Source organism: Xenia sp. Carnegie-2017, unplaced genomic scaffold (assembly GCF_021976095.1).
Source record: "Xenia sp. Carnegie-2017 unplaced genomic scaffold, XeniaSp_v1 HiC_scaffold_3, whole genome shotgun sequence".
NCBI lineage: Eukaryota > Metazoa > Cnidaria > Anthozoa > Malacalcyonacea > Xeniidae > Xenia > Xenia sp. Carnegie-2017.
In genome coordinates this window covers 185166-329344 of record NW_025813493.1, presented here as the reverse complement: position 1 = coordinate 329344, position 144179 = coordinate 185166, and the positions used below count along the sequence as shown (strand labels likewise).

Here is a 144179-nt window from a genome sequence, read left to right as displayed (position 1 = left end):
CACAATGAGACTATGTGAGCAAACGTTTTGTAAAATATCTAGCACAGTTACTGTAAACGCCTATGCCACTTTATGAGAATTTAACTTTCTTTAAAGTAATATATAAATAAAAAGACTGTGAAACTGGACTTTAAAACTGCTTGGTTACTTTTGGAACATTAATTTTATATGCATTCGTTCAATTTTCCGCCATTCATCTTAGGAAAGATTCAACAACATTGTTAACACAACAAAGAATATAGCTAACTGAAACTATAGGAACGCCACTTCTATCATCTCTAATAAAAGCCTTTCAATATTTCCTTCTTTTTCACAAACTTCTCTTAGATGGAAAAGTGAAAACTTTTGATATTTATTAAGTGGCGTTGACTACGCTTAGGTTAAGACTAGGTTTCTTCGAAATAATTGTATTATATACGAAATAAACAACAAGTTTTGAAATTGTAACACGTTTTTTCACCTGTGCATGAAAGATAGCATTATGTAAAGTCTATATAAAATTCTATAAAACTTTGACTTACGTTAGTGTATTAAGATACCAATGTCTTCAAATACTTCTGAAGAATAGTAAAGCGCCTGCTTAATCTTTAAATGACTTTATGCAATGAACTATTATATATTCGATACACTGATTTTAAAGATGATTTGGAATGTTAATGACCTCATAAATCAACCAATGAGCGACGTCATATTTAGTCAAATGTAGCGATGTCATTTAAATTTCCCAATTTTGCTCTTCTATGGAAACCCTAGAAGTTTTTTTAACCTTTTAGCACAACCAAAGACGTCATTTAAAACAGATTTATTCATACGCTAAAAAAGTTTTGCTTCAGTTATCTCGCACATGATTTCCCCTTGAAATCTGTATTTTATGAATTAAGTGAAAATTTCAGAAGATTTCCTTAAGTCATAATGAAAACAGGCCAGTTTTAATACAAGATAAAACAATTGCAATTAGTTACAGAAAGCAATCCATGATTATAGCTATAAGTATAAGACACACAATATATAGGTATAAGAGACACGCCAAGGACTAGAGTAGACGCATTTTTACTCCACGCACTATAGTTTACGCAATTTCACGTCAAAGACTATAACTTACTTATTTTTTTGACGAAGACTTAAATTCATGCATTTTAAGCCAAAGACTATAGTTCATGAATTTTCAGGTTTACGACATCTGTACACCAACGACTATACTTCACGCATTTTCACGCCAAAGAGTATTATTTACGAATTTTCACACCATTTTTACGTCAAAGACTATAGCTACATTACGCACTTTCATTCCATAGAATATAGTTCACACAACGTGAAAAAGCATGAACTCTAGTCTTTAGCATGAAAATGTGTGAAAATGCATAAACTATAGTCTTTGCCATGAACATAAGTGAAAATGCATGAGCTATAGTCTTTAGCTTGAAAATGCACAAACTATAGTCTTTGGCATAAAAATGCGTGAATTTGCATGAACTATAGTTTTTGATTTGAAAATGCATGAACAATCGTCTTTGGCATGGAAATGTGTTAAAACCCGTGAACTATAGTCTTTGGCATAAAAATGTGTAAAAATGTATAAACTACAGTCTTTGGCATTAAAATGTGTGAAAATGCATGAATTATAAATGTGTAAAAAGGCAAAGAGTATAGTCTTTAAATTTTTACACACTTTTACGCAAAAGAATATAGTCTTTGAATTTTTACACAGTTTTACACAAAAGACTATAGATTTTGATTTTTTACACACTTTTACGCAAAGGACAAGAGTCTTTGCATTTTTACACCCTTTTACGCCAAAGTCAAGAGTCTTTGAATTTTACACACTTTTATAAAGACAATAGTCTTTGAATTTTACACACTTTTATGCAAAGACAATTGAATTTCCATTTTTACACACTTTTATGCAAAAGACTATAGACTTTGAATTTTTACACAAATTTACGCAAAAGACTATAGTCTTTGAATTTTTACACACTTTTATGCAAAAGACTATAGTCTTTGCATTTTTACACACTTTTACGCAAAAGACTATAGTCTTTGAATTTTTACACACTTTTTACGCAAAAGACTATAGTGTTTGCAGTTTTACACACTTTTACGCAAAGAATATAGTCTTTGAATTTTTACACACTTTTACGCAAAAGACTATAGATTTTGAATTTTTACACAATTTTTATGCAAAAGCAAATAGTCTTTGCATTTTTACAAACTTTTACGCAAAAGTCTATAGTCTTTGAATTTTTACACACTTTTACGCAAAAGACTATAGTCTTTGATTTTACACGCAAAAGACTATAGTATTTACATTTTACACACTTTTACGCAAAGAATATAGTCTTTGAATTTTTACACAGTTTTACGCAAAAGACTATAGATTTGATTTTTTACACACTTTTACGCAAAGGACAAGAGTCTTTGCATTTTTACACCCTTTTACGCCAAAGTCAAGAGTCTTTGAATTCTTACACACTTTAGGCAAAAGACAATAGTCTTTGAATTTTTACACACTTTTATGCAAAGACAATTGAATTTCCATTTTTACACTTTTATAAAAGACTATAGACTTTGAATTTTTACAATTTACGCAAAAGACTATAGTCTTTAATTTTTACACACTTTTATGCAAAAGACTATAGTCTTTGCATTTTTACACTTTACGCAAAAGACTATAGTCTTTGAATTTTTACACTTTTACGCAAAAGACTATAGTCTTTGCAGTTTTACACACGCAAAGAATATAGTCTTTGAATTTTACACACTTTTACGCAAAAGACTATAGATTTTGAATTTTTACACATTTTATGCAAAAGCAAATAGTCTTTGCATTTTACACTTTTACGCAAAAGTCTATAGAATCTTTTACACACATTTACAAAAGACTATAGTCTTTGAATTTTACGCAAAAGACTATAGTATTTACATTTTTACACACTTTTACGCAAAAGAATATAGTCTTTGAATTTTTACACAGTTTTACGCAAAAGACTATAGATTTTGATTTTTTACACACTTTTACGCAAAGGACAAGAGTCTTTGCATTTTTACACCCTTTTACGCCAAAGTCAAGAGTCTTTGAATTCTTACACACTCTTAGGCAAAAGACAATAGTCTTTGAATTTGTACACACTTTTATGCAAAGACAATTGAATTTCCATTTTTACACACTTTTATGCAAAAGACTATAGACTTTGAATTTTTACACAATTTACGCAAAAGACTATAGTCTTTGAATTTTTACACACTTTTATGCAAAAGACTATAGTCTTTGCATTTTTACACACTTTTACGCAAAAGACTATAGTCTTTGAATTTTTACACACTTTTACGCAAAAGACTATAGTATTTGCATTTTACACACTTTTACGCAAAGAATATAGTCTTTGAATTTTACACACTTTTACGCAAAAGACTATAGATTTTGAATTTTTACACAATTTTTATGCAAAAGCAAATAGTCTTTGCATTTTTACAAACTTTTACGCAAAAGTCTATAGTCTTTGAATTTTTACACACTTTTACGCAAAAGACTATAGTCTTTGAATTTTTACACCTTTTTACGCAAAAGACTATAGTATTTACATTTTTACACACTTTTATGCAAAAGAATATAGTCTTTGAATTTTTACACAGTTTTACGCAAAAGACTATAGATTTTGATTTTTTACACACTTTTACGCAAAGGACAAGAGTCTTTGCATTTTACACCTTTTAAAAGTCAAGTCTTTGAATTTTTACACTCTTAGGCAAAGACAATAGTCTTTGAATTTTTACTTTTATGCAAAGACTACAGTTTTCCATTTTTACACTTTTATGCAAAAGACTATAGTCTTTGATTTTTACAGATTATTCGCAAAGACTATAGAATCTTTTTTTTACACATTTACGCAAAAGATAGTCTTTGCATTTTTACACACTTTACAGACTATAGTCTTTGAATTTTTACACACTTTTACGCAAAAGACTATAGTATTTACATTTTTACACACTTTTACGCAAAAGAATATAGTCTTTGAATTTTTACACAGTTTTACGCAAAAGACTATAGATTTTGATTTTTTACACACTTTTACGCAAAGGACAAGAGTCTTTGCATTTTTACACCCTTTTACGCCAAAGTCAAGAGTCTTTGAATTCTTACACACTTTTAGGCAAAAGACAATAGTCTTTGAATTTTTACACACTTTTATGCAAAGACTATTGAATTTCCATTTTTACACACTTTTATGCAAAAGACTATAGACTTTGAATTTTTACACAATTTACGCAAAAGACTATAGTCTTTGAATTTTTACACACTTTAAAAGACTATAGTCTTTGAATTTTTACACACTTTTACGCAAAAGACTATAGTCTTTACATTTTACACACTTTTATGCAAAAGATTATAGTCTTTGTATTTTTACACAGTTTTACGCAAAAGACTATAGATTTTGATTTTTTACACACTTTTACGCAAAAGACAATAGTCTTTGCATTTTACACTTTTACAAAGTCAATAGTCTTTGAATTTTACACACTTTACAAAAGACAATAGTCTTTGAATTTTTACTTTTATGCAAAGACTATTATTTCCATTTTACACTTTTTATGCAAAAGACTATAGTCTTTGAATTTTTACACAATTTACGCAAAGACTATAGTCTTTGAATTTTTACACACTTTATGCAAAAGACTATAGTCTTTGCATTTTTACACATTTACGCAAAAGACTATAGTCTTTGAATTTTTACACTTTTACGCAAAAGACTATAGTCTTTGCGTTTACACTTTTACGCAAAGAATATAGTCTTTGAATTTTTACACTTTTACGCAAAAGACTATAGATTTTGAATTTTACACATTTTTATGCAAAAGCATAGTCTTTGCATTTTTAAACTTTACGCAAAAGACTATAGTCTTTGCATTTTTACACACTTTACGATAAAGACTATAGTCTTTGAATTTTACACCTTTCGCAAAGACTATAGTATTTACATTTTACACACTTTTATGCAAAGAATATAGTCTTTGAATTTTTACAGTTTTACGCAAAAGACTATAGATTTTGATTTTTACACTTTTACGCAAAGGACAAGTCTTTGCATTTTTACACCTTTTACGCCAAAGACAAGAGTCTTTGAATTTTACACACTTTAGGCAAAAGACTATAGTCTTTGAATTTTACACACTTTTATGCAAAGACTATTGAATTTCCATTTTACACTTTATGCAAAGACTATAGACTTTGAATTTTACACAATTTACGCAAAAGACTATAGTCTTTGAATTTTACATGCAAAGACTATAGTCTTTGCATTTTACACACTTTTACAAAAAGACTATAGTCTTTGAATTTTACACACTTTTTACGCAAAAGACTATAGTCTTTGCATTTTTACACACTTTTTACGAATATAGTCTTTGAATTTTACACACTTTTACGCAAAAGACTATAGATTTTGAATTTTACAATTTTATGCAAAAGCAAATAGTCTTTGCATTTTTACAAACTTTCGCAAAAGTCTATAGTCTTTGAATTTTACACACTTTCATGCAAAAGACTATAGTCTTGCATTTTTACACACTTTTACGCAAAAGACTATAGTCTTTACATTTTTACACACTTTTAAAAAGAATATATGAATTTTACACAGTTTTAAAGACTAGATTTTGATTTTACACGGACAAGAGTCTTTGCATTTTTACACTTTTACCCAAAGAGTCAATAGTCTTTGAATTTTACACACTTTAGACGCAAAGACTATAGTCTTTGAATTTTTACTTTTATGCAAAAGACTATAGTTCTTTACATTTTTACACTTTTATAAAAGACTATAGTCTTTGAATTTTACACACGCAAAAGACTATACTTAAAAGACTATAGTCTTTATTTTTTACACTTTTACGCAAAAGACTATAGTCTTTGAATTTTTACATTTTACACAAGACTATAGTTTTGCATTTTATTACACTTTCGCAAAGACTATAGTCCATTTTACTTAAAAGACATAGTCTTTACCACTAAGACTATAGTATTTTACATTTTACATTTTAAAAAGACTATAGTCTTTGAATTTTACACAGTTTTACGCAAAAGACTATAGAATTGATTTTACCACTTACGCAAAAGACAAAGTCTTCTTTTTTTACACACCACAAAAGACAAGAGTCTTTGAATTTTACACACTTAGGCCAAAGACAATAGTCTTTGAATTTTACACACTTTTATGCAAAGGACAATTGAATTTCCATTTTTACACTTTTATGCAAAAGAGACTATAGACTTTGCATTTTCACACTTTACGCAAAAGACTATAGTCTTTGAATTTTACACACTTTTATGCAAAGACTATAGTCTTTGCATTTTTACACACGCAAAAGACTATAGTCTTTGAATTTTTACACACTTTTTACGCAAAAGACTATAGTGTTTGCAGTTTTACACACTTTTACGCAAAGAATATAGTCTTTGAATTTTTACACACTTTTACGCAAAAGACTATAGATTTTGAATTTTTACACACTTTTATGCAAAAGCAAATAGTCTTTGCATTTTTACAAACTTTTACGCAAAAGTCTATAGTCTTTGAATTTTTACACACTTTTACGATAAAGACTATAGTCTTTGAATTTTTACACCTTTTTACGCAAAAGACTATAGTATTTACATTTTTACACACTTTTATGCAAAAGAATATAGTCTTTGAATTTTTACACAGTTTTACGCAAAAGACTATAGATTTTGATTTTTTACACACTTTTACGCAAAGGACAAGAGTCTTTGCATTTTTACACCCTTTTACGCCAAAGTCAAGAGTCTTTGAATTCTTACACACTCTTAGGCAAAAGACAATAGTCTTTGAATTTTTACACACTTTTATGCAAAGACAATTGAATTTCCATTTTACACTTTTATGCAAAAGACTATAGTCTTTGAATTTTACACAATTTACGCAAAGACTATAGTCTTTGCATTTTTACACACTTTTATGCAAAAACTATAGTCTTTGCATTTTTACATACTTTTACGCAAAAGACTATAGTCTTTGAATTTTTACACACTTTTACGCAAAGACTATAGTGTTTGCATTTTCACACTTTACGCAAAGACTATAGTCTTTGAATTTTACACTTTTACGCAAAGACTATAGATTTGAATTTTTACACACTTTTATGCAAAAACTATAGTCTTTGCATTTTTACACACTTTTACGCAAAAGACTATAGTCTTTGAATTTTTACACACATTTACGCAATAGACTATGGTCTTTGAAGTTTTACACACTTTTACGCAAAAGACTATAGTATTTACATTTTTACACACTTTTACGCAAAAGAATATAGTCTTTAAATTTTTACACAGTTTTACGCAAAAGACTATAGATTTTGATTTTTTACACACTTTTACGCAAAAGAATAGTCTTTGCATTTTTACACCCTTTTACGCCAAAGTCAAGAGTCTTTGAATTCTTACACACTTTTAGGCAAAAGACAATAGTCTTTGAATTTTTACACACTTTTATGCAAAGACAATTGAATTTCCATTTTTACACACTTTTATGCAAAAGACTATAGTCTTTGAATTTTTACAATTTACGCAAAGACTATAGTCTTTGAATTTTTACTCTTTATGCAAAAGACTATAGTCTTTGCATTTTTACACTTTAACGCAAAAGACTATAGTCTTTGAATTTTACACACTTTTACGCAAAGACTATAGTCTTTGCATTTTACACACTTTACGCAAAAGAATATAGTCTTTGAATTTTACACACTTTTACGCAAAGACTATAGATTTTAATTTTTACACATTTTATGCAAAAAACAAATAGTCTTTGCATTTTTAAACTTTACGCAAAAGACTATAGTCTTTGAATTTTTACTTTTACGCAAAGACTATAGTCTTTGAATTTTACACCTTTTACGCAAAAGACTATAGTATTTACATTTTACACACTTTTATGCAAAAGAATATAGTCTTTGAATTTTACACAGTTTTACGCAAAAGACTATAGATATTGATTTTTTACACACTTTTACGCAAAGGACAATAGTCTTTGCATTTTTACACCCTTTTACGCCAAAGTCAAGAGTCTTTGAATTTTACACACTTTAGGCAAAAGACAATAGTCTTTGAATTTTACACACTTTTATGCAAAGACAATTGAATTTCCATTTTTACATCTTTTATGCAAAGACTATAGACTTTGAATTTTTACACAATTTACGCAAAAGACTATAGTCTTTGAATTTTTACACAATGCAAAAGACTATAGTCTTTGCATTTTTTACTTTTACGCAAAAGACTATAGTCTTTGAATTTTACACACTTTTACGCAAAAGACTATAGTCTTTGCAGTTTTACACACTTTTACGCAAAGACTATAGTCTTTGCATTTTTACACTTTTACGCAAAAGACTATAGATTTTGAATTTTACACATTTTATGCAAAAATAATAGTCTTTGCATTTTTACAAACTTTTACGCAAAAGTCTATAGTCTTTGCATTTTTACACACTTTTACGATAAAGACTATAGTCTTTGAATTTTTACACCTTTTTACGCAAAAGACTATAGTATTTACATTTTTACACACTTTTATGCAAAAGAATATAGTCTTTGAATTTTTACACAGTTTTACGCAAAAGACTATAGATTTTGATTTTTTACACACTTTTACGCAAAGGACAAGAGTCTTTGCATTTTTACACCCTTTTACGCCAAAGTCAAGAGTCTTTGAATTTTACACTTTAGGCAAAAGACAATAGTCTTGAATTTTACACACTTTTATGCAAAGACAATTGAATTTCCATTTTACACACTTTTATGCAAAGACTATAGACTTTGAATTTTACACAATTTACGCAAAAGACTATAGTCTTTGAATTTTACTTTTATGCAAAAGACTATAGTCTTTGCATTTTACACACTTTTACGCAAAAGACTATAGTCTTGAATTTTACACACTTACTTTAACAAAAGACTATAGTGTTTGCAGTTTTACACACTTTTACGCAAAGAATATAGTCTTTGAATTTTACACACTTTTACGCAAAAGACTATAGATTTTGAATTTTTACACAATTTTATGCAAAATAAATAGTCTTTGCATTTTACAAACTTTTACGCAAAAGACTATAGTCTTGAATTTTACACACTTTACGCAAAAGACTATAGTCTTTGATTTTACGCAAAAGACTATAGTATTTACATTTTACACACTTTTACGCAAAAGAATATCTTTGAATTTTTACACAGTTTTACGCAAAAGACTATAGATTTTGATTTTTACCACTTTACGCAAAAGGACAAGAGTCTTTGCATTTTACACCTTTTACGCCAAAGTCAAGTCTTTGAATTTTACACTCTTAGCAAAAGACTATAGTCTTTGAATTTTACACACTTTTATGCAAAGACAATTGAGATTTTTACACATTTTATGCAAAAGACTATAGTCTTTGAATTTTTACACAATTTACGCAAAAGACTATAGTCTTTGAATTTTTACTTTACAAAAGACTATAGTCTTTGCATTTTTACACTTTTATAAAAGACTATAGTCTTTGAATTTTACACACTTAAAAAGACTATAGTCTTTGCAGTTTTACACTTTTACGCAAAGAATATAGTCTTTGAATTTTTACTTTTACGCAAAAGACTATAGATTTTGAATTTTACACAATTTTATGCAAAACAAATAGTCTTTGCATTTTTACAAACTTTTACTAAAAGACTATAGTCTTTGAATTTTTACACACTTTACGAAAAGACTATAGTCTTTGAATTACACACTTTTACGCAAAAGACTATAGTTTTGCATTTTACACACTTTTACGCAAAGAATATAGTCTTTGAATTTTACACACTTTACGCAAAGACTATAGATTTTGAATTTTTACACAATTTTTATGCAAAAGCAAATAGTCTTTGCATTTTTACAAACTTTTACGCAAAAGTCTATAGTCTTTGAATTTTTACACACTTTTACGCAAAAGACTATAGTCTTTGAATTTTTACACCTTTTTACGCAAAAGACTATAGTATTTACATTTTTACACACTTTTACGCAAAAGAATATAGTCTTTGAATTTTTACACAATTTTACGCAAAAGACTATAGATTTTGATTTTTTACACACTTTTACGCAAAGGACAAGAGTCTTTGCATTTTTACACCCTTTTACGCCAAAGTCAAGAGTCTTTGAATTCTTACACACTTTTAGGCAAAGACAATAGTCTTGAATTTTACACACTTTTATGCAAAGACAATTGAATTTCCATTTTTACACTTTTATGCAAAAGACTATAGTCTTTGAATTTTTACACACATTTACGCAAAAGACTATAGTCTTTGAATTTTACACACTTTTATGCAAAAGACTATAGTCTTTGCATTTTTACACTTTTACGCAAAAGACTATAGTCTTTGAATTTTTACACTTTTACGCAAAAGACTATAGTGTTTGCAGTTTTACACACTTTTACGCAAAGAATATAGTCTTTGAATTTTTACACACTTTTACGCAAAAGACTATAGATTTTGAATTTTTACACAATTTTTATGCAAAAGCAAATAGTCTTTGCATTTTTACAAACTTTTACGCAAAAGTCTATAGTCTTTGAATTTTTACACACTTTTACGCAAAAGACTATAGTCTTTGAATTTTTACACCTTTTACGCAAAAGACTATAGTATTTACATTTTTACACACTTTTACGCAAAAGAATATAGTCTTTGAATTTTTACACAGTTTTACGCAAAAGACTATAGATTTGATTTTACACACTTTTACGCAAAGGACAAGAGTCTTTGCATTTTTACACCCTTTTACGCCAAAGTCAAGAGTCTTTGAATTCTTACACACTTTTAGGCAAAAGACAATAGTCTTTGAATTTTTACACACTTTTATGCAAAGACAATTGAATTTCCATTTTTACACACTTTTATGCAAAAGACTATAGACTTTGAATTTTTACACAAATTTACGCAAAAGACTATAGTCTTTGAATTTTTACACACTTTTATGCAAAAGACTATAGTCTTTGCATTTTTACACACTTTTACGCAAAAGACTATAGTCTTTGAATTTTTACACACTTTTTACGCAAAAGACTATAGTGTTTGCAGTTTACACACACGCAAAGAATATAGTCTTTGAATTTTACACACTTTACGCAAAAGACTATAGATTTTGAATTTTTACAATTTTATGCAAAAGCAAATAGTCTTTGCATTTTACAAACTTTACGCAAATCTATAGTCTTTGAATTTTACACTTTTACGCAAAAGACTATAGTCTTGAATTTTACACTTTTACGCAAAAGACTATAGTATTTACATTTTTACACACTTTACGCAAAAGAATATAGTCTTTGAATTTTACACAGTTTTACGCAAAAGACTATAGATTTTGATTTTTACACTTTTACGCAAGGACAAGAGTCTTTGCATTTTACACCCTTTACGCCAAAGTCAAGAGTCTTTGAATTTTACACACTTAGGCAAAAGACAATAGTCTTTGAATTTTACACACTTTTATGCAAAGACAATTGAATTTCCATTTTTACACACTTTTATGCAAAGACTATAGACTTTGAATTTTACAATTTACGCAAAAGACTATAGTCTTGAATTTTACACTTTTATGCAAAAGACTATAGTCTTTGCATTTTCACACTGCAAAAGACTATAGTCTTTGAATTTTACACTTTTTACGCAAAAGACTATAGTGTTTGCAGTTTACACTTTACGCAAAGAATATAGTCTTTGAATTTTTACACACTTTTACGCAAAAGACTATAGATTTTGAATTTTTACACAATTTTTATGCAAAAGCAAATAGTCTTTGCATTTTTACAAACTTTTACGCAAAAGTCTATAGTCTTTGAATTTTTACACACTTTTACGATAAAGACTATAGTCTTTGAATTTTACGCAAAAGACTATAGTATTTACATTTTTACACACTTTTATGCAAAAGAATATAGTCTTTGAATTTTTACACAGTTTTACGCAAAAGACTATAGATTTTGATTTTTTACACACTTTTACGCAAAGGACAAGAGTCTTTGCATTTTTACACCCTTTTACGCCAAAGTCAAGAGTCTTTGAATTCTTACACACTCTTAGGCAAAAGACAATAGTCTTTGAATTTTTACACACTTTTATGCAAAGACAATTGAATTTCCATTTTTACACACTTTTATGCAAAAGACTATAGACTTTGAATTTTTACACAAATTTACGCAAAAGACTATAGTCTTTGAATTTTACACAAAAGACTATAGTCTTTGCATTTTTACACACTTTTACGCAAAGACTATAGTCTAGCATTTTACACACTTTTTTCCAAAAGGCTATAGTCTTTCCATTTTTACACACTTTTACACTAAAGAATATAGTCTTTGAATTTTTACACTTTTTTATACAAAAGATTATAGTCTTTGAATTTTTACACACTTTTTTCCAAAAGAGTATAGTCTTTGCACTTTTACACACTTTTACACATATTGACATAAAAGACTATAGTCTTTGAATTTTTACACACTTTTACGCAAAAGACTATAGTCTTTGCATTTTACACACTTTTACACAAAAGACTATAGTATTTACATTTTACACACTTTTATGCAAAAGAATATAGTCTTTGAATTTTTACACAGTTTTACGCAAAAGACTATAGATTTTGATTTTACACACTTAGCAAAGGACAAAAGAGTCTTTGAATTTTACACTTTACGCAAAGACAAGTCTTTAATTTTTACACACTTTTATGCAAAGACAATTCTTTTACACACTCTTAGACCTTGAATTTCCATTTGCTTCACACTTCCTATTCCATTTTTAGAATATAGTCTTTGCATTTACACACTTTACGCAAAGACTATTTTTAACACTTTTACGCAAAAGACTATAGTCTTGAATTCACAAAACAAATAGTCTTCATTTACAAACACGCAAAAGTCTATAGTCTTTTGAATTTTTACACTTAAAAGACTATAGTCTTTGAATTTTACCTTTTTACGCAAAAGACTATAGTATTTACATTTTTACACACTTTTACGCAAAAGAATATAGTCTTTGAATTTTTACACAGTTTTACGCAAAAGACTATAGATTTTGATTTTTTACACACTTTTACGCAAAGGACAATAGTCTTTGCATTTTTACAACTTTTAAGGTCAAAGTCTTTGAATTCTTACACACTTTTAGGCAAAAGACAATAGTCTTTGAATTTTTACACACTTTTATGCAAAGACAATTGAATTTCCATTTTTACACACTTTTACTTAAAAGTCAAGAGTCTTTGAATTTTTACACACTTTTAGGCAAAAGACAATGGTCTTTGAATTTTTACACACCTTATCACAAAAGACTATAGTATTTGCATTTTTACACACTTTTACGAAAAAGACTATAGTCTTTGCCTTTTCATACTCTGTTACGCAAAAGACTATAGTTTTTGCATTTTTACACACTTTTACGCAAAAGACTATAGTCTTTGATTTTTTACACACTTTATGCAAAAGACTATAGACTTTGCATTTTTACACAGTTTTATGCAAAAGATTATAGTCTTTGCACTTTTACACATTTTTAGGCAAAGGACTGTAGTCTTTACTTTTTTACGCACTTTTACACAAAAATCTATAGTTTTCGCATTTTTACACACTTTTATGCAAAAGACTATAGTCTTTGCATTTTTACACACTTTTATGCAAAAGACTATAATCTTTGCATTTTTACATACTTTTACGCAAAAGACTATAGTCTTTGAATTTTTACACACTTTTACGCAAAAGACTATAGTATTTGCATTTTTACACACTATTACGCAAAAGAATATAGTTTTTGAATTTTTACAAACTTTTACGGAAAACACTATAGACTTTGCATTTTTACACACTTTTATGCAAAAGACTATAGTCTTTGAATTTTTACACACTTTTACATAAAGACAATTGAATTTCCATTTTTACACACTTTTATGCAAAAGACTGTAGTCTTTGAATATGTACACACTTTTATGCAAAAGACTATAGTCTATATTTTTACACATTTTTACGCAAAAGACTATAGTCTTTGCATTTTTACACACTTTTATGCAAATATTATTGTCTTTGCACTTTTACACATTTTTAGGCAAAAGACTATAGTCTTTTGCATGAAAACTCGTGTTCAAAAATCTTTTGCATGAAAATTCGTGTACTATAGTTTTTTGCATGAAAATTCGTGTACTATAGTATTTTGCATGAAAATTCGTGATCTATAGTCTTTTGCATGAAAACTCGTGTACTATAGTCTCGCATGAAAATTCGTGATCTATAGTCTTTTGCATGAAAATTCGTGATCTCTAGTCTTTCGCATGAAGATTCGTGTACTATAGTCTTTTGCATTAAAATTCGTGTACTATAGTCTTTCGCATGAAGATTCGTGTACTATAGTGTTTTGCCTGAAAATTCGTGTACTATAGTCTTTTGCATGAAAATTCGTGAAATATAGTCTTTTGAAAAAAATTTCGTGTACTATAGACTTTTCCATGAAAATTCGTGATCTATAGTCTTTTGGACGAAAATTTGTGATCTATAGTCTTTTGCATGAAAATTCGTGATCTATAGTCTTTTGCATGAAAATTCGTGATCTATAGTCTTTTGCATGAGAATTAGTGTACTATAGTGTTTTGCATGAAAATTCGTCTGCCATAGTCTTTTGCATGAAAATTCGTGAAATATAGTCTTTTGAAAAAAATTTCGTGTACTATAGTCTTTTGCATGAAAATTCGTGATCTATAGTCATTTACATGAAAATTTGTGATCTATAGTCTTTTTCATGAAAATTCGTGTACTATAGTCTTTTGCATGAAAATTCGTGTACTATAGTCTTTCGCATGAAGATTCGTGTACTATAGTGTTTTGCCTGAAAATTTGTGTACTATAGTCTTTTGCGTGAAAATTCGTGATCTATAGTGTTTTGCATGAAAATTCGCAATCTATAGTCTTTCGTATGAAGATTCGTGTACTATAGTCTTTTGCATTAAAATTCGTGTACTATAGTCTTTCGCATGAAGATTCGTGTACTATAGTGTTTTGCCTGAAAATTTGTGTACTATAGTCTTTTGCGTGAAAATTCGTGATCTATAGTCTTTTGCATGAAAATTCCCTGATCTATAGTCTTTTGCATGAAAATTCGTGAAATATAGTCTTTTGAAAAAAATTTCGTGTACTATAGACTTTTCCATGAAAATTCGTGATCTATAGTCTTTTGGACGAAAATTTGTGATCTATAGTCTTTTGCATGAAAATTCGTGATCTATAGTCTTTTGCATGAAAATTCGTGATCTATAGTCTTTTGCATGAAAATTAGTGTACTATAGTGTTTTGCATGAAAATTCGTGTGCTATAGTCTTTTGCATGAAAATTCATGTACTATAGTCTTTTGCATGAAAATTCGTGATCTATAGTCTTTTACATGAAAATTTGTGATCTATTGTCTTTTGCATGAAAATTCGTGTACTATAGTCTCGCATGAAAATTCGTGATTTATAGTCTTTTTCATGAAAATTCGTGTACTATAGTCTTTTGCATGAAAATTCGTGTACTATAGTCTTTCGCATGAAGATTCGTGTACTATAGTGTTTTGCCTGAAAATTCGTGTACTATAGTCTTTTGCATGAAAATTCGTGATCTATAGTCTTTTGCATGAAAATTCGTGATCTATAGTCTTTTGCATGAAAATTGTGTACTATAGTGTTTTGCATGAAAATTCGTGTACCATAGTCTTTTGCATGAAAATTCGTGTACTATAGTCTTTTGCATGAAAATTCGTGTACTATAGTGTTTTGCATGAAAATTCGTGATCTATAGTCTTTTGCATGAAAATTCGTGATCTATAGTCTTTCGCATGAAAATTCGTGTACTATAGTGTTTTGCATAAAATTTCGTGTACTATAGTCTTTTGCATGAAAATTCGTGATCTATAGTTTTTACATTAAAATTTGTGATCTATTGTCTTTTGCATGAAAATTCGTGTACTATAGTCTCGCATGAAAATTCGTGATTTATAGTCTTTTTCATGAAAATTCGTGATTTATAGTCTTTTGCATGAAAATTCGTGTACTATAGTCTTTCGCATGAAAATTCGTGTACTATAGTGTTTTGCATGAAAATTCGTGTACTATAGTCTTTTGCATGAAAATTCGTGATCTATAGTCTTTTGCATGAAAATTCGTGATCTATAGTCTTTTGCATGAAAATTCGTGAAATATAGTCTTTTGAAAAAATTTCGTGTACTATAGTCTTTTGCATGAAAATTCGTGATCTATAGTCATTTACATGAAAATTTGTGATCTATAGTCTTTTTCATGAAAATTCGTGTACTATAGTCTTTTTCATGAAAATTCGTGTACTATAGTCTTTTGCATGAAAATTCGTGTACTATAGTCTTTTGCATGAAAATTCGTGATCTATAGTCTTTTGCATGAAAATTCGTGTACTATAGTCTTTTGCATGAAAATTCGTGTACTTTAGTCTTTTGCATGAAAATTCGTGATCTATAGTCTTTGCATGAAAATTCGTGTACTATAGTCTTTGCATAAAATTCGTGATTTATAGTCTTTTCATGAAAATTCGTGTACTATAGTCTTTTGCATGAAAATTCGTGTATTATAGTCTTTTGCATGAAGATTCGTGTACTATAGTGTTTTGCATGAAAATTCGTGTAATATAGTCTCGCATGAAAATTCGTGATTTATAGTCTTTTTCATGAAAATTCGTGTACTATAGTCTTTTGCATGAAAATTCGTGTACTATAGTCTTTGCATGAAAATTCGTGATCTATAGTCTTTGCATGAAAATTCGTGTACTATAGTCTTTGCATGAAAATTCGTGATCTATAGTCTTTTGCATGAAAATTCGTGATCTATAGTCTTTTGCATGAAAATTCGTGAAATATAGTCTTTTGAAAAAAATTTCGTGTACTATAGTCTTTTGCATGAAAATTCGTGTACTATAGTCTTTGCATGAAAATTCGTGTACTATAGTGTTTTGCATGAAATTTCGTGTACTATAGTCTCGTATGAAAATTCGTGATTTATAGTCTTTTTCATGAAAATTCGTGTACTATAGTCTTTTTCATGAAAATTCGTGTACTATAGTCTTTTGAATGAAAATTCGTGTACTATAGTCTTTTGCATGAAAATTCGTGTACTATAGTCTTTTGCATGAAAATTCGTGTATCTATAGTCTTTTGCATGAAAATTCGTGTACTATAGTCTTTCGCATGAAAATTCGTGTACTATAGTGTTTTGCATGAAAATTCGTGTACTATAGTCTTTTGCATGAAAATTCGTGATCTATAGTCTTTTGCATGAAAATTCGTGATCTATAGTCTTTGCATGAAAATTCGTGATCTATAGTCTTTGCATGAAAATTCGTGATCTATAGTCTTTTGCATGAAAATTCGTGTACTATAGTCTTGCATGAAAATTCGTGTACTATAGTGTTTTGCATGAAAATTCGTGTACTATAGTCTTTTGCATGAAAATTCGTGTACTATAGTCTTTTGCATGAAAATTCGTGTACTATAGTCTTTTGCATGAAAATTCGTGTACTATAGTCTTTTGCATGAAAATTCGTGTACTATATAGTCTTTTGCATGAAAATTCGTGTACTATAGTCTTTTGCATGAAAATTCGTGATCTATAGTCTTTTGCATGAAAATTCGTGATCTATAGTCTTTTGCATGAAAATTCGTGAAATATAGTCTTTGGAAAAATTTCGTGTACTATAGTCTTTTGCATGAAAATTCGTGATCTATTGTCTTTTGCATGAAAATTCGTGTACTATAGTCTCGCATGAAAATTCGTGATTTATAGTCTTTTCATAAAAATTCGTCTACTATAGTCTTTTTCATGAAAATTCGTGTACTATAGTCTTTTGCATGAAAATTCGTGTACTATAGTCTTTTGCATGAAAATTCGTGATCTATAGTCTTTTGCATGAAAATTCGTGTACTATAGTCTTTTGCATGAAAATTCGTGTACTATAGTCTTTTGCATGAAAATTCGTGATCTATAGTCTTTTGCATGAAAATTCGTGTACTATAGTCTCGCATGAAAATTCGTGATTTATAGTCTTTTTCATGAAAATTCGTGTACTATAGTCTTTTGCATGAAAATTCGTGTACTATAGTCTTTGCATGAAAATTCGTGTACTATAGTCTTTTGCCTGAAAATTCGTGTACTATAGTCTCGCATGAAAATTCGTGATTTATAGTCTTTTTCATGAAAATTCGTGTACTATAGTCTTTTCATGAAAATTCGTGTACTATAGTCTTTTGCATGAAAATTCGTGTACTATAGTCTTTTGCATGAAAATTCGTGATCTATAGTCTTTTGCATGAAAATTCGTGTACTATAGTCTTTTGCATGAAAATTCGTGATCTATAGTCTTTTGCATGAAAATTCGTGATCTATAGTCTTTTGCATGAAAATTCGTGAAATATAGTCTTTTGAAAAAAATTTAGTGTACTATAGTCTTTTGCATGAAAATTCGTGTACTATAGTCTTTCGCATGAAGATTAGTGTACTATAGTGTTTTGCCTGAAATTTCGTGTACTATAGTCTCGTATGAAAATTCGTGATTTATAGTCTTTTTCATGAAAATTCGTGTACTATAGTCTTTTTCATGAAAATTCGTGTACTATAGTCTTTTTCATGAAAATTCGTGTACTATAGTGTTTTGCATGAAAATTCGTGATTTATAGTCTTTTATGAAAATTCGTGTACTATAGTCTTTTGCATGAAAATTCGTGATCTATAGTCTTTTGCATGAAAATTCGTGTACTATAGTCTTTTGCATGAAAATTCGTGATCTATAGTCTTTTGCATGAAAATTCGTGATCTATAGTCTTTTGCATGAAAGTTCGTGATCTATAGTCTTTTGCGTGAAAATTCTTGTACTATAGTCTTTTGCATGTCAATGGGTGATCTTTAGTCTTTTGCATGAAAATTCCTGTACTATAGTCTTTTGCATGAAAATTCGTGATCGATAGTCTTTTGCATGAAAATTCGTGATCGATAGTCATTTGCATGGAAATTCGTCTATTGTCTTTGGTGTGACTATTGTCTTTTGTGTGAAAGTACTTGGACTATAGTCTCTGGTGTGAGAATACATGAACTATAGTCTTTGGTGTGAAAATTCATGGACTATATTCTTTGATTTGAAAATTCATGGACTACAGTCTTTGGTTTAAAATTTCATAGACTATAGTCTCTGGTGTAAAAATTCATGAACTATAGTGTTTGGTTTAAAATTTCATGGACTATAGTCTTTGGTTTAATTTTTTATAACTTCGTTATAATTATGCATATGTAAATTGTAAACCCTTGCAATATGAATATGATGGTATAGGGATTGTTTCTTTTAGAATGTTTCTTAGTTGAGATTGAGTTAAACAAGAATATTCCAGGATTATCGGCATTTATTCGCCGAAACAACAATTGCTACTTTATTCCGGCTATAAAAATTTTAAATTATTAAAACTTATATTCCCTAGCAAACACTTAAATATGTAGTAGCAAAAGGAATTCGTCGGGCTCAATCCACATGTTTACCAGAGTCATTATGCTTAAAAAATGTGGAGATTTAAATGATCTTTCCATATTCTTTTTCCACAAATTCTATAAATTGTAGTCCTCTGAAAGAAAAGAGAGAACATCTTTTTTAATATTCAAAATAACCTGGCTCACAACGTGTTGAAAAAAGGAAATAAAAGATAAGTTTTAAGAGTAGCTATTTTTGTTCCAAAAAACATTCGTCCTAAATGCGACTTAAACGTTTAGCCTGCCGTTCAAGAAAATTTCTCGTCATGCACTTTGTGTTTTAATTTATAGTGGTTGCAAAGTTCCTTCTAAAATGAAACAATTGCTGAGACACCGGAAAATAGAGAACTTATGGAGTATCGTAGACATATTGATTTCAACGCTTGTTTTTTTAACTTAACTTAAAGCATCAAATAAAAGTTTAGTTTAATCATGCATGACTAGATACAGATACAATGTAACGAAATTTGTCCAATCAGATCATAATCGTGCGATTTTTCGTCACACAGACGGGGTTATAACCGTTACTGTTGGTAGTAAGAAATTGATGAAATTTTGTCTTTAAACTAAGTTATAAATTTGTCAAACAAATTTCCATGGATCGATATCTATTTCCTTTTGAAGACATTGGTAATGGCGACTTATTTCAGCTTCCTGAATGTAAAATAACTCCAGATTTTTGCCTCCAATCGCCTGATCTCTGTTTTCCGACAGAAATTTTCAAGAACAACTTCGAAAAAAAGACACAATCTGACGATTTCAACTGGATATCTTTTCTAAACGAAGAAGGAAAATGGCGAGAAGACATTTCATTGAAGGATCATGAACAGGTTGTACCGACACATGGAAAATATAATATAAACAATGCGGGAATATTGAGAAATCATAACGACATCTTTAATGACGATAAGTTTGTTGCAAAAACACAGACACAATCTGAAATTTCTACTTATTTCAACACTCAAGGAAATATTGAAGATCTCTCTTCAAAAAAATCAAATAAACCATTTTTCATTGTTGACAACAAAGCATTACAGGTAACGAATAAAGAAGAAAAAAGTATAAAAATACCACCAGCAAATATGACTACATTGTTTGACTTTAACTTTTCAAACGCTAACAAATGCTTCAATAAGAATGCTAGACTAAATGATTATAAAGAAAAGCTTGGGTCAGAAAATATTTCATCCCAAAATATAAATCAAGTCAAATGTATTCATGAAACATCAGTTAAAGAAAAAGCTTTTACGGCGAAGTAAACGAATCTGGTTTTCAAACAAAAGCCGGCAGAAGTAAAATGTTTAAGCTTCGGAAAAAGATTTTAAAACTTCTCGACAAAACTAGAATACCACGGTGTATAAAGGTAGATTACATTTTTGCAAGTAACGAAAAACTACCATCATTCGCCGAGACATTTTGTCCAAATTTCAACGAAGCCATAAAACAAGAGCAAATGGACTTACCGGAAGTTTTAACAAATATTGATAATAGTGAAAATGATGTTTATATAAGTGATTACGAGACAGACTGTAGTGAAGATGAAACAGGTCAGAAAGAAGGATATTTTGAAGAAGAGATGGCGTTTGATGAAATGGAAGATAAGATTGAGAACAGAAGTGATGTTGATGAAAAATGCGATATAAGGAAGAATACTGAGACTGATTTTTCTGTTAATATAAAGAATAAAATGGTGGACACAGATGACATTGAAACTTCTTCAAAACTGTTAACTATGGACGATGAATTACAAGAATATTTTTCTAACGTTATACTACAAGACCCTTCAGGGCATAACCAACTATCTGATTTGTACAGCAATAATCATTCAGCATCAGGATATGACATTTTCAGAGGACATTCAGCACAAGAATATCAAAATATGGAGTATGCTGGAAATGACATTGAAGATAATAAGTTTACGGTGAAATCAGAGCAGAATGAATTTTATTTAAGACAATGTACGGACAATATTTTTACAATACCAGAAAATTCTAACGAAGCAGATTCGGAACAAAATGATTTTTCTCACAATTTAATGCCAGTAGAAATAATTGATCATTTAAAATTGGTGAGTCCACTGTTACAAGTGGAAGTACCAGATTCTTTGCTGGACTGTAGATTCTAAATTGAACTACAAATATTAGATAGAATATTGATAATGTGAAAGTTATTTTAAAATGCTTTACAATGAGGTATTTAATTTTTAAATGAAGATCATTGCCCAGCAAATAATTTGTTAAACACTCATTTAACAATAAAACTATTTTAAATAAAATTAACTTTAGCGAACGTTCCGTTTTTCACTTAGGAAATCTTCAGAGTACATATATAAATAATAGACAAGACTTTGCATAGTATATGAATAAAATTATAATAAAGTAAATGGTTTGAACCCGGGAGTATCGTTACATGTTTGTAGATGTAGATCGTCCAGGTTAGTAGAGTCCTGAGAAGGACTGTTTCGACAATCTTCGCGATAGTCATTTGCAGAGTCATTTGACGATTCTTGACGATCATTGGCGATTCTTTCAGTGTTTAGATGGTGAAATTTGGATAAATATTAAGCAAAATACATCAAAATAAAAATTTTAAGGGAATTTGAAGGGACACGTTTTTGAAATATTCTGCGTTTACATTTACTCAAAGCTAAATAAATCGTAAGAAATGCTATCAAAGCAGCTGAAATTTCGCAGATAAGAAGAACATCGTCTAAGCTATATTTTGGTGGTAAATTTGTTTTTGTACGCAGCCTGCATCGAAATTTATGGGATAAAGAAAGTCATCAGTAATGGCTGCATTACTGGTATTCTACGGCGCCGTAGTCATAGAGTTAAAAGCAAAATTCTGTTAGAGTCATATTTTGAGTCTTACTGAAGTTAGTCCACCTCAATAAAAATAATTAAGTTTACCAGAATGAGGCTTTACCCCGTGTACGGCAGCAATTGAAAAGGTCTAGCTAAGTATGCTAAGTTGAACTAAACACCCGAGTTGATATATTCGGTAAAAAATTTCTTATTCCAAAAAAATACACAGTTCTATCATCGTTTATATGTATGTATATTTCTATATATTTATATATTATATATTTAGTCGGCACCGTAATTCGTAGAACGAACTTATATAAAAACGATAAAAGCACAGATAAAAGTCTGTGGTGATTTATATACATATTGTATTTATATGCCATTCATGTACAAGCATTATGCGGAATAATTTTTCAACTTCCCTAGAGTCACTGCTGTATGCGGCCATTTTATTAGAGCAGGGATATTGCGACTTGATACACTTGGACTCAGTCCTCCAGCGACGATCGGGGCGTATTGCCGTAAATACTAAATGTTACGCTACCGACGGACTATCAGTGACAGGTGATGGAGGTGGAGGTTCAGGCTCCTGTATAAACTCCATGTCACTCGAGGGAGAAGGTGGAGGTCCCTCGTTGTCTGAGAAATGTAAACCTTCGGAGAAATAATTCGTGCATACAGTGGGGGGTGGAGCACGAATGTCCCCCTCGTCAAGATCAACATCGGAGAAGGAAGAATAAGCACTCGATGTCTGCTTGTATTGAATATACTTGGACACAGATGATTCAATATCTGTTGTGACTGGCGTTGAATAATTTGGCATCGCGGGTCGATGATATACATGAAGTTCGTAAGTGGAGGGCGATGGAGTGTCGTAATATTTTCCTGATACAGATGTGAAATGTGAACGCTCCGTCACAGGAGAAGGAGGTGGGTTAGTTAATGAACTATGATATACTTGACCAACTGCTGATCTTGATTGACCGGTGAGATCATCGCGATTGTAAAAAGAATCTCCTGTATCATTAGAAACACTCTGCAATGATATCGATGCCCGCACTTCCAACATTCTTCTCGATAAACTCTGTGTCTCGGAAATGTACGAGGATTCGACGTTATAAGTGGCTGTGGTTTGCACAAACGGTGATGAATACAAACTTTTTTGCTTCATTTTAGCTCGTTTAACGACGGCAAAAAGAACAAGAATGAACACAGTGGCTGCTACACATGAAAACACAATTAGCATTTTCCATCTGTACGAATCTTCACTTTTCGACTTTTCTTTGGGGTTGTTGCAGTTTCTGAGGAATAACACACAAATGAAGTCATTTTCAATTTAGCAAAAGAAGAAAATAATGCAATTCCGTTAATCTTACTATTTCCACACAGCTCTAAGCTTTCGTCACTTCCATCGTCACAATCATTCATGCCATCACACCTCCAAAGCAATGGAAAACATTTCTCTGTGTTGCATCGAAAGTATCCTTCCTTACATCCTGAAAGAAAGTTCAAAAAATTCAAACAAACCTCGACATATTTCATCACGCATATAGTTGCACTGAAGCAAAAAGAAGCAAAAAATGTTCCTCACCACAAGAGCCGGGAGTACTTGTACAAGAGTGATCTTTACATAATTCTTTCCTTGCCACACATTGCTTATTAGCGCATTGATATTGATCAGATTCACAACCAGGACAGTTTTCTTCATCAGAACCGTCTTTACATTCAACTTCACCATCGCATTTCCATGCAGAATGAACACATTGATTAGTTTTACATTGAAATTGATTCGGACTACACGTCGGAGGCACTGTAATATACAAAACTCAATATAATAATAAAAATAATATGAATGCTCCAAAGATAAAACATCAGTGAAAGTTTTGTTCAATGGTAACTTTGAACTAAAAACTTTTTACGTACTGACAATAAGCGGCAAGAAAAAATATACTTCAGGTAATTCACAATATAAAAGTGGAAACACTTACATTGACAAGTACGCTTGTTTTCTCCAAGAATAAGATAAGTAGGGCATGAACACATCGGTTTGTCATGATTTATGAAACATATATGACTACATTTTGAAGTATTCCACAGACAAGGATGACGAACTGTAAAAATGGAAACACAGAAATGTTGAAAATAGCGAAAAGTCACGAATCAACTGCGAAAACGACGGATTGCAATGGATAACTTCAAAACAACAACATATAAGAGATCAATCGTCATAATAAGAGAATTATAGCCTCTATAAGTCTTAAGATAGACCAAAATATGGCGTTATGTCTCACTCACCGTCAAAGGAATATTTATCGACAATAATAACGTCAGAGGGTTCTTTGATATCCCCTTGGATCAATTCATGATCCCTGCCCGTGGAACGGTCCACACGATTTAATGTTCGAGATTTATAATCCAACCAGTAAATGTATTTTGAATATACTGCAAGACTTTTCACCATCATTAAATTCTTCACATCCAGTTCCTTGACAGTAAGATCTAGATGATAACAGAGCAAATATAAACAAATGAATAACATTCTTCAGTGCTTTCGTTAAAAGAAACCGAAAATGACAACTAACCGTTTAAAGACAGCCGCATTATCTTTTGTTTTTTCTTTTCAACAAAATAGAGGAATGAGCCTTCTGGATCAGCGACCAAAACTCCCAATTCGACATCTCTTGTTGATTGTACATACAACTGTCTATCTTTGCCACGTATTCCATTCATGCGTGCTTTTCAATACTTGTTTCGGTATCCGTGTAATTCGTCCAATACATATAACTAAAGTAAAATGATTATGAAAACATCGTGACTGATAGTAATTGTTTTAAACCATCAACAAAGACATTCAGATATACGTTTTAGATAACCAATTATTGCGTTGATAAAATCTTTTTTCTTGTATTTCCAATCATTCAGCTTCATCACGTTTTTTCAAAAGATTTTTTATCCATGCTGTCTGGGCATGGTTGTCGTAAATAAAATCTCACAGGAAAATAACTTTCACAAGCAAGTAAGACTATTATTCCCAACATTTGTTATGGCATTCGATGTTTATGGCATTTAATACGCAATATTGAAGCAACTTTCCATTTAAATTAGAAATTTTCCATTTCATTTCCGGCCATGTATTTATTTGTAAAAATATCAAATTCGGTCATCAAACGTTTACGAATGCGCACCTATTTTAAAGAAGTTCAAATTTTGCAATTGTATTTTTGAAGTGATTGATTCAAACTTCCCTGTACTTCCGCCGGTGGCAGATTTAGGATGGGTAAATAATTATAGAGGATTACTTTGAATTCAAAATACTTTCATAAAATTCATAAAAAGGATGCGATTTATCAGAAATACTAAAGGAATATTAGGGCTAAAATACGTACTCCAAATAGGATTAGCTCTATAGCACTTCAAATTGGAAATTTATTTTCCGTAATGTATTCAGACCAACTAATGCTTCCTCGTCATGCATAACACGTTTGCCTTTCATTTAAGAAATAAAAGATGTTTACTGTGTTTGCACAGGCTTATGCAAACACGAAAAACATCTTTTATTTCTTTTATAAAATAATAACAATGCGAAAAGACAAAACGTCTTAATATTCTTTAAACGTGTATCCATGATTGATTTGTAAATTCTCTTTGATTGATTGATTGATTCGATTGGTTGAGTTCAGTTCGTTTTCCACAGGCAAACATAGCTCTAGACCAATCAACGCACACATTTTGTTGTGTTTAATGGATAAAAATGAATGGTGCATACTATTCCACATATTTTTAAAAATGACAGCAACTCACCCTCTCTTTGGATCCAAAGCAATATGACTAGGATTTCCATTATCCTCACTGACTACGGTACCAATAACAAATGAAATCAGATTGGTCACTTTAATTCTTTTAGAATCATGATCAGTCCAATATAACTGTCGTCCATAAGGATCTATTGCGATATCAATTGGCGATGCGATAAGTTCTCTATCATCAGATGATGGAATTCTCTCTTTATGTGTACCGTTTGCATAACTTCTATAAATATGGCTTTGCTCGTTGTACTCCAACCAATAAACCATATCACTTATAACGTCATAGTCTATAGCCACAATTTTCTGTTGAATTTTTATTGGCAGATATATGTCAAAATTATCCACTTCATCGATCGTTTGTCTCCGTAACATATTACCACCAGCGTAGAGCAAAATAATCGGGGACCTGGAATTGAACAAACATTCTTAGTTTTATGAATTCTCTATTTCGAGAACGGATAATTAAGACATTACATGTTTGTAAATGTCGATCGTCCAGGTTGGTATAGTCCTGAGAAGGACTGTTTTTGTTGTTGTTGACTGATGTTTCGACAACCTTAGCTGTAGTCATCTTCAGACATTTACAAACATGTAACAATACTCCTGGGTTCAAAACATTTACTTCAATTACTTTAATTAAGACATTTGTTCGTGATGAAATGTTTTAAACGACAATTTCAATTTACTATTTTCGTCACTGAAAACATTGTTGTAGGGTTATTGAATTGATTATAATTTACAACATTTTCGCTGGCTAAATATATTTTTCAATGAAACTAGGGGAATTTAATAATACGAATTAAACACTCTTTTGATCATCTGCAAATAACAAAGGAGAGACGAAGCTGCCACACAAATGAAAAATGCTTTTTCTTGTGAACGTTAACTTACCGATACAAGTTGTGTTTTTTTCCTCGTCAATGCTAAAATGGTTCGGGCATGCGCACGTGTGCTTCTTGCCTGGTAATGGAATACAAATGTGACTGCATCCTCCATTACCAATACCACAATCATTCCATCCGACTTGACGAGTACCATGAAACACTTTTACATCCATTATGTACCCAATGTTAGCTTCTATCATCGTACGATTACCACCATTTAATTTGTTTGCTCGCGAGATTGTGTTATCGTCGTGATCCCCCCAGAAAATAAAATCTTTGTATTGTGTAACACAGTAAGGATGAGGCAGATGCTGCAAAACGACACTCTCTAACCCAGTCCCATCACTTCTCGCGCGATATATGCTGCCGTGACGCTCGTCAGTCAAGTAAATCATGTTTTCCAGGTAATCAATGACCAAAGCACGAGGTCTCATTACGACAGTGTGATTTTGAATGATAACCGTCATGTTCCTTCCATCCATAAGAGCCCGCAGTATGACAGCAGACTCGCGCCATTCGATCCAATACATGTATCTAGTGTAAATCAAAAGGTCTCGTTGAGTACAAAAAGAAAGATGTTCATTTATTCATTTGTTAAATCAAAACTTCAAACAAATACACCTTTGTTGAAAACGGCTGAAGGGAAAATAATATTAAAGAAAAAATGTCATGTTGCCGGCTGGAAAATTGCCATTGCTACATACGCAATTAAGTCATCTTTATCTGTTCTTTGAGAAATCATTACGCAGATTCAGCGAAGACGGCTTACGTGAGAGCTTAGTTAAGGGGAAAACTGCACATAAACATACATACAGTTTAGGAGAAAGTTTATTCTTTGGGCTTAATGTAAAATTAAGAGAAATTTTACCGTGATGCGAACGACATTTAGGAAATATAAGAATAAATAAAACAATAGATTATGACTTAGATGCGGACATTCGAAAGTTATCTTTGTCACGACTTCATGGAACAACATGATTTAGTTATAGTAGAAAAAAACACGGGTAAATTTTAGAATTGTTTTTTGAAGACCAAAAAAAAACAAGATTTGTCTTACATCCCGTGCATTCATTGCTTTCCATACTCGTCCTTAGTCCTTACCCTCGTCCAGGATCCAACGCAAGCGAATGCGGTTCCGTCAAATTTCTCCAAAGCAACGTTTTCCTATGTCTTCCGTCAAGACGGGAGCATTCAATACGTTCAGATGATGTATCCGTCCAGTAAATATTATTTGCAACCCAGTCAACAGCTAAACCATCAGGAAAGTTTACTCCAACGTCAATAACAGTTTCTGGTTTGCTTCCGTTAATAAATGCTCGACTTATCGTTTTCTCTTCAAGATCGCTCCAAAAAACTTGACTTAAATTGATGTGAAAATCGATTGCGTTCGCATCGACAATACCTCGTATCGGGATGGGTTTGTCGCCCTTTTTGGTGTCAATTGAAAGGCGACGAATACTTTTCGTGCGAGAGAAGAGGAGAAATGCTTCAGGAACTATAAATGAAACGAACATTAATTTTTGCTTTGTAAAGCACTTTACAAAGCAAAAATAAAACAGGGTTTAGTATATTTCTGTTCAATTAACCAGTCTTCAAATGATTTTCCACAGTTTCAATTTAAACACATTACTTTTCAAGCATTGTCAAGTCTTTCCAGCAAGACTGCATGAGACTATGTATGTTTACGCATCATCCATAAATAAAAATCTATTTATTCGCAATACTAACCAAAACAGGTTTTGTTATCTTTTGTCAGTTCCAGTCCCATTGGACACTCGCACTGCACGCCAACTGGAGTATAGAAACAAAGGTGAGAGCAACCACCATTGTTTTTCTGACACTGGTTTGAGCCTAGTGTAAATAAGACATGTATATATCGTCATTCGTTCTTCAAATAATTAACTTACAAAATATTTCTATTGTACATGGTAAAAAAGCTACATAAAATTTCAAGTCATATTATAATTTAAAGTAAACGCAAATTTTGAAACTGTGCAAGACAAAGATTTCAAATTGTCATATTTAATGATGCATAGCAATAATTTGAAATGAAAAATGACAATAGCAAAGAACAACAAAATTTTAAGTAAAGTTACGACCTTACCGTAGTTAAATTTCATATCAACGACCTTAAGACCCATTACAGCAGGCAATACTTCAACTACAATATCTTTTCTTTGTGGGTAATCGATGTGAATCTTTTGAAGGTTACGTCTTTGCCAATCAGTCCAGTAAATATGCTTTCCAATTAAACCAAAACCATAAATATGCGGAACATCTCTATCGATGAGAATTCTACGACCACTTCCGTTCAGATTACACACTTCGATCTTATCAAGTCTGGCATCAGCCCAGTAAACTTTTCTCTCGACATAATCAAGAGCCAGTCCATTAGGCCATTTTATGGAAGTATTGACAAGAGTCGACCGATGAGTCCCGTCCAACCAGGCGCGCTCTATTTTTGGTTTTAGTCCCCAGTCCGTCCAATACATGTAACTAAGAATTGTAGAAATTTTTCATGCGTATTTTGGATAATAGGTATTTAATGATAAATTCGTTTTCCTGCTGAGCAATGGTACCGTAAGTAAAACAAAACACAAACACATTTATACACACTCACCCTTCACCAGGATCAAGTACAATCGCTCGTGGTTCGTCCAGATTTTCAGAAACCAAAACCCTCCTTGATGAACCATTTAAATGACTCACTTCTATTCTGTCCGTACCGGTGTCACTCCAATAAAGATTACGAGCAATCCAATCCACAGCAATCCCGTCAGGATGCTCAACTTCAGCTTTAACAACGATTTGTTCCTCTAAAGTTGAACATGAAACATAGAAATGATGACTATAATTTATAACGTTTTCTCATCTTCTTGTTATCAAACATTGTACATTTACCCGATGCATCTAATTTCGCTCTTTTAATCCATTTGAGATCTTCATCGGTCCAGTAAACAAATTTTTCAACAGGATCAAACTCGATTACAACCACATGTTGCATATTTTGTATAGGAAGAACTATCCAAGTGTGATCCAATGTATCCAATGAAATCAACCGAAGCTTAGTGCGTGTAGCAACGATGATGAAGTTTTGTGGACCTAAAAAGAAAATAAAAAATGTTATGTATAGCATACTGAATTAAATGCTTAAAATACATTCTAGTAAATGTGCACAATAAAGATGCCCTGTGCAAGTACGTATCTCTTTTAAAATGTGTTATGTACCTTCAAGCTACAGTACCGCTCGCGTATTTGTTAACATAATTTTGCGTATGATACGCGTATCGTTCTCGTATCATACCCGTATCATTCTCGTATCATACGCGTATCATTCTCGTATCATACGCGTATCGTTCTCGTATCATACGCGTATCGTTCTCGTATGATATATGTATCATTCTCGTATCATACGCGTATCGTTCTCGTATCATACATGTATCATTCTCGTATCATACGCGTATCATTCTCGTATCATACGCGTATCGTTCTCGTATCATACGCGTATCGTTCTCGTATCATACGCGTATCATTCTCGTATCATATATGTATCATTCTCGTATCATACGCGTATCGTTCTCGTATCATATATGTATCATTCTCGTATCATATATGTATCATTCTCGTATCATACGCGTATCGTTCTCGTATCATACGCGTATCATTCTCGTATCATATATGTATCATTCTCGTATCATACGCGTATCGTTCTCGTATCATATATGTATCATTCTCGTATCATATATGTATCATTCTCGTATCATACGCGTATCGTTCTCGTATCATATATGTATCATTCTCGTATCATATATGTATCATTCTCGTATCATACGCGTATCATTCTCGTATCATATATGTATCATTCTCGTATCATACGCGTATCGTTCTCGTATCATAAGCCTGTTCTCCACTAGCCACGTATCGCAACGTATCGTAGCGAAACGTACCATGGCGCATGCGCGCTTGTGCATATTGACCATCAAATTCATAAGCACGCATGCGCCATGTTACGTTTTGCTAAGATACGTTACGATACGTGGCTAGTGGAAAACAGGCTATACGTGTATCATACGCGTATCCTTTTCGTATCATACATGTATCATTCTCGTATCTTACGCGTATCGTTCTCGTATCATTCGCGTTTGTTTTTCGTATCATACGCGTTTCATACGCGTACCAAATGTTTACAAATACGCGAGCGGTACTGTACTTGGAATGACCTACAATGTACCTACAATGTACCTACAACGTACTAACAAAGCGCATGTCACGAATGGGAAGGTCTTACAGTAAAACAAGCGTGCAAACTAAAGAAATAGAAGTTTCTTGTTCTTTTTCTTAATAACTCATGACAGAAAAATCGTTTGCTCACTCGTAGATAATTATCGTGCCACAATATTTTTCGCACATTCCTTCGTTAAAACAAAATCACTTCCGTGTTTAAACGGAAAAATAAACACGACAAAAAGGTCTCGAATAAACAGATCCCAAAATTCAATTAGAGCTTAGTTCTCCGTACTAAATCCTTGATTTTGTACAACGGTTAACATAATATACAATAATTCTGATTTACCATCTTCACAGGTCCGATTATCATTTAACAAAACAATTCCAGTTGGACAGGCACATGAATAGTTTCCTCCAGTGGATAATAAGCACAGGTGACTACAGCCACCATTGTTAATCTCACAAGGATTGTGAACTACAAATAACAATAACTGTACTTAGTTAAAGTAGTCATGACGTGTGATACATACAAACCTCTAAACAAAACAGCCACCAACAAAAGTGTTCATTAACACACAAATCTAAGATTACGTAGTTTCTTTGATATCATTGAAATCCTGTCACCAATCCATCACATTTCAATAAACAGGTTCATTATTACAACAAATTAATGGCATTTGATGCTCACCATGACCAACGTAAGTTATATACACTGTTTTTCTAGCAGTTCAAAACACCGTTTCTCAAAATACATTTTTTCATCTAGGTCCTAATTTGCTTCCCAATTTCACAAGAGATTGCGTTGATCCCATACTATAGTTACGTGTAATTTGAGTAGGTCTTAGCAAAGTAGCATATTATGTTTAGGAAACATACGTATATATCAACACTAAAGACACCAACACTAAAGACACCAACACTAAAGACACCAACACTAAAGATACCAACACTAAAGACACCAACACTAAAGACACCAACACTAAAGACACCAACACTAAAGACACCAACACTAAAGACACCAACACTAAAGATACCAACACTAAAGATACCAACACTAAAGACACCAACACTAAAGATACCAACACTAAAGACACCAACACTAAAGACACCAACACTAAAGACACCAACACTAAAGACACCAACACTAAAGATACCAACACTAAAGACACCAACACTAAAGACACCAACACTAAAGATACCAACACTAAAGGTACCAACACTAAAGACACCAACACGAAAGACACCAACACTAAAGACACCAACACTAAAGACACCAACACTAAAGACACCAACACTAAAGACACCAACACTAAAGACACCAGCACTAAAGACACCAACACTAAATGTACCAACAATAAGAGACCCAACACTAAAGATACCCAAACAAGCAACCCTCCCATCTCTCCCCCTAAAAAAGTTCAAAAAAACGCCAAACAGACATACCAACTGGCTGCCTATCAGGTTCAAATGCTTGAAGATCCATCAAATTCTTAATATTATCCTTCACTATCCATTTGTCGTGCCCAGTCTTTTTGTTACATGTCTCAATCGACATTCTCTCCCAGTCCGTCCAATAAACTCGATCGCCGTAAATTGTCACAGAATACGGATGAGGTAAAGACTTGTCAATTAATATTTTACGATTTTTACCGTCAAGATCACAACTTTCAAGTGAGCTTTTGTCTTTATGAGCATCAAGCCAAAATAATCTTGGTTCTTTATAATCAACAGCAAGCCCATTGGGCCATTTAATGTTTGCAGTGATTACGTTCATTCTATCAACACCATCCATAGCGGAGCGCACAATTGTGGGGTTCTCTCCCCAATCCGACCAAAATATATACCTTGAACGATGCAATGAAGAGTTAATGACATATTTTAAAACATAGAACAAGTATTTGCATTAAGATGACAGAAAGCATTTCAACGAAAACAATTGACTTGCAAGAAAGTTTTGCAATACAAGGTAATGCGTCATACTTATAAACAGGCAAAAAGTCAGTAGCCTCGAACCTGTTTGGATAAAATATGTTTGTTTTCGTAAGTAAGGTGTTAGTCTGTAGATTTTATCAAACCGCAGAATGCATTAATTTCAAAAGGTGAATTCGACAAAGGAAATTGATGCATAAAAACCTTCGTTTGACAAAGTAATGAGAATTTCGTCGTTAAACAATTACGTAGTTTAAATTTTCTGCCTGTCGTTGGAAAGATAACAAAAGCTACAGAACGGTTTCTTCAGACTTAAACTACGCAGTACATAGATAATTTCAAAACAATTGTTTGCATCTTTATTCCTGAAACACAGCCAAAGGCAACGATGAAACCAACTACTTAACTGTTTACAAAAACATATTTGATACCAAGAGAAACATGAGAGTCATAGGATCAGCATAAGATCCCTTTGTTCAAATATTGTTAATCAAGCAAAAGTTAAAATAATTCAAGTGTTATTCAGCACAAACTACGTTAAAAACGCAACAAAAAGCATTTAAGTAGTGAATAGCAGAATCGAATTGTCATTTTCTATTCTTTCGCAACGCAATATCTTTCCCTGTGTCGAGTGCCATTTTGATATTAAAATTCTCTCTATGGCCATACGAGGATTCATAATTATATTGAAAGAATTGCGGAGAACATCATCTTTTGACTCATATAAACAACGAAAAAAAAACGTTTAAAATGAGCGTTTCTAAATGAACTAAACTGTCATAAAATTAAAATAATTACGCATTACAAAGAAGCGACTCCGTACTGTGACAACGCATTTCGCGTTTCCACCATTTCAAGGGAGAAAAATATTTTGACAAGTGTTTGCGATTATCCCTGAGATACTGATAGCAACTACTAGTCACTAATGCAGAAATACGTATTTACGATGTACGTGAAGATGAATGAAGTTTTTTTACAAAAAATGCTCATAACAGACAAGATACAGACAATAATACCACCAACACATAATGCAACATACACAGGCAATCAAACTCATCTTTGAGCTTTGCTTATAGAAACCTGCAAAACTGGTCATGAAACATAAAATCAAAACAACAAAAAAATAATCTTCGTAACACATATAACAATACTATTCTCTTGATATTAACAGTCTAGTAAGGAAATTTCTCCAATACCAAAACCGCAATCAACACATAATGGTAATTGGAGGCGACAGTTGAAATTTTGGTTAAATCAGGTGAAACCATAAGGTCATATTGGAGGCAGCGGTTCATGGTCATACTGCATAATCTCGGTTTGTAATCATGTCAAAACTACTTAAACACAAATGACAATTTTCAATATTATCAAAGTTGCTTTTCCAAACACATATAATTGTTCGGATATTTGACATCAACACCAAGATTAAAAACGAAGAAATTTAAAATAAAATATAAACAGCATTGGATTGAAAATCCGGCTGTTAATCTGCTGTTCAAATAAGGTGAAAAAGTTAAAGCTAAATTAAAGTTCTAGTTAAAGATTTCAAACTGATAACATTGAATAAAAATAGTTTATTTTTAAAATTGGCAAAATAAAACTTCTCCATATGGGGAATAATCCAAATGAATACACAAGTAGAGACGAAAGTACAATTACGATAAACAAAAAAATATGCTAAATTTAAATAAAATAAAACGTATTTTATCAAAGTCAGCCGTTTTCCATGACGACGAACGTCAATTGACAAACATTTTTCATTAAATTCAACATGTATGATAAAATTACCGTTTTAAAGCATTTCATCTTATGGTAACTCAATGCTACACATTTTTATACATATCATTAAACAATACAATGGATTAAACGGCACACTGGCGAAATCAACACGTTATCGCACAGAAAAAATGTCTAAAGATATTAGAGCAAATAAGTAAATATAATATCTATGTCACTAGATGTGTTTGTTATTTGCTCTTTTAACGACATTTCAAAGCAAATTGTTTGCCTAAGGATAATCAACTGCCTTATATATGTATAGTACATTTCATAGTTGAAACAAAATCAAATATTTTATTGAAACAACAAACGAGCATTAAACATATTTTATCCAGCATAGCAATATTATAATGGATTTTTAATGACTGCTTGAATCCAATTAGAAGGAAACGCAGTGCATCAAATCATCGAATACATGACATTTGAATCATTTTAAATGAAGGTTAACACACCAGTAAACCATGTTTTGTTGCAAAATCAATATCCAATTTCGATGATTTATTTTCTGCAGATTACGACAGAACGGAATGAAAAATACCCACACAAATTAGTGAAATCCGGAAAAATAATAAAGATTTAAACATACCCATGTCTCGGATCAACAATAATACTTCGAGGCTTGCCTAAATTCTTCCAAAACAACACGGAACGCTGTGATCCATCTAAATTGGCAACTTCGATCAATTTTAATTGTGAATCTGTCCAGTAAATTTTCTTCGTAACCCAATCAATTGCTATTCCTTCAGGTCTGACCAAGCCTGCAGAAACGACAACCTCCACTTTGTTGTCATTTAAGGACTTTCGCAATATTTTTTCGTGAATTACATCGGTCCAAAATAACATTTCCTCTCTAAAGTCAAATGCAAGCGCAATTACATCGTCGAGATCTTTTGCAAGCAATGATGTTGTAAAATTTTCTTCACGGCGTCCATCTCCAGAAAAATTAAGCATGCGTATGGTACTTCGCTCTGAATATAAAAGCCTTAGAGGATCCACTAAAAAGGAAAACATGTGAAAAAGATTATTATTGTATTTAAATGTTAGAAATATTTAAAAAGCGAGAAATATAACACGCTCGATTACCAATGCTCAAACAACAATACTGTTCATTATGATCGAACGCGTATAGAAACGATTCTTCAAATCGATAAACCTTTCTGTTACAAATTGATGAACAAAGCTCGCTTTAGCGGAAAAAAACTAGTCGCACTTTTAAAAACTACATAGTAATCAACTCAAATGATATGTAAATAAACAATGAATTGGCTACAATGCCTAGCTTCATAAAAGTCTATTCATGACAGGCACTACAAACGTTTTTCCATTCTATATAGATCAATTTTCGCGGAGAATTCTTTCCTGATTCAAACATTCGCCCGCTTAACAATAAACAAAACTAAACGGTCCATGTTTTATGCTTTAAGAAATCACGCAAAGCAAAGCAGATGTATGCATGTACAACAATGACTATATCTTCGTTTGTTCTAGTTGTGCTTTGTGACAAGGCTGGAGTTCGAATCATTGAGAGGCAAATCCTAATGCCACAAAGTATATTAGTACGAGGTCATGTCAAAGTATCAACGTTTGCAACATTTAAAGAAAATAGAACTGCCATAATATGTGATTTATAGCAGACATTAGCTACATCGAAGCACAAAGCATGACATACTTATTCTTGCGCGTTGATTCACACTACAGCACAAACAAATATATCATTTACAATACACTTCGGGCTGTAAAGATCATCAGAAAATCTTGTAAAGCGGCATTAGAAACATACAACTACATACATGTAATGTTTACTGACAATATCACGACACAAGTATCGAAATATCGACTATTGATCAGTGAACGAAGAGGTAAAACGCATAAAAACTCAAATGAAATACACAACATGAGTCATTTAACGGAATAATATACGAATATTCTGATTTCATATCGACACTAATAGCTCACGAATTTAACAAAAAACACTTAAATACCGTTCTTTATTGTAGAACGTTTTAACCCACCGTAAAATAAAACGATATTCAATGAGACAATTTTTCTTTCAAACCATGGCAAGATAAGTCGATACAACGCTACGTTAATATAAACAATAATTTCTTACCGAAAATATTATTTAATCCAAATATAAAGAAAATAATCAACGGATAAAGCCTCATTCTACTCTTCGCCTTCGTCTTGTTTCATCTGAAAGTTGTAGGAGCGTGTTACATGAAAAATATTGCCATTATAATTCCCTCGTTCGTTCTCATAACATTCAACTATTGAATACCCCAGGTGCAAGTCTAGTGTCGAGATTAAGATCACGTGATAAGGAAAGAGGCGCTGATTGGTTGCATGTCAAGTTGGGCTATCAATATATTTTGAGTTAACAATAATTGTGCAATTATGGGAGGAGCATTTTTAGAGTCCTAACAGCACTAAAGGCAATCCAAATTCGACAAGTACAATTAGCAATCAGGAAAAAATACTTAAGAGTTATAAGTAAACTTTTTTTTTGAAAATGAATGTCTCATTTGAAGCAAGTAAATGCAATAGTAATATCGACCATTACATAAAGCGTAGCAACCGTAATTTTTTTATCACATCATTTTAACGTAAAAATTACCTGTTGGATTATTGTTGTTTCACAGGCTACACAATTGAAAAATTCCGAATGATGTGACATAGTACGGTATTTAATTTAATGTTACATTTGTCAATGTCTTGAATATCATTTTCATTCGATAAAAATCAATATTCACAACATACAGTATCTCATGAGATATTTGTTGTACACATTTCAGTTTTTGTCGATGTGAGATAAAGCAAATAAATTTTGATGACTGTGCGAGAAATTGTAAGGATTACTGGCAAGGATTTTGAGAGAAACATTTCAGTTAAATTGAGTTGAATCGTACGCATTTACTGGAAAATTCTCAATGATAGTTTATATAGTTATACAGCGTACAAGAATTCACAATTATTGAATGAGGTTGAGCATGATGTAAAGGATTTTTCAGACTGAGGTCAATGTTTTCTGGCTGAAACAAAGCTGTGGCAGATAACGAAGACAGAGGTCTGAATAATTCTTCATTCTTTACGTCATGCGAACTTGCGAAGGCCGAATTCAAGAATTGTTTTATTATACAGTTATAAGTTGCCTTCTTTGTTTTCGGTTGTTTTTAGTCTTTTTTCGGTAAATACCATGGCCTCTTTAGTGCTTTTTGCGTTCTTATTTCCGATTCAGTTTGGGAAGCGATTGCAAACCAGTCTCAAGCAAATTTTTGCGATAATATTCATTGTGTTTTCATTTGTCACATTAAAAATTCCGTCACCTACGGGGTTTAATATCGCTGTAGGTGGCAAAAGAATGAGAAATATATGTAGGCTCTTAACCAATCGAAAAAGAGATTTCACCATCATTGTATGATAATTATTGGTGTTTCGTGGATAATTTGTCGCTTTAAAACTGGAAAATGGACCAGCCGGGGTGTGATTTAAAATATACAAACCGATAAACAGGGAGTATTTAGTCTCATAAAGTAGTTAGTAAGATTGAAAATTTTATCAAAAATCACTTTATCAAACCACCAAAATAATAACTTTAGTCATTGAAGCGAAGCATATTACATAATATCCAATTAGGCTTTATAATAAACAATATACTTGTCAATGACATGCATCAATATATCTTCACAAATAACTGGTACAATATATGAAAAAATAAACACGTTTTTAATACTTCATTACTGTTAAAATACTTCACCAAAAATGGCTGTCATATCATTCACATGCTTTTGTATTTTTCCACAATAACTTATCAAAATAATTAATATCGACGTGTTGCAAAATGTTAACAAAGAAGATATTGTGCTTATGATACTTGCTTCTTGCTATTTGGGAACAATACTCTGAATGAATTCAAAGGCAAAGTTTTTGATAAAATCGTTATTATACGAAAATTTAAATGGATTACGGCATTGACTGATAGAATACAAAGCTAAATTTAGTCTAACATAGGATTTGGGCGATATTGCTACTGAATTCTAAATAAAAATTTAGTAGAATGTTGGATGTCAATATACGATATGTTACCAACCTCGATAATAAAATGAATTATGACTCAAGTAAATTATAAAATGACTTTGGATTGAAGTAGAGAAGGAAACCAAGAACCGCTAGCATAATTATAAAACATTTTTAAAGAGAAACACTTCTTCACCATAGTCACATAAGGGCGGTTTTTTAACTATAAACCAAATCTTTGTTATCTTAAAGAATCCCCAAAAATATCTTCAAAAGAAAAAGAACTTTCATTGCAATCCAAACTGAGAATCTTGTATTATATCTCTCAATTGCTCTGGACAGCACATTGTTTCTTGAAGTATGGAACTATTGTTTTGATAATGAGAATATTTCGTTAGAAGCGTTTGTATGGTAACAGTGACACGACGACTAATCTTTTAAGATGAAGACTCGATAAATCTTTGTTAACTTTGCTCACATATTCTAGAGATGGTCTAACAACACAAAACTTACGGTGACTGTATTTCAGTCACATCTTCTAGAGTTTGACTAACAATACAACACAAACAATTGCCATGAGCGTACGGGCCAACATTTTTAGGGTGGGGGCGTTCGGTACACTTTCAATCTTAAATGACCTAATTTACACAATTTTCCCGGGAATAATGCCTGACTGCGTTTGTCCGCCCATGATATCTTATGGCAATTGTCAATAAACTACAAAAGAACTATGTACAGAAGAAGTATGTGAGCCTGCAGTATTTAGTAGTAAGTACTAGCAATGTTTATTACGCATTACTATCATACCATGTTCTGCTCTTGAGTTCTCTCAAGCGTTTCTTCGATTTTCATAAGCTTGGTACAAATACAGTAAACATCTTTTATAAAATTTCATTACTTTACAAACAAGTTAACGTGATAAATGTTTATGTACGCCATTAAATGTCCAACATGACGTCACACAACACTGGTTTGAGAATCTCCGTGCATGTCTGCATTAAAACGGCCAACATCACGTGATAAAACAGGACAACGTGACTGGTTCATTTGTAAAGCTTCTTTACGTATGTCCTTATTAAACGGCCAACATCACGTGATAAAACAGGATAACGTGACTGGTTCATTTGTAAAGCTTCTTTACGTATGTCCTTATTAAACGGCCAACATCACGTGATAAAACAGGATAACGTGACTGGTTCATTTGTAAAGCTTCTTTACGTATGTACTTATTAAACGGGCGACGTCACGTGACACGACAGGATGACGTGATTGGGTTATCTGAAAAAGAAAAAAGCGAATCGTCACTTCACTCACGAATAAAGTGACATTTAGTTACTACATTTGCGTTCAATCGTTGAGTGCGAGAAATTTTTCGCGATGCTTCCACGTCTGAAACGTGACATTTCCTTGTCGTTAGCTGCATGTTTTAGGCGCGAAATTCGCACCTTTTAAGAAAATATGTCAACGTTTGACAAGCCCATTAAACAAGTTTTCCTTGAAAAACAACATCTTTGCATGTTTGTGTAACGCGTTTATTTTCTACTTTTACACTTTTCGGAGACAATGTCCATCCGCAGATAAAATTCATCATGGAGAAAAGGTTCAATCGATACAAAAAATAGTTCGACTTGTTTAAATTTATACAAATGATCGGTGAGACAGTTGTGAAGTTATGGATGGAGTTGACACTTAAAACGCGCGACTGCAATACAGAGACGATGAAAATACCTTTGTAACCAGAAGGAACGAATCTGATCGACAAGACGATATGCGATGTTTAACAGCAGTACAGAATTCTTATGAGATTTTTAAAATTTTGAACAAATCCACCATGTGGGAAGCAACGCAGAAGTTCGTCAGTAACGTCAACAGAAAAGATAGGAAAATCTTTCTCTTTTCTGCTGCGTTCTCGCTTTCTTCACTGTGGTCGAACCAGGTTGAACACACTTTAACAGCGCGAGAGTCTGCAGCGTACGTGCCTACAGGAACGAACTGCGTGATTCTGACATTCTGTCGGCTTCGCGAAGAAACATTTCGACAATTATTTTTGATTTTATGTCGCAAGACAGCGCGACAGCAGACTTAAATGAACGACCTTCGCGATCAATCTGCATATAGCTGCCATAACTCATCAAGCTCATGGACAAAGCGCATTTATAAAACGACAAGTTTTTTTAAAATAAACATGTTTCAACATCTCATGATGCCATCTTCAGTATAATGAAGATGGCATCACGATAAGATGGTATCGTAACACTGAAGATGGCATCGCGAGGTGTTGAAACATGTTTATTTCAAAAACTTGTCGTTTTTATTAAAAGCAATATCAATAGTGCTTTTACGCACTCATGAAAAAAATGTAAAAAATGTAAAAGTAAAAAATAAACGCGTTACACAAACATGAAAAGATGTTGTTTCTTCAAGGAAAACTTGTTTATTGGGCTTATCAAACGTTGACATATTTTCTTAAAAGGGGCAAATTCCACGCCTAAAACATGCAGTAAACGTAAAGGAAATGTCACGTTTCAGATGTGGAAACATCGTGAAAATTTCTCGCACTCAACGCTTGAACGCAAATGTAGTAAGCTAAATTTAGGCATCAAGAGCTAAGACTGAATCATTCAAATAGTATCCGAACAACTTTAAGCAGAATATTCACAACTTATTTTATAAAAATGGCTCATGTCAAAGACTGACCTTTTCAAAAGCATGTTGATAAATATATTTATATTGTTCTTTTGAAACTTCCCCACGCTTGAAATATGGTTTCAAAACATGTTTTATTTCGCGACTTGCTCTTTCTTTACGAAGAAGTCTTTCGATTCCCTTTAACAAAAATCACTGTTTCTCGTCATTTCTAATCTAAATAGATATTCTTATAATTCAGACCGTTTTAATCAACAATCTACTGGCTTAATATCGCAGCATGTTCACTCTTACGCACGAACCAACAATTCTCCCAATACCTGCACTAACTTCCTGCAGTTATTAAAAAGCGTTGTTTATGCAGCCATGTTGCCAACCATACCGTCTTAACCATTAAAAATGCTCAAACTTCCTGTTTTACAAACTATAATCTATCAACTAAACACTTTTTGTGTTACAAACAGACGTTTCTCAACTTTCCACAAACTTAAGTTGCAAACTATTGTGCCAAGTTTTGAGAGTAAAGTCAAGAGTGGAAGTTTGGAACTCAAAAATATAATCAAAATCCAATGATTAGTGATATGATATAGCTTTCATTTTGAACTTTTTAAAATTGACTTTTTCGACCCCCAAATTTTACTCTCGATACTTTACATACACTTATGTTATTTGACACAACTTTTACTTTAACAGAAACAAAACGACAAAGCGCAGTCTCACCGATTTCAATTTCATTTCTTCTTGTGAAGACGTACTTGAACCTTTTTTAAGATGAAAAATAATATTTAGTACATGGTTGATCAATTGTAAAATAAAAAAATTAATAAGGTTGGTGCGAAGGAAACTTCCTCAAAACCATCAATAATGTTCTTTAAAACACATAAGACAAGAAATGAACCTAAATATGTTATGGTAAAATATAAACTGTAGCAATGAAAACGATGTTTATGTTGATTTTTCCTAATATGGACTATATGTTTGTAAATATAGTTCGTCCAGGTTGGTATAGTCCTGAGAAGGACTGTTTTTGTTGTTGTTGACTGACGTTTCGACAGCCTTAGCGGTAGTCATCTTCAGAGTCAAAATGAAGATGACTACCGTTTTTGACTCTGAAGATGACTTCCGCTAAGGTTGTCGAAACGTCAGTCAACAACAAAAACAGTCCTTCTCAGGACTATACCAATCTGGACGATCTACATTTACAAACATGTAACGATATTCCCGGGTTCAAACCATTTACTTTAATATGGACTATATCAAAACCCGATGTAACCATTGAACATATACTAATGTCCAATTTACATTTATAATTTTCTTTAGCAAGTCTCTTTGCTGAATGTAATGTTATCGATTTTTAAAAATTAGCCACATTGCTCAAACTTATTACATAATTCTAGCATAAATCAATTTCAGTGGTAACTAATTTACCTAAATTATTCGACGAAATGTCCATATTTATAATTTACCTAAATTTTTCGCCGACATGTCCACATTAGACTTTGAAACGCTACAAGATCTTAGTTCTTCACAGGGAGTCGAGGCAACGTTGTTTCCCAACTTTATGGGTTTACATTGTGACGGCTTGTCAAAGTATGAAGAGGAAACCATTGTTTTGTTTGGTTCAACTGATTTCTTGCAATTAGACTTGATGAAATGCGAGCTTTCTTTTTTTACATCCTTCGGATAGCGGTGATTATCTAAAAATAAAATGCAAACGATAAAAATTGTTAGAAAAAGCTTCATGCTGGCACACGTATTATACATTGAATGTAACTGCGCACATATGTACATTCATACTGAAATTCGACTGATTTAAGAACTTGACGAAATTCGTAATTTTAACATCTGCATCGCTGACTACCGACCCACAACTTTCTTTCTTACATCAACATTAAAATGAGACATTTAGAAAGTGTTTAGTGAATGAAATTTTTATTACAGGTCGCTTTTACAGTTCTATTGATTGCGAACAAGACAAACAATTGACTTTTTTCCTCCACGCTCGCCTCCTCTCACCCCGCGAAGCGTGAGATAAAATGCTAGAACAAACTAGCGTTCGGTGGATTTAAGTAAACAATTGAGGAAAGACATGTTGGATTAAATATAGAAAGGTCAGAAGAAAACATTACATCAATAATTGAATACGAACTTGAATAGAAATGAAGAGAGAAAGCAAAATAGAGACAAAGATAGGAAAATGGTTTCTTGGATTGGCAGATAAATGGAATACTTTGTTTTACGATGAACTAACGCGAAAAAACAAAGAAGATATAAGAAAAATTTATAAATAATTATTACCAGATGAAACAACTTTCTTTATATTATCGCACGAGTTTAGATGTCGTTTAGCATCATAAGACCTTTCGTTACAAATCAATTGTCCCTCACGATCCACCGTCAGCGATGGATCGGCAAGTTTGTCGAGACTGGAAAATATGGATCCCAGACATCTGACGTGGAGGAGGTCTGGAACCTAAATTGAGGCAAACCAGATTCGTTTATCGTTGATAAAGGCGACGGTCAACGAAAACTTCATCGAGAGTGTTAGCGTTGATTTTCATCGTGTTTACGAAGGTCAATACAATTTACAAATGACCATACAAAACAATCGTTATAAAATTCATTTATTAATTTAAAATAATTCATTGTTTTATTTTTTTCCAATACGCAGAGTGTGAAGTCGTCATATGCAACCAGTACACGAAACCTACGTAGCTAATACCGCTTGCTAAATGCTTGTGCAAAGAAAACAAAGTTCCAACAAAATAGTGAAGAACTTGTCGCAATACTAAAGAAATCTTACGCGAAAGTCAGATTAGGCAATTTGGGAAGCTTGACAACAAGCAAACAAGATTATGAAACAAATTCATGTTTGTAAATGTAGATCGTCCAGGTTGGTATAGGCCTGAGAAAGACTGTTTTTGTTGTTGTTGACTGACGTTTCGACAACCTTAGCGGTAGTCATCTTCAGAGTCAAAAGCGGTAGTCATCTTCATTTTGACTCTGAAGATGACTACCACTAAGGTTGTCGAAACGTCAGTCAACAACAACAAAAACAGTCTTTCTCAGGACTATATCAACTTGGACGATCTACATTTACAAACATGTAACGATACTCCCGGGTTCAAACCATTCACTTCAAAACAAATTCAGTTGATAATATGTTCAATGCATTCAAACTCATTTCATTATACTTCATTGCTACAAGCATTAAAATCGAACATGCTAACTTACTTTTCGGTCGAGGAAGGCTTGGAAACTGATGACGTCACACAAGGTTCGATCCCAGGTAAGCAATCATTGTCTCTACCAAATAAGGTAAACGATTGCGTCGGTAGCATTTCATGAGGCATCAAAAATCGTGATTTAGCTGCGATATTTTTGACGGGCGAGAGCGTTTTTTTCTTTTTTGAATTACGTCCTCCATCTGTAAGTTATAAAAATTGATAATTGTGCTCATTTTTGTTATCATAAAGATGACGTAATGTTTTCATCTGAGACATTACGTCATTATTCTACACTACTATCAAAAACATTACGTTCATAACAAATATAAAATGCCCTTTTAGTTACTGTAACATTTTATAGTTGTTAGTGTAGCAACAGTTATGAAATACCCTTTTAATAACATTGGTTAATTTGAATGCTCGAAAACGCCATGTTTTTAAACAAATAGAAAGGAGGGAATTTCAGTCTTGCTTAAGTTTCGCTGGTTGCGTTGTTTGATCGGGAAATTTTAAAGGCAAAAATATGAACAATATGTCACTAAAATCAATAAATTTATTTTTATAATATTATTTTCAAAGGGCGTTTTTATATAGGATATAGAAAATATATTTACTTGTTCATGGAATCATAGAAATTGTTTTCTAGTTCTTAACTATCAATGTTCATAATAATGCGCGATATTGCTGTAAATGACATAATTTGAAGCAGTTGCTTACCGCTGACCAACAGCACTACTTAACGCCTTTGCATATTTTACATGTTTGTAAATGTCGATCGTCCAGGTTGGTATAGTCCTGAGAAGGACTGTATAAATATAAAATATAGTCATTTGACATTGAAAATGACTACCGCTAAGGTTGTCGAAACGTCAGTCAACAACAACAAAAACAGTCCTTCTCAGGACTATACCAACCTGGACGATCTACATTTACAAACATGTAACGATACTCCCGGGTTCAAACCATTTAGTTTTTGCATATTTTATTTATGTGGAATGTGTATGGAACAAATGCAAAAATGACATTTAAAATTTTACGTTAGCCATGTTAACGACATATAAAGGTTGTACCAAACACCAATGGTGAACAGGCAGATTTCGACAAGTAAACCCTACAAACATACAGGCAAGAAAATTTTCTCGTGTAACAAAAATTCCTTAAAACCAACTAAATACATCCTTTGAAATACACTGACAGATTGTAGAGATGAGATTTCTAAAGTAAGAAAAGCTTTATAAATCACCTGTATTCTTTGATTTTAGTTTTTTTCTGCCTTGACGTCGTAGAACACGTCTTCTCCTTCTTCTCCTTCTCCTCCTCCGAGGTCGCGATGTCGCCACAGTTCTTGCACGGCGAACGGTCTGCGTTGTAGTCATTCCTAACGCGAAGTATCTCAATTTTTAGGTTCAGCTTGGTGGTAACTCTCAAAATAGTCAAAATTATAACAAAAAGTAGCTACGCTAGAAAGAATTTACGTTTTTTAAACGACATGAAATCAAACATTTGAAAATATATTTCGTTTAATTTAGTAAACTTTTAAACAAGCGAAGTTGCAAGGTGTAAAAATGGTAGGTCAACTCACAACTCACATGTACCATGGTGAGAGACTGGGGCAAAGTGTAAGATATTTTACTGTGTACATCGCTCAGGTGTATCATGGTGAGAGACTGGGGGAAAGAGTATAATATTTTACTGTGTACATCGCTCAGTTGTATCATGTGAGAGACTGGGGGAAAGTTTATAATATTTTACTGTGTACATCGCTCAGGTGTATCATATGAGAGACTGGGGGAAAGTGTAAGATATTTTACTGTGTACATCACTTATACGTACCATGGTGAGAGACTGGGGGAAGTGCAAGATATTTTACTGTGTACATCACTTATACGTACCATGGTGAGAGACTGGGGGAAAGTGACGATTCACAATTATTGAAATATAGGCAGATTTGCACACTGGTACATCATCATGCTCAACAGTACGTTTGTAAATTTTACAAAATAATGACGAGACAATAGCAATTATTCAGTTCTTTTTGAGAACAAACTACAACTGTATGTTAACCCACCATTAAGTAACTCTGTTCTCTCCATTATTTCATTCATTTCATCATCAGAAGAAATTATATGAAACTGAGAATAATCCACGATATCATCATGTCGAGAGTTGTGTATTTTCTTGTGTGTTTTGTCCTTCTTCATTATTTAATAAGTGAATGTTTGTGCTGTGCACAGAACAACTAGGACAAAACCAATCTCCGATTGGAATGTTGCGTAGAGGCGGCGTTAGACATACAAGATGATAACTATATAAAATAGTCAATTAAACCTAATGTCCACGAAAATATAAAAACAAACAAAACAGCTAACCAAAACAATGGTCAATTTTTACCCTTTATCACATCCATCGCAAAGTAACATTGTATCTTCATTATCTCTACTGCCACAAACCTAACAAACACATCAATAAGTAAATAATCCGCGCTGTCAACAAATGTAACAGGATCTATTATTGCACGTTGTCTGTACATCATAAATAAGTATGCAATCCTTTAATGGTGGCACATGTTAATTTAACTGTTCTGTAAAATATGATGATTATCACCCCCCATCTCACCCCAAAAACACACAACCAAAATCAAAAATAAGTGTTAGAACAACACCATTAAATTCTCAAACAAAATTGAGTGGTTCAGTCTTTCTTCTTTTTTTAAGTTTATTTCAAAATTATTTCTAAAAATTGGTTGAAATACCTCACAAAAAGTTGGTTCGTCATCTTCGTTGTCATCTTTTTGGGTTTTGTCTTCAACTTTGATCTGTTTCAAAGGTTGAATAAATCATTTCAGTAAATGTACCAAAGTCAGCATGTACATAGGTATAAAAACCTCCTCAATAATGATTCCTTCATATGTTTTCTTTACGCCAATCTTGTGGAAAACCTTTCTATCTACAGGACATGTATTGATATTCTAAAATTTAACACAACATAATACAAATGATAGTTTTATTGTTCAGCAAAAATAATGTCAAACATATTGGCATAGCCAGAATTTTGTATCAAGGAGGGGGGGGGCAGGGAAAAGGGAAGGGGCTAGTAACTGTCATTTAAACAATATAATATAAGCAAGACATAGTATTTTTCAGGAGGGGTGGAAAAATTTTTGCCAGAGTGGTTTGGTCCTTGCCCCCCTTCTCTCTGGATATATCACTGGTCAAACATTTGAGCAGCTTACTTTAATGAACACAAAAATGGAATAATATCAAACCTTAGCCCACTCCTGTATGCATAATAGACAAAAAACATGTTGACAGCTGTTGGGAACACCAAGAACTTGTGAATTGAAGTTGAGTAAACAAATAGCACATTGATGTTCTTGCGTGTTTTCATCATCTGATATCAGGTTATCAAGTTCATCTTCACTGTTGCTTTCTACAAATTATGTACAATTCTACATAAAAGGCTAGAATATATATCTTTATCACATTATTCAATGGATTTAATATCAATTTTAAAAGAGCATATCATTGATAGAACAATAATATAAAACAAATTCCGAAGAAGCAAGACATCTTGAGATTACAAAATATGAATCAAAACAAAACGAGAAGTGAAATGTAAATTTTTGACTTTATTTCAGAGTCATCCTCAGACAGAATGATATTTAAAATAGTCTGAGGATGACTTTGAAATAAAGTCGAAAATTTACATTTCACTTCTCGTCTTGTTTTGATTCATATTTTGCAATTTCAAGATGTCTTGCTTCTTCGGAATTTGTTTTACACTATATTTCTTCAAATTGTCGGCTGGTCATGGTTATTGATAGAACAAATCAATTGAAGTGTATTGCAAAAAATTTGTTTCAGAAAAAATGTTTTTTCACGTCAAAATACTCGTGAATGTATTTATTGTAGAAATATTTAAAAATTTTAAAAACACACCATAATCTGATTCGTCATCTGTATCTTCATCACTGCTATCTTCTAAGAAAAGAATCCTCTTTCTTTTTTTCACTGTTTTAACTTTATCATAACACGTCTCCACTGACATCTAAATAACATTACAATGAATATCAGAAAACTAAAAACTACATTACAACCTTTCATGGATATCCACATGAAACTACAATTAAAAATCAGTAATTTAAATCTACGTTCAAAACAATTTCCACTTATTACTAAAATTATTTATTTCGAAATACACAAACCCGATAGGTATTAATTGATAATGAATGCACAAACTCATCTTACGAGAAATAAACAAGCAAAACTTTAAATATGAACTAAAATCTAACACTTATGACATTTCATCATGATGGTGATGTAATGATGTTCTTGAAAAGAAATCAATCTAGAACGTAGCTTTATTCGAAAAATTCTATTTATATACTTGTGACTAGTTGAAACTCAACTTGCCTGTCTTGCAACACTTAAAAAAACAGCTTTACTAAATTACTGAACAGCAACTATGTTAACTTGCTCTCTCCGATGTATTGCAAGTAAAAAAAAAGCAAAACATTACGCGAGAGAATAAATATAATTACGATTTTGTTTTCAATTTAAATTTCGACAAAGAATGAAATTTAATGCTTCCACTTTGACAGCCAACAGTACAATAAAACAGGTACGATTGCGTACATACAGGTAAATATAGGCCACAAAATGAGGTTGTCAGATGAGCGTAATTCAAATGCTCATAAGATATAAAAATTATGCTGTGTGCTAACTGTCATAAATTGCATCAACATTTTCCAAATGCCCTCCCCTAGAATGAAAGTCCTGCTCAGGTAATACGGCAGGCGGACGTTCGTTCATCTGATAGCTCATTTTTAAATTATGATTCGTCAAGTGTTGATTTGGATAAAGTTGCCAAAATATTTGAACAAAGTGCATTATTCCTAATGGAGAACGTCTTAAATGGCATGGAATCTCTAAGGTATTAGAAGGTTTTGTTGTAACATTACTGGATGAACAAGGTCAATGACGACTCACAAGAGGAAGTTCAAGAGGATTTGACGCAACTAGCTGCGATTTTATCCTTGTAGTTATTCCGAAAAATTGAAAACTGTCACATTCAAAGGATACTACAGCGCACTAGTGAAAAGTTTTTTAATAAAACGATGTTAACGTAAGTATTTTCACGAAATCATATTGGTATCGGCGCTACCAGTCGTATTCACGAAAAGCTAAACCAAAATGATAAAATAAAAGATAGTCAACCAAAAACGCAAGGCTATCAACACCATTTCACAACGAGATCGAATGAAACAAATTATCTAAAATTTGTTCACAATATGACCCATTACATATATTAGTTTTAAGAAGATGAAAGTTTGTCATCTATTTCTACAGTATGTTTCTCACGTATGAAAACTAATCACATTATAAGTGTAGTTGTTGGCTCTATCTGTCTATCATTAAAGTAAATTTCAACTAATAGCTACGTACATGAATAACAAATAAAATGTGTATTGGTTTGCTAAATGTTTACACTACGTGCAAAGATTTCAGATTAAATGTGCAATTAAAATATCCCTTTTGCTTATTTACCAATCTACTTGGCCGGCAAAAAACATTTGTTTAAGTAAGATGTAATTTCACATCAACAAATAAACTGAACACCATTTCTTCCTCTCTAGATGTCTCGTACAAAGTCTTCTTCAAGACAGCGGGTTGCCTAGGAAACATACGGATTGTTCAACAATTAAGAAATAAAAGATGCGTACTATGTTTGATTGCACAGGTTTAAGAAAATCGAGGAGACCTTTGGGAGAACTCGAGAGCAGATCAATGCAAGCCCGAGACCGAAGGTCGAAGGTTGCACCTGCTCGAGAGTTCTCCGAAGCTTGCATAAGCCAGTGCAAACACGAAAAACATCTTTTATTTTTTTTATAAAATAACAATAATGCAAAACAAACAAAACGTTTTAATATTCTTCTAACGTGTATTCATGATTGATTTGCGAATTCTCTTTGACTGATTGATTGATTTGATTGCTTGAGCTCAGATCGTTTTGCACAGGCTTATGCAAACACAGCTCTAGACAAATCAGCGCATGCGTTGCATTGTATCTATTTTATAAGCGATGAAGACAGCGGTATTAAATCATAGAAATTACCTTTGTCGTTCTTTTGTGATAAAGTCATTGACAAGACTGAGACGCGATTCAAAATCCTTGAATTCGTTTTGTATTTCACCAAATTCTTCTGAGTCAACATTCTCAGCAACTTCCATTTTGGTCATAAGATCATTCAACTTTGTAATTTTATCTTGAAGCTCATCTAGTCTCTGAGTATTCTCCTAGAATTGATAGAACATTGTTCAATGCTCGTTGACAAAGTTTTCTTGTAAGAGTTGTAATTCTTATGATAATATCTTTGTAGTTTCACAATTTTCAGAGGTAGAAACTGTCATATTAAAACAAACGATTTATTAACTTTACTTACATCAAGCAATGCAGCCGTTTTCTGACTTGGTTCTTCTTTCTTAATCGTTTCATTGTTTTTTTCAATTAATTTGATGATGGTCATAATTTCGAGAAACGTAATTTTGTATACAATGACAATGTCATTGGAAGAAACTGATTTAACTTCAATCACCTCATCCTCAATTGTTAAACGACCACTCTAAAAAAGAATGTTGATGATGGCAGACTATTATAAAAATGATAGACTATGTTTGAGTAGTGTTGAGTATGGTCCTCTATAGAGAGCATAAAAGACTACAGTAAACAATAGTGGATTCTCGAACATTCTCGAACAAATTGCTTGCAGCATTGACTCTGATGCTCACAATTCACTGCGCTGACAAACATTTTTAATTTCATGTTCAACAAACTTACATGAGAAGTTCTTGCTCTTTTGGTTTCGCGCAAAATGGCGGGTTGTCTATTTCACAAAATGAAATTCTTTGATCAATATATTTGTCTTTAGTCATCAAAACAAACTTTCTCTCACCTCAAAACTTCTTTATTATTGTGTTTCACCAGTATGGACCATCGTTCAACTATTTCTTCTGATTCTCTCTGAATTTCCAAGAATTCCTTGCGATCAACTCCAGAGGAGTTAGACATTTCTTTAAGATTCTCGTATAATTCTTTCAGTTTATCCTGTAATTCATCCATTTCTAAGTGGACTTTCTAAATAAAGAATCATTTCTTGACGTTTTTCAAGCATCAGTTTTCAGTTTATAAATTACGTTTTACTTACAGTAAAAAACACAGCAATAAATCTACAACAGTTTTAAAATAATCTCAGTTCGACTCACTCTCAAGGCTTTCGCATTTTCTTGGCTTGGATCCTCTTTTTGTATAGTTTCAAATGTCTTTTCCAGTTTCTTGACAGCATGTAATATTTCGTAATGAAGAATCTTATAGCGTACGACGATCTCATTGGTTGAGATTGTTGTAATATGTATAATCTCTCCATCGACATTCAACGTCCTGGTTTCAGGAGCGCTTGTAATTTGATTCTGTAAAAAGCAGAAATATAAGAGATTTTCATATTTTTTGCCTGTATTAAAAAGAAAAAAAGATCTAAAACTCGTTAAAAAGGAACGTTTTACAGCTCTTTATCACAGGTATGAGGAGCAACCATAACTCTATTCAAGGATGGTATAAAATACTGTTTGCCTTTATCAGTTAAACAACTTACTTTTGAGATAAAGTCATTTGCACGAGTGAGACGAGACTGAAAATCTCTAACATTCTTTTGCAGTTCTTCGCGTTCTTCTGAGTCGACATTTTCAGCATCTTTCATCTCACTCATAAGACTATTCATTTTTGCAAACTTCTCTTGAAGTTGATCAACTATTTGAACAGTTTCCTAAAATTTCAGCAACATTTAAAATAACATACATGCCTTTATCGAGACAAGATTTCATTACATACACAAGCATATTTGCCGCAATGGCCTAACCCCATATTGTGTAGGAATTTTGCTTAAACGTTTGTGCTTTACTTTTGATCACTGATCAGAAATAATTATGTTACATATGCTTGCAACCATGAAGTTTTATCTACTTGATAGATGACTGTTAGTTTTCTGGATACTTTGGAGCCATGAATAATTTTTAGCTTTTTTTGATGAATGACGAGTAAAAGTAGATTTGAACTGTACGTAGCCCTGTTCAAGAGTGTTGATTAAGACAAATTATTCGTCCATATCGAGTTATAATAAATTCGTGAAAGAAAAATATACAGATAGCATGTATCAAATGTTGCTTACATCAAATTTTCTATTTGTTTTTTGACTCGGCTTTTCATCGTTGATAATTTCGATATTTTTTTCAGCTTGTTCTATGATGGCGACAATTTCTTGATATAAAACTTTACAGTTAAGGACAATTTCGTTTCTAGACACGGACGTAATGTCATACACTTCATTGTCAATAGAATAACGAGCCCTCTGGAAATATCATAGAAACTTATGATGAAATTTAAAACAATGCTGTGCTTAACAACTATGAACACACAATCAAACTCACGTTGACAATTTTCTGAGCAATAGCAGGCTGTCTGCAAAGCAACGAGAAGAATACTTTAATAATTTAAAAGTAGATTTTTTAAAGATAGAAAATTGCTCATACCTCAACAGTTCTTTATTTATTAGCTTCAAAAGTGCCGACCAACGTTTATTAAGCTCTTCCAATTCTCTTTGTATTTCCGAGAATTCCTTGCTGTCAACTCCTGGTGACTTTGACATCTCTTGATTTATTGTATTTAGTTCTTCAATCTTCGTCTTCAACTTTTCCTTTTCCATTTGAATTTTCTAAGCAATTAAAACAAGCCTCCAACAAGTCACTTAAAAACTCAGCTTCCATTTTAGATTTTTCACCAACGTTTTGCATAATATTTCCTGTATGAATATTACATCTCATTGTGTTTATAAAAACGCCTCTGTATTCAATGGACGTTTACGATATGTTATAAAGCGCAGGCTTGTTTAGAATATTTACAATGCAGGTATTAATTGGGGAAAGTAAATCGTAGATGAATGATTATTTCACCAAACAAAGCAAATAAGTGAGCTAAATCAAACGATCATCTTACTTTCACTTCAATGGCACTCTCCTGGCATGGCTCTTTTTCTTCGATTGCCTTCATTCTCTTTTCCAATTCTTTTATTGAATATAAGACCGTGTAGTATAGTTTCATGTAACGTAAGACAATCTCGTTTTTTGACACAACTTGAATGTGAATGACGTCTTCACCAATACATACTGTACATTTTTGAGGCTGCGTGTAAATAAACACAGAAACACTCAATAACCTTGGCTATCATCTCGGACATAATTAAATCAACATAAGAAACACTCGTTAACATTGGCCACTGGGCCAGATATTAAGTCAGTTTATAAATCATAACAAGAAACATTATCGACCGACGATCATATTTTATAAAATACCTCAATCATCAACGAAGTCTTTTGTACTTCCTGATTCCTTAACACTTCGTATAATGAAGAAAGGTACATCAACATTCCATTCTTTTCAAAGTTACCTTGTTCAACCTCTACCAAAACGATTTTGATACATTGTTTAGTAACTTTTTTCTATGAAATAAATGATATCAAAATTTACCTGAAGATTCCAATAAACCGGGAACGCCAAACTCTTTTTCCGCAACATTGAAGGAGTAATCTAATCTATCTGCAACTGACATTTTCTGTGCTTCGCTCATGTCGACAGCACTTGGTCTAAAAAAGAATAAGATTTGTTGTATAATTAATTCATACATTAAAAAAATAAAATCAAAGGTGAACATTACCGAAAGGCGTGAAGAAGATAAATAAATGCAAAGCCATCTTCCCAACTCTTTTTAAAATCATTAATCGTGGCTCCATTTGAAAATCTAATCAAACAAAATTATAAATTTGTATATATACACAGTGCAATCCTTAAATTTTCGTTATTTACCCTTGAAGAACATGTTGTATCCAGCTTAATAACAGTTTTTCAGCTTCAGCCTGACTCAAAAGAGATTTTTTTCGAGGAGAAGAATCACTGGGTTTTGCATTTTTGTTTTCCTTATTTGACACAATTTCTTTAACCTAGAAGAAAGTAAAAAAGTTGTGTTTCAAATGAAATTTTGGAAGCAGTGGGATTTTTTGCTAACAGCAAAACTAAGATATACGTAAAGAACAACATTATTCTATTGGCTGAAAGTACAAAACTCGTTTGATTAGCTTATATGGTTATATATTAAAATAATTGTTAATTTTCATAAATTTTTTCACAATTTAATTATTCCGACGTAAAGTAAACGTCAAGACTAAGATATTGAGAAGTAATAACTTGTTGGTTTAATATCGTCTTAAGCACTTCAACATTAGGAATTTATAAATGTCTAGGTATATAACTCGTGTTTTCTTATTCATTTTGCTGACCGAAAAGCTTTTGTTCCGACAGACCTCCTCTATGTATTGTGTCATGTGATTTTTACTTATTGTTATAATAAATTTTCTCAAATCAAAGAAAATTATGCGTGATCAGTTACCCAGCCATGAATATAACATCTTTGAAGTTTTTCTGTGTATGCATTCTCTTAATCATAACTCTAAAAACTTCATAATCTTGACCTGAAAGTGAAGTATGATCATCCAGATGAGACCAAGAATTGAGTTTTTGTTTCCATCGACAATTGCTTCGCTGTTTATAAAATGAAGTTTCAACTGTAAATGGAAAAGGTATTTATAATATTTAAACTCCCGCGGTCTCTGCGAGTGAGATCATCAACTGTATGTTTGTATGTCTCAAATGAGATTTGCTGTTCCTTTTTCTTCATTTCGAGCTGTTAGCTAGCTAAAAATAGGAGCATTTACTTTAAATAAATTAAATTTTCTATGCATAAAATAAAGTTTACCCCTTGCTCTCGAAGTAAATTCAACACTGTTCTAACATTGTCAAGGTGATGAAATCTCATGTTTCCTTTGGAAAAAGGCTAAAACAAAAAGATACATGGTATATTCCCTGCATTCTCGTGAAGATATTTAATATGACGTACAATTCTTTTATTTAACAAAATTTCAAGTAATGAAATCAAAACACGACCATCACGTAAGTCTTCAATCAAATTTTCAACAGGGGCGTGTTTCTGGAAAGAAACAAAAATAAAATGACTTCATAAAAATGAACGAAAATCAAAATTTTCTTTTACTTTTCCAATCTTTGAATTTATCCATTTTTTGTAGGCACGGATATTTGTCTCCTCGCGTGTGTCTAAAAATCGTAAAATTAAATCAACTTTAGAAAAAAATATTAATGGCTTTCACAGACAGCGCCACGAAATTAAACCTGTGGGAAAGGGACTACAAATTACATTACTAAATTTAATACGTGTGTCACATGGCTTAGTTAGATTAAACTATTTAAATGCTAGCTCAAATTTTATTTTTGGAAAAAAGTACTGGGTTCAAGTTTCCCCCAGTCTCCCTTGCTTGTCTTTTGTTTGTATTGAGCTAAAAACAAATAAAATATTACTATCTTTAATGTTAAACTATTATAACTCTTATTATCAAAATTTTTATCATTTTTATTATTAGATGAATAAACTCAATAAATTTAAGTAAAAAGATCACAAACATTAACTAACGTGATCATGTCTTAGAAAATATTACTTTCACTTTCAGGATATTTACACTAAACTCTAGTTTGTAGCAATCTTTTTGTATAATTTAATGGAAAATCGATATACCTCAATGCATTACATTTCTCATTTCTGTAAATCGTGCAAGAAAATATGAAGAAAACTAACTTTCGAAGAAGAAAATCTTTAGATGTTAAATTTATGTAGTTTGATGAAATTAAGTACAGCCGTTTCTTTCAAATATTTTATTTTGGAGCTGCAAGCTTTCGTTCAAGTCAAAGCTGTCAGTCACGTCACTGGACAACTTTGCGTTGATTCAAATTTTAACAGTTCTAGAAATTGGATTAACCTTACTTCAACAGTACCTGAATGTTAGTATAAGCGATTGAAGTATTCAGCTATGTAATTGCAATATATTTTAATTAACATTCAATAGTAAAAATTGTAACATTTTTATTTAACATAGTTGATTGCAAATAAAATAAAGTTCTTACCAACATAACAGCCAATCGGTTGACTCACTTCTGCAGCTTCAGCCATTGCAAATTGTCAATAACAGAGCAAAATTAGAATTGGTATGACAAACTTTTTAATTACATCTGGGGTTTGTTAAACTAAATTGTCTTTACGGTGAGTTCAGTGGAGCAAATCTAACACAAACATTCGATAATGTTCTATAAAAGACGGCAGTGCTTGATAAAAAAAAACATTGACTTTCCCAGCTGTTCAGTTTGTCTTGTGGCTAACAGGTCATTTACTGAGATCTAGAATTGTTTTCAATACATCCATATTATAGCACACCACAATATTGTAATCTTTTAACAAAGAAATATTTGCATCAACAAACATGTGTGTGTCTTCTGGGAAAACCACTTCTTTGAATTCATCACTTTTTATTCGACTGTTTTATTACTCAAGTTACCTTACTAAAAATATATTTGATTTATAAATTCAGGCATATTGAGCATTTATTTAATTAAACGACGGCTCTCTTATTTTTACCTCTAAGTTCATTATTGATGACTCGCTCATCAAAACTTACAAAGTGAAACTAAATCACAAATTTATTGTTGTAAAATATGGGCAATTTTTTTAAAAACGTAATTATTGCACGTTCGAGTTAACAAAATATTTTTTTAAGCAATTACAAATGTCGTTTAAACTCCTTCAAGTTAAGTGATTCTTTTGTACTTTTGAGTGTATTTTCTTGATATAGTATAGAATTTCAAGTTGACTTATAGAAACGGAACAAAAAAACATGACTAAAAAGACAAGTTGAAAGAATGTGTTATTTGATGAAATTTATTACGCATAAAATGGATGACAAGAAAAGGAGAAGAGGAAATTTAAGGAGAAATGACTTTGTTACATTTTTAAGATGAAGTATTGAATGGTAAGCTGCCAAATGTTGTTCAATACTGACAAACAACAACGTAAATATATAGAAACTTGGAAATATTTCAAGTTAAAATGAGTTACATATCACACGTTCAAAAGCAAATCTTTTTAACCAATCCATAATATCAACATGATGATCAAAGATGGCGGATTTGTATAAATCATCGGCAAGTCTACGTAGGATAGTAATGATTACCAATCATGAAAAGACAATTTTTCTTTCAAAGTTATGATGACCTTAGCCAAGAAAAAATCATCAACGAATTTAACATCGGTCCATTAATAATACGATGTTCATCGCCAGCATTAGAATCATTTGTATATGAGGCGGTAGATATCCATTATGTTTGAACTTAAAAACAAATAATGGCACAACTGTTTTAACGCAGATGTTTTTGTATGTTCTAAATATAAGATTAATTAATAGTCTTGAATACATAAATACATTTTGTATTGAAAGCATCATTTTTAATGTTGTACTTTTTGATTTAGCCATTAATTTATATAAAAAACAATCACCAAATGTCGTTCATTAATTTCATGATAAATTAAATTTGTCCAAAGTACTGTTATAGTTAATTATGGTGGGCTTATTCACGTCTATCAATCTCGCATACATCATGAAAGCAAAAATTCGAATAAAATTAAATGAATCTAATGATGCCAATTGTCCAAGAATGAAAACGTTTCTTGTCTCATTTTAGTAGTGATCAACAAATAGGATATTTCTACTAAACAGTAAGTATTCACGGATCATAACATATGACAGAAAGTAGGAAAGGTGTTTTACTCTTGTTTAAATTTATGTTCTAATTATTACATATTTTATAGGTGCACGGAAGGTAATATTCAAAACAGATTTAAGGACCTCAATTCTTTTAGTAGCTGTTGTACGAAGAGTAATTTTTTGTTGACTTAGTTCAGTACATAACCAATGTTCCCATGTCAGAGTTCAAGGCGACATGTACTGAGATAAAAGAAAACTACAATTTATATTTTCACTTTTATTGTCTCTTCTATAACAGGATAAATATGGCAAAGAAAATTGACAGGTATATAATATTTATCCTACATAAGAAATATATCCATAAAATTAATTAACAATGATAATCATTTAGTTGATTTTAGTTATACGTTGATTTGAAGTATGCAAAAGTAAAGGCAACAAAAGCAGCTGTACCAATGTAAGTACGAACATCGTGATAATCAGCGAACTTCTTGAACGTATTTCTGACATGTGTTTCATCTAGCAATGTAAAAAAATGAACATTAAATCTCCAGTGGCCACGTGGGCAATCTCTAGTGGCCACGTGTGCAATCTCCAGTGGCCACGTGGGCAATCTCCTGTGGCCACGTGGGCAATCTCCTGTGGCCACGTGTGCAATCTATACTACTATACAAACATTACGTGGGAGAAAAGTACGAAAAAACAGGAGAATAACTAGTAACATGATATCATAACAATACATGTCTAAATTTCATTAAATCTAGTTCTCCTCACCGTTATCTTTGAGAAGATCAGGATCCAGTAAGGGAGCAATAGATTTTGGATAAACCACTTTCAATGTATACGCACCAATAAACGTCATCCCTACTCCTCCAATCAGCCATGGCAGATCTTCAACTTTTCGTTTGATAAGATATGCTCCTATACCTGACACACTACCAGTAATTGCCGCTCGAGGCTAAAAAAAGACTTACACTTTAGGCCAAAACTTTATACAAAATCTGCTAATACAATCAAGGGAGGACAGTTAACTTACATTCAGCCTCCATGATGCCAGTTTCTTAAGGTTCTTAAGGTTTTTATGTAATGTACAAGTAAATACTTACAGTTGAAAAATACTCACAGTTGAAGAATACTGACAGTTGAAGAATATTGACAGTTGAAGAATACTGACAGTTGAAGAATACTAACACTTGAAGAATACTGACAGATGAAGAATACTGACAGTTGAAGAATACTGACAGTTGAAGAATACTAACAGTTGAAGAATACTGACAGTTGAAGAATACTAACAGTTGAAGAATACTGACAGTTGAAGAATACTGACAGTTGAAGAATACTGACAGTTGAAGAATACTGACAGTTGAAGAATACTGACACTTGTAGAATACTGACAGTTGAAGAATACTGACAGTTGAAGAATACTGACACTTGAAGAATACTGACAGTTGAAGAATACTAACAGTTGAAGAATACTGACAGTTGAAGAATACTAACAGTTGAAGAATACTGACAGATGAAGAATACTGACAGTTGAAGAATACTGACAGTTGAAGAATACTGACAGTTGAAGAATACTGACACTTGAAGAATACTGACAGTTGAAGAATACTGACAGTTGAAGAATACTGACAGACGAAGAATACTGACAGTTGAAGAATACTGACAGATGAAGAATACTGACACTTGAAGAATACTGACAGTTGAAGAATACTAACAGTTAAAGAATATATAAATATTTACGAAAAGTTTTTTAATGATGCAAACATGTTTCAGCAAACTTTACGGCATCTTTGCATCATTAAAAAAACTTGTTGTCTATTTAAGATGTGTAATAAGCCTTGTGCTATTGCAGAATAAATTATTTACCTAAGAAATAGTATACATATATGCCAGCTCATTTCTTCCAACAAAATATCTTAAGTGCAGATGAATCATAAAATGCATCAAGAGCAATTCTTGAAGCATTTTATGCTAAAGTTTTAGCATTCTACATAACAGTAAGACATTTTAAAGTCCAGCATAGAATGACAATGATTGACATACAAAACTAGCTTTTACATTTCTGGTAATATGTTTGAATTATATAAATAAACACAACAATAACAATCTCATCATAACAATATTGAATCATGTCTACAGAGAAATTGTTGGACTTTGACCCATTTCACAATCCTAATTTTACTATTGTGTTATTTATATTGCATATCAATTCTAGAGAGAACTTCTTTAATACAATTCTGCTGCAGTTTTTGCTGAGATTATAACTCACAGATAAAGAAAAATTATCCAAATTGCTATTTCTTGAACCTTCAACGTGTAAATGTAGTTAAAATATTCAAATCATTGGAAAAAAATTATAATTTACTCTCATTGAACCAACGGCCTTGACGGTGACGCCTCACTAATAATTTATAGTAAACATGAAATTCCTATTATCTTCTCTTTTTACTTCGCAGATTAGAGTTATTTTAAAAATAATGTCATGAAAGAACTGAATGATAATACAAACCATTTGTCTAACTCTTGGCCAGAAATATCTAAAGTTAATGAGAGCTTGATCCATATCGGTCATTGCGAGAATTCCGGGCAATTGAGATGAACCAACAAAAATTGCTCCTCCAGCAAATATTCCTGTTGAAATTATGCCTGAGAACTTTAAAGCTATTTGAAGATTGTCTAAAGTCAAATATTTGTCCATAATTACTTAAAATTACAACTAAAACAATTTATATAAAAGAAGCTCAACTGAAGGACACAGGAGACGAAATATTGCGTAATTATTATTGTAGTTCATGCATAAATTATATGATAATTGCATAAATGTTGACCGGAAATGAATTTCTAACTTGGCGGATATTGATAAAATTACGGGGAAAGTGTGTTTAATTTAGACGCTGCTGAAAAACATGCGAATTATTGAATGATGAGGAAAAATGACTTTCCTACTTACTACCTTCTGTTTAAATGCGCGATTCTTAAGATAAAAAAATTAAAGATAATTATTTGGGAAATGCACTCCGTAAAATTATGATGCAATGAAAGTGGTACTAAACTGGCAAATTTTGTCCTGCTATCCAAATTTTTCTTTGTTTTTCCATAGGCGGCTGAGAAAATCACTTAGCTAGCAAAATAGTTTAAATTGTGCTCACCCACCTCAAAACCACTAATCACTCTGCCGACTTTGACGACTTCAAAATTCTATCCTCCTCTCCTAATGCATACGAACTATCCATAGATGAAAGCCTCCTCATCTCTAAGCTTGAACCATCTCTTAATATCCAAGGCAGTTCCATCCCACTAAATCTCATATAATTCCATTCAACACCACTCTATTCCTTAACAGAAAAAATCAAAAAATCACACAGCACTGTCATAACTATACCTTGTAAATTTAACACTCTGTAAATATTGTATAATCAGTATATATGTTTTCTAACTTCCTATATGTTATTGTTAATAAAATTGTTTACCCATGGCTATATTGAAAGTTTTATGTTGGGCAATTACATTCATACGATAAGTCGATAAAGAATTGCCACAAAGAAGTTCTTAAACAGTCCTAAATGCGGGAGGGAATTTGGGAGAGGCTAATAATATGTAACCAAAAGTGCAGCATTTTTTTCAAATATTTATTATGTTCGGTTCTGTTCATTTTCCATGTCAGGAAGTGTGAGAATGAACACGAATAATGTATTAAACAAAAATTAACGTAATATAAGTTGCTTTGTATTGCAGTGGAGGTGGATCGTGTTAATCACAATTTTTCTCGTGAAATGCAACAATTTAAAATTCAAAACAAGATAATTAAAGAAAACACTTGTGCGTAGTCATTTTCTCACAAAAATCATCTCTAGGAAGGAGGACAGTATACGTATATTAAGCTTGACATCAATATTTACCTTTGATTTGCATTTTAATGTTTCAGCATTTTGCTTGGATATATTCAATAAACATGTTGCAGTGATAATTATTATTACATTAGAACGTAAATCTTGTTTATAGTTTGTCACAAGAAATCATTGTGGTTCGAAAATGTTCAAACTAATATTTCTTTTGATGACTGTCGTAGTCAATTTACTTGGTACAATATGCATTTAATGATATTTTTAACAATTTTATTTCTGTCATTAACATCATAACTTTTCTATTTACGATTTCATGTTAATAATATAACTGATTTTTTTTTCGTTTATTTAGTTAACAAAGTCAGTAGTTGTCCTTCAGACTGGATAAAGCTACAGTCATCTTGCTATTTCTTCAGTACAACGCAAAAAACATGGCATGAAGCCAGAAGAATTTGTCAACAGAAGGGTGGAGATCTTGCTGTTCCAAAAAATAAAGCTGAAAATGACGCTATTTACAAATTTTCACAAAGAAGAAAACTTACATATCCTTCTATTGGTTTGTTTCGCAATAAAAACGACAATAAATTTTATACAGTCCATAATGTAGCACCTACTTTTATAAATTGGATTCCTGGTGAACCTAACAACGCACGCGGTAAAGAGGATTGTGTTCATTTCTACACTGTGCCACGCAAATGGAATGACATTTCATGCAGCATTTTTAATGATTTCATCTGTCAAAAAAGTGAAATACATGAAAGAAAGATCAATTGTAAGTACTAAAATCTCATTGTTTTTTTGTAATGAGTTTTGTGTTGTGCACTGAATGCACTTTATACACTGAATAACATATGAATATGATATTCACAGAATTCATTTCGTGTTTGTTAAATATCTAGCTTCTACACTGCTAGACCAATGCACAATCATGCAAGAATAGACATTGAGCAAAGCCATATTTCTTCACGTGCAAAAAAGAATTTTTACTAAATTATTGTCATGCTCGTGGAGTTTTACCCATTCTACGGTTTTTAGCCATATCTCATGAAGTGATAAAAGCAGATGACTTATCTGTCACATACCGAAGCACTGAATACGTCAACATAAATCCTTGACACGAAACAGTCTAAAATGAAAAAATTTCTCGAAGAAACACAAAACTGTCACAATAACAAGTCAACAAGTCATTGTTACATGGGCTTGGGCTATAGTTATTTTATTAGCTTTGATATCGTTTAGGAGTAGGAGATGTTTTGCTAGTGTTAATGTATAAAACAGTTAGAGAGACTCTAAGTAGAGAAATGAGTCACGTAAATAAGAAGTGGCACTCAGTAAATCGCCTTTCTAGCCCAGAAGAACAGGATGTAAAAATGGTGCAAACATTTTGTGATATTTTCATTTAAGAATGATTCCAAGACATTCTTACCCCATTTTACGCCTTTTTATGAAATGATTCGCGATGTGTCGTGTTTGATAAATTTCTCTGGAGAATTAATAATGATATTGCTTTAAAATTTACTGCATTGACGGGACGAAAACATACTAAATTGCTGCACTATTGTCACCGAAATTTTCTTGCACATATGAATGCGTTTTGAACATTCATGAGCGTCGTATACACAAAAATTGTCATTGTTTGATTACTTATGAGCAAACCTTTCTTTTTATCCTGTTTTTATTGCCTATCTTCAAAAATCTTGTAATTTCGAAACATATGTGAATTAGAAATTGACCCTCTTGAAAAAAGAAGTGGGCAATTAATTCTTAATTATTTTGAGTGAGCAAAAAGTTTTCATTTTCGGATCAAGAGCTCTTTCCACGATATTAAAACAAAAATTTACATATATGATAATGATCTTGTCACTTGTCAGCGACAGACGTACTCGAAAGAAATAAAGATGTTTACTGTGTTTGCACAGGCTTATGCAAATGAGGAGACCTTTGGGAGAACTCGAGAGCAGATCAGTGCAAGCCCGAGACCGAAGGTCGAGAGTTACACATGCTCGAGTTCTCACTAAACGTCTCTGAGGTTTGCATAAGCCAGTGCAAACACGAAAAACATCTTTTATTTCTTTTATACAATAACAACAATGCGAAAAAGACAAACATTTTAATTTTCCCTCTAAAATGTATTCATGATCGATTTGCAAATTCTCTTTGACTGATTGACTGTTTTGATGGATTTGATTGGTTGAGCTCGGACGGGCTTTGCACAGGCTAATGCAAACACGGCTCTAGACCAATCAGCGCACGCGTTTCGTTGTGTTTATTTTATAAAGTAATTTGGATACCATGCTCCCTCCATGATAAAATCATGTTGACTTGTCAAAAATATTCAACTCGTTGAAATTTTCACAATCAACTTTTGATTTTTTGTAGTTGTGGTCAATAAATAATCTTTTCTTCACACGTTAAATTTTAGATAAATTGATATGTGGTGAAAACAACATTACTTTTTGGATCAAGAAATCATTGTTAAAAGTTACTTCAGCTTCTCAACTTCAACTTTCTGACAATTCTTGCAAACCCAAATCAACCAAATTATATTTGATCTTTACAACTTCACTAACTGGATGTGGGACGAAGATGACTGTTGAAAATGGCGGAAAAGTAATTTCTTTTCATAATAAAATCATCGAAAGTTTTTCAGGATTCAACTCATTCAAACACAACATTTCAAGAGAAAAGGAGATCTAGTTTCCTTTTAAATGTTCTTATCCTCATAATTTTCTTATTTCCTCGTCAGCCTTTGGTCTTGAAAACTTCACCGTCGAAAATAAAACTGTCACTAAAAAGGCCAAGTGTCCATAGTTATGTCGCTGTACACAGATGAACTTTTCAGTCAATCATTGACAACAAATCCATCAATGGGAGATCGTCTTTATGTTGAAGTCAAACGTAATACAAACAAAACAAACTCAACTGTTGGAATAAAGTTAAATGAATGCTTTGTTACTTCAAAAAGCTCTTCGCGTCAATTTAAATATGTTCTTATTGAACGTGGGTAAGTTTTTTCAAATACGTGACGACTCGACAAAATTAACCCTGTTTGAAGCTATGAGCGTAGCTTAAAATGTTTAACTAATGAAATGTCAAACAAGGACAAACATGTTTTATTTCTATAATAAAAATAGAAAGCAAAGTGTAAAAAAGTATTTTTCTTGAATTTTGGGGAGCAGAGTGGCTACAGGGTGTTAGTCCCAATAATAATTTTTCCACAAATAGTTTAACAAATTTAGTATATTTTTTTCTCTAAACATTTGTTTGAAAATTTTTATCATTAAATATTTATATTGTAATATTATTTGAAATATTCTTAACTTCTTTACTACTTCTTAAGCGGGCATTTTAAACAAAAAATGTGAACATAAAGTAAGGACTGTTTATAGAATGTTGTGTTTAATAATTTTCTACGTTTAGCAGAAAGAACTGTACTTACTCTTTTTAAACTTTTGTGGCTGACATGCACGTTCATAAATTTGTTATATCTTAGTGCTTGCGTGAACATCATCAATCCTGAGGTCACTAATTCAACTTTCATTTCTTACAGTTGTCAAAAGGACAAGACGGTGAGATTTTATAAGACATCATCTCATCAAACGTCAAGATTCAGTTTTCTTGTTTTTCGTTTTCGTGGTTTACATCATTACCACACACGTGTTCACTGCAGAGTCAGTTTGTGTGTGGGAAAATCTTGTGAAGTAGTGGGATGTCTGTCATCCAAGATTGGAAAACGTTTCTTGTCTCAGTTTAGCAGTGATCAACAAATAGGATATTTTTACTAAACAGTAAGTGGTGATGGATATGACAGAAGTAAGGAATAGTGTTTTATTCCTGTTTAAATTTATGTTCAAATTATTACATCTTTTGTAGGTACGCGGAAGGTATCATTCAAAACAGTTATATTTGAAGACCTCAATTCTTTTAGCGACTGTAGTACAAACAGTAGATAGAAGCTTGTTGACTTAGTTATCAGTATATTACCGATGTTCACATGTTAGTAGCTTTAGAATAATATGAAATACATTTAAATGCATTACATATTTTGATTCATGCAATCTATTTGAACTAAAGAGGCTGTTTAACTGAGCACTACGACCTACGAGAAAGGTTAGCCCTCCCTATAGGGCTGTATTTTACCAGTGTTACATGCCAATTCTAGCCCTGCATCAAGAGCTCGGCTTGCACAGCGAGTTTTGGCGCTAAATACAAAGTGGCGGAAAAACTACTATAGTTGATTTTGTTTTTTTACTCTTTTTTTGAGTGTAATCCCCCGTTCATGCTTTCCTTCTGCCATTTCTAAAAAACGTTATCGCATGCATGTTAGTTAAATTTTCAGCTCTACAGGGAAGGCTAGTTCACACTGTTGCTCTAACATAAAAAATTTCCAACTCGACACTGCGAGACCTCGGATTAACAATAGCGAGATATCGGCTGGTAGGGCTGGCCCCTCTCTCATGTAAACAGAAACAAATATGGTTTTTAATAGCTCGTAAGATCTCGCCTGGTAGGGTTCATTAAAACAGCACCTAAGGTAGAATTCAATACAATGAGTTTTCACGTTTAAATAAACTCAAAGCTTGATTACAAATGAAAAACACTTTTTAAATGAGCTCGTTCAACACGTCAAATATCAATCATTGGAGATTTGCTGCTACACAAATACAAATTGTTCACAAGAAAAACATCTTAATCACCTATAAAAAATAATTTGGTTAGAAAAGTATCTCACAAAAATTATAATACAACGATGTCATTTTGTAACTTTATATTACGACTGAAGAATTATATTCATTTCTTCATCTCCATTGGTTATTGAGTGACACTAAATAGTCCTCTTGGCGATGAGCCAGGAGTTCGACGACCGAGTATTGGCGAGTGTCTACGACGACCAGGACTGACATTACTCTGACTATAAGTACCGTCCATAAAAGTACGATTAGGATGAGGACTTTGATATAAGTATGGTGACGTTCTGGGTGGAGGTGGAATTCTTTGAACAGGTCGACACACAAAAAATAACAATAAAATTATAAATAAAGTCAACAAAATAAGCAAAGCATAGTAGAGGGTGAAAATAGATGATTTTTGACAGTCTGGTCCAAGACATTGTTCTTTTACATTGTTAGTGTTAAGACTGGCAGCGGGTGTCGGTTTGGTGGACTGGAACACAATTGTAACTGTTTCCGATTGAAAAGTTAAATCACTGTTGATTTCAATCGTGACATCATCAAGCGTCGATATCTTTGTGTCAACCAATGAAATGTCCACATATGCAACATTTCCGTAATGAATATTTGCAGAGATCAACGACGAAGAAACAGAAACCTGAAATAAGAAAAAATTAATATTTTAACTGTTATTTACGTTGTACGTACACAACTACTTTTCCTTGCTTCCATGATTTCTGGCAAACGTCTTATCAAGTGTACACAGGAGTTTAAAAGACAATTAAATTACCTTTAAACTCTTCATCATGTCATCACTTGCAAATATTTTAACAGTAACAACAGGAGATAAAGCTGAAAGGAATACTTCGTGCTTTTCAAGAACAAAAGAAGGATAAAAGTCAAGTTCGGTACTTTTGGACTTCTTGTAAGCAGCGTTATCTTTATCGCTTAAAGTAACAGTTATTATGAGGTTAGGTTGAGATGACGTAAGAAGAATTGCGTCATCTTTACTTAAAGTTCTTGTGAAAATGAAACACGCGCTCTTGCCAAGTTTATAACCTGGTTTCACATAAAAAACATTGTTCACACTTAAACTGGTGAAATGTTCAAACGACAGAGAGCAAGAAAACGGAAACTCAACACTGGATGCTGCAGGCTCATTTTGTATGATGACATCAGAACAGCCAGTCAGCGGAGTTTTTCGTTGAGAAGCAAAATCAACACGAACCAAATAACTACCATTAATATTGGGACCTAGTGAGTTAGAGATAGTTTTTATGTCTTCAATATAAATATCAACATCAGATAGAACCACTTTAACTTCAATATACGTTGGTTGCCATGACGATGCATTGTAATAAACTAGAGTATTTCCACTTCCTGTAGCCATAGCGACTCCTGTTACTCCATCTATATTAAGCACGTTTTCTTTCGATGTCCACCAAACACCAGAATCTTGAAAAATCATGTCATAATTTTCGTAACATTAAATATGAAAATTCATGCATGAATATTGTATAATTAAAATAATTTACTACCTTCATCGCCGATGACGGTTTCTTTAAAACAAATCATCTCTCCAAGATAATATATAGGAGTAAATGGAGTGATGGCTTCAGTAGCTTTAAGATGAATAAAATCCACAATATGCGGTGATGACACTAACCAAACCTGCAGTGAAAAATAGAACGATAAAATTTGCGAAAACTATTTTTAGTGAAGGGGCATATGCTCAATTTAGCATATAAATAAACAAAAAATAGAAAATTGAAAAAAAATAACGAAGGCATTCCAGATATTAGGCAACAAATGAACATCTTTCAAAGGAAAATATGTTTGACATGTTTCAAACACAAACAACAATGATCAGAATATTGCAAGATATTGTTTTGTTAACGTTTTAACGAAATTTTCAAACGCGCCACAAAACGAAGTTTAAATGCATTCCACCCTGAAGGAGTTTTGACAACAAATTTTTTCAACCTGTAAGTGAAAATTATGAGCGATAACTTTTTTGTTTATTGGTTGAGAAGAACGTCTATTTTCTCCAGTTCTTTAAACATGAATGCCTGTGGTCTGATGAAATGTTTAAACACAAACAAACATAATTGTCTACGCTTCGGTTCTAAAAATATGACTGATGTTAAAAGTTATCCAGTGATGTCATGAAAAGCTTTTCTGAAGATTTGTACGATATGATTATTAGATGAACAAAATCTTTACGTACATTCAAAATTGCTTCTCCATCATTATGAGCGCGTATTGAATAAGTGCCATTATCTTGACCTTGTGTAACATGAATGGAATCAAACCTTTAACGAGGTCAAAATGAATATTTCAGTTTATCTGCAAAGCTCTCCTTTCTTTGAAATTGAATTGAGGCAACCTGTTCAGTCTATGTTTTACGTAAACATTAGCAGAATCAAACTTTCGTCCAATGTTGTCATGAAGAGAAATGGAAAATATAGCAGTGATGCCAACAGGAAACGCGTGATGTTTCTCAAACAAAGTATAAACTGAAGATAAAGGCTCCAATGAGATAGATAACACTGACTTTACCTACGTATTACAGAGAAATTAAGATACATCATCTTTAATGTAGTACTAAAAACACGGATTCAAATTATTGAATTTTTGGTTTTATAAGACTAGCTTTAATATAGAACTTATGAGTACTCAACTTCCATAAAATACCACAGCATCAGCCGTCTTTCACATGGACTACATGAAGTACACACTCACCTCAACATGGACTACGACAGTTTGGTTAACTCCAAAATCCTCTCTTGACGTCACGACAATTCCTGCCGTTCCGGATATCATTCCGGTCTTAACATGTCCGCGATGATCGATGGTCAGCAGTGCTTGGGAGTCTTTGTCACGTGATTGAGAACAAACGTTCATTATACTGTAAGAAAGTCTGCCACCATCTCTGAGAAAGAAAAAAGATTTCCAATTTTACAATAACTGTGATGTAGTTAATAATAAATAGTTTTAAATATAGATCCAATGATTAAATGGTAGCTAAATTAAACTTCATCTAATATCCATGCATCATTCGCATAAAAACATTTCAAATGAAAGTATAATACAAACACTCAGTTACACTAAACATGTTTTTTAAAAACCATGCAAGAAATATTTATTATTGATTCGCTATTGTAAAAGAAAGACTTAACTTAGCAGACTTTAATAAATAATACAATGAATTATCGTTTTATAATCATTCATCGTGAAAACCTTATAAGGATTATATCTCCATGACATCATACGTAATATTGATGATTATTCATTATTCATCATGTATTACTGATTGAGGATTAGATATAAATGATCTGCCTATCACCTGTCATTACGTCAAAATTAAAAAATCAGAGTGACGTAATGTCTACCTATTTGTCTTAATTCTTGTAGTGACGTCATGAGGAAGCAACAGGTGACCATTTCTGGGCACAACAAGCTGTAATTTTTCAAACACCTACACAACAGAACACGATTTCGAGTCTTTCTTTAAAAAGAAATTTTTCATATTAAATTAATGTACGTAACATCCGAAGACGGTAAGATAACCTGTATTCTGACGTCATCGAAAAGGTCAGCGGTCAGTATCGCTTGCTCATAAGTAGGATCGGCAAAGACAGCTTTTAGTTTAATGATAACTTCACCAGGATGTTTACATGATAATACAACACGAAATGCTCTTTCATAATCCACCGTAACACCACTCTAGAAATGGTATATATCAGCAATAGAAACGTCTTGAATTCGTAAGGTATGCACGAGTGTATCATTCTATTACATTCTTTTTCGAAAGGCACGCTCGACGGCAGACTGATAATTGGGGAGATGGGGTGTGCTAACATTTATACATGCATGTTCTTCTTAATGAAATCAACAGTGATTACGGATTATAACATATGAAATTATAACTATGGACCCTCCAAATTATCGATTCACGGCCGTCCTTGAAAAAGGGATTTATTGATTTCAAATTTTAAGCACAAAGAGGACTGGGAAATTAATCAGATGAGAATGTCATAATAAAGATAAAAACTATATTTAATAAAAAGAGATGATTTTTCCTAAGAAGATGCGATGATATACAACTATATGTAATGACTGTGTGTAATGGTAAGGTAGATATAAAAACAATTTAACAAATGTTCAAAAGTTATTACAGCGGTGTACGTACGTTTTTAAGTAGAACACCAACATTAACTTACCTTATCATATAGAGACTTTAATTTACATACATCGATATTACTAGAGCTCCAATGGAATTCAAGATGAGGAATGATATTTCCAAAACTAAACGGAGTTTCATCATTCAGTCCCACAGCTCTTAATGCCGTCTAAAAAACAGTGAATTTATCAAAATAAGAATTTTTCTCAAACACTTGCAATGAAATAAAATATTATAAAATACTCAAAACTCGATGTTATAAAAACTCTTAATAACACAAAAAGTAAAATGTTCTCATTAACCTGCAGATTGCACGATTTACAAATTTATAATAACCCCACCCCCCAAAAAATATTCGTTGGTAAGAAAACTGGGGAGAGTTTACCTCAGTATTTGTGACCACATTACTGGAGGGCGTATATATCTTTATACCAGTAAGACGTATCACTTCTACGATCACGTGATCCTAAAGCATTACGAGAAATGGGATGTCAATGTTTCATTGTATGCTGAGTAAGAGTCTAAATTTCAGACAAGAAAATGAGAAAAATGCAACAGTAAAAAAATTTGTAAAAAAGTAACTTCATCAACATCCAAACTTGAAACAAACAAAAAAATTAACCAACTACAAACCTCTGAAAATATGATGGCGTGACCTGATTGCGGGTCATTTGCCTCCACCAATCCCGTAACAAATGTTTTACCAGGTATTCGGGCAGTAATAAGACCAACACTACTTACAGATGCAACTGAATCGTTCTTTATGTTAAACAATGTTGTCACTTGAGGATAAGGACCACCTGTGGCGATCAGTTGAAACGTAGCACCAGGAATTAGAATAATGTACCTGGGGTCGAGTTTTAATGGAGGAAATACCTGTTAAATATAGATGTTAAATTTATAAATATAACTTTATGATTTCATTACCATTCAATTAATGTTTCCATTCATACGTGGTGATGAACATATAACAAAGTATACAACATGAACTCAATGTCGACGTAATTGTTACAAAAACTTCGACGAGTTTTTTTCACTTTTTAGTGAACGTTAAATACAGCAGATAAACAACAGTAATATTATCTCTATTTAATAATTTACGTATCAATTGCTCAATACCTGAACATGTTTCGGTTCGCTGGTAATTTGAGGTTTATTAGCTGGATGAGCTGTATACGTGAGTATTGTGTTTCCAATAGCAACGCCACGTAAAATATACAATGTCGTATCCAGTCCACTTTTTCCACTTAATCTAAAAACAGCAAACATTTGAAATGAAAAACGTTTGACCTCGGTAGACACAACTTGTTAAAATGCCCCTCTTTTACATAGCAATATAATAGTACACGTATATACACAATAGTACACGTATATACACAATAGTACACGTATATACACAATAGCACACTTATATACACAATAGTACACGTATATACACAATAGTACACGTATATACACAATAGTACACGTATATACACAATAGTACACGTATATACACAATAGTACACGTATATACACAATAGTACAAGTATATACACAATAGTACACGTATATACACAATAGTACACGTATATACACATAGTACACGTATATACACAATAGTACACGTATATACACAATAGCACACTTATATACACAATAGTACACGTTATACACAATAGTACACGTATATACACAATAGTACACGTATATACACAATAGTACACGTATATACACAATAGCACACGTATATACACAATAGTACAAGTATATACACAATAGTACACGTATATACACAATAGTACACGTATATACACAATAGCACACGTATATACACAATAGTACACGTATATACACAACAGTACACGTATATACACAATAGTACACGTATATACACAATAGCACACGTATATACACAATAGTACACGTATATACACAATAGTACACATATATACACAATATGAACTTACTTTACATTAACGAGATCACGTGAAAGCCGTGGTGTAAGATTGAGAAGATCCAGTTGACTGACCAATAGTGGGTTATTCAACTCATCAATAACCATCACAGAGCAATTGATCACGTGACCTAATTCCACCTATAAATATCGAGAATATAAGCAATTTTAATTACCAATCTACAACACTTGAATGCAGACAATTTTATCCTACCTTATCCACAACAGTAACGAGAATACGGTCAATGTCCGATATCCTTATATTTGCCATAGCAGGATTAGGAGAATCAAGACATTGATCATAAACTGTGAGAGTATAGATTCCAGTCATTTTAGGAGTTATCTACAACAGATAGATGTTCATGTTTGTGGATTTAGATCGCCCAGGTTAGTAAAGTCCTGAGAAAGACTCCTGGTATTGATGTAGAGACGTTTCGACAACCTTAGCAGAAGTCATCTTTAGTGTAGAGTACCGCTAAGGCTGTCGAAACGTCAGTCAACAACAACAAAAACAGTCCTTCGCAGGACTCTACTGACCTGGACGATCTACATCCACATAGATGTAACGATACTCCCGGGTTCAAACCATTTTACTTTAAATTGATGTTCATTGTTCACATTCTTTATGTTGATTTAACTTTACATTGATGTATAAATAATCACTTACTTTTACAGATGATTTTAGAGAAGATAAACTTGCAATATCATCATCACTTCCTTTTACTTGATATTTTCCAGAGCCTCCAAATATCCTCAATTCCACCTTGATGAAAAAAATACTTCATTCACTAATTTAATATGAAGCAAATAAAGACTCGTGTTTAACTCAATATTTGAGAAAGAAACAAGAAATTTTATTTGTAAAGTAATATTTCGAATTTGCTACAAATTCGTCATCAGACTGAATCAGACTAATAAAACAGTAAACGAGTACAAACATATGTTATGGACGTCAAACAAAAATAAAATCATTCATAATAAACATTAGTCATTCACTTATAAAACAGTAAACGAGTACAAACATATGTTATGGACGATAAACAAAAATAAAAACATTCATAATAAACATTAGTCATTCACTTATAAAACAGTAAACGAGTACAAACATATGTTATGGACGATAAACAAAAATAAAACATTCATAATAAACATTAGTCATTCACTTATAAAACAGTAAACGAGTACAAACATATGTTATGGACGATAAACAAAAATAAAACATTCATAATAAACATTAGTCATTCACTTATAAAACAGTAAACGAGTACAAACATATGTTATGGACGATAAACAAAAATAAAAACATTCATAATAAACATTAGTCATTCACTTATAAAACAGTAAACGAGTACAAACATATGTTATGGACGATAAACAAAAATAAAACATTCATAATAAACATTAGTCATTCACTTATAAAACAGTAAACGAGTACAAACATATGTTATGGACCTCAAACAAAAATAAAACATTCATAATAAACATTAGTCATTCACTTATAAAACAGTAAACGAGTACAAACATATGTTATGGACCTCAAACAAAAATAAAAACATTCATAATAAACATTAGTTTAACGTAGTAAGTAAAGCAAGTTTTTCGAACATCTTTTCAAACGAATATTTTCATTTTGTTACGGAAACCTGTCTTTTTAATACCTTATTGAATGGATGGTTAAAAATTGCAGCTTGTGTAGGTTCAATACGTATATCACTTGTCAAGGAAAGTTTTATTGACGCACTTAGATGTTTCTTTAAATTTTCCTGAAAATAAAACATCTTTATTTAACAAATTGAGTAACACCCGAAAATGAGCTGAAACTCAAATTAAATGCCAACCTCATCACCGACGCCCGCATTCCGTAGTATAACGACACGATACTTCATGATAGTTGATTTTATGGTCACCGAGCCTTGCTTCACTTTTAACTGGCAAACTTGATACGCTGAGCAAAACAACACAAACATTAATTATTCATAAAACATATTATGCTCATGTTGTTTAATATTCCCATAATTTAACATCACACGAATGTTTATCACTTACAAATCATTTTCATGTACGGACCAAACATATCTTCTTCATAAGTCATTTCAATGTCAGTTTCGTTACTGCGATCAAATGAAGCCATGTCATAGTTGCTGCTTGTCCAAATAATTTCAAGTGATGTGAAATTATCAAACAAACGATTTTTATTGTCTCTCAATGAAATACGAAGTTTCAGATCTTGAGGACTTCGTACGTGGAACTAAATATAATAAAGATCGTGATTGTAGATAAATGAATAATGAATTCAATAATAGAACATAAATAGATAATAATGAATTCAATAATAGAACATAAATAGATAATATTGAATTCAATAATAGAACATAAATAGATAATAATGAATTCAATAATAGAAAATAAATAGATAATAATGAATTCAATAATAGAAAATAAATAGATAATATTGAATTCAATAATAGAACATAAATAGATAATAATGAATTCAATAATAGAACATAAATAGATAATAATGAATTCAATAATAGAACATAAATAGATAATAATGAATTCAATAATAGAAAATAAATAGATAATAATGAATTCAATAATAGAAAATAAATAGATAATATTGAATTCAATAATAGAACATAAATAGATAATAATGAATTCAATAATAGAACATAAATAGATAATATTGAATAAACATAGATAGATAGAATTCAATAGAACATAAATAGATAATAATGAATTCAATAATAGAACATAAATAGATAATATTAAATTCAATAATAGAACATAAATAGATAATATTGAATTCAATAATAGAACATAAATAGATAATAATGAATTCAATAATAGAACATAAATAGATAATATTGAATTCAATAATAGAACATAAATAGATAATAATGAATTCAATAATAGAAAATAAATAGATAATAATGAATTCAATAATAGAAAATAAATAGATAATGAATTCAATAATAGAACATAAATAGATAATAATGAATTCAATAATAGAACATAAATAGATAATAATGAATTCAATAATAGAACATAAATAGATAATATTAAATTCAATAATAGAACATAAATAGATAATAATGAATTCAATAATAGAACATAAATAGATAATAATGAATTCAATAATAGAACATAAATAGATAATAATGAATTCAATAATATAACATAAATAGATAATATTGAATTCAATAATAGAACATAAATAAGTAATATTGAATTCAATAATAGAACATAAATAGATAATAATGAATTCAATAATAGAACATAAATAGATAATATTGAATTCAATAATAGAACATAATAATAGAATTCAATAATAGAACATAAATAGATAATATTGAATTCAATAATAGAAAATAAATAGATAATAATGAATTCAATAATAGAACATAAATAGATAATATTGAATTCAATAATAGAACATAAATAGATAATAATGAATTCAATAATAGAACATAAATAGATAATATTGAATTCAATAATAGAACATAAATAGATAATAATGAATTCAATAATAGAACATAAATAGATAATAATGAATTCAATAATAGAACATAAATAGATAATATTGAATTCAATAATAGAACATAAATAGATAATAAGAATTCAATAATAGAACATAAATAGATAATATGAATTCAATAATAGAACATAGATAATAAATGAATTCAATAATAGAACATAAATAGATAATATTGAATTCAATAATAGAACATAAATAGATAATATTGAATTCAATAATAGAACATAAATAGATAATAATGAATTCAATAATAGAACATAAATAGATAATATTGAATTCAATAATAGAACATAAATAGATAATATTGAATTCAATAATAGAACATAAATAGATAATAATGAATCCAATAATAGAACATAAATAGATAATAATGAATTCAATAATAGAACATAAATAGATAATATTGAATTCAATAATAGAACATAAATAGATAATATTGAATTCAATAATAGAACATAAATAGATAATAATGAATCCAATAATAGAACATAAATAGATAATAATGAATTCAATAATAGAACATAAATAGATAATGCTGCGGTATAGTCAATACATTGCAAACATATTTGTATTTTATTAAATCTATATTTGACACATCCTTAACATGACAATTTTCGTTCTCATCATTTAGGTATCCAGGTTATAATTTTTTTCATTAAAAGTCACAAAAACATTTATGTTTCTCTAGAGATACCAAACAAATGAACAATTACTAATTATACGCAACAAATACCTCTTTATTAGGACTCTGACAATCCTGTAAACTGAACGTACGATCCGTGATCTCGGGTAGTTGGACATCAGGTTCCAAGTTGAGGGTGGCAGGTATCATGCAGGCAAATCTCAAAGTGATATTAGAGCTCGCTGGATAGTTATTAGTTTTTGATGGATTATTGCCAATTGTAACCACAATATTTTGTTCCCCGAGCTCCTTACAAGTCACGTGATAATAATGTAGAGAGCTTTGTTCGCCGAACGGATGTTGTGGTATCACATCAGTTCTTATTGAGATCAGAGCTAACTTCTCAGAATTCACTGAAGTACAAAATATATTATAATTAGTTACTGAAGTAATACAATGGATGTGATTAACTTTCTCATATGTAAATCTAACATGAAACCATGAATGACGTGGTTACCTTTCTCATAATGTGTAAATCTAACATGAAACCATGAATGACGTGGTTACCTTTCTCATAATGTGTAAATCTAACATGAAACCATGAATGACGTGGTTACCTTTCTCATAATGTGTAAATCTATCATGAAACCATGAATGACGTGGTTACCTTTCTCATAATGTGTAAATCTATCATGAAACCATGAATGACGTGGTTACCTTTCTCATAATGTGTAGATCTAACATGAAACCATGAATGACGTGGTTACCTTTCTCATAATGTGTAAATCTATCATGAACCCATGGTTGACGTGGTTACCTTTCTCATAATGTGTAAATCTAACATGAAACCATGAATGACGTGGTTACCTTTCTCATAATGTGTAAATCTAACATGAAACCATGAATGACGTGGTTACCTTTCTCATAATGTGTAAATCTAACATGAAACCATGAATGACGTGGTTACCTTTCTCATAATGTGTAAATCTAACATGAAACCATGAATGACGTGGTTACCTTTCTCATAATGTGTAAATCTAACATGAAACCATGAATGACGTGGTTACCTTTCTCATAATGTGTAAATCTAACATGAAACCATGAATGACGTGGTTACCTTTCTCATAATGTGTAAATCTAACATGAAACCATGAATGACGTGGTTACCTTTCTCATAATGTGTAGATCTAACATGAACCCATGAATGACGTGGTTACCTTTCTCATAATGTGTAAATCTAACATGAAACCATGAATGACGTGGTTACCTTTCTCATAATGTGTAAATCTAACATGAAACCATGAATGACGTGGTTAACTTTCTCATAATGTGTAGATCTAACATGAAACCATGAATGACGTGGTTACCTTTCTCATAATGTGTAGATCTAACATGAAACCATGAATGACGTGGTTACCTTTCTCATAATGTGTAGATCTAACATGAAACCATGAATGACGTGGTTACCTTTCTCATAATGTGTAAATCTAACATGAAACCATGAATGACGTGGTTACCTTTCTCATAATGTGTAAATCTAACATGAAACCATGAATGACGTGGTTAACTTTCTCATAATGTGTAGATCTAACATGAAACCATGAATGACGTGGTTAACTTTCTCATAATGTGTAAATCTATCATGAACCCATGAATGACGTGGTTACCTTTCTCATAATGTGTAAATCTAAAATGAAACCATGAATGACGTGGTTACCTTTCTCATAATGTGTAAATCTAACATGAAACCATGAATGACGTGGTTAACTTTCTCATAATGTGTAAATCTAACATGAAACCATGAATGACGTGGTTACCTTTCTCATAATGTGTAGATCTAACATGAAACCATGAATGACGTGGTTACCTTTCTCATAATGTGTAAATCTAACATGAAACCATGAATGACGTGGTTAACTTTCTCATAATGTGTAGATCTAACATGAAACCATGAATGACGTGGTTACCTTTCTCATAATGTGTAAATCTAACATGAAACCATGAATGACGTGGTTAACTTTCTCATAATGTGTAGATCTAACATGAAACCATGAATGACGTGGTTACCCTTCTCATAATGTGTAGATCTAACATGAACCCATGAATGACGTGGTTACCTTTCTCATAATGTGTAAATCTAACATGAAACCATGAATGACGTGGTTACCTTTCTCATAATGTGTAAATCTAACATGAAACCATGAATGACGTGGTTACCTTTCTCATAATGTGTAGATCTAACATGAAACCATGAATGACGTGGTTACCTTTCTCATAATGTGTTGATCTATCATGAACCCAAGGTTGAGGTCCACCTTGTATGATGAAGTTCTTTGCTGAACCAAGGGTGACAACAGCAATGTCAACAGGATCGATAGCCTAGAAGATAATTCATTTATAACGTGACAATAATGGTGTGAGATTTCTCATTGAAGGGGATTGAAATTTGACAGTAAAAGAAAACAGTAAATAAAATGTTAGAGAAAAGTAGATGAATTTTCCTTACTTTAAGTGGTAAATACGCAGCTACTGTAACAGTTGCTTTGATATTAATATTTTTATATTGATATCCAGCTGTGACAATGACATATCCTTGACGCAAAGCTTTCAGGTACACTGATGTACAACCAGGAGTAATAATATCATCAAACTCATCTAAAATAATCATTTAAACATTAGTAATATTGAGACGATCGTTAAAAAGCGTTAAGGTATACTGATGTATATCCAGGAGTTAGAAAATCATCTACTTTATTTTAAATAAACGTAAAGTCATTCAAAATGCACGACTCGAAAATTGTGCTTCTTCAGATTATATTTTCATTGAGCATAACTTTATTCACATCACGTTTCACTCTCAAGATACTGTAGTTTGTGTAATGGACGCTTTACAAAAACGTTTTTTCGTCACATTGCATAATGAGAATTTCGCAGAGCAGGTATACTTGCTGTCAACCGAAAAGAGCTTCCTTTATTGTGGAGTTAATGGTATAAAAAATTTCCTCATAATTTTGACAAAAAGTTGCCTTGAAACTAAAAGATGTTTGAAACTTTGTATCAACTCATTGTGCAAAATGACGTAGAAAGTTGCGTAAATCGGTTATTACAAAAACTTTAATATCGCAATATCTTCGATATGCATAAACAGTTCTACAAAATACACTGTCATTTTTAAAGTTCTGTTGAACGAAAATATAATTTGAATAGTAAATTTTTGGAGTCATATGCCCTTTAAAAATAACGTTAGTATCATCAGTCGCCACGTAAACAACAAACCTGATGTTCCAAGTACTTGAAATATTGAAGGATCAGTAACAGATATCGTAAGGTTCATTTTGCGACAATCATCAAAAAACAATAAATCATCACTTTCTAAAAGAATTATTCATAAGTTAAATAACTTCAATTATGGATTTCAAAATAGCAAAACCATGGTGAATGGTGATAATAACAATGTAATAGTTCTAAAAGAACTGTTTTAACCAGAACACTAACCCAACAATTCAAAGGAACCGTTATTTACAGCTAATTGTTGGGTTAGTGTTCTGGTTAAAACAGTTCTTTTAAGAACTATTACATTGTTATCATCACCATTCACCATGGTTTTGCTATTTTGAAATCCATCTTTAAGTTTGTCACCACGACAAAGTCTCTGTTTCATAACTTCAATTAATAATCACGCCTAAACTTGTATACGTAAAGTTTCAATTTTTAGAAGGATAATTTATGGCTAATCATAAATATGTATTATCGAAAGAAAGGATGAACTATAACTGATTCTAAACATTACATGTTTGTTACACAATATACGTATCTACAACAAACCTGGTAAATAAAATGCAGCAGCAGCCAGAGGAATCTTTAACTTTGTACCAATTTCAACTTCAACTCTCGAGGGGACAAACTTTAAGTTGTCCGGAGGCAATATATAAACCTACAATACAACAAGAGAATTAAAAAACAATCACTAAAAGTTTTTTTCTTCAAGTCACACAAACACACCTTTGATTGACCATAATGCAATAAATTCTCAGTGTCATGAGCCTTCACAATGGTGAATCCTGTGTCAGCGGTCGTAGTGAGAAGACCTCGAATGTTGACACTTGCAATGGTCGTAGCATCAGAAGACCATGAGTATTGTCCACTCCCCCCTGTGGCCTAAAAAGGTAATGCACAATGTTACATGAAGTATTTATACTATATACAACGTGATCTACGTAAAATAACTGGTTAAACTTTTGGCAAGGGAAAACAACAGCAATTTTTTACGTGAAATCCTCTTCCCTTCCTCCCCACATGTAGTAAAATTTTGCTTCATGTACATACTTCAAGTTGGTATTTGTAATGATCACTACCATTTGGTATCCATGGAAACGCCAAAACAGCAGGTGTCACGGTGACAGGATTATAAATAATAACATTTTGTTTACCACGAACGGGAGGATCGAGGACCACAGTTTCTCCAGTGATAAACAACTATAAAATTAAGTAAGTGAATATTAGATAACTTGACAATAATATTGATATGAAAAATCAACTTCACGATAATGAAACAAACTGGGTTATCCTTCACTTTATTAGTATAACGACCTACCGTACAAGGCATTTACGTATGATTTACGTATGAGCGTTTGAATCTGATCAGTGAGAAAATAAACTTTGCAATCCATACAAATATCCATTACATAGTAGTACATACGTATGGTAGTCAACTACACAACACAAAACATTCAAATTGTTACCGTAATCTTAGACAGTACAGCATGCAGCACTATTTTCCCACTGGTCAACGTCTTGGTCTCGTGATACGATCCATTATCAGAAGAATAAGAAACATCGAAATGGGATTTTGGAAATTCAGTTGTGATTTGAATGTTACCACCAACATAAAGTTTATGATTAAGTTTGTCAAAGACGTTCACTGTGATAACATATTCACGTTTACTTTCTAAGATCCAAACATCGCCACAAGCGATAGAAAATCCTAAAAAATCATAGAGACGGAATCATCTCAATGTTAACATTTTATGAAAACTTTCTTGATTTTGCTTGAGTTTACGTGATGAATATTTACGTGATAAATATTTACGTGATGAATATTTACGTGATGAATATTTACGTGATGAATATTTACGTTATGAATATTTACGTGATGAATATTTACGTGATGAATATTTACGTGATGAATATTTACGTGATGAATATTTACGTGATGAATATTTACGTGATGAATATTTACGAGATGAATATTTACGTGATGAATATTTACGTGATGAAGCAATAGTAACAACAGCTTAAGCAACGCACGAAAATTGAAGATTTCTTTCATAAGACTATAGATGTGGTTTTCAAATAGTTAGCAAGAGCTCAAGTAAATACGAGAGAGTTGTGAGGTTTCTATAAATGTTAAGCTAAAAATATCAATGATATTTTACAAAACAAAAATTAAACATGTACAACTCTTGTAAAACGTCACAGGTAAATATGCTTTAACTATTTCATTCAATGAAATCAATAACAATTTTTCCAAATGCTTTTTTAACGCAACTTCTTCGCTCAAGTTTTGAAATTTTAACGTCTTTTCGTGTTTGAAAACAAAATTTGGCGCCAAAAGTTTTGCCTTTCAAACGTCACAACTTGCGCTCAGTGACGTCACACGAACACGCTTCAACAATGAATTAAGCACGTGCAAATCACGACGTCCATAATCATTTTAAACAGTTATGAAATTAAGAATTACCTAGATGATCAGGTTCATTAACATAAATACCAACTGTTGGTTGTCTTGTAGATATTTGATCTTTCATGTCTCATCATAACGTTAAGGATTAAACAAAGTATCCATAAAAGTACCTAAGTAATGTACTACAAGTATCTACTGACGTACCATAAGTACATGCTGTCTATTGTATTGTACGGTGAAACAGAAATACGTACATACACAATTATTTTAATAGAAGCTAATAAAGAACATGCATATATAAATGTTAGCCCCCCCCCCGCGCAACAATTGTCAACCCCCTCAGTCCATGGTGTACACAAAAGAATACTTTTATCAACAAGGGTGACTTGTACATACCAAAGAACAAAAACCTACCCCTCAGTTCAGAAGTACACACAAAAAGATACTTTTATCAACAAGGGTGACTTGTGTATAACCAAGAACACGACCAATAACATTAGATGATGGCTCATGAAGAACTGCAACAGTTTTATTGCTGAGAACAAACTCAAATTGTGTTGACGGCATTTCGACATCTAATGATAAAATGATGTTTTACAATTTATAATTGTACAATTACTTTCCTTAAATCATTGATATTATTAAAGTAAACCACAGCACGGGAATAAGAAATGTAATTTTGTTTACCTATCATAGAGTTTTGTCGAAATCTTTTGACTGTGTATTTGACAGCAGTATTTATCATAATGTAGACATCTCTCGATGGAATTATTATTAAGTTATCAATCACCAATAACTTTACTTCGTCAGATTTTACATCCTAAAAGACAACATGAATGTAAAAGTACAAGAAACATCATTAAACAATCTTAGAGTTTTCTTTCCAGCAATAAATTCCATTTGCGATATTGCATTTTAGTGTGATAAATGAAAAAGTTTCTAATTTCGTTCTGTTTTTATGGTAAAGATTAAAATGAGCGTCGACATCTTTCAATGACTTTGCCCCAAGTCTGGAGCAGCTAATCTTTGTGACGTCACGCACAGGATTCGTTAATACGAAATATAAGTATATGCCAACTACCTTGGATGACGTCAGAATTAGGCTAGACCCAGACCTCTTGCCAAGACGGACAAGGTCCATTAAAAGGCAACTTAAAAGCGTCAAAATAAGCCGACGATTTGACCGAATTAAAATTTTTTATTCAAGAACAATAATAAAAACTTACGCTAGTTGGGCACTTAAATACGTAATAAAACCATGTTTATGAAAAGACGATGTTGAGTTGAAATGTTTTGTTTATAATTAAACCGCATCATTTTGATTCCAGTCAAACATCGCAGCAGTTATTGCAGGTTTTCTCATATTTTTTCGGAAAAAAATGTTTCTTCGAAGTTTCCTAATTTACTCACACTCTCAGATTGATATTTTTGCTTTACTTTTTATAACAAAGGAAATACGCTTATAGGCAACGTACGAACATCCTTATAATTTTCATCCCCAAAAAACAAAACTCACTTGATTAGTCTTTTCACAAAAATAACATAAAGTTTCTGACAATTTATTGGCAAAGTGCAGAGAAGTCGCGCTGACAGTAAACTCAAGCCAAAAACTACGGATCCAAAGATAATAAAATGTAAAAAAAAACACAGCCTTTTGACTCTCATTTAATTTTGATTCACGTACGTTTTATGAGAAGAACATCCATTGACTTCAATTTACATTTTGAACAAAACATATCACAAGCTTATGGTGTAAATAACCATTTCTTGTCTTACAATTGACGGTTTGCAAGCTGAGCGATTTTCTCTTTAAAATCTAAAGTGTAATGTCCATGGTTATGTAATGTCCATGGTTATGTAATGTCCATGGTTATGTAATGTCCATGGTTATGTAATGTCCATGGTTATGTAATGTCCATGGTTATGTAATGTCCATGGTTATGTAATGTCCATGGTTATGTAATGTCCATGGTTATGTAATGTCCATGGTTATGTAATGTCCATGGTTATGTAATGTCCATGGTTATGTAATGTCCATGGTTATGTAATGTCCATGGTTATGTAATGTCCATGGTTATGTAATGTCCATGGTTATGTAATGTCCATGGTTATGTAATGTCCATGGTTATGTAATGCCCATGGTTATGTAATGTCCATGGTTATGTAATGCCCATGGTTATGTAATGTCCATGGTTATGTAATGCCCATGGTTATGTAATGTCCATGGTTATGTAATGTCCATGGTTATGTAATGTCCATGGTTATGTAGAAGCACGCCATGCACATATTGGACGTCAAGCTAAGTTTCTCAATGAAAAGTTACCACGCGATTAACTAGTGCTTAAATGTCTCGATGTATCGCAAGTGTACAAAACTTATTATAAAATATACAAAGAAATCTAAGGATACTGCACAGGTTCAAAGAACGTTTATCTTTTGACTTATAATAACTAGTCGATATAACTGATTCCAAGAGTTTTTAAAAGGATAACACCTAAAAAGTCATTTCATTAAACCTATCTGCTGCACGCACGAATGGAAATCATGGAGAAAAACGTCACAATTATCAAGAAATAAATCAGTTCTCTTACATAACGAACATTTTAAATCTAGCACAGAACGATTTTGTGACTGTGATCTTTTCATTTTCATTTAAGAATTAAATTCACGTATCGTCAACATTTATTATACGACAGCGTGAACACAATCAATGTATAGAATTTTGTTTCTTTTAAATCAAAATGCGCTATCCGGAGGGAGAAAATATAGCTTGTAATTTAACTTTAATCCAATTTTGACTTTTAATTTAACTTGATCTGAAACACTTTTCTCTTTCATGTTTGTAAATGTAGATCGTCCAGGTTAGTATAGTCCTGAGAAGAACTGTTTTTGTTGTTGTTGACTGACGTTTCGACAGCCTTAGCGGTTGTCATCTTCAGACTCAAAATACGCAGCAAACTATATAACATAGGAAATCTTGAATACGTGTGAATTGTTTGCACAATGGAAAACAACACTGTCTGGCTCGTTGTTAGATTTGTGAATTGATCTACGACGTATGGACTATGGTTCACACATAAAGCTGTTCAAGAAAGACTTAAGTATTACGAAGTACGATCTTTTACATAACCCACAAAATTTACAATAAACGCAACAATTTACAAATTGCCTAAAGAATTTTTAAATAGGCCAACTATAACTGTCTAGTGTAAGTTGTGAATAAATTAATGATAATTTATATATTTAGCAAACCTGGAAAGTAGGATGACTTAATTTTGCCCTGACCAGTGCTGTTCCTGTTGTTATACCTTCAACAATGATACTGCTGCCCCTTAAACCCTTAAAATAAACAATTTTCATGAGTTGAGTCCAACTTCAACAACAGCAATGTGGTAAACATAGAGTTTACCTCGGCTTCTAAAGCATAAATAGCAGCTGAGGTTTCATTAATTGATTCAGCAAATGGGACAATCCTGAATACAAAGTGATGAAAACATTTTTTAGCACTCAATATATTTATCTATCATGTCCAATGTATTGATGCAGTTGTACTATGTACCTTAATATGCTGGAGGCATCCATTGATCCAGGAGTAGTAATAAGTTCCCAGTCAAAGACAAGGCCATCAATGGAAGAAAATAAATTATCTGTATCATCATACGCAAAGACTTGAAGAACTTCTGGTGATTGTCCCAGTAAAAGTTCACGTGTTGTAGTTTGGATTAGAATACGATCTATTTTGTTGACAAATACATCAGCACGAATGACATTGCCAGTTACTGAAAATAAAAAAAAATCAGATAAAATCGCTATCTATGCTTAAATGTATTGAAGTGAAAGGGAGACACTCTTACAGCTGAAATTGCAGATATATCTTTTAAATACAGGATGTTTGTGCTTGTGTTACAATGAGAAATTACTCTTTCCTCATTAATACACAAACATTCAGACAATGACATGTATCACATTACAAGACTACAATTGGCATTTGCATTTTTTCGTGAAATTAAGGAGATTGTACACACCAAATAAAAATATTTAATATCTAAGATCTCTTTTTTGCTGAAAATAGCTAATTTTAGTGTCAAGTAAACACATCTGTCACAGAGATCATTTATTACTAGACATGATCAAATTTCAATTTTATTAAAAAAATCCTTCATACAATGACACGAATAGTTTAAAATCATCAAGATTTGACAAACCTTTCTCTTCAGCAATAATTATCGCAGTTTGCTTTTCAGGTTTTGATGATTGTGATGTGACTACAGCCTTTTGACTGCAGTCATTTTGACCTAATGACAAAAATAAATAATCTTTCTTTTTAGAAATGAATACTAGTCTTGCTGGACGTTATATTCATTATTATCATTCATGTACACTCACACTGACTGTACACAGAATAATTTAAAGCATAATTTAGTGGGAACAAAACAAAATTTACCTTTCTTTGGTGAAATACCAATAACGGGTCGAATTTCGGCAATCTCTGGTCTTGAAGAACTCCTAAAATCAAATCACATTATAAGTTATAGATCTTTCATGTTTCTTAATTCTAAGGAATTTTACCAGTACACACATTGGGAATAATATCATCTTTATCAAAGCCGTTTTTTAAACCTTTCATATTACATAATATACATATAAACAAAGACTCAATAGAAAGTCATATATAAAATTAAACACGTGCAATGATACCATTTATAACAACCACTCTGTGCCCAAACAGTAAAGTTGACGTTAGCTGAGCCTGCCGTAGAATAAGGAAGAAGGATGCTTAAAACATTCAAAGTATCAGGTTGTTTTTCACAGAAAAATAAATCAAATAATGAAAGAAAACATTTTAACAAAAGAATCTTCCTAAACCCCGCCATTTTTGGAGTTTGGACGAACGGTGTGTTTCGTATTTCTTACATAAAGTCCTTCCTACAATAAGAAGTAAAGTTACCCAAAAATGCAAATTATCTTTTTAGTAAGAAAATCAAACACAATGATTATAATCCACTACTTTCAAAAAGCTTATATCCACTCTGCATGTGAAATTGATACGCAATTTTTATGGACAGTTGAAGTATGGCTGTATTAAGAGGAGGGCGTCAAGGCAGTTGCCAGGAGCCCAGCGGTTTTGAGGGCCCCGCGCAAAGCGAATAATTTGAAAGGAAATGTTGTCTTTTTGTGGCAAGTTCAATACAAACTTCATATTACAGAGAAAAGTTCGAATGCTTGCTTGTGCTTCCATTAGATGTTAGACATAATAAATGTGCAGGTTGTCATTGAGGTGTTAGATATTTTTCATGGATAGTATTAATTATAGTGAAATTTGCGTTAAATTGGCATTTTTGTTTCCACACATCAATAATTGGCATTTAAAAGCTTGTGGGACTAATATTCCAGTCATTCATGCATTAAATTTGTGACTTTTAAAGTGGTGTAGACAAAATAATTGCTTCATCAAACAAAATTTGCTTAATTAACAGAAATAATTTCCTAAATGCAAATACTCCATCTTATTGATAAAAAGCAAACAGTTGGGTAATTCATGTTATCGCTTTACAAATAGCAGCCAATCATAGAAAGATATGGCGCGCCAAGATGGACAATATTACCAAAATCGAAAATATTTACAACGAAACACATTATCGTATGTCGAAAATAATATACTGGCAAGTTTTTCAATATTTGTAAAACGAAACGCAAAAATATAAAAGAAAACAAAAATTCGTTTACCATAATTTATATATACACAACGAAATTTATTTTTCAAGTTATGAAAATTATTTTTATAAAACGAAACTCATTTACCGTAAATGCTCGAATAAGCGCCCCTTCGAATTAGCGCCCCCTAGGACTCAAATTTTGAAATAAGCGCCCCTTCCAATAAGCGCCCCCTCGAGAAAAGACGGGTTTTGCTAAGCGTCCTCTCAAATAAGCGCCCCCACCCCCACCCTTCCCCGATAAAAGATGAACTTCGGTACTCAGTTCGATACACAGTATTTTAATTTTTACATCGGTAACGGACATTCGTTAGAACTCAAAATCAATGTTCTTCAGAGGTTTGCTTCTCATTTGCTTGATTTCAATATCCATGTGGGCACATAGGAGCTTTACTTTATCAAGTTCCTCGTTAAACTTTGCTCCCAGTCGCCGGCTTCGTGTTACTGCTTTAAAAGTTCCTGGAACAACTAGGCCGTTTTCAAGTTTTCTTTTTCCAGTTACTTTTACCTCCACCGCATTATCCTCATGAGCTCGTAAAAATGTAAACACGAGGAAGGAAAGTTCAATGGGCGCATGTCCAACCAGCTTGCCATTCGTATATAAAACGAAATTGACATTCATAAAACGACATTTTCTTCGAACAAACGACACTTTTTACCGCTTTTTTGCGGCCATTATTTTGTAGCCTGCAAAGAGCCATCCACCACAAAATTTTGAGGATGTCTTCGCGAAGGAACTTACATAACTTGACAAACCTTGTTGCAGCAATCACTCAGCTCTCTGAAAATGATTGCTCCAACAATTGTGAAAGAACTTTTGAAGGAGTCCCTTCTGCAAATGGTCGTTCATCCACAACCACTACAGTGGGAGGAGCAGCGACTACAGCAGCTAATACTTCAATGCACCACACGTCTCCACTGTTCAACCCAAGTGTAAATTATGGAGGAGGAAAAAAGTCAAAACGCCGTTTTTTCTTTGATGTCAGTGGCAGGGCGCGGTAAAAAATGTCGTTTGTTCGAAGAAAATGTCGTGTTATGAATGTCAATTTCGTTTTATATATATGAGTTTCGTTTTATAAAAATAATTTTCATAACTTGAAAAATAAATTTCGTTGTGTATAGATAAATTATGGTAAACGAATTTTTGTTTTCTTTTATATTTTTGCGTTTCGTTTTACAAATATTGAAAAAGTTGCAAGTTTATTATTTTTGACATACGATAATGTGTTTCGTTATAAATATTTTCGATTTTGGTAATATTGTCCATCTTGGCGCGCCATAGAAAGACGTGTTGCAATTAAATATGCAACACAGGGTGGCAAAACAAAAAATTCTTTCTGTTTTTTTCACCTGTAATTTCTCATTAAAGCTATATACTTGTGTCTTTAAAGATGTTCAAAATTTCGTCTTTCAAAATGTTCACTATTTCATCATTATTTTTAATGTTAACTACAGCTATATTTAACATAATCGCTGTGAAAAAGTCTTACTATCCTTCTGAGAGGACCATGATGCGTTTGCTGGAAAAAGGTTTGTGTTTGTTTTTAAACTTCAAAACCTTGAATATTTTTTACGATTTTATAACATACAAGGAAAGTACTTTAACTTTCCAGCATATTTTACTTTTTACAGCTTAAAAATAAGGTATATTTCTACTTTTCATTCAAGACACGGTGGTGGCATGAAAAAGTAATTTGAGAATAAATTTAATATATTGTACATTATTCAAAAAAGTCTTTGTAAATAAACGTTTTTTTCTACTTTTTAAGACGTTGACTTTATTATTGATACAGACCAGTGCTGACCAAGGCTAAATTCTTTAGAGGCAAGGGGGGGGGGGTCTTGACGAGGCTGAAGCCATGTAAACATAAGTCATCGTATGAAATTATAATATAGATGTTCACAACGCTTACTGAATTGACTAACAGATGAAAAATCATATAACCTACATGTAATGATCATTATTATATTTGAAATAAGCTTTCACACATTCCTACTGCACTATGTGCAACAAAACTCGGCAGATTAAAAGCAAAAGGTCTGCAAGAAAATCAGTCAGTTTTTACAGTAACTTCTAATTTATAAATGATTCTCAGAAAGTAAAAATACTATTATAAAATTATGTGTAGTTGTATACTAATTACTAAATACTCTTATTCTACAACTGGATTACTAGCATTCTTAAACAGCAGTGAAAGTTTCCCAAGCCAAGGCAACTAAAAGTCAGTTAAATTCACCACTTACAGACATTAGCAGCACTGATAAATTGTTTTATCTTATTTTTCACTATCAATCGGTAAAACGTCGGATTATGATGTTTTACTTTAAACATTTTAAAAGATCTCTTTCGTCACAGCACTTAATTTAAGCGCACATTATTTTTGTGAAAATAATAATTTAAAATTTGGTTACAAGCGGTAAGTGGTTCTTATCAAAAAATACCCAGCATAAAGAAATTATGGGGGCATGATCACGTGAAACATTAAGAGGAGAAAAGTTATCAATTTATCAAGAATTTAAATCAAATAATTTTGGTTGTACTTCGATCATAGTCAAGTTTTCGACAATTGTTTTCTTATGAATTATTCATTTTCAAAAGCAGAAGGGGAGAACAGCCGCCTCCAGATCGTGAAGAAGGGGCCTCCACACCTAAGCACCTCTTCCCCTTCTACAGCACTAAGACAGACTTTAGAAATTAGTACTTCATTGTGCAATCTGCAAAAATTTGAGCTAAGTGGTGTAACTATTAACGCGACGTTAAGGCAAAGGCAGTACTTCCCAGCTAGCACACGACGTACTTAGGACGTTGGTTAAAGATTGTGAGAATGTCACGTCTGACCTAACGTTGTCACGACGTTCACACTACTTAAAGTAATCATTGTGACGTTGTATTGACGTTGATCCAACGTTCTTTGTATGTATTCAATATGATGTATTTCAACGTGGACGAACCAGTACGGGAGCTAAAGCAGACGAAATCCGTTTATTTTGGTAGACAAACGCCTCGAGACAACCAAACGACCAATTTACACAACACTTCGCTAGCGATATTTTCGCACGTATTCCAATAATAATTGTCCAATATGGCTTCAAAACATTATTAATAACGCTTTGTTTCCAATAAAACTTGATTGGAGGAGTTTGAAAACACTGAAACGAAGTAAACTGCAAAAAACAACAATTGCCTAATAGTAGCCCCAAGGTTTTTGCCCGGTTCCCGCGCCATCTTGGATTTATCATGAATGTCACGCTGCCGTCTTAATAAGTCTTATATTACGTCACACTCGTCAGCGATCTAGACCTACAATATCTATGGGTTCGACGGATAAAGGAGTCTATGAACGTCAAAAACGCTTATTTTATTGGTCAATAGCCAGATCAGTGGACAGTCTGGAATGGTCTCGACTGATAATAAGGGTGGCCGGACGTATAAGGGAGTCCAATTGCTATCTTACAATTGGTTCATTTGAATTTTTGCTTTATTGTGATTGGTTTGACAGATTTCGACTGATAGCCGACTGAACTAACATAGTCAAGCTCACTGTCTGAATTAAATGTTTGATCGTTTCATAGTAATTTTTATAAGCATGATAAAAACTAAACTACAATCAGATGGAATTTATGGAAATCTTTTACAAATTCATATATTGACATGAATCCTGCTGTCCAAACTGTGAATTTTTTCAAGAGGGTGAAAAATTTATGGATAAATTTTAAATGCTTGGCAAAGACGATCTCGCGAGCGACATTTCAGTCCTTGATGTTAAAAAGCAAGCCAACATTGTTTTGAGTTTTATCAGCAGAAATTTACATCCAAAATCGTAAGTAAAGGATAAGTGATGCTTCTAAAATTGTTGTTGCCGAAGGACTTTTAGCTATGATTTCTTTAGTGCTTGGGGAATCGTGGCCGTTATACGGCAGCGAAATCCTACATTCCTGCAAATATATTTCAATGGACAAAAAATGTGTGGCCATAAGGCGCCATACTATTATTTACTTTATCATAAACAAATGTTTGGGGCTTTTCAGTTTATGATCATTGATCATTCAATCATTAGACAGTTATACTACATATTGTTTAAGATTTGAGAAAACTAACATTGATTACATGAGAAGCTGTTTACTATAACCTGTGATTTTGAGTCTTCTGATCCATGAAGCTTTTTATTTTGACAATTTGACTGGAATGGTATTAAGCCTTAATATTTCACATACATGAAATGTTGTCCCATGTCACATATTGTCCCTTTTCTAACTGAACACCTCATGTAGAGATGTAAAGGTGTGTTAATCTACGGCTCATACCAGATTGTTTGCCATAAATTCCAAAGGGCTATTGATGTATGAAAAGCATTTTCTATAAAGTAAAATGTCTTTCTATGTATGCAGATAAACCTTGAAATTTGGCAAAACAGCAAAGTATTTTCATGATCACTAGGTAATTTTTCTGATGATCATTATAATTTCTAAACTAAATTATTTCAGATTTACATTTAAACGAGCTTTGATCATATGAAAAGATATTTATCATAACCAGTAAGCATGACCCATGAACCAATTTTAACATTCATGTAATTATATAATTAAAGACATGTTGGTTACATTCTGTTTGTATTTGCAAATACAATGCTACTAGTGATTGCTATATAGCACACCTTGCATATACTTACAGGAGATAATAGTCTAGTGAAATGCCTAATAAACATTTATGGCATTAAGCTGTCCTTAACTGCAAATTTTCACTCTGATAATTTTGCTTAACCTTTGGCAGAAAAAATTTTGAGTTTTTCTCAAAAGGTGAATTTGCTGGCACTGATGTGGAGATGGGTAAAGGGTTTCAATAAACTTGCATGGTTTGAAGTCTGAGCTTTTCTATATCTATGAACTGTCACTTGTAGTACCAAATTTCTAACTTAACTAAACTCATTACATAGAGGTTTGAATGGGGTCTCTAGGGGGTCTATGCCTGACAACTTGGTAGAAATTTTAAAGACTATATCTGTTTTGAATAGCATTATTGTAAAATAAATTTTACGTTCCTAGACATGCTAATGAGCCATATATTTGGCATGATAATGAGCCTAAATATTTGGCAAAACATTCAAGTATTGTTCACTTCATTTTTTTTTGAAAAACGTAAGCAAAATGTGTTGTTTTTACGCAAAAACGATGCCCACAAATACATTTTGTATTGCTCTAAAAGGATGAAAATGGAATTTTCAAGGCTCTGAAATTCAAAATTTCTCAGGGGAGAATGCCTCAGACCCCCCCAGGTGCGGAGCGCCTTCGACGTTTTATGACTGATGTTTGAAAAATCCTAGATCCGTCCCTGCATATATAATTATGATCTTGTCACTTGTCAGCAACAGACGTACTCAAAAGAAATAAAAGATGTTTACTGTGTTTGCACAGGCTTATGCAAACGAGGAGACCTTTGGGAGAACTCGAGAGCAGATAAGTGCAAGCCCGAGACCGAAGGTCGAGAGTTCTCATAAACGTCTCCGAGGTTTGCATAAGCCAGTGCAAACACGAAAAACATCTTTTATTTCTTTTATAAAATAACAACAATGCGAAAAAGACAAACATTTTAATTTTCCCTCTAAAATGTATTCATGATCGATTTGCAAATTCTCTTTGTCTGATTGACTGTTTTGATGGATTTGATTGGTTGAGCTCGGACGGGCTTTGCACAGGCTAATGCAAACACGGCTCTAGACCAATCAGCGCACGCGTTTCGTTGTGTTTATTTTATAAAGTAATTTGGATACCATGCTCCCTCCATGATAAAATCATGTTGACTTGTCAAAAATATTCAACTCGTTGAAATTTTCACAATCAACTTTTCATTTTTTGTAGTTGTGGTCAATAAATAATCTTTTCTTCCTACGTTAAATTTTAGATAAATTGATATGTGGTGAAAACAACATTACTTTTTGGATCAAGAAATCATTGTTAAATGTTACTTCAGCTTCTCAACTTCAACTTTCTGACAATTCTTGCAAACCCAAATCAACCAAATTATATTTTATCTTTACAACTTCACTAACTAGATGTGGGACAAAGATGACTGTTGAAAATGGCGGAAAAGTAATTTCTTTTCATAATAAAATCATCGAAAGTTTTTCAGGATTCAACTCATTCAAACACAACATTTCAAGAGAAAAGGAGATCCAGTTTCCTTTTAAATGTTCTTATCCTCATAATTTTCTTATTTCCTCGTCAGCCTTTGGTCTTGAAAACTTCACCGTCGAAAATAAAACTGTAACTAAAAAAGGCCAAGTGTCCATAGTTATGTCGCTGTACACAGATGAACTTTTCAGTCAATCATTGACAACAGATCCATCAATGCGAGATCGTCTTTATGTTGAAGTCAAACGTAATACAAACAAAACAAACTCAACTGTTGGAATAAAGTTAAATAAATGCTTTGTTACTTCAAAAAGCTCTTCGCGTCAATTTAAATATGTTCTTATTGAACGTGGGTAAGTTTTTTCAAATACGTGACGACTCGACAAAATTAACCCTGTTTGAAGCTATGAGCGTAGCTTAAAATCTTTAACTAATGAAATGTCAAACAAGGACAAACATGTTTTATTTCTATAATAAAAATAGAAAGCAAAGTGTAAAAAATTATTTTTCTTGAATTTTGGGGAGCAGAGTGGCTACAGGGTGTTAGTCCCAATAATAACTTTTCCACAAATAGTTTAACAAATTTAGTATATTTTTTTCTCTAAACATTTGTTTGAAAATTTTTATCATTAAATATTTATATTGTAATATTATTTGAAATATTCTTAACTTCTTTACTACTTCTTAAGCGGGCATTTTAAACAAAAAATGTGAACATAAAGTAAGGACTGTTTATAGAATGTTGTGTTTAATAATTTTCTACGTTTAGCAGAAAGAACTGTACTTACTCTTTTTTTAAACTTTTTGTGGCTGACATGCACAGGCTGGTAGGGCTGACCCCCCTCTCATGTAAACAGAAACAAATATGGTTTTTAATAGCTCGTAAGATCTCGCCTGGTAGGGTTCATTAAAACAGCACCTAAGGTAGAATTCAATACAATGAGTTTTCACGTTTAAATAAACTCAAAGCTTGATTACAAATGAAAAACACTTTTTAAAATGAGCTCGTTCAACACGTCTAATATCAATCCTTGGAGATTTGCTTCTACACAAATACAAATTGTTCACAAGAAAAACATCTTAATCAGCTATAAACAATAATTTGGTTAGAAAAGTATCTCACAAAAATTATAATACAATGATGTCATTTCGTAACTTTATATTACGACTGAAGAATTATATTCATTACTTCATCACCATTGGTTATTGAGTGACACTAAATAGTCCCTTGGCGATGAGCCAGGTGTTCGACGACCGAGTATTGGCGAGTGTCTACGACGTCCAGGACTGACATCACATTGACAATAAGCATCGTCCATAAAAATATGATTAGGATAAGGACTTTGATATAAGTATGGTGATGTTCTGGATGGAGGTGGAATTCTTTGAACAGGTCGACACACAAAAAATAACCATAAAATTACAAATAAAGGCAACAAAATAAGCAAAGCATCGTCGAGGGTAAAAATAGATGATTTTTGACAGTCTGGTCCAAGACATTGTTCTTTTACATTGTTAGTGTTAAGACTGGCAGCGGGTGTCGGTTTAGTGGACTGGAACACAATTGTAACCGTTTCCGATTGAAAAGTTAAATCACTATTGATTTCAATCGTGACATCATCAAGCGTCGATATCTTTGTGTCAACCAATGAAATGTCCACATATGCAACATTTCCGTAATGAATATTTGCAGAGATCAACGACGAAGAAACAGAAACCTGAAATAAGAAAAAATTAACACTTTAACTGTTATTCACGTTGTACGTACACAACTACTTTTCCTTGCTTCCATGATTTCTGGCAAACGTCTTATCAAATGTACACAGGAGTTTAAAAGACAATTAAATTACCTTTAAACTCTTCATCATGTCATCACTTGCAAATATTTTAACAGTAACAACAGGAGATAAAGCTGAAAGGAATACTTCGTGCTTTTCAAGAACAAAAGAAGGATAAAAGTCAAGTTCGGTACTTTTGGACTTCTTGTAAGCAGCGTTATCTTTATCGCTTAAAGTAACAGTTATTATGAGGTTAGGTTGAGATGACGTAAGAAGAATTGCGTCATCTTTACTTAAAGTTCTTGTGAAAATGAAACACGCGCTCTTGCCAAGTTTATAACCTGGTTTCACATAAAAAACATTGTTCACACTTAAACTGGTGAAATGTTCAAACGACAGAGAGCAAGAAAACGGAAACTCAACACTGGATGCTGCAGGCTCATTTTGTATGATGACATCAGAACAGCCAGTCAGCGGAGTTTTTCGTTGAGAAGCAAAATCAACACGAACCAAATAACTACCATTAATATTGGGACCTAGTGAGTTAGAGATAGTTTTTATGTCTTCAATATAAATATCAACATCAGATAGAACCACTTTAACTTCAATATACGTTGGTTGCCATGACGATGCATTGTAATAAACTAGAGTATTTCCACTTCCTGTAGCCATAGCGACTCCTGTTACTCCATCTATATTAAGCACGTTTTCTTTCGATGTCCACCAAACACCAGAATCTTAAAAAATCATGTCATAATTTTCGTAACATTAAATATGAAAATTCATGCATGAATATTGTATAATTAAAATAATTTACTACCTTCATCGCCGATGACGGTTTCTTTAAAACAAATCATCTCTCCAAGATAATATATAGGAGTAAATGGAGTGATTGCTTCAGTCGCTTTAAGATGAATAAAATCCACAATATGCGGTGATGACACTAACCAAACCTGCAGTGAAAAATAGAACGATAAAATTTGCGAAAATTATTTTTAGCGAAGGGGCATACGCTCAATTTAGCATATAAATAAACAAAAAATAGAAAATTGATGAAAAAATAACGAAGGCTTTCCAGATATTAGGCAACAAATGAACATCTGTCACAGGAAAATATGTTTGACATATTTCAAACACAAACAACAATGATCAGAATATTGCAAGATATTGTTTTGTTAACGTTTTAACGAAATTTTCAAACGCGCCACAAAACAAAGTCTAAATGCATTCCACCCTGAAGGAGTTTTGACAACAAATTTTTTCAACCTGTAAGTGAAAAATTATGAGCAATAACTTTTTTGTTTATTGGTTGAGAAGAACGTCTATTTTCTCCACTTCTTTAAACATGAATGCCTGTGCTCTGATGAAATGTTTAAACACAAACAAACATAATTGTCTACGCTTCGGTTCTAAAAATATGACTGATGTTAAAAGTTATCCAGTGATGTCATGAAAAGCTTTTCTGAAGATTTATACGATATGATTATTAGATGAACAAAATCTTTACGTACATTCAAAATTGCTTCTCCATCATTATGAGCGCGTATTGAATAAGTGCCATTATCTTGACCTTGTGTAACATGAATGGAATCAAACCTTTAACGAGGTCAAAATGAATATTTTAGTTTATCTGCAAAGCTCTCCTTTCTTTGAAATTGAATTGAGGCAACCTGTTCAGTCTATGTTTTACGTAAACATTAGCAGAATCAAACTTTCGTCCAATGTTGTCATGAAGAGAAATGGAAAATATAGCAGTTATGCCAACAGGAAGCGCGTGATGTTTCTCAAACAAAGTATAAACTGAAGATAAAGGCTCCAATGAGATAGATAACACTGACTTTACCTACGTATTACAGAAAAATTAAGATACATCATCTTTAATGTAGTACTAAAAACACTGATTCAAATTATTGAATTTTTGGTTTTATAAGACTAGCTTTAATATAGAACTTATGAGTACTCAACTTCCATAAAATACCACAGCATCAGCCGTCTTTCACATGGACTACATGAAGTACACACTCACCTCAACATGGACTACGACAGTTTGGTTAACTCCAAAATCCTCTCTTGACGTCACGACAATTCCTGCCGTTCCGGATATCATTCCGGTCTTAACATGTCCGCGATGATCGATGGTCAGCAGTGCTTGGGAGTCTTTGTCACGTGATTGAGAACAAACGTTCATTATACTGTAAGAAAGTCTGCCACCATCTCTGAGAAGGAAAAAAGATTTCCAATTTTACAATAACTGTGATATAGTTAGTAATAAATAGTTTTAAATATAGATCGAATGATTAAATGGTAGCTAAATTAAACTTCATCTAATATCCATGCATCATTCGCATAAAAACATTTCAAATGAAAGTATAATACAAACAGCTCACTCAGTTACAAATATTTTTTTGGAAACCACGCAAGAAATATTTATTATTGATTCGCTATCGTAAAAGAAAGACTTAACTTAGCAGACTTTAATAAATAATACAATGAATTATCGTTTTATAATCATTCCTCGTGAAAACCTTATAAGGATTATATCTAAATGACATCATACGTAATATTGATGATTATTCATTATTCATCATGTATTACTGATTGAGGATTAGATATAAATGATCTGCGTATCAACTGTCATTACGTCAAAATTAAAAAATCAGAGTGACGTAATGTCTACCTTTTTGTCTTAATTCTTGTAGTGACGTCATGAGGGAGCAACAGGTGACCATTTCTGGGAACAACAAGCTGTAATTTTTCATACACCTACACAACAGAACACGATCGTGAGTCTTTCTTTAAAAAGAAATTTTTCGTATTAAATTAATGTACGTAACATCCGAAGACGGTAAGATAACCTGTATTCTGACGTCATCAAAAAGATCAGCGGTCAGTATCGCTTGCTCATAAGTAGGATCGGCAAAGACAGCTTTTAGTTTAATGATAACTTCACCAGGATGTTTACATGATAATACAACACGAAATGGTCTTTCATAATCCACCGTAACACCACTCTAGAAATGGTATATATCAGCAATAGAAACGTCTTGAAATCGTGAGGTATGCACGAGTTTATCATTCTATTACATTCTTTTTCGAAAGGCATGCTCGACGGCAGACTGATAATTGGGGACACGGGGGTTGGGTGCTAACATTCATATATGCATGTTCTTAATGAAATCAACAGTGATTACGGATTATAACATATGAAATTATAAATATGGACCCTCCAAATTATCGATTCACGGCCGTCCTTGAAAAAGGGATTTATTGATTTCAAATTTTAAGCACAAAGAGAGCTGGGAAATTAATCAAATGAGAAACTCATAATAAAGATAAAAACTATATTTAATAAAATGAGATGATTTTTCCTAAGAAGATGCGATGATAGACAAATTTGTGTAATGACTGTGTGTAATGGTAAGGTAGATATAAAAACAATTTAACAAATGTTCAAAAGTTATTACAGCGGTGTACGTACGTTTTTAAGTAGAACACCAACATTAACTTACCTTATCATATAGAGACTTTAATTTACATACATCGATATTACTAGAGCTCCAATGGAATTCAAGATGAGGAATGATATTTCCAAAACTAAACGGAGTTTCATCATTCAGTCCCACAGCTCTTAATGCCGTCTAAAAAACAGTGAATGTATCAAAAATAAGAATTTTTCACAAACACTTGCTATGAAAAAAAAAAATATATTGAAAAAATGGTTATAAAATACTCAAAACTCGATGTTATAAAAACTCTTAATAACACAAAAGTAAAATGTTCTTATCAACCTGCAGATTGCGCGATTTACAAGTTTATAATACCCCCCAAAAAATATTCGTTGATAAGAAAACTGGGGAGAGTTTACCTCAGTATTTGTGACCACATTACTGGAGGGCGTATATATCTTTATACCAGTAAGACGTATCACTTCTACGATCACGTGATCCTAAAGCATTACAAGAAATGGGATGTCAATGTTTCATTGTTATTTTACGTATGCTAGGTAAGAATCTCAATTTCAGACAAGTAAATTAGGAAAATGCAACAGTAAAAAAATTTGTAAAAAAGTAACTTCATCAACATCCAAACTCGAAACAAACAAAAAAATTAACCAACTACAAAAACAAACCTCCGAAAATATGATGGCGTGACCTGATTGCGGGTCATTTGCCTCCACCAATCCAGTAACAAATGTTTTACCAGGTATTCGGGCAGTAATAAGACCAACACTACTTACAGATGCAACTGAATCGTTCTTTATGTTAAACAATGTTGTCACTTGAGGATAAGGACCACCTGTGGCGATCAGTTGAAACGTAGCACCAGGAATTAGAATAATGTACCTGGGGTCGAGTTTTAATGGAGGAAATACCTGTTAAATATAGATGTTAAATTTATAAATATAACTTTATTAATTCGTTACCATTCAATTAATGTTTCCATTCATACGTGGTGATGAACATATAACAAAGTATACAACATGAACTCAATGTCGACGTAATTGTTACAAAAACTTCGACGAGTTTTTTTTCATTTTTTAGTGAACGTTAAATACAGCAGATAAACAACAGTAATATTATCTCTATTTAATAATTTACGTATCAATTGCTCAATACCTGAACATGTTTCGGTTCGCTGGTAATTTGAGGTTTATTAGCTGGATGAGCTGTATACGTGAGTATTGTGTTTCCAATAGCAACGCCACGTAAAATATACAATGTCGTATCCAGTCCACTTTTTCCACTTAATCTAAAAACAGCAAACATTTGAAATGAAAAACGTTTGACCTCGGTAGACACAACTTGTTAAAATGCCCCTCTTTTACATAGCAATATAATAGTACACGTATATACACAATAGTACACGTATATACACAATACAGTAGTATATACACAATAGTACGTATATACAATAATACACGTATATACACAATAGTACACGTATATACACAATAGTACACGTATATACACAATAGTACACGTATATACACAATAGTACACGTATATACACAATAGTACACGTATATACACAATAGTACACGTATATATACACAATAGCACACGTATATACACAATAGTACACGTATATACACAATAGTACACGTATATACACAATAGTACACGTATATACACAATAGCACACGTATATACACAATAGTACACGTATATACACAATAGTACACGTATATACACAATAGTACACGTATAGCACACGTATATACACAATAGTACACGTATATACACAATAGTACACGTATATACACAATAGTACACGTATACACAATAGTACACGTATATACACAATAGTACACGTATATACACAATAGTACAGTATATACACAATAGTACACGTATATACACAATAGTACACGTATATACACAATAGTACACGTATATACACAATAGTACACGTATATACACAATAGTACACGTATATACACAATAGTACACGTATATACACAATAGTACACATATATACACAATAGTACACATATATACACAATATGAACTTACTTTACATTAACGAGATCACGTGAAAGCCGTGGTGTAAGATTGAGAAGATCCAGTTGACTGACCAATAGTGGGTTATTCAACTCATCAATAACCATCACAGAGCAATTGATCACATGACCTAATTCCACCTATAAATATCGAGAATATAAGCAATTTTAATTACCAAGCTACAACACTTGAATGCAGACAATTTTATCCTACCTTATCCACAACAGTAACGAGAATACGGTCAATGTCCGATATCCTTATATTTGCCATAGCAGGATTAGGAGAATCAAGACATTGATCATAAACTGTGAGAGTATAGATTCCAGTCATTTTAGGAGTTATCTACAACAAATAGATGTTCATGTTTGTGGATTTAGATCGCCCGGGATAGTAAAGTCCTGAGAGGACTCTTGGTATTGATGTAGACAGACGTTTCGACAACCTCAGCAGAAATCATTTTTAGTGTACAGTGCCGCTAAGGCTGTCGAAACGTCAGTCAACAACAACAAAAACAGTCCTTCGCAGGACTCTACTAACCTGGACGATCTACATCCACATAGATGTAACGATACTCCCGGGTTCAAACCATTTTACTTTAAATTGATGTTCATTGTTCACATTCTTTATGTTGATTTAACTTTATATTGATGTATAAATAACCACTTACTTTTACAGATGATTTTAGAGAAGATAAACTTGCAATATCATCATCACTTCCTTTTACTTGATATTTTCCAGAGCCACCAAATATCCTCAATTCCACCTTGATGAAAAAACTATTTCATTCGCTAATTTAATATGAAGCAAATAAAGACTCGTGTTTAACTCAATATTTGAAAAAGAAACAAGAAATTTTATTTGTAAAGTAATATTTCGAATTTGCTACAAATTCGTCATCAGACTGAATCAGACTAATAAAACAGTAAACGAGTACAAACATATGTTATGGACGTCAAACAAAAATAAATCATTCATAATAAACATTAGTCATTCACTTATAAAACAGTAAACGAGTACAAACATATGTTATGGACGATAAACAAAAATAAAAACATTTATAATAAACATTAGTCATTCACTTATAAAACAGTAAACGAGTACAAACATATGTTATGGACGATAAACAAAAATAAAAACATTCATAATAAACATTAGTCATTCACTTATAAAACAGTAAACGAGTACAAACATATGTTATGGACGATAAACAAAAATAAAAACATTCATAATAAACATTAGTCATTCACTTATAAAACAGTAAACGAGTACAAACATATGTTATGGACGATAAACAAAAAAAACATTCATAATAAACATTAGTCATTCACTTATAAAACAGTAAACGAGTACAAACATATGTTATGGACCTCAAACAAAAATAAAAACATTCATAATAAACATTAGTCATTCACTTATAAAACAGTAAACGAGTACAAACATATGTTATGGACCTCAAACAAAAATAAAAACATTCATAATAAACATTAGTTTAACGTAGTAAGTAAAGCAAGTTTTTCGAACATCTTTTCAAACGAATATTTTCATTTTGTTACGGAAACCTGTCTTTTTAATACCTTATTGAATGGATGGTTAAAAATTGCAGCTTGTGTAGGTTCAATACGTATATCACTTGTCAAGGAAAGTTTTATTGACGCACTTAGATGTTTCTTTAAATTTTCCTGAAAATAAAACATCTTTATTTAACAAATTGAGTAACACCCGAAAATGAGCTGAAACTCAAATTAAATGCCAACCTCATCACCGACGCCCGCATTCCGTAGTATAACGACACGATACTTCATGATAGTTGATTTTATGGTCACCGAGCCTTGCTTCACTTTTAACTGGCAAACTTGATACGCTGAGCAAAACAACACAAACATTAATTATTCATAAAATATATTATGTTCATGTTGTTTATTATTCGCATAATTTAAACATCACGCGAATGTTTATCACTTACAAATCATTTTCATGTACGGACCAAACATATCTTCTTCATATGTCATTTCAATGTCAGTTTCGTTACTGCGATCAAATGAAGCCATATCATAGTTGCTGCTTGTCCAAAGAATTTCAAGTGACGTGAAATTATCAAACAAACGATTTTTATTGTCTCTCAATGAAATACGAAGTTTCAGATCTTGAGGACTTCGTACGTGGAACTAAATATAATAAAGATCGTGATTGTAGATAAATGAATAATGAATTCAATAATAGAACATAAATAGAGAATAATGAATTCAATAATAGAACATAAATAGAGAATAATGAATTCAATAATAGAACATAAATAGAGAATAATGAATTCAATAATAGAACATAAATAGATAATAATGAATTCAATAATAGAACATAAATAGATAATAATGAATTCAATAATAGAACATAAATAGATAATAATGAATTCAATAATAGAACATAAATAGATAATAATGAATTCAATAATAGAACATAAATAGATAATAATGAATAATAGAACATAAATAGATAATAATGAATTCAATAATAGAACATAAATAGATAATATTGAATTCAATAATAGAACATAAAATAATATTGAATAATAGAACATAAATAGTAATATTGAATTCAATAATAGAACATAAATAGATAATATTGAATTCAATAATAGAACATAAATAGAATAAATAATAATAGAACATAAATAAATAATGGAATTCAATATAAATAGAAATAATGAATTCAATAATAGAACATAAATAGATAATATGAATTCAATAATAGAACATAAATAGATAATGAATTCAATAATAGAACATAAATAGATAATAATGAATTCAATAATAGAACATAAATAGATAATATTGTATTCAATAATAGAACATAAATAGATAATATTGTATTCAATAATAGAACATAAATAGATAATAATGAATTCAATAATAGAAAATAAATAGATAATATTGAATTCAATAATAGAACATAAATAGATAATATTGTATTCAATAATAGAACATAAATAGATAATATTGTATTCAATAATAGAACATAAATAGATAATAATGAATTCAATAATAGAACATAAATAGATAATAAATTCAATAATAGAACATAAATAGATAATAATGAATTCAATAATAGAACATAAATAGATAATATTGAATTCAATAATAGAACATAAATAGATAATAATGAATTCAATAATAGAACATAAATAGATAATAATGAATTCAATAATAGAACATAAATAGATAATATTGAATTCAATAATAGAACATAAATAGATAATGAATTCAATAATAGAACATAAATAGATAATATTGAATTCAATAATAGAACATAAATAGATAATATTGAATTCAATAATAGAACATAAATAGATAATATTGAATTCAATAATAGAACATAAATAAATAATAATGAATTCAATAATAGAACACAAATAGATAATATTGAATTCAATAATAGAACATAAATAGATAATATTGAATTCAATAATAGAACATAAATAAATAATAATGAATTCAATAATAGAACATAAATAGATAATAATGAATTCAATAATAGAACATAAATAGATAATATTGAATTCAATAATAGAACACAAATAGATAATATTGAATTCAATAATAGAACACAAATAGATAATATTGAATTCAATAATAGAACATAAATAAATAATAATGAATTCAACAATAGAACACAAATAGATAATAATGAATTCAATAATAGAACATAAATAGATAATATTGAATTCAATAATAGAACATAAATAGATAATATTGAATTCAATAATAGAAAATAAATAGATAATAATGAATTCAATAACAGAACATAAATAGATAATATTGAATTCAATAATAGAACATAAATAGATAATATTGAATTCAATAATAGAACATAAATAGATAATAATGAATTCAATAATAGAACATAAATAGATAATTGAATTCAATAATAGAACATAAATAGATAATATTGAATTCAATAGAACATAAATAGATAATAATGAATTCAATAATAGAACATAAATAATATTGAATTCAATAATAGAACATAAATAGATAATATTGAATTCAATAATAGAACATAAATAGATAATAATGAATTCAATAATAGAACATAAATAGATAATGCTGCGGTATAGTCAATACATTGCAAACATATTTGTATTTTATTAAATCTATATTTGACACATCCTTAACATGACAATTTTCGTTCTCATCATTTAGGTATCCAGGTTAAAATTTTTTTCATTAAAAGTCACAAAAACATTTATGTTTCTCTCGAGATACCAAACAAATGAACAATCACTAATTATACGTAACAAATACCTCTTTATTAGGACTCTGACAATCCTGTAAACTGAACGTACGATCCGTGATCTCGGGTAGTTGAACATCTGGTTCCAAGTTGAGGGTGGCAGGTATCATGCAGGCAAATCTCAAAGTGATATTAGAGCTCGCTGGATAGCTATTAGTCTTTGATGGATTATTCCCAATTGTAACCACAATGTTTTGTTCCCCGAGCTCTTTACAAGTCACGTGATAATAATGTAGAGAGCTTTGTTCACCGAACGGATGTTGTGGTATCACATCAGTTCTTATTGAGATCAGAGCTAACTTCTCAGAGTTCACTGAAGTACAAAATATATTATAATTAGTTACTAAAGTAATACAATGGATGTGGTTACCTTTCCCATAATGTGTAAATCTAACATGAAACCATGAATGACGTGGTTACCTTTCTCATAATGTGTAAATCTAACATGAAACCATGAATGACGTGGTTACCTTTCTCATAATGTGTAAATCTAACATGAAACCATGAATGATGTGGTTACCTTTCTCATAATGTGTAGATCTAACATGAAACCATGAATGATGTGGTTACCTTTCTCATGTGTAGATCTAACATGAAACCATGAATGACGTGGTTACCTTTCTCATAATGTGTAAATCTAACATGAAACCATGAATGACGTGGTTACCTTTCTCATAATGTGTAAATCTAACATGAACCCATGAATGACGTGGTTACCTTTCTCATAATGTGTAAATCTAACATGAAACCATGAATGACGTGGTTACCTTTCTCATAATGTGTAAATCTAACATGAAACCATGAATGACGTGGTTACCTTTCTCAAAATGTGTAAATCTAACATGAAACCATGAATGACGTGGTTACCTTTCTCATAATGTGTAGATCTATCATGAACCCATGGCTGAGGTCCACCTTGTATGATAAAGTTCTTTGCTGAACCAAGGGTGACAACAGCAATGTCAACAGGATCGAGAGCCTAGAAGATAATACATTCATAACGTAGCAATAATGGTGTGAGATTTCTCATTGAAGGGATTGAAATTTGACAGTAAAAGAAAACAGTAAATGAAATGTTAGAGAAAAGTAGATGAATTTTCCTTACTTTAAGTGGTAAATACGCAGCTACTGTAACAGTTGCTTTGATAGTAATATTTTTATATTGATATCCAGCTGTGACAATGACATATCCTTGACGCAAAGCTTTCAGGTACACTGATGTACAACCAGGAGTAATAATATCATCAAACTCATCTAAAATAATCATTTAAACATTAGTAATATTGAGACGATCGTTAAAAAGCGTTAAGGTATACTGATGTATATCCAGGAGTTAGAAAATCATCTACTTTATTTTAAATAAACGTAAAGTCATTCAAAATGCACGACTCGAAAATTGTGCTTCTTCAGATTATATTTTCATTGAGCATAACTTTATTCACATCACGTTTCACTCTCAAGATACTGTAGTTTGTGTAATGGACGCTTTACAAAACGTTTTTCGTCACATTGCATAATGAGAATTTCGCAGAGCAGGTATACTTGCTGTCAACCGAAAAGAGCTTCCTTTATTGTGGAGTTAATGGTATAAAAAATTTCCTCATAATTTTGACAAAAAGTTGCCTTGAAACTAAAAGATGTTTGAAACTTTGTATCAACTCATTGTGCAAAATGACGTAGAAAGTTGCGTAAATCGGTTATTACAAAAACTTTAATATCGCAATATCTTCGATATGCATAAACAGTTCTACAAAATACACTGTCATTTTTAAAGTTCTGTTGAACGAAAATATAATTTGAATAGTAAATTTTTGGAGTCATATGCCCTTTAAAAATAACGTTAGTATCATCAGTCGCCACGTAAACAACAAACCTGATGTTCCAAGTACTTGAAATATTGAAGGATCAGTAACAGATATCGTAAGGTTCATTTTGCGACAATCATCAAAAAACAATAAATCATCACTTTCTAAAAGAATTATTCATAAGTTAAATAACTTCAATTATGGATTTCAAAATGGTGATAATAATAATAGTTCAAAGAACTGTTTAACCAGAACACTAACCCAACAATTCAAAGGAACCGTTATTTACAGCTAATTGTTGGGTTAGTGTTCTGGTTAAAACAGTTCTTTTAAGAACTATTACATTGTTATCATCACCATTCACCATGGTTTTGCTATTTTGAAATCCATCTTTAAGTTTGTCACCACGACAAAGTCTCTGTTTCATAACTTCAATTAATAATCACGCCTAAACTTGTATACGTAAAGTTTCAATTTTTAGAAGTATTTAAAAAAGGATAATTTATGGCTAATCATAAATATGTATTATCGAAAGAAAGGATGAACTATAACTGATTCTAAACATTACATGTTTGTTAAACAATATACGTATCTACAACAAACCTGGTAAAGAAAATGCAGCAGCAGCCAGAGGAATCTTTAACTTTGTACCAATTTCAACTTCAACTCTCGAGGGGACAAACTTTAAGTTGTCCGGAGGCAATATATAAACCTACAATACAACAAGTGAATTGAAAAACAACCACTAAAAGTTTTCTTCTTCAAGTTACACAAACACACCTTTGATTGACCATAATGCAATAAATTCTCAGTGTCATGAGCCTTCACAATGGTGAATCCTGTGTCAGCGGTCGTAGTGAGAAGACCTCGAATGTTGACACTTGCAATGGTCGTAGCATCAGAAGACCATGAGTATTGTCCACTCCCCCCTGTGGCCTAAAAAGGTAATGCACAATGTTACATGAAGTATTTATACTATATACAACGTGATCTACGTAAAATAACTGGTTAAACTTTTGGCAAGCGAAAACAACAGCAATTTCTTTACGTGAAATCCTCTTCCCTTCCTCCCCACATGTAGTAAAATTTTGCTTCATGTACATACTTCAAGTTGGTATTTGTAATGATCACTACCATTTGGTATCCATGGAAACGCCAAAACAGCAGGTGTCACGGTGACGGGATTATAAATAATAACATTTTGTTTACCACGAACGGGAGGATCGAGGACCACAATTTCTCCAGTGATAAACAACTATAAAATTGAGTAAGTGAACTCTTGATAACTTTACAATAATATTGATATGAAAAATCATTATTGAGCAGTTGGCATCAACTTCTCCACGATAATGAAACAAACTGGGTTATCCTTCACTTTATTAGTATAACGACCTACCGTACAAGGCATTTACGTATGATTTACGTATAAGCGTTTGAATCTGATCAGTGAGAAAATAAACTTTGTAATCCATACAAATATCCATTACATAGTCGTACATACGTAAGGTAGTCAACTACACAACACAAAACATTCAAATTGTTACCGTAATCTTAGACAGTACAGCATGCAGCACTATTTTCCCACTGGTCAACGTCTTCGTCTCGTGATACGATCCATTATCAGAAGAATAAGAAACATCGAAATGGGATTTTGGAAATTCAGTTGTGATTTGAATGTTACCACCAACATAAAGTTTATGATTAAGTTTGTCAAAGACGTTCACTGTGACAAAATATTCACGTTTACTCTCTAAGATCCAAACATCGCCGGAAGTGATAGAAAATCCTGAAAAATCATAGAGACGGAATAATCTCAATGTTAACATTTTATGTTAACTTTCTTCATTTTGCTTGAGTTTACGTGATGAATATTTACGTGATAAATATTTACGTGATGAATATTTACGTGATGAATATTTACGTGATGAATATTTACGTGATAAATATTTACGTGATGAATATTTACGTGATGAATATTTACGTGATGAATATTTACGTGATGAAGCAACAGTAACAACAGCTTAAGCAACGCACGAAAATTGAAGATTTCTTTCATAAGACTATTGATGTGGTTTTCAAATACTTAGCAAATGTTCAAGTAAATACGAGAGAGTTGTGAGATTTCTATAAATGTTAAGCTGAAAATATCAATGATATTTTACAAAACAAAACTTAAACATGTACAACTCGTGTAAAACGTCACAGGTAAATATGCTTTAACTATTTCATTCAATGAAATCAATAACAATTTTTCCAAATGCTTTTTTAGCGCAAATTTTAACGTCTTTTCGTGTTTGAAAACAAAATTTGGCGCCAAAAGTTTTGCCTTTCAAACGTCACAACTTGCGCTCAGTGACGTCACACGAACACGCTTCAACAATGAATTAAGCACGTGCAAATCACGACGTCCATAATCATTTTAAACAGTTATGAAATTAAGAATTACCTAGATGATCAGGTTCATTAACATAAATACCAACTGTTGGTTGTCTTGTAGATATTTGATCTTTCATGTCTCATCATAACGTTAAGGATTAAACAAAGTATCCATAAAAGTACCTAAGTAATGTACTACAAGTATTTACTGACGTACCATAAGTACATGCTGTCTATTGTATTGTACGGTGAAACAGAAATACGTACATACACAATTATTTTAATAGAAGCTAATAAAGAACATGCATATATAAATGTTAGCCCCCCCCCCTCCGCGCAACAATTGTCAACCCACCCAGTCCATGGCGTGCACAAGGTGTACACAAAAGAATACTTTTATCAACAAGGGTGACTTGTACATACCAAAGAACAAAAACCTACCCCCTCAGTCCAGAAGTACACACAAAAAGATACTTTTATCAACAAGGGTGACTTGTGTATAACCAAGAACACGACCAATAACATTAGATGATGGTTCATGAAGAACTGCAACAGTTGTATTGCTGAGAACAAACTCAAATTGTGTTGACGGCATTTCGACATCTAATGATAAAATTATGTTTTACAATCTTTAATTGTACAATTACTTTCCTTAAATCATTGATATTATTAAAGTAAACCACAGCACAGGAATAAGAAATGCAATTATGTTTACCTATCATAGAGTTTTGTCGAAATCTTTTGACTGTGTATTTGACAGCAGTATTTATCATAATGTAGACATCTCTCGATGGAATTATTATTAAGTTATCAATCACCAATAACTTTACTTCGTCAGATTGAACATCCTAAAAGACAACATGAATGTAAAAGTACAAGAAACATCATTAAACAATCTTAGAGTTTTCCTTCCAGCAATAAATTCCATTTGCGATATTGCATTTTAGTGTGATAAATGAAAAAGTTTCTAATTTCGTTCTGTTTTTATGGTAAAGATTAAAATGAGCGTCGACATCTTTCAATGACTTTGCCCCAAGTCTGGAGCAGCTAATCTTTGTGACGTCACGCACAGGATTCGTTAATACGAAATATAAGTATATGCCAACTACCTTGGATGACGTCAGAATTAGGCTAGACCCAGACCTCTTGCCAAGACGGACAAGGTCCATTAAAAAGCGTCTAAATAAGCCGACGATTTGACCGAAGAATTAAAATTTTTTATTCAAGAACAATAATAAAAACTTACGCTAGTTGGGCACTTAAATACGTAATAAAACCATGTTTATGAAAAGACGATGTTGAGTTGAAATATTTTTTTTATAATTAAACCGCATCATTTTGATTCCACACAAACATTTCATTAAACTTATCTGCTGCACGCACGAATGGAAATCGTAGAGAAAAACGTCACAATTATCATGAAATAAATCAGTTCTCTTACATAACGAACATTTTAAATCTAGCACAGAACGATTTCGTGACTGTGATCCTTTCACTTTCATTTAAGAATTAAATTCATGTATCGTCAACATTTATTATACGACAGCGTGAACACAATCAATGTATAGAATTTTGCTTCTTTTAAATCAAAATGCGCTATCCGGAGGGAGAAAATATAGCTTGTAATTTAACTTTAATCCAATTTTGACTTTTAATTTAACTTGATCTGAAACACTTTTCTCTTTCATGTTTGTAAATGTAGATCGTCCAGGTTGGTATGGTCCTGAGAAGGACTGTTTTTGTTGTTGTTGACTGACGTTTCGACAACCTTAGCTGTAGTCATCTTCAGAGTCAAAATACGCAACAAAGTATATAACATAGGAAATCTTGAATACGTGTGAATTGTTTGCACAATGGAAAACAACACTGTCTGGCTCGTTGTTAGATTTGTGAATTGATCTACGACGTATGGACTATGGTTCACACATAAAGCTGTTCAAGAAAGACTAAAGTGTTCCAAAATACAATCCTTTACATAACCCACCAAAATTTACAATAAACGCAACAATTTACAAATTGCCTAAAGAATTCTTAAATAGGCAAACTTAAACTGTCTAGTGTAAGTTGTGAATAAATTAATGATAATTTATATATTTAGCAAACCTGGAAAGTAGGATGACTTAATTTTGCTCTGACCAGTGCTGTTCCTGTTGTTATACCTTCGACAATGATACTGCTGCCCCTTAAACACTTAAAATAAACAATTTTCATGAGTTAAGTCCAAATTCAACAACAGCAATGTGGTAAACATAGAGTTTACCTCGGCTTCTAAAGCATAAATAGCAGCTGAGGTTTCATTAATTGATTCAGCAAATGGGACAATCCTAAATACAAAGTGATTAAAACATTTTTTAGCACTCAACATACTTATCTATCTTGTCCAATGTATTGATGCAGTTGTACTACGTACCTTAATATGCTAGAGGCATCCATTGATCCAGGAATAGTAATAAGTTCCCAGTCAAAGACAAGGCCATCAATGGAAGAAAATAAATTATCTGTGTCATCATACGCAAAGACTTGAAGAACTTCTGGTGATTGTCCCAGTAAAAGTTCACGTGTTGTAGTTTGGATTAGAATACGATTTATTTTGTTGACAAATACATCAGCACGAATGACATTGCCAGTTACTGAAAGTAAAAAAAAGTTAGATAAAATCGCTATCTTTGCTTAAATGTATTGAAGTGAAAGGGAGACACTCTTACAGCTGAAATTGCAGATATATCTTTTAATACAAGATGTTTGTGCTTGTGTTACAATGAGAAATTACTCTTTCCTCATTAATACACAAACATTCAGACAATGACATATATCACATTACAAGACTACAATTGGCATTTGCATTTTTTCGTGAAATTAAGGAGATTGTACACACCAAATAAAAATATTTAATATCTAAGATCTCTTTTTTGCTGAAAATAGCTAATTTTAGTGTCAAGTAAACACATCTGTCACAGAGATCATTTATTACTAGACATGATCAAATTTCAATTTTATTAAAAAAATCCCTCATACAATGACACGAATAGTTTAAAATCATCAAGATTTGACAAACCTTTCTCTTCAGCAATAATTATCGCAGTTTGCTTTTCAGGTTTTGATGATTGTGATGTGACTACAGCCTTTTGACTACAGTCATTTTGACCTAATGACAAAAATAAATAATCTTTCTTTTTAGAAATCAATACTAGTCTTGCTGGACTTTTTATTCATTATCATTCATGTACACTCACACTGACTGTACACAGAATAATTTAAAGCATAATTTAGTGGGAACAAAACAAAATTTACCTTTCTTTGGTGAAATACCAATAACAGGTCGAATTTCGGCAATCTCTGGTCTTGAAGAACTCCTAAAATTAAATCACATTATACGTTATAAGTCTTTCATGTTTCTTAATTCTAAGGAATTTTACCAGTACACACATTGGGAATAATATCATCTTTATCAAAGCCGTTTTTTAAACCTTTCATATTTCATAATATACATATAAACAAAGACTCAATTGAAAGTCAATTATAAAATTAAACACGTGCAAAGATACTCAGTTCAACGAACCATTTATAACAACCGCTCTGTGCCCAAACAGTAAAGTTGACGTTAGCTGAGCCTGCCGTAGAATAAGGAAGAAGGATGCTTAAAACATTCAAAGTATCAGGTTGTTTTTCAATGAAAAATAAATCAAATAATGAAAGAAAACATTTTAACAAAAGAATCTTCCTAAACCCCGCCATTTTTGGAGTTTGGATGAACGGTATGTTTCGTATGTCTTACATAAAGTCCTTCCTACAATAAGAAGTAAAGTTACCCAAAAATGCAAATTATCTCTTTAGTAAGAAAATCAAACACAATAATTATAATCCACTACTTTCAAAAAGCTTATATCCACTCTGCATGTGAAATTGATACGCAATTTTATGGACGGTTGAAGTAGGGCTGTATTAAGAGGAGGGCGTCAAGGCAGTTGCCAGGAGCCCAGCGGTTTTGAGGGCCCCGCGCAAAGCGAATAATTTCAAAGGAAATGTTGTCTTTTTGTGGCAAGTTCAATACAAACTTCATATTACAGAGAAAATTTCGAATGCTTGCTTGTGCTTCCATTAGATGTTAGACATAATAAATGTGCAGGTTGTCATTGAGGTGTTAGATATTTTTCATGGATAGCATTAATTATAGTGAAATTTGCGTTAAATTGGCATTTTTGTTTTCACACATCAATAATTGGCATTTAAAAGCTTGTAACAGCCATTCATGCAAAATTAAATGGTGCAAACATCAGGTGGCAAACAAAAAATTCTTTCTGTTTTTTTCACCTGTAATTTCTCATTAAAGCTATATACTTGTGTCTTTAAAGATGTTCAAAATTTCGTCTTTCAAAATGTTCACTATTTCATCATTATATTTACTGTTAAGTACAGCTACATTTAACATAATCGCTGTGAAAAAGTCTTACTATCCTTCTGAGATGACCATAATGCGTTTGCTGGAAAAAGGTTTGTGTTTGTTTTAAACTTCAAAACCTTGAATATTTTTTACGATTTTATAACATACAAGGAAAGTACTTAAACTTTCCAGCAAATTTTACTTTTTACAGCTTAAAAATAAGATATATTTCTATTTTTCATTCAAGACACGGTGGTGGCATAAAAATAATTTGAGAATAAATTTAACATATTGTACAAAATTCAAAAAAGTCTTTGTAAATAAACGTTTTTTTCTACTTTTTAAGACGTTGACTTTATTATTGATACAGACCAGTGCTGACCAAGGCTAAATTTTTTAGAGGCAAGGGGGTCTTGACGAGGCTGAAGTCATCTAAACATAAGTCATCGTATAAAATTATCATATAGATGTTCACAACGTTTACTGAATTGACTAACAGATGAAAAATCATATAACTTACAAGTAATGATCACTATTATATTTGAAATAAGCTTTCACACATTCCTACTGCACTATGTGTGACAAAACTCGGCAGATTAAAAGCAAAAGTTCTGCAAGAAAATCAGTCAGTTTTTACAGTAACTTCTAATTTATAAATGATTCTCAGAAAGTAACAATACTTTTATAAAATTATGTATAGTTGTATACTAATTACTAAATACTCTTATTCTACAACTGGATTACTAGCATTCTTAAACAGCAGTGAAAGTCTCCCAAACTTAGGCAACTAAAAGTCAGTTAAATTCACCACTTACAGACATTAGCAGCACTGATAAATTGTTTTATCTTATTTTTCACTATCAATCGGTAAGACGTCGGATTATGATGTTTTACTTTAAACATTTTAAAAGATCTCTTTCGTCACAGCACTTAATTTAAGCGCACATTATTTTTGTGAAAATAATAATTTAAAATTTGGTTACCTGCGGTAAGTGGTTCTTATCAAAAAATACCCAGCATAAAGAAATTATGGGGGCATGATCATGTGAAACATTAAGAGAAGAAAAGTTATCGATTATCAAGAATTTAAATCAAATAATTTTGGTTGTACTTCGATCATAGTCAAGTTTTCGACAACTGTGTTCTCATGAATTATTCATTTTCAAAAGCAGAAGGGGAGCACAGCCGCCTCCAGATCGTGAAGAAGGGGGCCTCCACACCTAAGCACCTCTTTTGAATGCAAATCGAGCCATAGCATAAAATTGAATCATTAAGTATAGCATGCTTACACTTTCATCAATCTTCTAACTGAGCTAAATAGCTTCCACTCCTCATAAAGTTTTTCATGGAATGACCCTGCGACGATTGTTTTTTCTAAACAGCCTTCAACACTATCAAGTGTTCTTATTCATACACACATGTTTGACATTTTGAAGGCATTCATGATCATTTTAAAACATTGTTTGGCTCTATCAAACTTTCATCAATGAACATGAATGACATGCCGAAGACGTGCATGACCATTCTAAAGCAGAGTTTAACGTTATAAAAATTACATCGATAGACATGGAAGATATGTTGAAGGCATAAAAGCTTAACTTTATTTGTGTCTCTCACTATCCTGCAATTTTTATTGGACAGTCAACAAAACATTTACCTTTGAAATATTTTTAAAAGTAATTAGTCTATCACCTTTCCTACTGTGTAAAGAAACACTATATGAGAAGAAACCTAATAAACTAATTTTTTAGTATTTCATTGACAAAAACAGCAAATTATAATGTATTCTAAATCACACATTTTTAGAGACATGCTCTCTTATGAAAGATGTTCTACTTGAAACAAATTCTCCATCAATTTTATCATGTTCATTGAAATGTCTACAAGAACCATTTTGCGTTGGAGTGAACTTTCGAAGAGACAGGACGATAGAAAACGTAAATTGTCAGTTGACCAGCAAACGACTTCACAACATTCAGAATTGCAATGATAACTCATGGACATTTTATGAATTACTGAATCCTCAAAGAGAGGTAAATTTGTTTGAATTTAATCTAACACAATATACATCTAAAAGCTTTTATATTTTTTTATAGATACCTGTTAACATCAAGAAATTATGCAAAAATGATGGAAAAGCGATAATTGATTTGAAAGATGGACCTGGTTCTGATCCTTATAAATGTCAATGTCGTCATGGTTTCACCGGAAAATATTGCTCATTTGGTAAGTTTGTTCATTAGTAAGATTTTTAAAGCAAATTAACATGCTTTTATACAATGAACTACCTCTCGACTATGACAATAATGAGCAATGTTGTATAAATGCATACATGTGCAGTAATTATCTTTATATTTCTAAAAATATGTGTCTCCATCACAGCTGTTAAAACAGCATGGCATTTTACACTGCATAACGCCAGCATTACATGTTGATGGACTTGCATCTAGAGGCGGCATGTGCAGAAGTGTGACTGTAGCTCTACATTCTTAAAACCAGACTTTCATTGTCGTTTATAATTAAAAAAAAGTACTGCCAGGAAATTCAGAAATGATTTCTTTGTGCACAAAACTCATAAGCGATTTTCGTTTTCGTTTACAAAAAGTTTAACGTTTAATCTTAATGATTGATGGACTGATGATTACAAAATTTGAATCATTTGGTTCTCTTGCAAGAAATTCAGTTAAATGACTTAACTTTATTTAATATTTTTCCCTTTGTAGTTTTACCAAATTAATATTTTTTCTTTTTTAGATGCAAGTACAACATCAGCACCAACCACAGGTAAAATATCTCCTTTTAAATGTTCTCCGTTGTCTATTTAATCTCTTTCACTTTGTAGTTTTACTAAATAATTAATTTTTTCTATTTTAGATGAAACAACAACATCAGCATCAACCACGGGTGAAATATCTCCTTGTAAATGTTCTTCGTTGTCTATTTAATGTTTTTCACTTTGTAGTTTTACTAATTAATTCATTTTTTCTTATTTAGATGAAGCAACAACATCAGCACCAACTACAGGTGAGGGGAAATTACTCTTTGTAAAAGTTCTAGGTCAATGTTTTTTAGTTTGTGGTTTTACTGAATAGTTAATGACTTTTATTTAGTGCTTTTAATTTTTTTTTAGCTTAAAATTCTCTTTCGTTGACAACAAACCTTTGTTGACAAGAATAGAAACTTCTAACGGTTGACAACAATATTCCATGTATAAAGTTGGTGTAAACCCACGCTTTGTTATAAATTTAAAAACACTGACTTTTTACACTGAATTTTGTCAAATACGTAATTGCGTAGTCAAATTACTCACTTATGTAGAATCTTGTATCGTTGGTGTTGAGTAAATTATATTTATAAATATAAATTAAGATATGATAGGCGAGTTTCTAATGCGAGAGGATGATACTATAGTTAGATCATTTAACTGATTTTGCACAATAAACGTGATAAAGATTTTAAAATTCAGGTTGCAAAGGGTACACAAAATCCTACTTTAGAATAGTAAAAATGTTTCAAAAAAGTGTTTAAAATTGTCAATACTTTATCTACATGCATGCATGACCAAATTGGAAACATGTTCTGGTACTTAATTATTGTTTATATGTATAACAATACCAGCGTTAGGTAAAGTCTGTGCTTACAAATTAGTTGTTATTTCTCTTTTTGATTTTTTTTCTTCAGACGTTAATATTTTATTAGTAAATCATTGAATTAAGACAAATGAAAAATTACATTAAAGCATTTTGTTTGTTTATTTTTTTTTGATTTTTAAAATCAAACAAAAAACCCGCGGAGGATAGGGGGGCGTAGTCCTTACCCCCTCTGAAATAATTTTTCTAGATGTTATTGTAAAGTTGTAAATTATAACCTATGCTACATCTGTATCAAGGAATGATACGTAACATAAAGTAAGCTGGAGTTATAAATTCAAAGCAAAAGTTAATGAATAACTCCATTATTCTGACTAGAATTCTTCAGCAACATTTATATTTATGCAAAGAGAGATTTTGTTGTTATAACGAAAACTAAAGCAGTGGCAGATTATCCACAGGGCAAGATACCTTAAGCCTACACAGGCATGTTGTATCTAGACATAATAATTGTTTAGTTCTTTCTATTCCTGACTAGCTCGTTGGGCTTAATTTAGACCATTTATGCTGTTCAAAACCGTATGATTTACTGTTCAAATGAACGATGCTCAGAACTCATGAAGTAGATGGTTTTCCCAGTTCGAACTTAATATTAATTCCCTATTGTTTATATACAATGAGTTACCAACACAAGCCATGATGCAAAGGCAAAGGAGCTTGAGAAATACAAAGACGTCAGAGACTAAACTTATTGTGGTGGAGTGATGGATATCACTTAAAAGCCCACAGCTTTTTTCTTATCCTAAAGACCCGTAGGTACTGATTACTTGCTTTCATCGATCATGTAAACATGGGCTTCCCACAAGCCCACAAAAACAGAAAAGTGGCTACGTTTTACAAAAATTTCATAGAAATTTTGCAAATTTCAAGGTTAAATTCACAGTTTGAATGTAAACCATTATTTTGTCATGGAAAAAATGGTTCGATATGATTGCATGTTATAGTTTAGTACACTCTCTCATTCTTTGGGGGTGGGGTTGTACAAGAAGTAATGTACAACAATATCAATGGCGAAACCGGCTGAAATGTTTATTCGATAAATGAAAAATTTTAGTAAAATTATTATTTATGTCTAAAGAGAATCAATTCCATTCACTGTAGTTCCAGTGAATGTACATGATAACATTGGCATGATGGGAACAAACAACGGTCTTTCAATACTGACAATGGCAGCAATGTCAGTCTAAATATAAATCTTTAAAATGACATTTATTGATTAAAAATATTTACAAAAATTATTACAATAGAAAATTTAACTTCGTCGAAGAGTTTCTTTGGCAGTCATTTTAATAAACGCCGGGGCGTTTACTAGAGGGAGGCGAAGAAATACGGTGATTTGAAATGAAACAAAAAGTGATTATATGATTGCATGTTACACGATTATCATCATGGCAGCCAGTCTATTGCCTTTTTAACGAACAAGAAAGATGAAATGGTAAACCATAGCCATAAAGAATTTGCACATCAAAGGGTCCCTTATATGGCTGACATAATGCCAGAATAAATAATTAGAAGAATAACAGACAGCAAAATCGAGTACTTCATGTAGCATTTGTGGGAAAGAGTTCTCGAGAAATCAAACCATCACCTTTTTTCTTATCAAACCATTGATTACACGGAAAAATCGTAACTTCAGAACTTTCTAAGTTGGTGATTTCTACTTTATCAAGCATCCAACCAGCTCCAAGTCCTTTATTATCATGTTCAATACGTAATCTCTTTAGTTGACCTAAATCTAGTGCTTCAATAATAAAGCAATCCTTTTGACCACGCTCAAATAAATTCACTATTTTTTTCGATAACCTCCGTGGACCAGTATCACCATTTTCTCCGTATATCACAATTGTAACATTAGCATCGGTGCCCGCATGAAGAACGTCAGCGGTAAAAACTGCCACCTCGTACTTCATGGCTTGAAGCTCTGAAATATATAAAGAAAAAAACAATTGGATTGTGACGCAGTTTTTCCAAAATTAAGGTTTTTGATGAAATTTAAAATAATGCCATGAAAAGCATCTCTATCTAAACATTTTTTAAAATATCTCTACTATGAAAAACATGTTTATATCCAACATTTGCAGCGAAATAACATCTAAGGAATGTTGACAATATCTCAGTTGAGAACGATAGACATTCAGAGTTGACAATAATCAACATAAAAATGTGTGTACCTCGTTTTACAGATAGCCTTGATCGTTCAGCTGTTTTACACTCCAATATAACTCTGTCATCTTTGCTTGAAGAAAGTGGTATCCATTGACGGCAAGGAAATACAAATCTGAAATTAAACAAAAAGCAATGCAAACCTATACATCAATAAGTGTTACTAAGTACATTAAAAGATGAGTAAAATAACAAATGTGTAACATATAAAACAAATAGTCAAATGCTTCATTACCTTTCACCGGTGTCAGTGTTTTTTACCACTACTTCATGTAAATACCATGATGTTTCTTTCTCAGAAAGTTTTGCTCCAAGCTTTGGGTGATGTCCAATAATAACTTCAATGAGATTTCCCAGAGGTTTGGTTACAAATTTAAATGTGTTAGTGTTTCCACGTCTGAGAAGTTTATTTTTCGAATTGTTTTCAATGTGAAGAACCTGCGATTTCCTCTTTTCCCCAACTAAGACGATGGACGCGTTCTGATTGGTACCTGCATTCTGTCTATCACTCGTCAAAAGGGTTATTTCAAATGCTATAAAAAAAGACAAAGTATTTTACACAAGGCAAACAAGATTTCCAGTTAGTTGAAAATGTTTTACCAGCAACTGGAGAGTCGGTAGCTTCATCTCTATTAGCACATGCCAATTCTCGAACTAAACTACCGTCATCTTTGTCCTTGCCTAGCCAACGATCACAGGGAAATTCATAAAATTTCTTTGTTGTTTCATCTTCAATATTTATTCTTTCTAAATACCAACTAGCTTTTGGGAACTTGTTATCATGCCATATTCGTACTTTAATTAGTTCACCTTGAACGAAGAAGAAGAATGGCATTGAAAATGAAGATTTTAATTAAATTATTAATGCAAGCAATGATTTTATCCAATGTAAACATTGTTCAATTACAAATTTACATTAATACAAACCCAAACTTAGTATGTCCTGGAGTAAAAAGACATCAGTATGACCTCGTTCGAACTTATCTTTGTAAGTTTCAGACTTTTTCAGAGCTATTTCACCTGAGTCGCCATGTTCACCAAAGATTATGATACAAACATTTGCATCTGTCCCTGCGCCACCAACATCACCCGTTATTACATTTAGTTTATATGACGTCTCTGTTTAGAAACAAAATATAACTGTCACTAGATTCTAATCCGGACTCTACAATCCCCCAATGTTAAATATGAATTTGAATTAAAGATAAGATTTACGAAAGTGAGATGGAATAATATAGAAATTAAAGCAATTAATCCTTACATTTTGCAACATAACGAGTGTAACATTATAATAATGAAAGAAAAAATTCAACATTTTTCAATTAATGAATCTTACTTTCATTCCAGTGAGGAGATAAAAAAAGATTAGCTTTTTATCCATGAATAAAGTTTAATTTATTTCGTTGGGCAAATTTTGCTAGCCATAAGTTTCAACATAAGAGCAGACATTAAACAATAAAAGTTAAAACAATAATTTAAAGCTAGCCAAGTTGTTCAAATGAGACGATCTATTACCAAAACTAAAAGAAAACAATACTTCTAGAGCTTAAAATAATCTTAATATCAAAAATAAGTTTCTAAATTTCTCACTATGATCTCTAAACTTACTTTCGACTTTTTTCTCTCCGTCAGTAATAGCAGGTAGTTCTTTGACCAAATCTCCAGGAGTTAGCCAAGAATTACATTTAAATACACTAACAGAACCTGTGAAATCATTTCGAACTATAACCTGATGAGAAAAGAATGTTGTTAAACTCAGAGTTAAGTATGGACTTGTAGACAATTGAAGGTATATACGGAGTTGTGTGGTCAAAAATTACGTAATGGTTGAAATAGTTGATGGTAGTTGATAATTGTGGGGTCAAAAATTACGTAATGGTTGAAATAGTTGATGGTAGTTGACAATTGTGGGGTCAAAATTACGTAATGGTTGAAATAGTTGATGGTAGTTGATAATTGTGGGTCAAAATTACGTAATGGTTGAAATAGTTGATGGTAGTTGATAATTGTGGGGTCAAAAATTACGTAATGGTTCAAATAGTTGATGGTAGTTGACAATTGTGGGGTCAAAAACTACGTAATGGTTGAAATAGTTGATGGTAGTTGATAATTGTGTGGTCAAAAATTACGTAATGGTTAAAATAGTTGATGGTAGTTGACAATTGTGTGGTCAAAAATTACGTAATGGTTGAAATAGTTGATGGTAGTTGATAATTGTGGGTCAAAATTACGTAATGGTTGAAATAGTTGATGGTAGTTGACAATTGTGGGGTCAAAAATTACGTAATGGTTGAAATAGTTGATGGTAGTTGATAATTGTGGGTCAAAATTACGTAATGGTTGAAATAGTTGATGGTAGTTGATAATTGTGGGGTCAAAAATTACGTAATGGTTGAAATAGTTGATGGTAGTTGACAATTGTGGGTCAAAACTACGTAATGGTTGAAATAGTTGATGGTAGTTGATAATTGTGTGGTCAAAAATTACGTAATGGTTAAAATAGTTGATGGTAGTTGACAATTGTGTGGTTAAAAATTACGTAATGGTTGAAATAGTTGATGGTAGTTGACATTTGTGTGTTCAAAAATACGTAATGGTTGAAATAGTTGATGGTAGTTGACATTTGTGTGTTCAAAAATTACGTAATGGTTGAAATAGTTGATGGTAGTTGACAATTGTGGGGTCAAAAATTACGTAATGGTTGAAATAGTTGATGGTAGTTGATAATTGTGGGGTCAAAAATTACGTAATGGTTGAAATAGTTGATGGTAGTTGATAATTGTGGGGTCAAAATTACGTAATGGTTGAAATAGTTTATGGTAGTTGACAATTGTGGGGTCAAAAACTACGTAATGGTTGAAATAGTTGATGGTAGTTGACAATTGTGGGGTCAAAAATTACGTAATGGTTAAAATAGTTGATGGTAGTTGACAATTGTGTGGTTAAAATTACGTAATGGTTGAAATAGTTGATGGTAGTTGACATTTGTGTGTTCAAAAATTACGTAATGGTTGAAATAGTTGATGGTAGTTGACATTTGTGTGTTCAAAAATTACGTAATGGTTGAAATAGTTGATGGTAGTTGACATTTGTGTGTTCAAAATTACGTAATGGTTGAAATAGTTGATGGTAGTTGACAATTGTGTGGTCAAAAATTACGTAATGGTTGAAATAGTTGATGGTAGTTGATACCAGTGTCATTGTTGTTATAGAAGATACTTAAGGTAAGAAAACTTTCAATTTGAACTATATTATTCACCTTATCTAAGAACCATTCATTTCTGTTTCCTTTCCCCTTATGACCAATCCTCAGCTTACACAATTTACCAACATCTTCCAGTTCCATTCGAAATAAGTCAGTTCCATTTCGTTCAAACATTTCGTCTCCCTTCTCAAGTTTCACTTCGGACGTGGCGCCCTCACTGCCATACATGGTCATAGTGACATCACCATCAATACCAGCATCCTTTATGTCACCAGTAAATACAGTGATCTCATAAAGAATAACTAAAAGTTAAATGCACAAAGAGAAATTGTCAACAATGATAAAGTCAACTTTACATTTGAAAATTTTACATGTTGTCTTGGTATAATAACAATAGAAAATCCATGACACCGACACAACAATAGGAAATCTAGTCAAGTTTGAACGACGACTCACATGGTTTGTAAGAAATTTGATCACCATCATTAAGAGTAAGAATACGAGCCGTCAGTCCATCATCTTTATCTTTCGCCAGCCAGCGTTTGCACGGGAAATGATACACTTGCCACGTTTTGGAACATCAATATCCACTTCTTTGAGATACCAAGCATCTTTGGCCAAAAACCCATTATGACCTAATCATTATACATTTTTCATTACTGAGTAATTTATTGAATATGTATATAAATATGCTTCCACTTACCAATTTCAATTTTTCTAATATCACCAACGTCGACGCCTTCTATTGAGAAAGTTTCAGCAGTACCAGGTTCAAATCCTGTCTTTTGAACAAGTTCGAGGTCAATCTTTTCTGTACACGCCTCAGTACCAATTATAACGATGTAAACATTTGCCTCGGTCCCACTTCCTTTTTCCTCTGAAGTGAGCACGCGGACAGTGTAAGAAATAACTGAATAGAAAAAATAAGAGTGAGCTCGGTTCTTCTATGTAAATTCTACGATGTATATTCTATGGCTAATTACATGATAGCACAGATGTCTTGTGAGGTGATCACAAGATTTTCTAGATAGATAAATCTCTCAATTTAAAACAGTATAGCATACATTTCTGTATGGTTGACTATGGGATGTGGCTTGGAAGCATGTCTACGATCACGTGACTCGATACAGTTCTGCATACTGATGTGTATATATAACTGATCACGTGAGAAAAGAGATGTATTCAAGACAGATCTAATGATGACACATACATTTCTGTAGCAGATTACAGGATGGCAAGCACATTTATAGCAACATTATGAAAAAAATTGAAGAATAATGAGCAGTTACACTAACATTTCAATGCGTTGTATTTTTTGCTGTTTTTTTTGAATTCTTTTTCAAAGATGGCATCAGCTGTTGAGCTTCGCTTCGAACTTCGAAGTAACGATATACGAGGATTAATGTTTGAACTCATGCTCATGTCTGTCATAGTGCTTGAGCGATCACCCTGTGAACAAAACATCAGTTGTAATTATGAATATTTTGACAAGGAGCTGATGACGCTCTTGATTTCTGTTCATGTGTTCATCATATTTATCATATTTACAGAAACACTTCGTTGTCGTAAATGATGTTGTAAAAAATAGAAAACATAAGGAAAAAATTTAAAGTTTTTGAAAAACTCTCTGGTCCTTGTTTTTCAGATTGTACAAGAAAATACGCTATTGGCTACTCATTACCTAAAAATATACATGAAAGTTATTCTATACTATTTTTCAAGCATACGCAGCTACGGCAAATTATTAATATCAACTACTTTTTAATTCTTTCAGATATTACTTTTTAGAACACCATAGCTCCCAAAAATGATGCTAGAACATTGAATTTTTAGCAATGCTTACGTTTTTGTGAAGAAAGTCTTTCAATTAGTAAAGTGTAAACTCGGTTACCAAAGAAAATCTATTTAAAACTGACGCGGGAGATTGTATATGCTTTGTTTATAAAAATTTAACATTCCTGCCTTTAAATTTTTGTGTTCTGATTGGCTCTTTTGGATCACTTATTTGCTAGACTTACTAATTAGGAGCACTTTTCTATAATAAATATCTTTTCTTTTTTTTTTCAATCTGTTTCTTTCTTTTTGCCCTGATATTGATGATGAATTGCCCTGCTCCAAACCAATCAGAATTAAGAAAATTTTTAATGTATGTTACTATTCCGAAAATCTTGTTTTTTAAACAAAATAATGCTTACAAAATTATGCTGTACATCATTTGTATTTTGGTATTCACTAATATAAAATGTATTTAATGGCCATTTTATTCCTTTATTAATTACAGAGATAGCTAATGCATTGCAAAATGCTTTATGAATTTCAGTCATTTTGCCCAATTCTCCTAACAATGTCGAAGTGGTCAAACAGCAACGAAAAATAGAGGTTCAGAAAAATAGGAATATCTACAAATGGGGAAATAATCCTGATTATATAAAAGATCTACCGGGATTTGTTGCCGTAGAAGACGAAAGTCCAAAAAATTTGCCTTTAGACGTGCAGTTTGCTGGTTCAGATCTTCTTTCCTTGTTCTCCGTTGCTTTGTAAGTTTTTCAAATTCGGGGCTTTGCACATTTTTTTAAGGTTTTTGAGGCGTGGGACTCGTTAGAAGACTATCAAAAATTTATAACTCCTGCAATTGACAGTGGTCTTCCTAATGCAGCTGAATATTGGAGAGATGACGTTTGGTTTGGAGCACAATTTTTAAACGGCTCTAATCCAGAAGTTATACAAAGATGTCATGAGCTTCCTAAAAACTTTCCTGTGCAAAGTGAAAAGGTGGAAAAGTTATTGGATCGTGGATATACCCTGAAGAAAGCCATAAAGGTGACGTGTTCTTTTCAATTAAGACTTTAGGGGTTTATTATTACTTATCAAATTTGCATCAGTCTGTTTCACGAAACTAAAGTTAAACTGAGAAAGTAATAAAATTAGCTTTACAACAACTTTGAATCATTGCAGAATCTGTAGAAAGCAGATATTATTTAATCATTTATCAAGCCCTCCATCGGTTTCTTTATAAATTTTCCAGTTTCTCCCTTTTATTTAATATGAATGACTAAATCCACGTAAAGGATTGTGAGTTCTTTCACGCATGCAAAAAGAAAATTTAGTAAAAATTCCCTTTTGCATTAAAAATCCAAAATTGATCATTAAAAAAGAAATACATGTAGCTATTTACCATTGCATAGAACAAAAATTTAAAACTTGCAAAATTAATTTTTTTATTTTCTTGAACAATCCCTTTTGGCTATTAGCTCTTTTGCCCGCAAAATATTTTCATCAAATTTTTGGAGATCTGTAAAATCACGACAGTATCTCACTAAAAGCAGTCGTATATATGTTTTATAATTGATCATCTTTGTACTCTTTTTTTGCATTAGTAATTTACTTCCTTTTTAACGAACACTTCAACGCTTAGTACAACCTAAACCGTAAACATGTCATTGGTTTTGCACCATTAAAAGTTCAAAGCATATTACCGTAGCAAAATACGCAAAAAAAGTATTTGTTGGTTGTTGAAAATCTCTCTGCATTATCATCATTTATTTGATGACTTCATCGATTTTTCATTAGATGACTACCGCTATAATGTTGTCAAAACGATAGTAAACGTCACTCTTTCTCAGGACTTTAGTAACCTGCACGATCTACATCTACAAACGTCTAACGATACACCCGTGCTCAAATATTTTTTTCGAAGTTTTAATTATTTCACAACTTTCTATATTTTTTTGCGTAAGTGCGGTAATTTGAATTTTAAAATATAACAAATAAGTTTAAAATTGCCTTTATGCATATCAATTAAAAATAAAAGTTTTTTTTCTCGATGACGATTTGTTCCTAAGTTAACATATTTTCATGTTTGAACATAACTTAAATTAAAGACGAAACGTCAAAAATAAAAAAAATCATTTATAACGTTTTTGCGTAATGGTTTAAGGAAAATTCTTATGTTGGGATATCATAATTATAAAGATAATTAATCTCCACCTGGCACATCTCTCGCTATGATTTTAAAAACTTTGAAAAGTTTGTGAATTGCTGAGCTATTACTTATGTTGTGTTTTGCATGTACGTTTTTTCAGAAATTGTGTTTTGCAGTTGTGCTATGTACAGTTTTAAGGAAGACCGCATTAACTGCAAAAATATTAAAATATCATGAAATTTTTTTTTATTTCATATAAAGGACGGGCTTATCTATATTGTTGATTACAAGATTCTTGAGGGTATTCCAATGATGGACAAACCTGGTGAAAAGCGCTACCGGACAGCACCATTAGGTTTATTTTATCTTAGAAAGAATGATGACTTGGTACCCATTGCTATCCAGTTGGATCAACAGGTTTCCGATGACAATCCAATATGGTATCTCTCAGAAGATACTCAATAGGATTGGCTAATGGCAAAATTGTGGCTTCGTTGAGCTGACACACAATATTATCAAGTATGTAACATTTGTTTTATCATCACTATTAATAATTCACTTAATTTATACAAATGCCCAATGTTTTAAAGCACCTGTAGCTTCGCCAGGTGATGTGCATGTAGCTTTGTTCAATAAAGTTGAATTATATCAATACTTTTTATAACTGACAAGTTGAATTAAAAATAATCCAAATGAAAAGCTTAACGTTGCAATGTACACTCTATTTGGTACACATCTCTGTGTGCTCTAAGGAGTCTGACTCCTAGGAAATTTATAAACAGTCATGTTCCGTACTATTCTTCAACAAAAAAACAATGCAATAAAGACGGATGTGAAACAAGACATTTTTACTACCAAATACTTCAGAGCAGTTTACGATAAATACTTTCAGAGTAGTTTTGTTCAATTTGTTAAAGGTCCTGTTATGTGCACTTAAGGAAAACAGGATACAAAGTGGTCTGACTGTCTATGAAACAAAAATTAAAAGCTTCTACCACTGAAGCGATAAAATGACATTGGTAAAGGCTGTCCTCATGTACATGATGATAAAAGTCGTTACAATCTTTTTATGTTATCGTGGTGAACAGGGACATATAGCATATTATTCATATTATTTTATGACTTTTTTCGTTGGGTAGACACGTCTTTATAATTCATTAATTAAAAGTGAAAAGCAAATGTATCATAGCAAAATAGTAGCATGAAAGAAGATACTCTATTATTGTGGAAGATTGCGAAGAAGGCAACCGTTATTTATTTACTATAGAAAAGCCATTGTTATTGTCTTGATTTAATGTTAGGCAATCTTTTTTAATTTAAGATGATATCTCATTTGCTACGTTGTCATTTAATTATGGAGGCACCAGCTGTTTCAGCGTAGAGAAAGCTCCCATCAGTTCATCCCGTGTGGAAATTGTTACTCCCTCACACAAAAGGAATCATGGCAATCAACACGCTGGGACGTAAAACACTGATTCCTGAAGGTGGTCTTGCAGATAAAGTGCTTAGTATTGGTGGTGGTGGTCATATTAAGTTGATGCAAGAACACTACAGAAGCTTGACCTTTGACAGTTTTGATTTGGAAAATGTTTTCGAGAAAAGAGGTGTGAAGGATCTTCGAAAGTTTTACTATGGAATGCCATTAAAGTGTTTGTTAGTGACATCATAAACATATATTACAAGAAAGATGATGACGTTAAAAAGGTTTGTTTTGCAAATTTCTTCTAATGGAGCTAATTTTCAAAATCATGCAAAGCTACGTAAAGTAATGCAAATGCATTTTAGAAAACATGAGACACAAGACATAGCTATATTTTCCCAAGTTTTTTAAAAACAAACAATTGTATGAAACTTTCAGGCAGGTTGCATTGACTTACAATACGCCAAATTACACTCAGTCACAAAAAGCAACGAAATTAATATTTTAAATTATTTCTCATAAGTTGCAGGAATATATTTTTCCTTTGTAAATGAACGAGTTTATTTCTCCGCTTGTAACTTCTGTTTTATTAAAGAATTTAATCACTTTTAAAAACAATTTGATAAATGTTTCTGGCAATTAAGAAATTGTGAAAATTTCTCTCTTCTTGAATACAAGGTAACGTTTTTAAAAAGGTTTGCAGTTCAAACAACATCGCTGCGTCGACATGAAGTAAAAAAATAAAATCTTTAGGCTCATTTCTAATTATAGTATTAATCTAAAGAAAACTCTTTTTTTCTCCTTTAAGTCTTGAAACATACTTCTTAACGCAAAATAGATACAAAGACACATTTTACTAAACTTTTATAAAAACTTTTTTAACAGGACAGTGAAATTCAAGAATGGATTCGTGATCTTCATAAAAATGGTTATCCTGCTGGAAGTGATAACGTGGATAAAAATGTTCCACAGTCTTTTAAAAATCGTAAAAAATTAATCCAGTTTATAACAATTATTATTTTTACCTGTTCTTGTCAGCATGCAGCAGTAAACTTTTCTAAAATGGAGACATATGGATTTCACCCAAACTCTCCGTCCTTAATGAGGCAGCCTCCTCCAAAACAGAAAGGAGTGACCAACTTAAAAAAAATCATGGACAGCTTGGCAACAAAGCATCAAGCTGCTGTTGTGGTAACGATTATGAACAAATTAACTATGATTTTTCCAGATGAGGTAAGCACCTTATCACTGAATTACGAAATTTGTTTTTATATCTAAGAAACAAAGCTTGGTAGATAGCTTAGCCACATTGTAGCTAAGTTTAAAGAAATGTGCAAGGAATAGTAATGTATATTGAACAAAGCAAATGAGGTAAATTTCGATGTTTGAAAAATGGACAAATGTCTTATTTATTGCTTAGGAGCTGTCGTAATTCTACAAAACTTTTGTAAAATTTTTACGTTCTATGTTGTGTCGGTTTTGTCAATTTATTTTTCTTGCTTAATTTTGGTTTCTATCAAAACACAGTTTGACACAGTCTGTTATTTGATATAAACCAAGTGCTGTTTACTTAAGAGCGCATACAACTTTATTGTGGAAAATGTTATTGATTACTAAGAGTTTCGAACTGAAGATCATTTGGACAATATACAGAGACAGTGTATCAATTAAAACGAATAAGTAAAGGAAGACAAACAGATTTGGTGATAGCCGGGAGGGCACATTGTATATACACTTTGTATATTATGCTCACTGCGCGTGCGTTGTTTTAGCACTGTCGGATTGTGTAGAGAGTCTCATATGGAGACGTTCACCGTGTTCGCGATATGCAAAGCTCACCTTTATAGATTTGAGCACTGGGGTGACTCTACAATACAATACAAACAATGGGTAACCGTACATCCATTTTAATATGGTGATAGCCGGGTATATATATATATATATATATCTACAAAGTGTATATACATTGTGCTCTCCCGGCTATCATCATATTAAAGTGGTAATTCCTGCACTTGGGAGACAGGACGTACGGTCTATTAATTAATTAATGGAAGTCCGTCGCGAAGTGAGAATGACGTCAGTCGCACCTCATATGTGAGCGTAGCCCGAAGTCCGATGCGCAGATTCTTCCACACACCGGGCAGGCTACGGCAGCAGCAGGGTTTGCTCTCCTGTACTTCCTGGCCTGGCGTTTGGCATTAAGCTGCTCTAATCCTGTTCAGCAGGACACGTGCCAGGATTTTCCCTGCAATGCTTACGAGGGATAGGCCTCTGTGATTGTCGCAAGCAGCCTTCTGGCCCTTGTTCTTATACAGGTGTATGATGTTTGCGTCTTTGAAGTCTTGAGGCAGATCTCTCTTTTCCCAAAAGTTATGAAACAGACTGATCAGCCGGTCAGCGATAGCCTCACTTCCCACCTTGTAGATTTTAGGAGGTATTCCGTCTGGCCCTGGAGCTTTACCAGTCTGAAGCTGGCTGATGGCCTTTAGTGTCTCCTCTCTCGTTGGTATCTCATTGAGGGTGGGAATCAGAGATCGCTGTGGCAGGTCTTGGAGTGTCTGCTCGTCAATGAAGGATGGCCTGTTTTCTTGCTGGCTGAAGTGGGCTGTCAACGCTCAAGGATAAGCGCCTTTTCTGTTAGCAGGGGGAAGGTCCATAAACTGACTTCAGGCCGCTGAAGAATAGATTCGTGGCGTATTGATCGACATAGCTCTGGAGTTCTTCTGCTTTTGCCTCCCACCAAGCATCCTTCATCTGTCTAATCTTGACCTGGGCTTCGCTTCTCAGCTTCTTGAAGTGTTCGTGCTTAGGCACTGAGGACTTGTCACTCAGCCAGGCTCCATGGGCTGCTCTTTTCCTTGCCAGGATGTCGAGAATCTCCTGGTTGTTGTCGTCAAACCAGACTTGATGCTTTTTCTTGGGGTGTCCAAGGACCGTTTCGGCAGTGCTGTAGACTGTGTCTTTGAATATTGCCCCTTCTGAGTTGGGACTGCCTTCAGCATGTGCTGCCTGTTGCAGGTTCTGGGAAAGGGTGTCACTGAGAGCTTGTTGAACTTGCGGGCTGTTCAGCTTGTTCACATCAAGCTTTTTCTTCACGCTGTTGGGTTGTTTCCTGTGCTTGTCTGCCATCCTGAAGGATGCTTTGCAACGCAGCATAACATGATCTGACCAGCAGTCTGCTGCTCTCATTGCTCGGGTTACCAGGATGTCGCTGATGTCGCGGGGTCTCGTGATGACGAAGTCAATCAGGTGCCAATGTTTAGAGCGGGGGTGCAACCAGGTGGCTTTGTGGGTCTCTAGCTGCTCGAAGAGCGTGTTGGTGATGGTCAGCTCTTCCTCGGAGCATAGAGTCAGCAGAAGGAGTCCGTTGGAGTTCACCTTTCCCATGCCGTGGGAACCCATTGCGGATGGCCATGCAGTGTTGTCTCTCCCAACGCGGGCGTTGAAGTCGCCTAACAGGAGTACCTTATCATCTCCCGGAGTTGCGTGGAGGGTGTCGCCGAGAAGCTGGTAGAAAGCTTCCTTCTCCTCGTCAGCATACATCATCGTTGGGGCGTAGGCGCTGATGACTGTCAGGTGGGTGTTGCCAGCCAGCGGGGTGCGCAGGGTCATGAGTCTATCACTGATTCCCTTCGGGAGTGTTAGAAGCTTGCTTACAAGAGCTGTACGAATGGAAAAGCCCACGCCAGCCTCTCTAGGCTCGTCCTTTCAATCTCCTGAAGTAAAAACTTGAAATTTTTACTGGTTTCCCTCTTTCAAACAATACCAAAATCAAAGTAAATGCTCGTATCTTATTGTTTTTAAGCTCATAAAGACAACACATGATTATAAAGTTTTCACTTTTTTTCGCGAAAGAGAACCAGCTGATGTCTTTGCTTCTGATTAGTCATTTCCTTGCGTGTTAAGTGGTTTATTTTCAGTTGGCACAGCATCAGGTTTTACATTATCTTTCGTTTACCGACAAAATTAAAAAATCTAAAGAATGTCCGGGAAGAAATGCATCGGGGGCAAGATTTAGAGAGCACAAGAAGTACAGTTTGATGGGCGAAATTTTTTACACTTGCAGAACTCTATCCAGATATTTAGCCTTTTGCTCTCCTCCTTGTTTTTTTTTGGTTTAGGAAATAAAAAAGAAATGTATTCCGTTCTTTTGTCTTTTTTACTATCACTGTTGCAGCCATACACCGGAAATACATGATTATAAATGTTCAAACTACTAATCTTTCGGCAACTTTTTTTACCAGGTTTTGACGTTATGCATAATAATGTCGTATAAATTTGCATACGCACTACGTTTAAAGATGGCTGAAAAGTAATGTAACATTATCAAGAAAAAGACTTTCTCCTTGTTCATCAGGCTTGTTAAAAAAATATATTGCCCTTTTCCTTTAAGTAAATCGTTGCCTTCAGTGTTAGCTTTAAACTGATAGATGATTAAAGCTTACTTCTCTCATTTCCAGTTCTTCTTTCAAGACTAATTTGGGATAAGAAGCGTCAGGTACAGCTGTAAGTGAGCATGTAGCTGCCATGCTTAACGAAAGATGCGTAAAGAAACTTCCAGACTAAAAGCTATCTGAGAAAACAGCAAATTGAACATTAGAGACTTTTTATTATTTGTAAGAAAGTCATTATTTTTAAGGCATTTTTAAATTTTCTTTTTGTTTGAGTGTTATGAGAGAAATATAATTTTGTATCTTTTGCTAATCACTGCTTTTTCATTTGGTTTTTTCATAGTACCGTTCATTCTGTTCTTTGGACCATTGTTTTTTTTAAAGAATATCACTGATTTTATGCAATAAAAATTATTGAACGTACAGAGTCTGGCAATAAACAAAACAAAATGACGGACAAACAACGTATTACATTGATTAGCTCCTTTAATCCAGAATCCTCTATTGGGATCCCAATAGAAGGCTTTGCTTGTGTTTTCATTTCTTGGTCTAAGCTATTTTCACTCAAATTCACCATGAATATGACAGTGAAGGAGTTTCATCTTCAAATAAATTTAACTTAGCAACAATCTATAGTTCGTTTTAATTCAACATCATTTATTAAGAAGTAAGGAGTGTTCGATTAAAGCATCAGCTTTATCATCTTTATTAGTTTAAGTTCTCAGACAAAAAAAAATGTTGATGATGCGTACATACATTTGCATTAAGAAAATCAGCTATAATTCCTTTACAAGGAAAAGTAAGAAACATTTCTCCACAATTATTGGTTGATATCTTTCTCAAGTTTTCCAGTTGGCCAGCAAATCTAGTTTTTTTTCCACCAATAAACTATAATCTGCATGTTCTTTCAATAACTTTTTTCAAAGTTGGTGGATCAGAAGAGAGATATCGAACAAAGTTATTACTACCACCATTTTTTTTGGCAAATTTGAAGATACATGGTACTTACAGTGTCATATTGATGCCATTGTACCTGGATCCTGTGCTCTTTTACAACAGACTTTTTCTTCTTCACTCCGTTCGAATGGTGATCAGAATTCCCATTTCTTATACGAGCAAATAGCCCAGAAAGACGATTTACCGTCCTATTTGAGCTCGCTCCTTCTACATTCTGCTTGAGAAGTTTGTCCAAATCGAGAGTTTATTTGTACTTTTTGCCGTATTTTCCCTTTTCCATATAACTTAATTGATCTTTTACCGCTTGCTTAATTATAGCGTCCATGGTTTCGTGACGACTTCGTGATTTTAGTGACCATATATAGAAACGAAAATTAAAATAACAAATTTATGTCAAATCAGTTAAAAAATTTTTCTAAGTAATCTTTGAGTTTCATTCATCGTCACAATGAAGTAAAAAAATCCCAGAAGTCTCAAAATCTTTTTGAAAAGGCATGAAATATAAACACAAGTAACGTAAGGCTTCTACTATATTCGGCTGCTGAATTTTTTATTTCAAATTTTATAACGATTCACAAAGATGTATTGGGGAAGAATAAAGGTGTTTACCTTGTTGTTTTCCATCCACTAATTTTTATGTTTTTATAAGTGCATGGCTACCACGGTCACAATTATTTGCATTAAATTAGATAAAAACAAATTGAAATTTTATCACCCATATTTAACACACAACTATAATTAAGAAATACTTCTTACATTTTGTCCACTTTTAAAAAAATGCAATTAGAGCCTTTGATAAATGGCTTTCTATAAAGTTTGACAAAAGTTTGCTATGCATTACGCTGGAATAAAGTAAAGCAACATGAAGGAAATTGGATAACAGAATAAAGCTTAATACAATTAAAGTATGTATTTAGCTAGTTTGAATAACTGCATAAAGCAAATGCAAAATATAAAGATAGCTGAACACGAAAACAACCGTTGTATAATTAAGAAAAAAACCGTATCCCATTGATTTTACTTCTCTATATGCCTTTCCTTTTATTAATAGGCATAATTCCCACGGCTGTTAATTTGACGTTTACGTTTGTAATAAGGAAACTTAGATGAGCCACCAAACCTATTGAAAGACTCGGGTGAATAACAATTATTTTCACCTTTTCCTATGATACCAAACCTTACACGAGTTATTAATCATTAACGAATTCAATTGTTGCCGCATCATTTTAGATCTTAATCTGTTTTTGACATGTTTTTGACATGTTTTTGAAAGCATTCGTTCACACTTAGTTCAACCAATCGGAAGTTAAGTTGTTAGTTCTGCTGTTTTTGAGAGAAAATTTTTCTTATAGGGCTAAAAAATCCAAACTGTTTTCAATTATCACAGATAAAACTCCTGATAACTGTAAAAGAAAGAAGTTATCCCTGCTTGTCCGTTATGTTTAGAATGGAAGAGTGGAGGAACGAATCTTGGGAATTAGAGCAGTAAGGGAAACCACTGCAGAAAGTGTTTTCAATACTGTGTGTAATAAAGTAAAAGAACATGGAATGGACATATCAAATTGGCGTGGACAGTGCTATGATGGGGCATGCAATGTTTCAGGAATTCATACTGGGTTACAAGAACGAATTAAAGAACTTCCACCATCATCTCTTTTTACTCACTTCTATTGCCATGTGCTAAACTTCGTCGTTGTAGACACAATGAATCGAAATCGAATAGCAAAATATTTCTTAGGGACATTACAACGTGTATTCATTTGTATTCAAATGAATACATGTTCATTGAAACCTAAACGGCATGCAATTTATTCAGAGCAACAAACGAACGTAAATGAAGCTTCTGGTGAAGAAGTGGGAAGCGAGTGTATTCATTGAAAAAATTATTATAAGCAGATGAGCCTGCTGTGCAGATAGCATCAAGGCGTTCCACCACACTATAAAAGCCGTAGTTGCATTTTGAAAAATTGAAAAGAAAGCAAATATTGTTGCTGAAGCGAAAGGATTACTCCAAAACGTTACGATTTCGAGTTTATTCTAGCATTGGATGTATTTTTTGTATTTCTTTTTGAAGATTTTATTCCAGGCTATGAGTGCAAAACATACAGCTTTTAAAAGTCGCCCCTTCATTAATCAACAAAAATAAAAAAAAGTGTACATAAAAATCCTCGACGAATTGATAAAAATCCTGAGACTGCTGTACATATATCTGTACGGTGAAAACTCTCTGGCTTTATCTCCTTCTGTACCACCTGAGAATTGCATTGCTCATTTTGTTTGTTGAAAAGAATTCTTTCAGTCTCGACTCAACATTATGACTGCTTCTACTGGAAGCCGTTTCATCGCAAAGAACGACTAACTCTTGTAGGGTCTACAGTTTATGCATCATTTTGACTTGGAAATCCAGAGGCATGGAACAAAATTCTGGTGGCAGTTAAATGGTTCCAGAAAGTTCTCGATATCGATTCAATTCAAAACGAAATATTTTCTTTGAAAGTTTTCTTACTGTTAACTTGCCTGCTAAAAAAAGATGAATCTGAAAAACACAGAGCCACTTTTGTTAATCTGTTTACAGTGTTAAATAAAGAGCCTTAATGCTATGGTTCAAACATAAAATTGATGAAAATTGCTCTAATGCTCTCTGGCAGTGCAGAAAGAGACTCCATATTTTAAAAAATCTCGGTTGAGATCGACGATGAACACAAAAAGGCAACAACGTTTGATGCTCATGTCAGTGGAATCTGACATAATGGACGTGTTAGACATTGAAAATGTAGTTCAAATGAAATATTAAATGCTTTATCCATTAAAGGCGAATTTACAAATTTTTTTGCTTTAGAACCCAGTGCTCCAAATTTTGCTAAAGCTCTTACAGCTTTTGCAGACTTTAACGCTAAACGTTTTTTTACTTATGGTTTTTTAAATCCTGATTTAAGCGTATTGCGAATCTAGAAAACTTAATAAACCCTCCTTTTTGTCGTCTTTCTTTTCTATGTCGTCTTCCTCTCCTATGTCGTCTTCCCATAATTTGTAAATAATTTTAACTATGAAGAAATACTATTTAAAATTTAAATGTCATTTTTCAAATATATATATATATATATACATAAAAGATAAAAGTTTCTCCTGATTTTTAGGTGATTTTTATTGAGCTTTCGACTCGTTGCTTCGAGCCTTCATCAGAATTTATCTTATATCTTTTATGTATTAAATGCCTGGATTACAAATTTTCAAACTTATATATATATATACATAGGAAGTTTATATTTGATGATTGTCCGTATAAAACAGTGCTCGATGCCCGAGAGCAGAGCGTAAATATGGGTAGTGTTGTTGAGAAAAATCACAAAACTACAGATTCATCCCGACAGGCCTGTTTCGAGATTGCTCACTCTTCAGGGGATTTAATGAATAAAATGCTTAAAATATATATACAAGATGACGGAAGTTATTGTATTAATCAAGGTGTATCGTTACAAGTTAGATAACGGAATTTAGCGTGTTAATTAATGTGTATTGTTACAAATTACATAGGAGTTTTTTGGATTCATGGCGACAAGAGGAAACAAGTTCGTTGCGTTTATTGAGGGATGATCTGGATGGTTGGTAGAGGATGAAGAATTTTTCTTTGAGGCAAAGGTTGCATCTTTTACTAGTGCTGCTGTATGGGTTGCTGTGTGTGATGATGTTCCATGAGATGTCGTGGTCGATATTGCTGTCTTTAAGGGTACGAATGTATTTACTAAGTTTGGTAGAGTTTCGTAGTTTTTTGTGGCAGAAAGAGGCAGTGTGATTTCAATGTCTAGTCTTACATTCGTTTTCTGTAAGTCCAATGTACGTCTGAGTTGTGTTATTGTCCTTGCGTTTGACAGTAGCTTGGTAAACGACGGATGACTGCAGGCAGTTTCCGTTAAGTGGGCAGTTTTGTTTTTGTCGGCAGTTGCATGTTTTTGTATGTGTCTTTTTGTTCGCGGTGTTGTCGTTAGTTCTGTCTGATGTACTCAGTATATGTTTTGTTATCAAGTTTATCCAGGATCATAAATCATGATGAAGACTATTTTTGTTATATAATTTTAAGGTTTAGTTCTGTATAACTTGTGTAGTAGAGCTGTTTCTGTTAATAATAATGTGTCATGTTCATTAGACATAATGATAAAATTAGAATGTCCAATTAACATGACGCATTCTCTGCAGCTTAAACATGGTTATTTTGGTTGTAGTTTATTATGCAGTGATTTAGAAAAGTTCTAGGGCCTTTTACAAATAGATATGTGAAATTGAAAATTTTAAAGAGTATTTTTGGTAATTTGTATTTTGCAAATATATTAGTATCAAAACATGACCAATGAATGGGCCTTTTATAGGCTACAGCTATTAGATGACTTTTACATCCGACATATATTCTAGCTTAGTAGTAACTTTAAGAGCCCAACTTATTTATTACGGAGTTTAGAGGTAAATAGTTTGTGAGAACAGTCCAGGCCCATAGCTTTAACGATAATTAAGGTGGGTGGCATATTCATATATTCATTTTTTAATCAGGAAAAGAACAATGGATTTTATAAGAAACTAATACAGCATGTCATATCTATGAATATGAGCCCCCACCCCAATTATCGTTCTGGCTACGTGCCTAGAATAGTCACCAGTATTTAGTCATCACAATTGCGATGTATTCTTTACAGCTGCTCACATTGTCTTAGAGAAATTCCCATGTTCTTTATTAGCTATGTATAAAATTCAGTCTTTTTCTTAAGTTGCTGCTCGTTGACATTGGATCACATTTATGTTATTTGTTTCCAAAAAGTCAAAAACAAGATCAAGTTCAATGCAATTTTCCTCTAGAATTTCCTCTTCAAGCCATTTATTTAAGAATCATAGACTAACAAGAACAAAGTGCAAAATGAATTGCATGGATAAAGGATCATCATGAAATGATTCAAATATAGACTTATAGAAGAGACTGTTTCCCGACAAAATCTCATCTATAAAAGATTATGTTTCCAGCCATTTGTTTCTAAAATACGTACATCAGCATATTGTAAAAATTACTGAGCAGGAATCATTTTACAAGCAAAAAAAAAAGAAACCAAGAATCGAGAAATGTGAAGAATATTCTTTCATGCGCGTTACTAGTCCTATGTTTACACCGTTCATGTTTGCAGCACCATCAAAACACTTTTCCACAATTTATTCTACTTTCAAGCCAGAGTTGGTGATAAATGACTTAAATTATGAAGTTCATACAGATGTTTCTCTTGATTGATAGAGTTGCATAATAACTAGGAAACGTTTCCTTTGTCTCACCTTAAAAAGGAATCTTACACATAATGATATGTGGTCTGTTCTGCTACAAGCTGTACTAACTACTGTTTGCCATTAGTTATTCTCTTCAGTATTATATCCGAAACTATCCCAATGACTTCATTCAGAGCGTTTGTTGATGCATGTTTTGCGTGCTCTTTCATTTGACTTTGAATCCTTTGTTTCAATCATGGTATATCTTTGCATCTTAAGTGTGGTGACTCAAGAAGTCACCCTCAGTTAATGTCTGAGATTTTTTTCTTTCCTCTGAATGTCCTCTTATGACAATGTTTGCTTTGCAGCAAACACGATGTTCTCAACAAAAACTAGAAGATATTGCTGATTGCTTTTTACTTGTTGCTTTTGATCTGTGTGAATTTGGTCAAGAAGAGAGGAGTTAAGCTTCTGATTGGCTGTATACAATTCCCACTATGTCATTACTGTTATTTTCAGATTTCCATATTTAGAAAATGTTTTTGGTTTCTTCAAAATATAAAAAACATACGAATAAATATTTTGAAATATCTACAAGTGAAGCACACACACTGATTGTTTCTGTGTTCATAAAAGATTCGCGAGTTTTTTTTGTACAGCTCGGGATCAAATCGCAGGGATAAAATTTATTTGCTAGTAATTTCGTAGGATATTCTGAAGGAATGGATTTGTTTTTGCGAAGGGACTTAATTAACGCTGTTGAATGTTTGTAATCGTCATCTGCTGCTTGGTTAACATTTTTTCATCTGCGCTATTATCCTGAACATGAATTAGTTCATTGGCTTTAGCTAACGTACAAATCATGATACTTTGCATTGTTGCATCTTGTGTACTTTTGTCTGTGACTTGATTTAAAACATTTGTCACATTTTACTTGACGTCAAAAGCGTCTTTTATAACCACAAGATAATGTCTACAAATTTGGCAATTGTACCTATTTCTATACTTTGTGTTGCTCCAAAAAATAATTTAAACATACGTCAAATGGACATGCTAGCCACAGCAGTGGCGTGGTGGCATAGTTTTTAGTGTGGTTGCCAACACAAATTTTGCGCTCCTTTCACCTTTTCTTATGGCTATTTTCAAGTATTTTAGTTATTTTCATTTTATAAAACACAAACATGAATCTTCATAAAAAAGAAAGGAACTTAAAAACTAAGTATCATCAAGCAAGTATATGTCTGTTACGTTATTTGTTTTTTATAGAAAAATATATTCGTATTAATGCCTTTGCAAGCGTTGGGGAGGTTTTCCCAAGTAAAGTTATGATTCTATCTTTGTCGATAGGAAAGAGAGTTTCCCTTTCAACTTCCATTAGAAGCAATGATTTCAGGCGTTCCTGTACCATCATAGATCGAATCCTCGTTTTTACTCTCTTCAGCAAAGTAAAAGAACGTTCAGCAGTTGCTGAGCTAATGGGTATGGCCACTGCAATTGAATAAACTTGCATAATGTTGGGTATGCGTCGACTAAATGGTACTTTGGAAAACAAAGCAGCTTCAAGGCATCTAAGAATGACGGAGTTTTTGCCTTCTCTGTAATCGACGCATTATTCGAATGCTTACTTATGTCAGTATCAGAGTGATTTTCATCATCATCATCACCATCACCATCCTCAATAGTTTCAAAGCTCTGCTCATTATGATTATAGTCACATTGAGTTGTAAACTGAGAACAGTGAAATTTTTTAAATGTGCTGCAAAGCTTAACAGTTCAGTAGCGCATCTTTGGGAATCTAACTTATACACATCAGAAAAGGCTTTCACTGCAGATTGAAGATCGTGAGGTGTCTTGTACTTGCTCGAGAGCTAGTCAAATTGATTAGGTGCGAATGTGTCTCGCCTCAATTGTGCTTTTAAAGAATCTGCCAAATCATCTCTGGCTTGTTCTCTGTCCATTGGTCGTCGACGACGAGGTCGTGTAGACCTCCATTTGACATTTAAGGCAAAAGAATTGGTCATTTCAATGATTTTTCCTGGTTTGTTACGTATGATTTGAATTCGAGAAATTGAGCTATCAACCATATCCATTTCTTTTCCAAAGTCAGCATTTACGACTAGTAGATATCTTCTTAAAGGCCCAGTCATTCCAAAAATTTCTTGGAAAAGACAGGCAGTCGCAACAAATTGCTTTGTCTGAGAAGCTGCTTGCAATCCATTTGCTGTTCCTCGCTGACTTTCAGTGAACGATCTTTCCTCATCCACTTTTCGAGCACTCACATGATGCACTCGAACCTTAAAAGAAATACGTTTAGACAAAATTCTCTTGCATTCCATCGAACTGTATGAAGACGTTTAATTGAAAAAATTTTGAGGTTTTCATTATTTTGAACCAATTAAAACAATTTGTGTACTTTATGAGAGTTATTAAAGAGAACGTGCCGTTTTTCGAGAAAGTCAAAAAGAGTAATGACATCAATAGCAACACAACCAACAACTGTCCCAGGGTCAAACGTGTTTTCTTTCATATCAATAGAAATATTTCAATTCAATTCATTTTCAGCAGATTCCGAGATGCCTTTGCCTTCGTTATGTTCATTTGAATTAACAAAGCTGTCAAATATCAAGGCATTCACCAACAGAATCATTGCTTTTGATTGATTTGAAAGTATGCTCATCTTGATCTTTTACATCTATCAACTCAGATTTTTCTTGCGCATGCACTTGTTTAAGGTCTTTACTTATGCTCGGCGTTTCCCTGAGTTTTAATTATAACGCCTCTGTTGTTTGTAATAAAATGCATGGTGGGTAATTTTGTATAGGTTTCAAGTAATCAAGCAAAACTCCCTCAAGTTTTGAAAATTCTTCTTGTCTAGCTTTCTTTAATCTCCGATACTCAGCACCCGACTTTTTTCTCTTCGTGGTGTTGAAAGAATTAGACATTGCAGTTAGTCTTTAACATTGCACCATGATCCATGATGTGCATTAAATAATGTTAAAATGGATTTCCCAACACAAATGGAATTATCAAATGAAATGTTTCATTTTGTGAATTACATCAGTATTGCCAGCAATGGAAGCTCAAAATGAGAGTTTTGTATTTTGAGACATAAATTTAATTGGTCTTCAATTGTTGTTGTTTAAAAAATATCTTAATTTCAATTAAATATATGCTGTTATGCACATTCGATAACTGCGGATAAAGGAATCTTGAACATTTACGAAGAAGCTTTAAGTGATTTAAAAAGTTTTACCGTATGATAACTTGCTTTACTACTGAAAATGACAAATGTGTCGTCGTAACGATGAAATTAGGGAGTTTTAGCTAGAGTACGACTAGGACAACGAGTACGAAGTTTGACCGTGTAAGAGAATGGCATGAGGAAGATTGTTGTCGTTATTGCTTCGTCAAAATTTTGCTTTAGTTGTAAACAACAGAACGAGCCTTTTTATTGTGTAAAACACCGACGTTAGCGAAGCAGCTACGGCTCTATTCGTCCACATAATGATATCAATGAACCGGTAATTCTGGTTTTGCTATAATATAGGACTCTTTAGACTGCAAATCTACACTATTTTAAGTTTTATGTACGATATATTTGTACTATTTTATTGTTTGTTTACCTTTCACTTTGCGTACGAAATACATGAAAGTTTCGCAGGTCATATTTTCCTTTTTAATGTACATCTGCGCTCAAAAAGGGTTCTAAATTAAAGCCTGGATGCTCGAAAATAATACTGAATACTAATTTCTTACAGAATGAAGAAATATACCTACTTTCTTTGCTTAAAAAGACATCGTAGTCGCGACTACGAATTTTTTACAAAACATCGTACTCAGATTGATGACGGGTACGTGTTTTTGTTGTCGCAACAATGTTTTCGCGCCAAAATGACGTAAATCGTACTCGTAGTCGTACTCGTAGGCTTGCTAAAGCTCCCTAATGTAAATAACACAATATGAACAATGCAGTACATGCTGCGGTATCATTAGGGCTACTTCATGTTAAACTATCCATTATGATAGCAATTTACCGATGACTGCACTAATTAATTTTTAAAAAATATATTATTACGCTCGGATTAATAATAAGATACAATGCCAGTAATAGGGAGTTTTAGCAGAGCCTACGAGTACGACTACGAGTACGATTTACGTCATTTTGGCGCGAAAACGTTGCTGC

General features: G+C 32.4%; 9 protein-coding genes, 2 long non-coding RNA genes and 1 pseudogene across 18 annotated transcripts; 4 read left to right on the top strand and 8 right to left on the bottom strand.

Annotated features, from left to right (window-relative positions):
* Positions 1-22568: 22568 nt before the first annotated feature.
* LOC124454773 (low-density lipoprotein receptor-related protein 6-like) lies at positions 22569-37288 on the bottom strand. Its single transcript, XM_047005527.1, has 20 exons — positions 37120-37288; positions 35596-36004; positions 32745-33145; positions 31648-31776; positions 29976-30176; positions 29695-29890; positions 29179-29570; positions 28803-28925; positions 28176-28569; positions 27082-27608; positions 26896-26944; positions 26186-26596; positions 25147-25168; positions 24967-25105; positions 24680-24883; positions 24373-24495; positions 23976-24194; positions 23761-23880; positions 23654-23685; positions 22569-23621 (listed from the first exon to the last, which is right to left on the bottom strand). The coding sequence occupies exons 1-20, from the start codon at positions 37172-37174 to the stop codon at positions 22920-22922; spliced, it is 4848 nt and encodes a 1615-aa protein (XP_046861483.1). The 5' UTR covers positions 37175-37288; the 3' UTR covers positions 22569-22919.
* A 2170-nt stretch (positions 37289-39458) lies between these two features.
* Positions 39459-49472, bottom strand: LOC124454590 (PHD and RING finger domain-containing protein 1-like). Of its 6 annotated transcripts, none has more exons than XR_006951526.1 (13): positions 48835-48939; positions 48162-48325; positions 47781-47864; positions 47649-47711; positions 47288-47346; positions 46965-47201; positions 46140-46274; positions 44904-45096; positions 43968-44142; positions 43136-43366; positions 42390-42430; positions 41721-41849; positions 39459-40301 (listed from the first exon to the last, which is right to left on the bottom strand). XR_006951526.1 is itself a non-coding variant. In XM_047005362.1 (8 exons), the coding sequence occupies exons 2-7, from the start codon at positions 48941-48943 to the stop codon at positions 47051-47053; spliced, it is 630 nt and encodes a 209-aa protein (XP_046861318.1). In that variant the 5' UTR covers positions 49309-49472; the 3' UTR covers positions 46139-46274; positions 46965-47050. The 6 variants fall into 6 exon arrangements, 1 of the variants encoding a protein (XP_046861318.1); XR_006951528.1 differs by having other exon boundaries at positions 44904-45090; XR_006951530.1 differs by having other exon boundaries at positions 46965-47135.
* Positions 49473-50174: 702 nt separating this feature from the next.
* LOC124454707 (spectrin beta chain, erythrocytic-like) lies at positions 50175-57189 on the bottom strand. The gene is made up of 20 exons (XM_047005483.1): positions 56972-57189; positions 56049-56110; positions 55896-55985; positions 55755-55832; positions 55471-55563; positions 54809-54942; positions 54660-54743; positions 54473-54588; positions 54298-54404; positions 53942-54127; positions 53479-53660; positions 53377-53407; positions 53118-53297; positions 52545-52715; positions 52159-52362; positions 51849-52030; positions 51734-51779; positions 51339-51518; positions 51011-51192; positions 50175-50569 (listed from the first exon to the last, which is right to left on the bottom strand). The coding sequence occupies exons 1-20, from the start codon at positions 57015-57017 to the stop codon at positions 50473-50475; spliced, it is 2451 nt and encodes an 816-aa protein (XP_046861439.1). The 5' UTR covers positions 57018-57189; the 3' UTR covers positions 50175-50472.
* A 1675-nt stretch (positions 57190-58864) lies between these two features.
* LOC124454712 lies at positions 58865-61397 on the bottom strand. The gene is made up of 3 exons (XM_047005488.1): positions 61115-61397; positions 59377-59560; positions 58865-59121 (listed from the first exon to the last, which is right to left on the bottom strand). The coding sequence occupies exons 1-3, from the start codon at positions 61301-61303 to the stop codon at positions 59000-59002; spliced, it is 495 nt and encodes a 164-aa protein (XP_046861444.1). The 5' UTR covers positions 61304-61397; the 3' UTR covers positions 58865-58999.
* Positions 61398-62556: 1159 nt separating this feature from the next.
* LOC124454398 (ZP domain-containing protein-like) lies at positions 62557-95576 on the top strand. Its single transcript, XM_047005209.1, has 3 exons — positions 62557-62686; positions 62803-63222; positions 94693-95576. Exons 1-3 carry the CDS (start codon positions 62638-62640, stop codon positions 95277-95279), a joined length of 1056 nt encoding a protein of 351 aa, XP_046861165.1. The 5' UTR covers positions 62557-62637; the 3' UTR covers positions 95280-95576.
* On the top strand, positions 65183-66491 carry LOC124454400. Its single transcript, XR_006951438.1, has 3 exons — positions 65183-65454; positions 66001-66238; positions 66324-66491. It is a non-coding gene; the product is annotated as an uncharacterized LOC124454400 (long non-coding RNA).
* Positions 67052-87953, bottom strand: LOC124454397 (nuclear pore membrane glycoprotein 210-like). Of its 2 annotated transcripts, XM_047005207.1 has the most exons (35): positions 87778-87953; positions 87524-87585; positions 87285-87374; positions 86639-86858; positions 86489-86552; positions 86332-86418; positions 83767-83899; positions 83526-83654; positions 83137-83205; positions 82139-82380; positions 81723-81872; positions 81399-81554; positions 81222-81330; positions 80673-80768; positions 79903-80051; positions 79664-79775; positions 77508-77809; positions 75286-75487; positions 75078-75184; positions 74898-75002; positions 73907-74002; positions 73454-73582; positions 73253-73380; positions 72423-72555; positions 71937-72179; positions 71689-71769; positions 71344-71472; positions 70691-70846; positions 70513-70598; positions 69863-70052; positions 69507-69679; positions 69348-69432; positions 68659-68791; positions 67911-68575; positions 67052-67778 (listed from the first exon to the last, which is right to left on the bottom strand). In XM_047005207.1, the coding sequence occupies exons 1-35, from the start codon at positions 87951-87953 to the stop codon at positions 67263-67265; spliced, it is 5703 nt and encodes a 1900-aa protein (XP_046861163.1). In that variant the 3' UTR covers positions 67052-67262. The 2 variants fall into 2 exon arrangements, with proteins under 2 accessions (XP_046861163.1, XP_046861164.1); XM_047005208.1 differs by lacking the exons at positions 83526-83654; positions 83767-83899; positions 86332-86418; ... (3 more) ...; positions 87524-87585; positions 87778-87953 and adding an exon at positions 83447-83463.
* Positions 95577-95913: 337 nt separating the features above from the next.
* LOC124454592 (nuclear pore membrane glycoprotein 210-like) lies at positions 95914-114403 on the bottom strand. Of its 2 annotated transcripts, XM_047005367.1 has the most exons (35): positions 114229-114403; positions 113961-114022; positions 113725-113814; positions 113080-113299; positions 112930-112993; positions 112773-112859; positions 111385-111517; positions 111144-111272; positions 110740-110808; positions 109838-110079; positions 109399-109548; positions 109074-109229; positions 108897-109005; positions 108362-108457; positions 107594-107742; positions 107356-107467; positions 106500-106801; positions 104165-104366; positions 103956-104062; positions 103776-103880; positions 102869-102964; positions 102415-102543; positions 102214-102341; positions 101317-101449; positions 100830-101072; positions 100566-100646; positions 100210-100338; positions 99556-99711; positions 99378-99463; positions 98727-98916; positions 98371-98543; positions 98212-98296; positions 97521-97653; positions 96773-97437; positions 95914-96640 (listed from the first exon to the last, which is right to left on the bottom strand). In XM_047005367.1, exons 4-35 carry the CDS (start codon positions 113100-113102, stop codon positions 96116-96118), a joined length of 5187 nt encoding a protein of 1728 aa, XP_046861323.1. In that variant the 5' UTR covers positions 113103-113299; positions 113725-113814; positions 113961-114022; positions 114229-114403; the 3' UTR covers positions 95914-96115. The 2 variants fall into 2 exon arrangements, with proteins under 2 accessions (XP_046861323.1, XP_046861324.1); XM_047005368.1 differs by lacking the exons at positions 111144-111272; positions 111385-111517; positions 112773-112859; ... (3 more) ...; positions 113961-114022; positions 114229-114403 and adding an exon at positions 111064-111080.
* Positions 114404-115015: 612 nt separating this feature from the next.
* On the top strand, positions 115016-118511 carry LOC124454564. Its single transcript, XM_047005337.1, has 7 exons — positions 115016-115160; positions 116857-117083; positions 117147-117276; positions 117805-117834; positions 117925-117969; positions 118045-118074; positions 118181-118511. The coding sequence occupies exons 1-7, from the start codon at positions 115022-115024 to the stop codon at positions 118183-118185; spliced, it is 606 nt and encodes a 201-aa protein (XP_046861293.1). The 5' UTR covers positions 115016-115021; the 3' UTR covers positions 118186-118511.
* Positions 118512-119890: 1379 nt separating this feature from the next.
* On the bottom strand, positions 119891-124621 carry LOC124454268 (lipoxygenase homology domain-containing protein 1-like). The gene is made up of 8 exons (XM_047005089.1): positions 124525-124621; positions 124123-124370; positions 122472-122592; positions 121791-121982; positions 121464-121673; positions 121099-121396; positions 120872-120978; positions 119891-120621 (listed from the first exon to the last, which is right to left on the bottom strand). The coding sequence occupies exons 2-8, from the start codon at positions 124300-124302 to the stop codon at positions 120242-120244; spliced, it is 1488 nt and encodes a 495-aa protein (XP_046861045.1). The 5' UTR covers positions 124303-124370; positions 124525-124621; the 3' UTR covers positions 119891-120241.
* Positions 124622-124643: 22 nt separating this feature from the next.
* Positions 124644-125440, bottom strand: LOC124454269. The gene is made up of 3 exons (XR_006951373.1): positions 125364-125440; positions 124772-124978; positions 124644-124703 (listed from the first exon to the last, which is right to left on the bottom strand). It is a non-coding gene; the product is annotated as an uncharacterized LOC124454269 (long non-coding RNA).
* Positions 125441-126255: 815 nt separating this feature from the next.
* On the top strand, positions 126256-130842 carry LOC124454772 (annotated as a pseudogene).
* The last annotated feature ends 13337 nt before the right edge of the window (positions 130843-144179 follow it).

Coding starts and splice junctions, on each gene's coding strand:
- LOC124454592 (XM_047005367.1), bottom strand. CDS start 113,102: ATGGATGCCTCTAGCATATTAAG. Junction 109,230..109,398: donor ATTACAAATACCAACTTGAA/GTATGTACATGA, acceptor TTACCTTTTTAG/GCCACAGGGGGGAGTGGACA. Junction 108,458..108,896: donor TGCTGCATTTTCTTTACCAG/GTTTGTTGTAGA, acceptor TAATTCTTTTAG/AAAGTGATGATTTATTGTTT.
- LOC124454590 (XM_047005362.1), bottom strand. CDS start 48,943: ATGTCAGTGGAGACGTGTTATGATAAAGTTAAAACAGTGAAAAAAAGA. Junction 48,326..48,834: donor AGATGACGAATCAGATTATG/GTGTGTTTTTAA, acceptor CATAATTTGTAG/AAAGCAACAGTGAAGATGAA. Junction 47,712..47,780: donor AAGGAATCATTATTGAGGAG/GTTTTTATACCT, acceptor CCTTTGAAACAG/ATCAAAGTTGAAGACAAAAC.
- LOC124454397 (XM_047005207.1), bottom strand. CDS start 87,953: ATGGCGGGGTTTAGGAAGATTCTTTTGTTAAAATGTTTTCTTTCATTA. Junction 73,583..73,906: donor CTCTAAAATCATCTGTAAAA/GTAAGTGATTAT, acceptor TATCTGTTGTAG/ATAACTCCTAAAATGACTGG. Junction 72,556..73,252: donor CGTGATCTCGTTAATGTAAA/GTAAGTTCATAT, acceptor TGCTGTTTTTAG/ATTAAGTGGAAAAAGTGGAC.
- LOC124454707 (XM_047005483.1), bottom strand. CDS start 57,017: ATGGCTGAAGCTGCAGAAGTGAGTCAACCGATTGGCTGTTATGTTG. Junction 53,408..53,478: donor ATAAATAAAGAACTGTTGAG/GTATGAGCAATT, acceptor GTTGCTTTGCAG/ACAGCCTGCTATTGCTCAGA. Junction 53,298..53,376: donor TTGCTCAGAAAATTGTCAAC/GTGAGTTTGATT, acceptor TGATATTTCCAG/AGGGCTCGTTATTCTATTGA.
- LOC124454268 (XM_047005089.1), bottom strand. CDS start 124,302: ATGACCATGTATGGCAGTGAGGGCGCCACGTCCGAAGTGAAACTTGAG. Junction 121,674..121,790: donor CCAGGACATACTAAGTTTGG/GTTTGTATTAAT, acceptor TCTTCGTTCAAG/GTGAACTAATTAAAGTACGA. Junction 120,622..120,871: donor AAGGCTATCTGTAAAACGAG/GTACACACATTT, acceptor TATATATTTCAG/AGCTTCAAGCCATGAAGTAC.
- LOC124454564 (XM_047005337.1), top strand. CDS start 115,022: ATGTTCAAAATTTCGTCTTTCAAAATGTTCACTATTTCATCATTATAT. Junction 117,835..117,924: donor AACATCAGCACCAACCACAG/GTAAAATATCTC, acceptor TTTCTATTTTAG/ATGAAACAACAACATCAGCA. Junction 117,970..118,044: donor CACGGGTGAAATATCTCCTT/GTAAATGTTCTT, acceptor TTTCTTATTTAG/ATGAAGCAACAACATCAGCA.
- LOC124454712 (XM_047005488.1), bottom strand. CDS start 61,303: ATGGACAAATATTTGACTTTAGACAATCTTCAAATAGCTTTAAAGTTC. Junction 59,561..61,114: donor GGCCAAGAGTTAGACAAATG/GTTTGTATTATC, acceptor GTCTTTTTTTAG/CCTCGAGCGGCAATTACTGG. Junction 59,122..59,376: donor TGATCTTCTCAAAGATAACG/GTGAGGAGAACT, acceptor TTACATTGCTAG/ATGAAACACATGTCAGAAAT.
- LOC124454398 (XM_047005209.1), top strand. CDS start 62,638: ATGTTCAAACTAATATTTCTTTTGATGACTGTCGTAGTCAATTTACTT. Junction 62,687..62,802: donor TGTCGTAGTCAATTTACTTG/GTACAATATGCA, acceptor TCGTTTATTTAG/TTAACAAAGTCAGTAGTTGT. Junction 63,223..94,692: donor ACATGAAAGAAAGATCAATT/GTAAGTACTAAA, acceptor GTTAAATTTTAG/ATAAATTGATATGTGGTGAA.
- LOC124454773 (XM_047005527.1), bottom strand. CDS start 37,174: ATGAGGCTTTATCCGTTGATTATTTTCTTTATATTTGGATTAAATAAT. Junction 30,177..31,647: donor TAATCGGACCTGTGAAGATG/GTAAATCAGAAT, acceptor TTTTCTTTTTAG/GTCCACAAAACTTCATCATC. Junction 29,891..29,975: donor AGCGAAATTAGATGCATCGG/GTAAATGTACAA, acceptor GTTCAACTTTAG/AGGAACAAATCGTTGTTAAA.